At 36.8% G+C, this 144,179-nt stretch overlaps 9 protein-coding genes and 1 pseudogene across 15 annotated transcripts; 2 read left to right on the top strand and 8 right to left on the bottom strand.

The window, feature by feature from the left end:
- Window positions 1-23,032: 23,032 nt before the first annotated feature.
- LOC121974511 lies at window positions 23,033-26,403 on the bottom strand (annotated as a pseudogene).
- Window positions 26,404-29,652: 3,249 nt separating this feature from the next.
- Window positions 29,653-35,113, bottom strand: LOC121974510 (outer mitochondrial transmembrane helix translocase-like). 4 transcript variants are annotated; one of them, XM_042525608.1, is made up of 5 exons: window positions 34,862-35,113; window positions 32,676-32,976; window positions 31,419-31,577; window positions 30,676-30,971; window positions 29,653-29,976 (listed from the first exon to the last, which is right to left on the bottom strand). In XM_042525608.1, exons 1-5 carry the CDS (start codon window positions 35,054-35,056, stop codon window positions 29,770-29,772), a joined length of 1,158 nt encoding a protein of 385 aa, XP_042381542.1. In that variant the 5' UTR covers window positions 35,057-35,113; the 3' UTR covers window positions 29,653-29,769. The 4 variants fall into 4 exon arrangements, 2 of the variants coding, with proteins under 2 accessions (XP_042381542.1, XP_042381543.1); XM_042525609.1 differs by having other exon boundaries at window positions 29,653-29,973; XR_006110012.1 differs by having other exon boundaries at window positions 29,913-29,976; window positions 30,093-30,971.
- Window positions 35,114-36,012: 899 nt separating this feature from the next.
- On the top strand, window positions 36,013-50,919 carry LOC121974509 (zinc finger CCCH domain-containing protein 19-like). Its single transcript, XM_042525607.1, has 11 exons — window positions 36,013-37,760; window positions 37,832-37,911; window positions 40,625-40,812; window positions 43,709-44,615; window positions 44,701-44,828; window positions 46,903-46,962; window positions 47,042-47,092; window positions 47,184-47,254; window positions 47,565-47,716; window positions 47,823-50,372; window positions 50,492-50,919. The coding sequence occupies exons 1-11, from the start codon at window positions 36,127-36,129 to the stop codon at window positions 50,509-50,511; spliced, it is 5,841 nt and encodes a 1,946-aa protein (XP_042381541.1). The 5' UTR covers window positions 36,013-36,126; the 3' UTR covers window positions 50,512-50,919.
- A 10,151-nt stretch (window positions 50,920-61,070) lies between these two features.
- LOC121974513 (probable magnesium transporter NIPA6) lies at window positions 61,071-65,059 on the bottom strand. Of its 2 annotated transcripts, XM_042525611.1 has the most exons (7): window positions 64,777-65,059; window positions 64,285-64,365; window positions 64,054-64,186; window positions 63,831-63,958; window positions 63,584-63,721; window positions 61,911-62,028; window positions 61,071-61,425 (listed from the first exon to the last, which is right to left on the bottom strand). In XM_042525611.1, exons 3-6 carry the CDS (start codon window positions 64,169-64,171, stop codon window positions 61,930-61,932), a joined length of 483 nt encoding a protein of 160 aa, XP_042381545.1. In that variant the 5' UTR covers window positions 64,172-64,186; window positions 64,285-64,365; window positions 64,777-65,059; the 3' UTR covers window positions 61,071-61,425; window positions 61,911-61,929. The 2 variants fall into 2 exon arrangements, with proteins under 2 accessions (XP_042381545.1, XP_042381544.1); XM_042525610.1 differs by lacking the exons at window positions 64,285-64,365; window positions 64,777-65,059 and having other exon boundaries at window positions 64,054-64,207.
- Window positions 65,060-73,295: 8,236 nt separating this feature from the next.
- LOC121977265 lies at window positions 73,296-75,375 on the bottom strand. The gene is made up of 2 exons (XM_042529852.1): window positions 74,827-75,375; window positions 73,296-74,096 (listed from the first exon to the last, which is right to left on the bottom strand). Exons 1-2 carry the CDS (start codon window positions 75,373-75,375, stop codon window positions 73,296-73,298), a joined length of 1,350 nt encoding a protein of 449 aa, XP_042385786.1.
- Window positions 75,376-85,749: 10,374 nt separating this feature from the next.
- On the bottom strand, window positions 85,750-91,728 carry LOC121974506 (putative metallocarboxypeptidase ECM14). The gene is made up of 12 exons (XM_042525603.1): window positions 91,125-91,728; window positions 90,853-90,910; window positions 90,663-90,773; window positions 90,242-90,379; window positions 88,887-88,956; window positions 88,759-88,814; window positions 88,253-88,378; window positions 86,881-87,020; window positions 86,728-86,800; window positions 86,573-86,647; window positions 86,099-86,490; window positions 85,750-86,012 (listed from the first exon to the last, which is right to left on the bottom strand). The coding sequence occupies exons 1-11, from the start codon at window positions 91,253-91,255 to the stop codon at window positions 86,200-86,202; spliced, it is 1,269 nt and encodes a 422-aa protein (XP_042381537.1). The 5' UTR covers window positions 91,256-91,728; the 3' UTR covers window positions 85,750-86,012; window positions 86,099-86,199.
- A 143-nt stretch (window positions 91,729-91,871) lies between these two features.
- Window positions 91,872-101,430, bottom strand: LOC121974503 (1,4-alpha-glucan-branching enzyme, chloroplastic/amyloplastic-like). The gene is made up of 14 exons (XM_042525599.1): window positions 101,134-101,430; window positions 99,686-99,802; window positions 99,344-99,548; window positions 99,162-99,231; window positions 98,343-98,612; window positions 97,367-98,273; window positions 95,985-96,101; window positions 95,735-95,797; window positions 94,328-94,435; window positions 93,763-93,864; window positions 92,938-93,005; window positions 92,782-92,863; window positions 92,473-92,589; window positions 91,872-92,389 (listed from the first exon to the last, which is right to left on the bottom strand). Exons 1-14 carry the CDS (start codon window positions 101,413-101,415, stop codon window positions 92,162-92,164), a joined length of 2,736 nt encoding a protein of 911 aa, XP_042381533.1. The 5' UTR covers window positions 101,416-101,430; the 3' UTR covers window positions 91,872-92,161.
- A 1,657-nt stretch (window positions 101,431-103,087) lies between these two features.
- LOC121974507 (NKAP family protein UM04995-like) lies at window positions 103,088-110,294 on the top strand. The gene is made up of 4 exons (XM_042525605.1): window positions 103,088-103,483; window positions 105,711-105,893; window positions 109,369-109,639; window positions 109,767-110,294. Exons 2-4 carry the CDS (start codon window positions 105,725-105,727, stop codon window positions 110,089-110,091), a joined length of 765 nt encoding a protein of 254 aa, XP_042381539.1. The 5' UTR covers window positions 103,088-103,483; window positions 105,711-105,724; the 3' UTR covers window positions 110,092-110,294.
- A 117-nt stretch (window positions 110,295-110,411) lies between these two features.
- Window positions 110,412-111,265, bottom strand: LOC121974508 (putative calcium-binding protein CML19). The gene has a single exon (XM_042525606.1). The coding sequence runs from the start codon at window positions 111,086-111,088 to the stop codon at window positions 110,519-110,521; it is 570 nt and encodes a 189-aa protein (XP_042381540.1). The 5' UTR covers window positions 111,089-111,265; the 3' UTR covers window positions 110,412-110,518.
- Window positions 111,266-115,576: 4,311 nt separating this feature from the next.
- LOC121974505 lies at window positions 115,577-120,512 on the bottom strand. 3 transcript variants are annotated; one of them, XM_042525602.1, is made up of 11 exons: window positions 120,024-120,512; window positions 119,812-119,935; window positions 118,820-118,880; window positions 118,627-118,740; window positions 118,213-118,527; window positions 117,377-117,768; window positions 117,177-117,276; window positions 117,033-117,092; window positions 116,866-116,952; window positions 116,102-116,197; window positions 115,577-116,022 (listed from the first exon to the last, which is right to left on the bottom strand). In XM_042525602.1, the coding sequence occupies exons 2-11, from the start codon at window positions 119,874-119,876 to the stop codon at window positions 115,717-115,719; spliced, it is 1,596 nt and encodes a 531-aa protein (XP_042381536.1). In that variant the 5' UTR covers window positions 119,877-119,935; window positions 120,024-120,512; the 3' UTR covers window positions 115,577-115,716. The 3 variants fall into 3 exon arrangements, with proteins under 3 accessions (XP_042381536.1, XP_042381535.1, XP_042381534.1); XM_042525601.1 differs by having other exon boundaries at window positions 116,102-116,224; window positions 120,127-120,497; XM_042525600.1 differs by having other exon boundaries at window positions 116,102-116,224; window positions 120,024-120,496.
- Between the last annotated feature and the right edge of the window lie 23,667 nt (window positions 120,513-144,179).

The following is a 144,179-nucleotide window of genomic DNA, read 5'->3' as shown; positions in this document are numbered from 1 at the left end:
CTTAAATACAGGGAGACTAACACACTCATGATAAGAATGAGCCCAAAATGTAATATGGGATTGGTGCGGTAGTGCAATAATAACTTTCTAGTAGAATGAGTTATCTCATTCTTATTGATGAACTTGAGTTGTGTGTTCGGGGCGAACACGGGATACTCAAGCTCGTCGAGAGGACAAAACCAATTTCTCCTCTTGGTCCCTGTTGTAGCCTCATTAATACCTCATATCCACCCATGAAAAGCTCATCTTGATGTCCAAGAGGGGGCCGGCCCAAGGCTTGATGACCAAGCCAAAGGCCGGCCACTTCCTTCTCAAAGAGGGCCGGCCCCTTGCTTGGTGCCCAAGCAAGTAGGGACTGGCCACAATATTCAAAGAATAGGGAGCGTTTTGAATTTTTAAAATTTTCTCTTTGTAGACATCTATAATCTACAAGTTTTAAAAGGGAGATTTTAAATTTACAAAACTTTCCTTATTTGAATTAGGCCACATGGTTTAAAAGAAAGTTTTAAAAAGTTTTAAACTTTCTTTTTTTAACCATCCTCATGGTTTTTTAAAAGAGAGTTTTAAATTTAAAACTTTCCTTTTTTGTAACCATGTTACAAAAGAAAATTTTATAAGAGAGGTTTTAAATTTTAAAACTTGGTTTTAAATTTTAAAACTTTCATTTTTTAACATCCACATTAGGAAATTAAAAGAGAGAGCTTGTAAAATTTTATAAAAGTTTTCCTTCTTTGCTTATTAAATTTTTACAAAATATTTTTTTACTTCTTTTAAGGGTCGACCACCCTTGCTTGGTGTCCAAGCAAGGGGTTGACAATGGAATAGATCAAGAGGTTGTTGCTTACAAAGAAAGGTATAACTAGTAATTTTATTCCGCATCATACTAGTTTTCTTTATATGAATACCAAATACAAGAGGCATGTGATTCTAGGTTTCAAATTTATGTTTCGATATGTGTTTCTTTTCTTTTTCGATCTTATGATTTGATTGTTCTTAGTGGTTAACCTATGGTTACTGTAGGTAGATTAAATATTGAATTTCTTTAAAAGACTTTGTCTAGTCGGTGGTGGATGATCTCATATTCAAGAAGGCCTAGTGTCTCGCCATGCAGTACTGGAAGCCGATTTTAGAAATAAATATTTAATCGACTTTGTAACATGGGTGGACTTGCATCAATAGTGTTAAGTTCCACTTGTGATCCAAGTCCAAACCTCTAAGAACAGATAAGTTAAATTTGGAATCAATAATGTTAAGTTTCGTTTGTGATTCCAAGTTTAATTTAAAAGAACACATGGTAGCTAGGAAAGGTTCAGACCTTGTACAAAATTTTTGTACAATGGAACCAGTAGATTTTTCGAGTAGCAACCAACACCAGCTTCATTTCCAGAGGGATGGGAATGAGTTGAAGGCCCTGCAATAGTGCCGGGGAAGTCAAGGGGATGGGAAGTAGAAGGCGGAGAGCCCGTCCGGGCGCATGGGAGGAACCAGGACCCCGGGGGTAGGGTGAGATGTATCAAAGGCTTCTCCTGGGATAACTGGGGGGGGGGGGGGGGGGGGCCCCTCTCGTTCCCACGGGGACTTCTGAAGGAGTTGTAGAGGCATTCAGAAATCCCGGGCGCAAAGCAGTAGCCGGGGGTAAGGGGGAAGATTGAATAGTAGGGGGAAGGTCAGAGGTTGTGACAGGATCGACAGGCCTGCGCCGAGGCCTGCGTGCCAAGGGTTGGTTATCTGAATTAGAATCTATAGAGGAAGATCTGGATCAATGAACCAGAGGAGGGGGTGCGCTTTACCTTGCAGGATTAGCAGCAAAACGCATACAACGAGCTGCGCGGGAAGCTGCTCGCGAAGTCGGACTAGCAGGCGAGATATCAGAAGGCCTGAGGACTAACCAGGAAGCTGGTTGAGAAGTAGGTGTAGGGGCCGATCTAGCAACTGGAGAAAGCATGTTTGGAAAGTCTGACTGAGGCCTTGCAGCAGTAGTAGCTCCAAGCTAAGCGGGAGCAGAATATGGAAGTGACCTTCTCTCTAGTTTAATGTAGCCTCTGGGCATTATCTCATGATCGCTTAGAGGAAGAGGCTGAACCTCCGATGTGCGGTTTAGGGTGTTGGCTGCACAGAGTAAACTTACGATGGTCATGATGACAAAAAAAAACAAAGCGGAACGAGCTAAAATCGAGTAAAGCTCACCTAAAGAGCGGGGCAGCTCAGACGAGGAGAGGCGGCTCAGCCTGAAATAGGACAATATGTCCTCGGTTACCAATCTCATTAAATCTAATCTCTAACACGATAGTTGAGCTAAGGTATCTGTATATAGAGGATCATTGTGGAAGTCTCTCAAGGTGCCTCTGGTAGGAGGCGCTGCCACCGGGTTGGTCATTCTACAGCAGAGGGGAATTTAAGGAAAAAATATTTGTCCTTCCAGTTCACGTCGAAAGAGGGAATAGGGCAAAAGAAAGTAGTTCGAGTACGGACTTGAAGATGAAAGAGATCTTCATGCTGCTGTCGAGGGTTGAAAAAGTAATGAAATAGACAAGCAGACCAAGTTATGTCACAGATCTCACATAGGATCACGAATCCGCATAAGATCCTTACAGAGTTGGGGGTAAGTTGGTCTAAAGGAATATGGAAGTGTCGGCTCATAACGGATAGCAGAGGGTGAATGGGAAAACGAAGTCCAGCTATGAATTGTTCCTTGTAAAAGATGACATATCCGGCTGGAGGAGAGGATACTCGGTGTCGTGAAGTAGGAATGATGATGTGTATGTCCTAAAAAATCTCATAAGTATAACGAAGGTCATCCAGGTCCAAGCTAGAGAAGGTGGAAGCACCTATGGCAGAAAGGAATTCAGGGGAAGCCATATGGAAGACAAGCAAAAAAGAAATCTTAGTCACAGCGATTGGATGGAGCGAGAGGAGAACGAGGGTTGCAAAAAGTTTGAAGGAATGAAGAAGAGGATGTATTTATAGCCTCCGCGCAAGGGGGCATTATAGTCAAATTATCATCCGACGCCCCGTAACTAAAGCGGTTTAGGTCATCGAGACAAGGAAAGCCGCCAGATCGTCATCAAAAAGAGAGCCCAAAAGTAGCGGTCAAGCAAAGGGTGGTGATATAAATGAGGGTCACCTCGGGAAGGAACGTGACGACTATGCAAGTCCTTTGAGATCCCTTTGTGCAATCTCTCTCTTGCCTCTTTCCTTTAAGGTTGAAGAATAAACTAAGGTAATGAGACAGACTAGGGCAATCAACCAGATCAGGGCAGTAAACCAAACCAGGATAGGGAGCCAAGCCGAGCCGATAAGCAATGAGGGACCCAGGTCAGTAACATGGATACAGACGTGGGCCGAATCAAAGCAAAATCTGGGTTGGGAAGTAAGCAGACCTTATTTGAAGATTTAGTAGGACAAGGAATGCCTGAGATGAAGACGATTATACGACACTTTCCAAGCAATCTCAGAGGCGAACATGAAGGAGGGAATCATAATAACGCTAGCAAGGTTGCATATTAAAGTTTTTACAATGAAAAGTTGTACATTAAGACCTAGCATCTGGGGGAGGGGCAGAAGAGATAAAGAAGTCGTCATCCTTGAAGGAGGGGAAGGCTTCTACAGGAAGTTCGTTCACGAGGCGGGCCCTATCCAAAAAATCATCTGAGGGAGCAGAACGAAGAAAACCTTGTTCATACAACTGGCGCATTGCACCCACTCCGCCATAACATATCATGGTGTTAATCAGATTGCTGATTTTTCTCCCAAAAAGGGCAGACCGGACGTACACAAGGCGGTAAACTTTCAGGCGGTCAATTTATCCTGCTCAGTAATCAGTCAGCTCTCCATTGGCTTTATCCGCGTCTGCTCGTGCTAGCGCCAATTCTTTCTGGTCTTGGGAGGCAGCCTCCTGGGCTTTGAGAAGATCTGCTTGAAGGGACTTGATGGTGGCCTATCCAGCCTCCCACTGGCTCTGGAGAGCTTTCTCTCAGTCAAAATTGGTGGTCAGCTGCGCTTGGGTGTTGGCCAGGTCTTTCTGTAGAAGTTCGTGAGTTCCCTGCAGAGTTTTCAATTTTTCAGAAAGGGAGGTCAGCTCTGATTCTTTCCCATCCAGATCATCTAAGATTTGAAGGCAACGTTGCCCCTCTGACTGCAACTTGGACTCGCTCGTCTGCAGGATGACTTCCAAAGTCTTTATCCTTTCTGAGGTGGCGTTGACCAAACCCTTGGCAGACCGGGTAGATTCTCCTGCTACCTGAAGATAAGAATTTAAAGGATCCTCGGAGGCCCGAGGGTCCAGGGGATCACTAAGAGTTAGCGGCAGTTCCAATTCCCGAACACGAGCCTTCAGTGACTCGTTCTCCCGCAGCGGCTCTGTAGCAAATTGGACCAAACTCAAGCTCGTGGAGCAAGCCTGTACGGGATAAGAAGCGTCAAAAGTAATTTCAAATAGCCAGATAAAAAAAAAGAGACTCACGGATAGTATGTGTTAAGAAGCTAGGTCTATGGCTAAGGCCCCATATAGTTGAACCTGGTCGTAAATAGGAGGGGTACCACCAGCCGCGACGGAAGTCGATCCTGTAGTAGAGGGCAGATGCCAAGAAGCTGAGAAATCGTATTTCTTCCTGGACCGTTCCTTGGTCCGAGAAGGAGCTGAGGGTGAGGTAGTGACAGGAGGAACTGAGGGGGTCGCAGAACTCCCGGGCTAGTCTCCAACGGGGGGGGGGGGCAACCTGCTCGGGGGCTAAGACACGGACGGGGGTAGGTGCAGGGACTTTCGCAATAGGAGAAGACCCCCGGGCAGGCGTTTTTGCCTTACCTGTGGAGGCTTTGGAGGAAATCCGTCCAAGAGGTGGAAGTGAAGGAGAAGATTGGACTGAGGGAGTAACTCTTTTTCTCTTGCGCTGAATGCGTAAACGTTTGTCTGGAGGAGGAGATGGATCCCGCTCCTCCTCGATTGGATCCAGGGAGACAGAGCCAGCTTCAGGAGCGGGGACCTCTATGAGGAGTTGAGAAGAGCTCTCTGCGAGCTCCCCCGTTGGGGTGCTTGGGAGAACAGTCGAGGAAGCGGCCAGACCTTTCTTAATTTCTTCGCCCACAGCCTTCAAAATATTGCTGGGCAACGTGGCTGAGCTAATTGAGTATGCCCGAAACATGACAGCCTCTGTAAAACAAAAGAAAGATATCTCAGTTAGCGAAGGCTGGAAGAAGAAGAAGAAAACTTACCGAAAGGAGCTCCTATGTCTACGGAAATCGGACTAAGCTCAAAGAGGTGTACAAAGCCTTCCCACAATATCAGGGATAAGAGAAGGCGCACTCCGTGCAGTTTTTCTGAAGTTACGCTGCAGATACATTGGTGTTTATGCTCGGGTAACTCAGAAGGAGGAGGGAGGTTGGAGCACTATTGGGTTGGCCCAGCTATTGGCTCAAGTAGCCTAATGAAGAAGAAACGAGATTTCCAACCCTTATTGGAAGAAGACATATCAGAGAAGAACTTATAGCCTACCTTAGATTGCTCCATGAATATTCCTGGATCAGATCGTTTAAAGGAGTAAAAATGGTGAAAGAATTAGATAGTTAAAGGTATTTGGTATATGCGACAGAGGATGATGGTTCCGCACACAGCACGGAAGGCATTGGGGGCGAACTGGGAAAGAGGGATACCAAAATATTGGCTTAACGCGGAGAAAAATGGATAAATGGAAAAACGAAGACCTCCTAGGAGTTGGTCCTTAAAAAAGGTCATGAACCCTTCAGGAGGAGAGGAAGGATGCTCATCGAGCCTGGGAGGTTGAAGTTGGTAATCTTCAGTAAGGTGCAGATTGGCACGAATCATAGACAGGTCGCTATTATCCAAGTAAGAAATGTAATACGAGTACCAGGGCATCTCCTTACCCTCAACCATGATTGTTGCAATGGAGTAGCGGGCGACGAGAGGAAGATCGCTAGCAGCAAGCAAAGGCGAAGAGGAAGACCTAAAAAGTGATAGCAAGGAGAAGTTGGAAGTTTGAAGGTTGATGAAGCGATGAAAAGGCGTCGGCAAACTGCCTTTAGGGTTTATAAATCAGAAGTCCTAGGAAGTATCGAAAGACGAGGCAGGTGACTTACGAGGCAAGACACACGATGACCATTAGATCGGAAAGGCGAAGAGCATCAGGAAGCACGAATAAAAAATAATTATCATATGGGGCAAGCAATAAATTTAAAGGACACGTGTTGCCTCCCAATGAAGGTTATTTATGATGGACGTGACAAGAAAATCATAAGGAAGGATATGCATACGACGTCCTCTCACCATGGGAAGACCATAAGTCAGTGACTAGAAAGGCCATGCAGTTACCTTGGGAAATGGAGAAGAAAGACGGCGGGAAGCATCGATTCAAATTATGCCTCTTCGTCTCTCTGCCCTGCCTTGAAATCAGAGTAAGATTTAAATATTGTTTACTTCATTTCTAACATAAGGCACTATGTGGTTGCAACAGGACTTCATAAGGGGTTGTAGCGCTCAGTCTCGGTCGAGTCGACAATATGGACTCCTAAAGATCCTCCTGGTCAAGTCTTTAAATTATGCCTAATCAGTGAGCATGCTCTCACGCCCAACGATCTTTCCGGTCGGTGTCCCAGACTCTCGCCCCAGTGTAAGTTATAAATGAGCATGGTCTCACGCCCAACGACCTTCCCGGTCGGTGTCCCAGATCTCGCCCCAGTGCAAGTTATAAGTGAGCATGCTCTCACGCCCAACGACCTTCCCGGTTGGTGTCTCAGACTCCCGCCCAGTGTAAGTTATAAGTGAGCATGCTCTCACGCCCAACGACCTTCCCAGTCGGTGTCCCAGACTCTCGCCCCAGTGTGAGTTATAAATGAGCATGCTCTCACGCCCAACGACCTTCCCGGTCGGTGTCCCAGATTTCGCCCCAGTGCGAGTTATAAGTGAGTATGCTCTTATGCCCAACGACCTTTCCGGTCGGTGTCCCAAACTCTCGCCCCAGTGCGAGTTTAAGTGAGCATGCTCTTATGCCCAACGACCTTCCCGGTCGGTGTTCCAGACTCTCGCTCCAGTGCGAGTTATAAGTGAGCATGCTCTCACGACCAACAATCTCCTGGTTAGTCTCCTAACCTCTCCTCTAGGGCAAAGTACATAAATAAATATCCCCTTGCCCAGGACGATCTCTTAGGTGAGGTATTAAGCATAGGCCTCAATACAAATCTTAGAAAGGATCTGCTCAATCATTCATTATTATGGGTGATCATATAACACATCCGTAGGAAGAAATGAAAACATACATAAGGTCCAAGTTATTCAGGAATTTTCCACTAGGAAACATAAGTAAGAACCAAGTCATTTAAAAAAATGTCCATTACAATTCCTCACTAAGGTTCCATATTATCTCTCATAAAAGACATAGTGAATACCCTATGATTAAGAGACTCAGTCGAAGTTGGTGGAGGGATCGTTGTTCCGACCTGGGATTCTTCCAAAACTAGGCTGGTCGGAAGGGGCGCAGATCTTTTCGAGGTCAACTTTAAGGAGTTTGATGTAGTTCTGTTGTTGAGTGATGGTAGTGTCCTTAACGCTCAGTTGTTCCTGGAGAAGGGCTACAACATCTTCATGTGTGTTTTCCAGATAGATCTGGAAGTGTTTCTGAGTCTCAATATCAAAATACACCTTATGTTTTAATGACATTTTGGCTCAGACTCGGGATTTGGCTAATAACCATAAAGCTTCGATCTCTTGACGGAGGCAAATTTGGAGATCTCGATTTCGAGTCATCAAAGCTAATTCCTGGTCCCGTTGGGCTAATAATGTCTTAAGTTGAACCAACTGTTGATGTAGATGTTGTAGCTCGTTCACATCAGGATTCAAATTCATGGTTTCCAAGTACGAGAGGGAAGAAAATGTGGCCCGACAGATGGAGACCCATCCCCCTTTAAAGAAAGATATATCATGGCAGTTAATAGGACACTATTCCCCAGCGTGAGTGGATAATTAAATAAGGTGGTTAATCGAGATGGGGGAAAACGAGAAAAAGCTTGGCAATTGAAGCGACGGAATTAAGGTTAAGGTCTAGTTAGTCAGACTTGTGTCTCTGTCGACTAGACTTGCGGGGGAGGTTTGTGATACGGTGCATGATAGTGGGGCCCTAGGGAGGGATAGGACGATCAGAAGTCAAGGGGGCGTGACGGTCAGAGTCAAGAGGACGTGGCGTTCAGAAGTCAAAGGGGCGTATCAGTCAGAAGTTAAGGAAATCGGACATGGAATGCAGGTCAGGAATTATAGGACAGGAAATGCAGGTATGGAAGCGTAAGACAGAATATACGGGTCAGGAAATATGGGTCAGGAAATACAGGACAGGGAATGCAGGTCGGGAATTACAGGATAGGAAATGCGGGTATTGACGAATGAGACAAGGTGTACAGGTCAAGAAGTGCAAGTCAGGAAATGCAGGTCAGGAATTACAAGATAGGTAATGCTGGTCAGGACGCGTAAGACAGGCAATACGGGTTAGGAATGGCGGGACAGGAAATACGGAACAGGATCTATAGGACTGAATACGCAGGTCAGGATGTATAGTGCGGGAAACAGGTCAAGCCTTACAAGGATGGACACAGGGCAGGAGTTACAAGGCTGGAAGCGCAGGCTAGTATTTACAGGGTTAGAATCACAGGTTAGGATTTACAGGGCTGGACATGCAGGTCAGGATTGGCAGGGCTGGAAGTACAGGTTAGTATTTACAGGGCTAGAAGCACATGTCAGGATTTACAGGGCTGGACATGCAGGTCAGGATTGGCAGGGCTGGAAGCACGAGTTAGTATTTACAGGGCAAGAAGCACAGGTCAGGATTTACAGGGCTGGATATGCAGGTCAGGATTTGTGGGGCTGGAAGCGCAGGTAAAAGGAACTTAATCAAGTTGAGCGGACGCTACACGATAAGCAAGCCAAGGAATCATAACCACCTGTCAGGGAATAACTGTTACACGTCAGGGAATATACTGATGGTCGGAGATGCTTCACTAAAGAAATGCTCCCATAACCAGTGGTGGAAGGTCACGTGTCATTCGTTACTAGACAAGCCCTGACACCTGTCAAGTTGCAGAAGTACTCACTGACATATAAAAAGGGAAGCTCTCTCTCTTACGCAGGTACGCTCACTCGTCATTTGACACTATTCCTTTACTTTTCCTTTCTGTTTTACTGTTCTTCTGGGGAAAAAGTACCTGACTTGAGCGTCGGAGGACCTGCCCCTGGGACTTTTTCCCTTGTTCTTGGTCTCTAACGCTCCATGTGCTCATCTGAGTGTGCGCAGAGATCTTTCCACTCGGCCTTCATCGTCATCCGCTCATGGGAACGCTTTTCCGCAGAACCACCTCGTCAGAAGACCTCGGTCGTCTCCCGTCAACGCTAGCGACAGCAGCACCGGCCTCCGTCTAACTTAGCTTCCGGGCGATAACAATATCATAAGGGAAAAAAATATGATTTAATTTTCTATTGGATCAGCTAGGTAAGAAAAGGTAGATTAAATTAAATTAATTAATAAAAAATAAAAGTTCGAATAATTTAGAAATTTAGGTTTTTTTTTCCTTTTTAAAATATTAATTATTTCAATCAAATAGCTTGCATCTCTATTTTAAAAATTAAAATATAAATTGAATTCGATAATGTCTAATTAGAATTGCGAGTTTAAAATCCATAATTTCATAATTGATTCCTATTTTAACTGTAAGTTTAACTTTTTTTTTACTGATCTAATTGATATTTTATCATTCAGTTTATTTGATTTTTATATAAAAATTTAATTAACTCAGTTTTTTAAAAATTATTTAATTTTAATTTAAACAATTTGACTTTGTTCAATTATCTTCCGAGTGCTCGAGGCATAACTCTAATCCCTCAGTCAATTAAGATTTACTTACCGTGAGGCGAATTTATGTATGGACAGTTCTCTGCTACAGCCCAGCCATTAACCCAAATGGTATTGTTCTCTTCACTGTGATAAAAGATGAATATGTTTGTCCTCAGTGTTCCCCTCAATTCATTTCAGGGTCAATATGGAGAAGGTAAATCACGGACGATTACTAGTCTTTGGAATAATGACTAACACAAAAGGGAGATATTTACTTCGGCTTTGGATACGATTCTCTTCACGTACATACATGTAGAATTAATTTCTAGATTATCACATAAAAGATTCATTACGAATAAATATTAGTCATTAGTATATTTAAAATATAAAGAAAGATATATTCCGACGCACCGAGTATATAAAATTGATACATGATCCATGTATCCATTTTCAAACACTAAATGTCCTTTAAAATCATTCCTTTAAACAAAATCATCCACCATTTAAACGGTCAAATCAAATAATAAATTTATAATATAAATAAAAAAACATAAATTGAATGTTTTCTATTTATTTTATGGATTGACACTAGAACAATGGGCTCCCTAATTAATTAACTATATCTATAGTCCTCTTCTCATCTTCTGTCTTGCTTATTTATCCCCTGTCTCTATCGAAGCTCATGATCATGGTCACTCTATTCATGGCCAGGTCCTCACCTCCGGAGGCATAGTCATCGACATGACTACCCTTGGCTGCAACTATCACGACCGAATTGGCTTGTCCTCCATGTTGACGTGCTCTTCCGTCGACACCAGAAACGAGTACTTGTATTTTAAGATTCTACACGAGCAGGGCTGGCTCAAGTCTATTTGAAGCCCTAGGTGGAAAAAAAAAAATTAGACTTTTAACATTGTTTTAAAAAAAAATCTCCACCTCTTTTATTTAGACTTGGGATCAAAAATATGGATTAATTTTTTTTAACAAATTAAAATATTTTGTTTATAAAATTTAATTTTCTCACTTTTTGAGATGCAAAGTTATTAATTAAATTTTCATATTCATATTTTGATAACTTAATTCATAGAAATATAAATTTTATTATATTAAACAGAGTATTATTATTAAATATAATAAAATATTTCAAGTCAATAATAAATTTACAACTTATTTAGCAAAAATATATATATATATTAAAAAATAAAGAAAGATAAAAGTATGTTTAATTACTCAAATGAAAGATTGAGTGAATAATCCTTACAAAAGAAATAAAATTGAGGAAATAAGAACAATGAAATATGATAATAATAGAACAAATAAAAAAAAAATCATGCTCACAATTTCAAGTAATCATCATCGGCAAAGTACAAAAAATAAATAAATAAAAAATACATGCACAAAATGGCAAAACTCAATATAATCCTTAGAAAATAAAGATCGGAATAAGACCAAACCAGCCATTATCATTTATCAAAAACTCAACCAGAACAGTTATAAATGATAGAATGGAGATAAAGAGAAAATCGAACAATTTATGACTGTAAATATATCTAAATAAAAGTTAAATTTAATGTCGAGGAAGTGAAATGGTAGAGCTATCTAACTCATTATTGCTAAAAAAAAATAATAAAATCTTCCATTTTAATTAGACACAATATGGATGAATCGAGCAAGTAGCATAGTAGCATAAACCGGATCAGCGTGTTAATGTTAGATGCAGTTTCTCTTCTCCAATCTCAATGAGCAAGAGAAACATAGAGAGGGGAGTTGGAAAAGGGGAAGAGAGGGAACTCAAAAAAACTAGTTTTTTATTTTGCATTGTATGGATAAGATAAAAAATTTCTAATTTATGTTCTTATTCATCAGAGGAGAAAACATCATCAATTAATGAGAAACTTAATAAAAGTAGGCTAGGATTTAAAGATATTGAAGAGGAATATATTAGATTTTATAAAATAACATCCATAATTAAAAATAAATTTAATTTGTTAAAAAAAATAGCCCCTTTATGACTCTGTTCATTGGAACCATAATAAGATTTTTGCGAAATCTAAAGCTTTGATAAAATTGTGATCATGTAAATATTTATTTGGTCCTAATCTTTTCTATTCTCTTAAATAAAATATACATAAAAATGTATTTAATATATTAAAAATAATGGCCCTAGTTTTTAGAGTGAGATTGTGTAATTTTTTATCACGTTGGTCTATTCTTTTCCATTCTCTTTTAAAAAAACACATATAAAAATATATTTAATACATAAAAAATAATGGGCCCCAATAAAAATTGGGGCCCTAAGCAGACACTCAAGTATGGTCTCACACCGTGCTCATGATCGACTACCTCTACCTCACAATTGACAGCACACTTTCTAACATAGGTATCAACTATCATGCCTTTTGCAATAACCCCTAATTTTCAACGTATACAAATTAGATATCATTCATAGTAAATTAACTTAACAATTTCATAAATAATAAAAAAATTAATATTCTTAAGAAAAAATCTCAAGGAAAACTCTTAAGGATAGACACATAAATGATGGGACTCACAAAAAGTGAAATTGTGGGTCCCATCATTTATGTGTCTATCCTTAAAAGTTTTCCTTAAGAATATTATAGCTCTTCAATAAAATATATAAAAAAATTGAGATGGTAAATTGCTCGCGTGAAGTGAACTCCAACCTCTTCACTCAAGTATGGTCTCACACCGTGCTCATGATCGACTACCTCTACCTCACAATTAACAACACACTCTCTAACATAGGTATCAACTTTCATGCCTTTTGCAATAACCCCTAATTTTCAACGTATACAAATTAGATATCATTCGCAGTAAATTAACTTAGCAATTTCATAAATAATAAAAAAATTAATATTCTTAAGGAAAAATATCAAGGAAAACTCTTAAGGATAGATACATAAATGATGGGACCCACAAAAAGTGAAATTGTGGATTCAATCATTTATGTATCTATCATTAAAAAATTTTCTTAAGATTTTTCCTTAAAAATATTATAGCTCTTCAATAAAATATATAAAAAAATTGAGATGGTAAATTGCTCGCGTGGAGTGAACTCCAACCTCTTCTATAACATTCTTGGTGAACTCAACCGTTTGGAGATCAGTTCAACCCATCTCTAATTCCAAAATCTATCCTGTCAAAGAACATTATTACATTTATGCAAGATAACCACTCAAGATGTAGAGGTCGGCGCCATGAGACAGACGCATAGACACAGCCGAGACCTAAAAGGAAAAGAAAGCGGACACGATGCAACCAACCTCCTTTGCTGTTCTAACATGGGACATTGAACTTAGTGTTCTTTAAACTCTAATATTTGATTTGATTTTTCCTTTTTTTTTTAACGTACCTGATTTCATAGAAGATTGAACTTTTTTTTTAAATTGAATTAAATATTTTAAAACCGAATTACCTAAAATAGTCTATTTTTTAAACAAATGTCAAACCAAACTTTTAAATTTGATCGGTAAATTCAATTTAATCATACCGAACTTTGCAGGAAGAGATTGCAGATGCAGGTAAAAGATCAATGTCTTTCTTCAATAAAATAGTATGCAGGGTTCTCATATTTTATTTTAGTAATGTTTAATCAAATCTGTAAGATGATGACATGGGTCGCCTATGAGGACTGACCCAAGCTTGACTTGAATCAATTAATGCATTTGATTTGAATGCTTGGAGGGAGTAGTTGTTTTTTTCCCTTTATGATCACTGCCCATATAGAATTTATCTTTATGTACCACTAGACCAAGAAAGCATTTGTGATTTTAGGAATTGATTGTGATCGGGATCGGATCATTGAGTCATTGTCAGAAGAAAGGTGAGTAAATCAACAATACAAGATCCTAAATCGAATGGTATTTTATTCAATTCTTTGAGTTCATTATCCGTCATTGGTATCACAACTGTAACTAGTTGAATTTCTAACTCAATTTGAATACATTGACATGTTTTTTGGTTAATTCGAATGATATGCACGTTCATATATGTGTTTTCCCATTACTACTTGCAAAAGGATGCCTCGTTTTTATTGCTATGAAACAAAGGGTTTGAGAAAATAAAAAACTTTGAAACTCTGGAAGTCCTTCTGCTAAGAAATCTGTAGGGTGCCTAAATGAACCTGCTCAATGTTGACCCATCGCCGGTGGTCCCGAGCCACAGATACAAGCGGCCCTCGCAAACCCTCACCGGCTATGCATCGAGTGAGTTGTCAGGAAATCGTGACTGTGTGTCGCGAGTTGTCGGGATATCAGATTCTTTCATTTTTTTAGTCTAAGGCGCATTCTATGACTTCACTCGATTTTAAAATCTCGATCAATTTGCATATCTTCCTCTTCCTCATGTGATTAATCTTGTCGAAAATCAATTTTAACTTACAGAAGAAGAAATCAATTAAGTGATTTTAAATATACCATCAATTAATATTTATTAGTATTTTATTTTGTCTATAGCAAATTGTTGAACTTGGACTGAGACTTGCATGATGACATCGCCATCGTGCCTGGTGAGATCGATACAGATGCAAATTTGCCTCCTGTTGAAATCAATGTAAATGATGAGATCGTTGCAGAAGTAAATCCGCCTCCTAGAGATGCTGAGATCATTGAAGCAAATCTGCAAACCTAAACAATCATGATGTGATCAATCAATTTACAAATCTTCCTTTTTCTTATGTAAAAGAAATCAAGTGATTTTAAATATACGATCAATTATTATTTATTATATTTTATTTTGTATATAGCAATTTGTTAAACTTGTATTGGAACTTACCCGATGACATTGCCGCCGTGCCTACTGAGGTTACCGCCGAGGCCCAAAGACACCGACCCAACGGGATTATAAAGAAAGAACTACCCAGCCATTTCTTTTGTTGTAGGAGGAAATGATTTTTTTTCTTTTGAACTCTAAGAAAAAAAATATTATTTCTTCTTACATGCTTGAATAAACTTTTTTTTTTAACTCTTCTTCGTATTCCTTAATGAAATTTGGATTTGATAGTTCATATTACTAAATAATTAAATTTGTTATTTATATTTTTTAAGTAACCTTCACATCATCCTATGATATTTATTGGATGATTAATTTTTTACTTGTGTTGTTTTCCTAAACATATAAATGATTGATATCAAAATCTTTTATTTTTTTAGTCTACGGTCCATATTATGACTTCACTCGGTTCTAAAAACTCAATCAATTTGCAAATCTTTCTCTTACTGTGATTGATATTGCTGAAAATGAATTTTATCTCACTAAAGAAGAAATCAAGTGATTTTAAATATACTATCAATTAATATTTATTAATATTTTCTTTTATATATAGCAATTTGTTGAACTTGGACTGGGACTTGCCCGACGTCGCCACAGTGTCGGCTGAGGTCGCCGCTATGCCTAGTGAGATCGATGCAGATGCAAATCAAATGCAAATATGCCTCTTGCCAAAATTGATGCAAATGCTGAGATCGATACAAAAGCAAATCCGCCTGCTACATATGCTTAGATCATCAAAGCAAATCCGCCTCTGAATTTAAATGATCATGATGTAATTGATCAATTTGCATATCTTACTCTTCTTGATGTGATTGGTCCTACCAAAAATTAATTTTATCTCACCGAAGAAGAAATCAAGTAAGTGATTTTAAATATACTATAAATTAATATTTATTATATTATATTTTGTATATAGTAATATGTTGAATTTCGATTGGGATTTGTCTAATGACGTTGCCGCCATGCCTGCTAAGGTCACCCCAAAAGACCCACCCAACCATATTATAAAGATAAAAATTACTTTGTCATCTTCCTTGGTGTAGGAGGGAATGATTTTTTTGTTTTTGAACTCTAACAACAAAATATTATTCCTTCTTATGTGGTGTGAATGAACTTTTTTTGTTTTTGAACTCTTCTTCATATTCCTTAATTAAATTTGGATTTGATAGGTCATATTCATAAACAAAGCCTTTGATGGTTTTCCTTCTATCTAATATGCTTTCAATTCTAATTTGTTCAACTTATATCACTTTAATCTCATCTCATCTTTGAGCATTTCCCTACCACCTCAATTTATTTTTCTCATTAAATTTGTTATTTATATTTTTAAGTAACTTTCACATCATCCAATGTCTATTAGATGTTTAATTTTTTACTTGTATTGTTTCTCTAGAATAATTGATATAGAAACTTTTATTTTTTAGTCTAAGGTGCATGTTATGACTTCGCTAGTTCTAAAACCTCGTTTAATTTGCAAATCTTCTCTTCCTAATGTGAATGATCCTGTCGAAAATCAATTTTATCTCACCGAAGAAATCAAGTAAGTAATTTTAAATATACTATAATTAATATTTATTAATAATTTATTTTGTATATAATAATTTGTTAAACTTGGACTAGGACTTGCTGATGGCATTGTCGTCGTGCCTGCTGAGGCCACTGCTAACGCCCAAGAGACACGACCCAACTGGATTATAAAGACAAAAATTACATTGTCATCTCCCTTGCTGTAGGAGGGAATGATTTTTTGTTTTTGAACTCTAAGAAAAAAAAATACTATTCCTTCTTACATGCTGTGAATGATTTTTTTTTTTTTTTTTTTGACTCTTTATCGTATTCCTTGATGAAATTTGGATTTGATAGGTCATATTCCTAAACAAAGTCTTCGGTGGTCTTCCTTCATCTCATACGCGCTTTCAATTCTAATTTGTTCAACTCATCTCATTTTTGAGCATGTCCCTACCACCTCAATTTATTTTTCTCAGATTTATTGTTTGTGTTTCTAACTAATTAAATTTGTTATTTATATTTTTTAATTAACCTTGACATCTTCCAATAATATCTATTGGATGATTAATTTTTTACTTGAATTTTTCCCTCAACATTTGAATGATTGATATCAGAATCGTTTATTTTTTAAGTCTCAATTGCATGCTATGACTTCACTCGATTCTAAAAACTCCATCAATTTACAAATCTTCCTCTTCCTAATGTAATTGATCCTACCAAAAATCAATTTTATCTCACCGAAGAAGAAATCAAGAAATTTGAAATATACTATCAATTAATATTAATTAATATTTTATTTTATATATAACAATTTGTTGAACTTGGACTGGGACTTGCCTGATGACGTTCTTGCCATGCCTACTGAGGTCACCGCTGACGCCAAAGACACTAACCCAACCGAATTATAAAGACAAAAATTACCTTGTTATCCCCCTTGTTGTAGGAAGGAATAATTTTTTTTGAACTCTATGAAAAAAATAGTATTCCTTCTTACATGCGGTGAATGATATTTTTTTTTAACTCTTTTTCATATTCCTTAATAAAATTTGGATTTAATAGGTCATATTCCTAAACAAATCCTTGGTGGTCTTCTTTCATCTCATATGCTTTCAATTCTAATTTGTTCAACTTATCTCATCTCATTTTAGAGTCCCTACCACCTCAATTTATTTTTCTCAAATTTATAGTTTGTATTTCTAAATAATTAAATTTGTTATTTATATTTTTTAACTAACCTTCACATCATCCTATGATATCTAATCGGATGATTAATTTTTTACTTGTGCTATTTCCCTCAACATATGAATGATTGATATTAGAATCTTTTATTTTTTTTAGTCTAAAGTGCACCCAACTAAATTATAAAGATAAAAATTACTTTGCCATCTCCCTTGTTGTAGGAGGAAATGATTTTTTTCAACTATAAGAAGAAAATGCTATTTCTTCTTCTATGCTGTGAATGATTTTTTTTTAAACTCTTCTTCATATGTTTTAATGAAATTTAGATTTAATAGGTCATATTTCTAAACAAAGCCTTCTATGTTCTTCCTTTATCTGATATGTTTTCAATTCTAATTTGTTCAACTCATCTCCTAGAATCTCATCTTTGAACAAGTCTATACCACTTCAATTTATTTTTTTCAAATTTATTGTTTGTATTTCTAAATTATTAAATTTTTATTTATATTTTTTAAGTGACCTCCACATCATAATATCTATTCGGATAATTAATTTTTTATTTGTATGGTTTCCCTCACCATATAAACGATTAATATCAAAATCTTTTATTTTTTTATCTAAGCCGCATACTATTACTTCACTCTATTATAAAAACTCTTCTGCCTAATCTTAAATAGCCGAGAAATGAAATAAACCATTTACACTTTTTTTTTTTCATTTTAATTGTTTTTTTCCAATTGACACCTGTTGCAAGGGAAGAGAAATAAAATAAAACCATATTTTTTTTTTTTATTTTCTTTCTCAATAACAACGGGTCGCAAAAAAAAAAAAATACGTGGTGTTACTTTTTTTTTAAATAATATTAATAAATTACGTAGTTGTAAATATAAATAAATTTTATTTTTATAATTTTATATTTATATTAATTTTTGTACCAACTCTGCAAATGATGACCGAGCATGGTCGATCCCAAACCCGGATAAAGGAAAAGGGTTGTGTGAGATTACCAGCCAGCGTTAAAACTATCGCAAATATTCAATGAATGGATCTACTAAACTATTGTACTAATGCTAGTTGTTTTCCGGAAGGAACGTGTTGCAAGATCCGACTGTAATGTCTCGATAAGGACCACTACATCTCCAGAACTCGGGTGTAGTGCTAATATGCAAGAGTTCGCATTACAGAGTCCGACTATAACGTCTCGACAAAAACTGCTACATCTCCATGAGAACTTGGGCGTAGTGTTAGATAGGCAAAAGTTCTTACACTATAAGTTAGATAAAAACAAATATGATAGGAAAACTAATAATCTAAGATTTAGAACATGAAATATAGGGACTCTCACTGGTAAATCAATAGATGTAGTAGATATGATGATTAGGAGAAGAATTAGTATTTTGTGTATATAAGAGACAAAATGGATAGGCGAGAAGATAAAAATGATAGAGAACTCAAGTTTTAAGTTATGATATACTGGAAAGAGTAAAACAAGAAATAGAGTGAGTATTATTGGAGATAGTTTATTAAAGGATGAAGTTATAAAATTAGTTAGAAAAGAGGATATAATTATAGCCCTTAAGATAATAGTGGCGAAAGAACTATGAACATAATTAACGTATATGCATCACAAGTAGGATTAGATGAATAAGTTACCAAATCAAGGTTTTGGGATGACTTAAATGAAATATTACAAAATATTTCACCAAATGAACTGATTTTAATAGGAGGTAATTTAAATGAGCATATCGGAGTGAAAAATGAGGAATATGAAAAGGTACATGGGAGTTATAGGTTTGGAACGAGAAATGAGGAAGGGAAAACTCTATTAGATTTTGCGATAGCATATGACCTTATATTAACTAATACGTTTTTTAAGAAAAGAGAATAACACTTAGTCATATTTAAAATTAGGAATAATAAATCACGAATTAACTTTCTTATAATTAGGAAGAAGGATAGAAAGATTTATAAAGATTGCAAAATCATCCATGAAGAAAGTTTAACTATCCAACATAGATTAGTAGTGTTGGATATACACCTCAAACATAGGATCAATAGAAAAAAATATATACAATTCCTAGAATTAAGTGGTGGAAGTTAAATGATGGAAAGCAAACTATATTTAAGGAGAAGATAGAAGTACAAGCATTAGGTGAAACATACGATGACTCTAATACAAAATGGGATAATATGGTATCAAAATTGAAAATAGTAACTAAAAGTGTACTCAGTGAATCAAAAGGACATACACCACTAAGTAAAGAATCTTGATGGTGGAATGAGAAAGTACAAGAGAAAGTGAAGAAAAAACGAATAGCTTATATGAAATTATATATTTATAAAAATGAGGAAAACTTTAAAAAATATACAATAGCCAAAAAAGAAGCTAAGAAAGTAGTGAGTGAAACAAAAAATGAAATTTTTGAACGATTATATCAAAAATTAGATACAAAAGAAACGGAAAGAGACATTTATAGAATAGCTAAAGTGAGAGAAAGGAAAACAAGATATCTTAGCCAAATAAAATGTATTAAAGATGAATGCATAGGGTAATAGAGCTGTCAGACGGGTCAACCCGTGGCGGGGTGGGTCGCCCCGTGGCGGGCTAACCATTTGGTGGGGCAGGGCGGGCCAACTCGCCAACTTGGCGGGTTGGGAAATTTCCAACCCAACCCATTCTAAGGCGGGTTGTGGGTTTGGCGGGCCAACCCGCGGGCCCATCAAAATTTTTTAAAAAAATTAAAAAATATTGCATATCTTCAACATTTTAGTTCGAAAAAGTTTTTTACAATTAAATGTATACATAAACATGTATTTTAAATATAAATGAACAAAAACAAATACTTATTTTGGATGAAAAGTACTATTTTTATTTCAAAATTATAACAAAGAAAAATAATAAATTGACCTAAAACTTAACTTACATATGTTTTTCAACCCGCGGGCTAACCCAAGCCCGAGCGGGCCGACCCGCGCGGGTAGCGGGTCGCGGGCCTAGGCGGGTCGGCCCACGGCGGACTTGGGTTGATAAAATTCCAACCCAACCCACTTAAATTGTTTGGCGGGGCGGGCCAACCCGACGGGCCCAACCCAAATTGACGGCTCTATAGGGTAATAGTAAACGATGGAGAAATAAAAAAGCGGTGGAAGAGGTATTTTCATCAACTTTTTAATAAAGGTTTATGTGACCAACTTAACTTAGGTAATTTAAATAAATCAAATGAGTATAAAAATTTTAATTTTTATCTTAGAATTCAAACTTCAGAAGTAAAACAAAGATGCACAATGGAAAAATCGTTGGATCAGATGATATTCCGATAGAGGTATGGAAGTGGCTAGGGAAACAAGGTATTGAATGTCTTACAAAATTATTTAACATGATATTGAAAACGAAAAAAATGTCTTATCAATGAAGGATAAGTACTCTAATTCCCTTATATAAGAACAAAGGAGACGTACAAAATTGTACAAATTATAGAGGTATTAAACTAATGAGTCATACTATGAAACTTTGAGAAAAAGTAATAGAAAAAAGATTAAGAAAAGAGACCATAGTGACCGAAAATCAATTTGGATTCATGTCTTGAAGGTCGACAATAGAAGCTATATATCTTCTTAGACAACTAATTGAAAAATATCGGGAGCAAAAATAATATCAACACATGGTATTTATTAACTTAGAAAAAGCTTATGATAAAGTCCTAAGAGAAATTATATGGAGAATTCTCGAAAAAAGAAGTGTTAACATAACATATATTGAACTAATTAAAGATATACACGAGGATATAACGACCAGAGTAAAGACTTCAGACGGAGTAACTGAAACATTTCCAATAAAAATAGGGTTACATTAAAGATCAACTCTAAATCCCTATCTTTTTACATTAATTATGGACAAATTCACTGGCACATTCAAGACACAGTACCGTGGTGCATGTTGTTTGTAGATGATATTATTCTGGTAGATGAAACACGTGAAGGAGTAAATGCTAAACTAGAATCTTGACGGGAAACACTAGAAGGGAAAAGTCTTAAGCTTAGTTGATTAAAGACAGAATATATGGAATTTAAAATTAGCAATATTAGAAGTAATGAGACAATTATTAAGATAGGAGAGGACGAGTTGCCCATAACTGAGAGATTTAAATATTTAAGATTATTTTTACAAAATGATAGAAATATTAAGAGAGATGTCTTACATAGAATACAAGCAAGATAGCTGAAATGAAAGTGAACGTCGAGTGTTTTTATGTGACCGTAAAGTACCTCTTAAACATAAAGGTAAGTTTTATAAAACCGCAGTTAGACCTGCTGTGTTATATAGAGCTGAATGTTGGACTATGACTCGAGCACACGAGCAGAAGATGAGAGTTGTAGAGATAAAAATGTAAAGGTAAATGTGTAGACATATGAGGATGAACAAAATAAGAAGTGAGAACATTAGAGAGAAAATCGGAACATTTATTGAGGAAAAACTCCGAGAGACATGTTTAAGACGGTACGGACCGACGGACATGTACTTAGGACGACCAATAAATACACTAGTTACTAGGTGTAAAACTATGATAAACATACATATTAAATGACGAAAATGAAGACAAAAAAAGACTTGGTTTGCAACAATAATACAAGATAAAATTTATTTAAATATAGATGATGATATAATAGGAGATAAAGTTCAATGACGTAAAAAGATTCATACAGTCGACCCCACTTAATAGAAAAATACTTGGTTATTATTATTGTATTAATTGTTGTACAAAAGTACTAGGTACTTCTTAACACATGGCAAACCAGATATGAATTTTCTTCCATCTCCGGAAGAATGACCTCTTATAATAGTTTGTAAAATGCATGTTGTAATTAAAAATAAAAAATAAAATTTTCAATGATTTAACAACTAAAGCATCATTCTTTTGTTGAAAATGTTGAAAGTATATGAGAAAATAAACTAAAAATGTAAACTTTTTGTTGGTTAAGAGAAATTATAATATATATGAACAGACTCTGCTATGGTTATTTACAGGAGAAAATATGTGTCCTAGCCATTTTACCACAAGAAAGGTGAGCCATGTCCATTAACCTCATGCAATTCTTTTGTAGTCATTTTCAATCCATTAACCAATTCCTAGATGCATCTCCTCGCTTTCAACACCCCTCTATCTATAGAAATTGCACAAAATAGGAGAGCAATTTGGGTGGATGAAATTCATTCCATTCTTCTTTTCTCCAATCATGATCAACAAACACTTTGCAAGAAGGGATTGCATATAGGTAAAGGATCATTATTTTGCTTCTATAAAATAATATGCATAGTAAAAACTCTAGATGTATCCCATATTATGTTTTTAATTGTAATATACACTCTAAGTTAGCTGTCTTAAACCTTTCCATGTTAAAAATTATAAATTTAGTAGTGCTTAATCAAATTTTATCATGATTTGTAAATTAGAGAGCAAAATGATAGTCAGGGAGACGAGGGGAACAGATAATCTTTGGCATATGGTTAGTAAAAGATTTTGAAAAGAAATTTTTAATAAAATGATCTAACAAATAAACATGGTTAACCCAGTTGAAACACAGTAAGTAAACTTTGTAAATATAAGACTAATTTATGCTACAATATCTCATCTATTTAGGATCACTTCTTCAATCAATTTTGTTAATTGCAATTATACAATAATGTTCCAATGAGTAAAAAAAAAAAAATAATTAGTAAAACAAAATATGAAAATGAACTAGCTTGCAATCACCTATACACAGTGGAAGAGGCAACCTCTGTTTTGAATACAAGCAAATATACAAGTTGCCTAGTTTGTAACTTCAAAAACCAGCTTACATGTCCCGCATATCAGGAAATACTATGAAAAAACATTATATTTCAAACACGAAAATTGAATATAAAAATACATTATAAATGCATCCACCTGGCAATATTCTGGCATTCCCCTATGGAGCAAGATGGTACTGTGATAAGCCTCCTGAACGCATTTGACTCAAGTATAATCAATCAAAACTTTGCAAGATGACAAAATGGTCATCATCGATGTTTTCATGGGGTCACCGCTGCCTCTACCAATGACCCAAGATATTGAACCTGTGTCCAGTTAAGAAAGCAAAACAACGTTGGCATTTCATCAATTTCAAGGTAGGCATCTAAGAACATCATAGCAGAATTTTTGGGATGGTAAGAGATATTTCTACTTGAAAACTGGGATGGTGGCTAAACTCTTCCTAGATTGCTTAATCTGGGGCCAAATTTTTCTCAGAAGATTAAGATTGAGAATAAGGAGTTGGTGTGTAAGGATAGAAGTTTAGATGGTTAGATATGCCAAACCCAAGAAAGTTTAATCTGGAGTAGGTATTTCAATTTTGAAATTCAAGATAGACAAAAAAAGATGCACTGAAAAGATTATCTTCACAAATTGGATCAGAATTACCACTGAAAAATATGACAGTCAAATATGAGATTGGCTAGATAAATGGCAGTAAAGATTGATGATCTAACTCTCGCATGCTATTTAAGGGACACCAATAGGCACGATATCTAGGTTAAATTTCATTTAGGATAGTATTGTACATACCTGTTAAAGGAAATACATCTTGTTCTTTGGTCGAGTGCAATAAGATAGTCCCAGAAATAACTGTAATAAAACCACATATTTCAGAAGCTATGCTGCTGATATTTTGGCCAGACCAATCCTGCGGCAGAATTAAAAGTAAGGATCAAGAACATATGATAATGATTACCTACACATTGAGTTTTTGTTACATGTACCTTGAACATTATTGCACTTGCAACTATTGTGAGTAGTAAACATAACATAGTAAATTGGCGAGACAATTGCTGTATTGAAAGTGTCCAGTGCCTGGGAGAGAACAAAAAGAGATTAAAAAAAACTCACATTTGTTATACTGCAGAAACAATTGCTTGTGAATATCCATACAAATTGAGAGCCATTTCATATAAATTCATCCAAGAATTTTGACCACGTTTTTAGAGTAAATAATATTTACAAAATCTCCTATTAATTCCTACAGTTTGAAACATCAAAATGACAGATTTATAGCTGAAAAGAAAAGGATAATTGAATTAGTCCTAACTACTTTGGGTTGTTACGTTGCATGTTACTGAAACCTAAAATTTGTTTTTCAAATTGCAAACTTAATCACCAAAATATTCAGTCTAATTGACTTAAAGATAGTGAATACTATCATTAATTGTGGCCTTAATTTGTACCTTGTCTTATGTCAATTTATATTTTTTTTCCATATCAATGCCTTTAGTTAATTAAATTGATCCCTGTTCTATGTGATGCCAATTTTAGATACTTAGAACTCTCTCAAAGTGCACATACACACTATCAAATGCATGCACCTAGATTTTTTTGACCATTACAGTCATTTTCCAATTAAATTTTAGAATATCAAAAACAAGGAAATTATAAGCAAAAGTGCAAAATAGATGCATAATTTATGCTCCTAAATTCAGTCTAACTGATTTATGTCAACTAATTTATCAGTACAAAGCACATTCAATCTGCTATTATTGTGAATACATTATGTAGTGAAGTTGATATACAACTAACTATATTTACAAAGTTTTCTCATTTTAATGTGTATTAATACATTGTGGTTAATAGGTGCCTCCAAATTTCTTCTACAGAACTTGGAGATTGTTCCTGAGGTGCGTGAATCACAATGACAACAGAACCAACAATGCAGGATACACAACCCAAAATGCCCATTGCCTTGCCTGCAATCGTTCCTGCAGCATAAAGTGTGCCGATACGGCACTGCTCAGAAACAGAAATCTGTTAGTGCCCATGAAGCCTTAGTGAACCATTCAATTATTTATATTGATACCTGACTATTATGCTTAATGCGCCCAAAGGAGTAACTAAAGCAGCTGGAGCAAAAACATAAGCCACAAAATTTGCAGCTTCGCCTAGAACCACTGTTTGTCAGGAAGGTTTTCAATATCAACAACATAGCAAATCTCGTTTAGTGTATTATAATTATCAAAATAATAAAATACTCCTAGGTTGTGTACTCAGGTAGCTTACTCGTGATCATTCCATCCCACCATAGTGGTTCTAGCAAGTATGCATATCCACCTACTCCTATGAATTAGGGGAGAAAAGTAAAAGTAGAAGTTACATCAGTCATATTCTACAAACAAGCAGACGAAAATCTCTAAATGTAAAAGGGAGAAACAAAAGCTTGTGATGAAAAGCAAATATCTGAATGCAAGTATCACAGAGCATCAGCTGAGAAGGGAAAGAAGAGATGTCCGGAATTTTATCAGAAATAATCTATTTCCTTGGATATAATCATCATACACATCATGTCGTATTCAAAACTTCATATAAATATGAAATGTCATCTGATATTGGAGTCAAATCACTATAAATTTGTCTTAGGTTCAAAACCAAAAGTCATCTTTGAGTATTGGAAACACCGATGAGGTAACAAGAATGTCGAAACAAAATTTTCCACTGCCGATTGAAGAAAAATTTACATGAAAACTAGAAAAAAAACGCATCTTTCCAACAACAACAAAAAAGAAGTACTTATCGTCCGATGGAAGCAAGGATTTCCATTCTTACCAGCTCGTGCGCCAGATTTGCCGGCCCGCTTTAGCCCCTTCTTCTTCAGAATGAAGCTGGATCCGATGAAGACGCTCGAGACAAGGGCGAGAACGAAACCTTTGGTATTATCCGAGACCCCCATTCGACCTTTCCCAGCCCTAAACACTTTCCAACTCGCCGATTTCCTTTTCCTCCGTGGATTTCTCTTCAAAAGAGGACAGCACAACTGGATCCAGACAAAAATTGAAAACGCGCGCCGAAGGAGGAAGAATCTAGTGTAGTTTCTACTGGAGGCTGGAGCAGAAATTTTCCCTCCCAATCCACCAGATTTGAATCGAGCAACTGAAAAGCGCGCGAAGAACCTCCGCCGTCGTCTTCCGCAACCGGGCCCGAAAACAGCGACAGGGAGGCGAGTTTTACGTAACGGCCGATGGGACGCCACCGATCGGCGACATACCACTGTCACTCTGTCACTACTCGATTTTGGAATGGCCACAAAACGGTAAAAAAACACGAAGGGCGGCTCCGTAGTGTGACGCAAGTAAAAAAATTGAAATTAGGTTCTATTGATCATCAGGATAAATCGAGAAGCACACACGATAATAATCCTTTGATTACATTCTCATTTGGAGAAAAAATTCCTATAAATACATCGAAATTCCTACAAATACACCATAGCTGGAGTTCGAACCGTGGGAAATAACTTGGATGTTCTATCGTGACATCATTACCCCTGGGACGTACGTAAGGAAAGGAAAGTAGGAAGATTTAATTGATGCGCTGTTGTCCAATAAAATCTTAGATAATTATTTAAGAAAGGTTTTTTTTTTTGCTTAATTTTAAAAGAAACAAAGTTATTGATCCTTGTTATTTTAAAAATAAATAAATTAAAAAAATTTTAAAGCAAATTAAATATCATGCTACAAAAATAACTCCCATGAGTTTGACATAATTAGTATTTATTTGGGTGTTTATTCAAATATATTTTGGGATCAATTTTTAAGAAGTGCAGGAATAGTTCGGTAGGATGCTCCACAAATTGGCAAATATATGGTATTTGCATGGGTGTTTGTAAAATACCTCGTCCAGTATTTACATAGATGTTTGACTTCTTTTACTCCCTCTCATATTTGTGGGGCCGGGTTGAGGGGGCCGCTGGATTGGCGGTTCCAACCTTTTTGCAGCATAGATGTTTGACTTCTAGACTAAAATATGACATCTATCTTTTTGCGAATTACCATTTAAAATACTCACTTGTAATGAAGTTTAATAATAAAAAATAATAATGTTGCTATTTCATTGTCATAAGATCTTTCAAGTAACTAATAAAATAACAGTCATATTATTCATAAGACAATTAAAATGGTTGCGGCATGTGCCAGAATGAAATTAAATTTTTACCAAATGGGCAGAATAGTGGCCTCAAAGTGGCATCATTAATATCATAAGCTTTTGGCATGGTGATGTAGTAGACAAAGCTGTCATCATCAGGAACCTCGCCGTGCTCGCCAGCAATGTAGGTACAGCAATGAAGCGTGGAATTCACGGAACTGATAAACTTATAGCGCGGCGATGGCATCCCATAAAAATATAAACTATTCCTCAATTTCACACTGAAATGCTTGATCAATCCTGAACCACCAGTGCAGTCTCCCATTATGATATGCAAACTAATTCTCTTGGTTTTGTAGAATGGCAGCTTTTTATCCTTAAACGATATATATCCCTCGTGATCACTTACCTTCCGAAAGAGCATAATAGCTTGGGTGGACAAAGCTGAAAACCTCCAATCGGCAGCTATTGTAGGCAGCATTGCAGGAGAACCAACAATTGTGCGCAACTTATTAAGGTCGGTGCCTGAGAATATGGAAACTTCTCCAAAACAGTCTACAGCCAAAAAGGATTGGTAGCAGAAAGCAACATCCTCGTACTTGCTCTGGTTGTTCATCGAGTTCCAAGAAGAGCCATCGACCCCCATGCGAAGCGATACCAATGCCTTGCCAACGGCTGATATGACGACGATGGTGCAATCAGTGTTGGACGACGGGTTAGAAGACATCGCCATCCGATGGATTAAATATTGGATTTCAACGTACTCCATCGTAGCCTCTGGACGAAGGGGATCAAAGTGCATGTTATACTGAATTCTTCTGGTGAAGAGATCTTTGGGGACCTCGGGGAGATGAACATGAGCACCGGTGAGGGGGTTAAGGAGGGAGATGGCATAAGAGTCATGTTGTCCTTCGAGAAGCAACCATCCCTGGCATGAGACGACTCCTAACTCGAGGTTCTTGTTCTCTTTAAGGGCCGGTACAGCGATAGAGTGCGATTTGTGATCGGTGAAAGAGAAGTAGAAGAGTCGTCCGTCAACTCGATCACATCCCATTATCAACCATGGAATCAAACAACCATGAGTGTCGATAGAGATAGAGCGCCATGTTTTGCAAACAGAGCGAAAACGAATATAATCCATGACATCTAACCTCTTGGCAATGAGTTCTAATAGATTGTCGTCGATCGAATCCCAATCCACCGATAAGTTTCTGGCTGATTTCTTTGTATTGCACGAAACTTGCAAACCCATCGCTGATTTCTTTGTATTGCGTGAAACTCGCAAACCCATCGCTGATTTCTTTGTATTACACGAAACTTCTGATAGAAACCAATGAATTTATAAAGAAGAATAATTCATATGGTAAATCATATATAGAAACAAAGTTATTATAGGCAGAATATCTGAAAAGAAAGAATATTATATTGACTAGCAAAATAAAATTTTGAATATTAAAAGAAAAGCAATAAAGGTAGTTATGTTAAAATTTACTATTTTGGTGAAACAAACTTGGTAGGATATCTAAAAAGATAAAATATTGCATTGACGTAGCAAACCAAAATTTTACATATTAAAAAATAAGTATTATAAATAGATAATATTTATTGATAATAATTTATTATTTTATCTTACTAATTAATAAAAATATCCTTGATTATTAATTTTAACAAAAATTTAAAATAAAATTATGTTAATATTTTTTTAATTTTCATAATAAAAATAATTTTAAGATTTATTTTCTTATAGTGTAGGGAGGATTTTAAGTGATAATTTTGAAAAATAAAATAGATATTTTTTTCATTAAATGAAGAGGATTTTAACATTAAAATGAAATTTTCAAGTATTTTGATATTAATAAAAGTTTAAGGATATGAATTATATGTAATTGTAAGTGAGATATGATCACACAATTATACAGATTTATTAGTAGTATTTTAGATGGATGAGGCGGGTTAATTTTTTTATTTGATAAAAACTTAGTATTATTATTTTTTTATGATTAATATATAAAACAAAGAACGGTCAATTCTACGGCCACTTTTAGTGAGCTCGGTTTTTTATAAATAATTATTTTTTTAATAACACCTAAAAATGATTATTTTTTTAATAATTATGTTCAAGTTTTTCATGACCAATATGGGAAGTAGAAGATTTTTTTTTCTTTTAATTTATCGATACAATATATTCGAAACATAATTTATACACCAAAAAAACTCTTATTCGTCCTCTGAATGTTTTCCGGCCTCTCACATCCATAGAGATTAAAATGACTTTTTTATTTGTAATATAAGTGGTGCAGATCGAATGTTGTTCTTTGTTTCACATCACTTTTTTTTTTTATCAAACTAAAATATATATATATATATATATATATATATATATATATATATATATATATATATATATATATATCATATTCGGTGAGTTTTTTTATATCAACAAAAGCAGAAAGAAGACAGATATTTTGTCGTCAATGCCGTGCAAAGAAAGGTCGATGATCAAGGCAACTTGCCCAAGCATTAGAGAGGAGCTAGATGACCTATGCGTCCTGGCTTTGGGATTGATTGTTCACTGGGCTAGACACAAGCTCTGAGAACTCCAAAATGGCATCGTGCATTGGCTCTTCTTCATTTGGCTCTGTTTGTGCAGGCCGTTCAGGTGGCTGTATACCGGTTAATTTCCTCGCCTTCCGAGATGTTACTAGTGCATTCTCCAAGTCTGACTGTTCTAGTGGTCTCGGACCCTGCTGATAAGAACAAGACAGATTGCAACGAATAATTCATGTTTCCAGCTTCTAAAAACGCCCATCTAGCTATAGCAATTATTTTGAAAAAAAAAGGAGTTTAAAGAAACAGGCAATACCTTGAAATGCAGAGGTTGTCACAAAAATGTTAAATTGTCTCCACAAAGTCCTCTCAAGGTTCGCAAAGAGAAAAAACTCGAATACCAACTTTATAGAAAAATGCCTTAATAGAAGATCTAGTCTAGTGAACATGCATAGGTCAGGAGCGAGACTTCACAGAATAAAGAAGATAGAACATCAAAATGAACAATAGACAACGATAGTAGATCTGGCTATCATGCAAAAAGGTGGAACCGCCACCTTAGCGGCCCCTCGGGTCCGGCCCCACAGATGTCCAGAGGGGGTAAATCACGATTAAGCTGGGCGGGAGGGGTGACTGGGGGTCGAGTGGAATTTAAGCACAGCAGACCGAGATTTTACGCCCGTGTGCAGCTGACGACCCTCGACCCTACGGCCTTCGATGCAAGCGTCCAGGCACCCTACCAGCTGATCCAGCCCGTGGGGGCGTAGATCTGGCTATCATGAAGTATGCAGATATGCTCTTGAATGGATTAGATTGGCTTAAATTTATTAGGCATCAAGGGGAAAGTTGGAGGAATGAACTTGCCAAAATATTATTTGATAAAAATGATAAATACTCACAGTGCATATCATTCCATTCTTCTCATCATTGAGTAACTCCCTGATCGGGAAATAGGCTGCTTGTTTGCACAACTCAAGCAAATCTGAACCGCTAAAATCTTGACACAATGCAGCTAGGTACTCGAAATCAATGTTTTCTTCGACATTTTCACCCTTGAGTATTACCTTTAGTATGATGGCCCTCTCATTTTGATTAGGCATGCCAATTTCAAAAGTTTGGGTAAACCGCCTGAGGATTGCCTCATCTAACTCTGATGGCCGATTTGTAGCAGCAAGAACCATTACACGAGCATTCTCTGTAAAAAGAAGGGGCATAAAGACGGGGCAAATTTACAAGCAGCACTTCCTAGTCTTTTCTGGTATGACATTTCTATACTATCACTAACAAATCAGTTATTTTTGATAACTAAGTTCATGGAATTGCTGTCGCGTATGACATGGACATAGGAATGCAGCTTGAATATTATTGTTTTGCCTAGCAAAGCAATGAAATTAACTGCAACAGTCAAAATCACAGGAAGTCAGGGGGAATAGAGGATTAAGATACTCTAACTCAATGAGTGAACAACTTAACTAACAAAACTAAATTATACAAAAGGAACAAATATACTGGGTGAATGATAAAAATAAGAATATTGTTGATTAATAATGAGAATCATACCTATGATAAGGAAATGAAGCATACATTCACAAAATAGACTCAAGTGAATTGGTGAAAACCCAAAGGAGAATATGAAACTCACGGTCAGTTGTGAAGCCATCCCACAAGGACATGAACTCAGTTTTCATGTTAGCCAATGCTTCCTGATCTGTATTCTGTCGCTGACCCAAAAAACTATCCACCTCGTCAATGAAAATAATAGCAGGTTGTAGCTTATAAGCAAGGCTAAAAACAGCAGAAACTGCAACAAATCCAGTGTAAATATAAGCAAACAACTATGTTTTTTTTTAGAAGGTGAAAGTAATTTTTAATAGATCATATTGCCATATATAAAGTAAAATTTTGAGTAGCAATATCCTGTAACTAATCAGCATCTACACAACAGTCAATCAGGATTCAGATCTAAAAGACTTGAACCTTCTTGTATCATCCAAAAGTTATGTTCAAATGGTATGTACAACAAGCATGGGGCATGATCCAGCCAGAGACACTTGATAATTAGTTAAGTGAACATTAGTGATCCTAAAACTAGCACTACCACGAGGATGTATCTGCATGAAATAATGATACTAGTCATTTTGGAACCATAATACGTTAGTAAGACCAAATGCCTATCTCACACTGCCCCCAAAAGAACTAGAAGTGGATTTATATGCGGCTTAGATGCAAACTCCATTTCCACCATATTCCATGTGTAATTCTATATGCAATATCAATCAAGTATTCAAAACAAACATGTAAACATAATAGAAGATTCTATATAGGACATTGCAAATATGTTAAATAAGCTAATGGAAAATAAGCTAGATTATGGGTTCAAATCAACTTATTATGTATCAGAATCAGAATAACTGATAAGTGCAATTTGTGAATGAGATAATTATCAATTTGTGATAATTCATAAAAAAAAAAGGAAAAAAAATATAAAAATGAAAAAGAATAGTAAGCTACAAGAAATGTGATAACTGATAAGTGCAAAGAGCCAATTCACAGCTTCTAACAAGAAGTGACACTTGAATTTAGCTTACCAAGAACTTTTGTCAAAAAAGCATAAAAAAATAATGAACTATCTTGACCAAGGCATAACTCCATATTCACTAGCCCCTCGTGCACTTCAATACAGAATTGTCAGAACACAATTTTGTACATTGAGAACGCCATAAGTTTTTGTCTTGGTTTGTAGTATATATGTGGTTATTACACAATTAACATAAAAAATGAAAATTAACAATAAATTATTTTAAAATTTTATTGATCAATATAACCACAAGGCATATCAATAAATCAATATGTAAAAACATTATGCTCTCTCTGAAGAAATCATAAAAAACCAACTTACCAAGTTTTTGGGCATCCCCAAACCATTTACTCATCAAATTTGAGATCCTCACATTAATAAAAACTGCACCAGACTCTTTTGCTAAGGCCTTGGCTAGCATTGTCTTTCCTGTTCCAGGTGGACCATACAACAGAACGCCCTTTTGTGGGCTAAGAAGTTTTCCATGTGAAAACAACTGGGGTCTACGAAGTGGAAGAATGATCAATTCAAATAATGCTTGCTTGACATGCTCTAAACCCCCAATAGACTCAAATTCAATATCAATGTGATCGGTATTTATAACATCACAAGCTATTACATCCTGCAAAATGATCATAAACATAATCATTAATTTTTTTTAATGATTTGCCTATAATTTAACAACTTGAGGCACCAATTAATAGTTCCTACCACAAATGAAGGACCTTAAATATAGCAGTAGCCATTATCCATTAAAAAAATGCTAATATTTGCTTAGATATGACTTCAAACTCTATGAATCATAGGCTAGTATTGCCACTGCAAACTACCATAAGAAGGGTAACTGGCTCCAATGAAAATTCTACTGATGGGTGAATGTTGATAAATCTCATCCATCACCTTTACAAGCAAATACAATTGTTTCATTGGAAATTATCTTTTTTCAGGGATTGTGTCTTGATCACATAGGAACTGCCATTGAAGAATCCTACCTACCCAGTCATGATCAACTTTTTAAAAAGCATACACAGCATGTGGTCGAATAACAATATAGTGCATATGTGGTATGTGGAAGAATATATGGGATACATATATAGTAAGCATTCAGAAATTATTCAGCACTAATTCTGTATATAAAAAATACAATTTAATACTTGTTGACATTTTTTTAAGAAAAAATAAATTATATCTATCTCATAATGAACAACAAATGTGCAAATAAAAAATTGTGTTTAGAATCTACAAGCGAATTATCTGGTACTTAAGAAACACAAACTTATATAGAAAACTGATAATATTCTCTAAAAGCATAGTCATCTTCCTGATACTCATAAAATTCCTCAGTTTTGCTTGAGCCAAATCATGATCCACTAATTTTTATTATAGATATATCAGTACATATGAGAGTAGAGCGTTCTCTTGTGTTGTTCATAAGCTCTTGAAACTTTCACAAGTAAATTCATTGAGCTCAATCCAATGTGACCTCTTTTATTCTAAACCAAATAAAGCATTTCATCTTAGCTTATCATATCTTCATGAAAGGAAACTGCAACCACATAACATATATACAATGACAATTTGTCGTGTCTGTTTCAAGCTTATATTCTTGGATTGTTAAAGCTCACAATAACTATGGAGAAACAAGGGAGACTTGCCTCGACACTTTATGTGATAAAAGTACCAAATTCAAGTAGGGGGTGATGTTCGACCTGAAGTAATGGATACTAATATATGAAAAAAACTCTTTAACTAAATTGAATCAAATTTTAGACCAATTGCAAGAATTATATGATGCAAAAAAAAAAAAACTTGGTATTAAGGCTTTATTAACAATAAAACCCTTCATATCTTCTTTTTAAGGCAATTAATGTTATTGATATCCCCACAGCAAATTCGTTATGCCAGGATTATTTTGCTTATGACAGTGTAACCATCCTACTTAACCGTGAATTATTAAAAGATGGTTCAAGAGTCAAGACTACATTAAAGTCAATATGAATCTCAGCTGTGAAGTTACTAGCAGGGTTTCCTATTTCGTTGTGTTTTCACGAGGACAAATCTCTAAAGTTCAGTCGCACTGTTCTCACCTCTATTCGTTCTACAGATTTGTCTATAAGAAGAGGCTATGACAACACAGCGAGCAACAAGTTGAAGACGATACTTGAGATTTGAGAAAGCAGACATGGAACGCAAACTGGCACGAATATAAACTTAAAACTCCTAGACGATCATCGGGAAGACCAAGTTATCAATACAAACTATTTATCCATCAATTGAAAATCAACATCCAAAACCATTATTTTAAGCCCCTAGAACAATCCCTAGGCAGGTCGCCTCCGATATCTCTGCCTAGACTACAGCCATATGAACGTTCGCAAACACATAAACTACCAACCACTAGGCAACCGACGCCGGCAAATCTACAAACACAAAGTCTGAATCGGATCGATCACTGTCGGCGGAAGGAAGGAGGGATGACGTGAGAATAAACAGAACAAGACGACGACCTCGTATGGGTTGGTGTTGATGAGAGGGCGACCGAGGCGCTTGGCGATCTCCTTCTTGTGCTCGAGGGCCTTCTTTCTGGCGGAATGGTTGGGGTCGAGTTGGCGCAACCCGACGAAGAGGACGAGAGAACTCAGCGCTGCGGTCGCTGCATAGAGCAGGAGCTCCTGAAGCAAGCTCGACCTAGACGAGCGCATCGCTTCTGTTTATCTCTTTCTTCCCGTTGCTTTTCGTCTCCACCGTCTTCGGAATGCTTTTCGTCCTGCTAGTTATAATTTAGGTATATTTCGAAACGCCCCGTCGAATTTAGGGTTTTCTAATTACACCGCATAGTTTTAAAATATTAAAATAGAACCTGATATATATATCTTATCTCAGCTGCTACTATAATTTTTAAATGATTTTCATTGAATTGAAAATAATTTTAAATATTTTTTACTATACATTTTAAAGATATTTATATATACTTTATATATAATAATTTTAATTAAATTGAACTTATTTATTTTAATATATTATAATAATTATAATGGTAGTTATTATACATTATAGTAATTATAATATTATTAAAATAAAAATATGCTGACAACTATTTAATATTTTTTAAAAATATTTTTTAAAATAAATGATTAAGATATTGATAGATAAATCATAGATCATTTTATTCTACTACAGCGGACTTTTATAATGAATTCTAGCACCTTTTTACTCCTAAAATTTAAATTTATTAAAATTTTATTACCTTTTCAAAAATATCTTTTGTAGCTTCATTATCATTATTTTACTTTCAAAAATTATAACAAGATACCTATCTTTTTTAGTTTTATTATTGAATTCTTTTATTATCCTCCATGCTCCATGTGCTATTAATTTTTTTATATTAAATAACAATAATAAAGAATCAAGATAAAAGGATATTAATAGAAGAATATGAGATATTTTTGATAATAAAAAGTTACGGGGCTAAATAAAAAATTTCAGTAAATTTACGATGCTTTGCTGCATGACGAACACCCGCGTGTCAAACATGATGACCATCCAAAACCGTCCATCCCACTTGTCAGTTTCATCTGATCCGTCCATTCACTTGTCTCCTGCATCTCAATCGAAACGCAAGCCATGAGCTCGCGACAAATGGCGTTAAAAACCCTCGCTTGGCTGGTTCGTCTCTTCTCTCCGTTCCAGTCCACCCAGTAGAAATCGTGCGAAGACGAAGAGGGTTCCTGCTTGAACTGCGAAAGTTAGGGTTTTGATCGTCAAATGATCCATGGATGAAGTAGTAGGAGAAGGCGCTTCAGTCCTAGCCGAGCCCAATCCACCGGGCGAGGAGCGCACGCAGCTGGAGGCCGTCGATGTCGGCCTAACTCAGGTTGACCAGGCGGAACGCAGGGGCGAAGCGGATTATTATGCCGTTGATAAAGGCTCCTCCTCATTGTCGTTCCCCTCCGGCTTTGATGCGAGCGCTCCGGATCTTCTCGAGGCGTCGGAGCCCCTAGTCGATGTCAGTTCCACCAGTGGTGACGGCACCAATGGTGGGCGGGTGGCGGTAATCGATGCGGATGACACGGAAAATCCTCAGTGTGAGCGGGCAACTGGTTGTATGACTGGGTTACCGGTGCCTCAGGGCTCCGCTGCTCCTCCCCTATCTAACGGAGGAACTGAGAAAGCTATCGCCTATGAGCTTGATTCTTCCAAAATTGCTGTGGTTGATGCTGATACACTCCAAGAGGAGGGGAAGGCAGAGAGCGACCGTATTCTGCATTGCCATCAAGTGAAGAACGATGAGCAAGTAGGAACTTTGATGCCTCAGGGGCCACCTGAAGTTTCCAATTGTGATTTTGATGGCGGTAATCCAAACATCCCCGTGTCTGAGGCTGACACAATTATTTCCAGCCATGTCACTGCTTCTGCTGTTTCTTCAGATATGGAAGTGTTAAAGATGGAGGTGGATCCCGCTACAATTTCGCAACATTGCAAGGACAGTTTCCAGGGAGAAGCAATCCATTCTTATGGAGCATCTGCTGTTTTTTCCTTCAATTCTGATGGTGTGAAATTTTCATCTTTTGAAAGTGACAATGGTATTAGTGCCATAGCCAATGTTGATGTTGTGGAAGAAGCAGTTTTAAAAACGGAAGTGGATAGTTTCCCAGTGTCTGAATGGCAGCAAGGGAAGGAGCAGGACAGTATTAAGGAGGAGGACAGTGTTAAGCAGGAGGTTTTGGTGCCTCAGAGCTCTTATATCATGCCTTCCTCTGGTTTTGATGGTGATCTTTTGAACTGTGATGCCTTTGAGATAGCCGATGCTCCCACCACTGCAGCTGGTGATAATCCTGTTCACTTTGCAGCGTTGAAGGTGGATGTTCATATTGAAGCAATTGCCGAAGGCAAGCAAGTCACCTGTGAAGAATCTGATGTTTTGAGGCACGTGTCATCCATCTCTGAGAGTGCACCTGAGAAAGTAGAGTCTTGTGAGCCTGTTGCTGTTGATATGCCAGGTGATAATGATGCTATGAAAGTGGATATGACATTTACAGATATTGATCAACTGGGTAATGGGGCACTTCCCATATGTGAACAGACCGTGGATGTTGTGGTGGCTGATATTTCAATGTCCAAAGACTCATCTTCTGAGTTTCCTTTTGATTCTGACCATGGACTTCAGGACATTTCTGTACATGAGCCTGATGTGACCACCATTTCACTTGACAGTGCTGATGTCGTGGATGACGAAGCAATGCAAATGGATGCAGATGATAGAGCTACTATCTTGCAAAGAGGTGGACGGAGGAAGAGGGGTCGACCATCAAAGACTCAAGTTGTTAGAACATCAAGGCAGAAAGAAGCTGAAGAGGTGTGTTTTATTTGCTTTGATGGAGGTGATCTTGTGGTTTGTGATCGTAGGTCAGTATAGCTCATCTTCCATTTTTATTTCCTTTTTGTTTTGTTATATATTTTTCTCTTTGGATTTCTAGGGGTTGTTCAAAGGTGTACCATCCTTCATGTGTCAATAGAGATGAGGCTTTCTTCCGTGCAAAGGGTCGTTGGACATGCGGTATGTTTCTTTGCACCATGTAATTTTTCACATATGTTTCTTTTTTTTTGTGTGTCTAGGATATTTTTATTGGTTATGGAATTTGAATGTGTCATATATTTTAATGACTGAATCGTAATTTCATATATATTACATTTGTTTATATTGAACCTTAAAGAGTGTGTTTTTGGTGCATATTTTATGTTTGCTACTATTGGTATGATAAATATACCTTAACTAAAAGGGCAGTCCGGTGCATGAAGCTCCCGCCATGCGGGGTCCCGGGGAAGGATCCATTGTACGCAGTCTTACCTTGCTTTTTGCAAGAGGTTGTTTTCAGGATTCGAACCCGTGACCTTTTGGTCACATGACAACAACTTTACAGTTGCGTCAAAGCTCCCCTTCACTAAAAAATAATATTTTAATGCATGCCCAATAGTACAGAGCAGCTTGGTTCTCAAACTCTGGATCCACTTATTATTCCTTGATCCATTGTCTATTTTAGAAGAGCTTATTAGGAAAAATATTTGATGTTGTAGGTCAACCAAATGTTCCCATAAAGTCGGAAGCTATCCCTACCCTAGGATGCATGGATTTTGACCCCTTCTTAGATCTTCAAGAGTTATCCACCATGTTGATCAGTTATACCTGTTCAATTAAGTGACAAATGTGTAAATTTGATTTGGACAAAGAAAATTTTCATTGAGATATTGACTAACATAATGTTGAGCTTGCTAATTAATTTTTCACATTGAAAACTTTTTCTTATATCAGGTTTCACAGCTTGATGAATTTCATCCATGATGTTGACTAACATATATGTTTAGTATCTTAATTAATTTACTTTGGCATGGGCAAGCTTCAGGGGCCATTCAACTTAACAGTTCTTTCATTGATTGGTTTTGTTAATTGGTGACTTATGGAATAAACAATCATGAAGGAAGAAAAGAGATTTATTGGTAATGCGGTTTTGAAAAATTATATTACTAACAGTAATCCGGGTATGCTAAGGATGAACAATCACTTGGCACTTGGAAATTACCTGAAAGACAGAGACCAACATATAGGGAATAGTATGACATGGATAAAAACATAGATATATTTAAATTTGTTGCACGCACTATAAATGCTCTATATAAAATCTATATTTCTTAGTTTTAACGTGTGAAAGATTATACTAAAAGCTTGCTAGATAATGTGAAAGTATGCTCATGTGTGTTAAGTGTACTATGGTGGAAAAGTTCCATCTAACTAATTACAAATAGCTAGACTTCATAAATTACTATTAATATCAAGTCAAATATCCAATATCAATCACATGCATACATGATGAACCACAACCAAAAATATGAATTGTAACCGTTGAGGGTTGATTCAGTGGATCATAATATCGTTCTCGCTATTGAGTTTTATGTGAGGCTATATCACAAGTAATATTGTGGTCTTTTAAATCACTTTTAAGGATACTAAACAAAGCCTTCAGTGGTTTTCCTTCATCTCTCAGGCTTCCAATTCTAACTTATTCAACTCTTCTCACTTTAGAATTTAATCATCTTTGAGCATGTCCCTAGCATCTCAATTTATTTATTTTTTTCAGATTATCGTTTGTATTTCTAAATAATTAAATTTGTTATTTATATTTTTTTAGTAACCTTCACATCATCCAAGGATATCTATCGGATGATTAATTTTTACTTGTGTTGTTTCACTCAACATACGAATGATTGATATTAGAGTCTTTCATTTTTTAGTCTAAGGCGCATGTTATGACTTCACACTGTTCTAAAAACTCTTCTCCCAAACCTTAAAACTATTGATGTTTTCATGATTTGCTTCTTCCCATCTCTGTATAATTATATGCCGACAAAGATAAGTTCAGATGCTATGAGAGTCACATGAAGTATCCACTCACCTGAAAAGTTGAAATATTGGTTTATATGGGCACAACATGAACATGACATGCAATTTTAACTCTGTTCTGCATGATCAGTGAGATTTTATCACAAGCTTCCAAAGATTTAACAGCGCCACTTATTTATTTAATAGTATTTTTATCATCAAGACAAGCTCAAGAGGGTAACAAATCTTGTATTTGGAAAAGCAATCAAAATTTTTTACTAAGAGCAAAAACAAAGAATTCTTATCTAATTTGTTAACACATGTATAGTCATGAATGTGCCTGACAAATTACTGAGAGTTTTATATTCTCTCTTTAAAGATAAGGAGATGTTTGTACTATTACCTAATACATCTCTCTTCTTATCACTCATGAGGCACAATGTGTTCGTATGGCTAAATCATTCTTTTGGAATTGATTCCTAGTGAATGAAAAATTTCCAAGCATGTTGCTTGATGATGTTCATGGCTCGACTGATTTAATGGTTGGTGATAAAATGTGTTTTATATGACTGTTACAGAATGGTATATCTATTAATTTGTGAATTGAAAGGAATTAGGAATGGGTATTGCAGTGTTCTAAAATTGTCTGCTGGGGACAGTAAACCTTTGGAGAAATTTTGAATTTCAATTTTGTCTGCAATGTGCAAGTGATTGCACACAGAAATTTGCCGAGCAGATCCTAGGAGAAAAAGCAATGTCATTTCTTAAGAACCTATAGTTTATAAACAATATCTATTTTTTAATATTTGAATATTTCTTTTCTAGCTTAAGAATGATTTTCAGTTTCCTATGCAGTGTCACTTTTCTAATTTATTCAGTTGAATTGGAATTCTAGGTTGGCATATATGTAGCAGCTGTGAGAGAACTGCTCACTACATGTGCTTTTCCTGCACATACTCTTTATGTAAAGGGTGTATTCAAGAATCTGGATTTATTTGCCTTAGAGAAAATAAAGGGTTCTGTGAAGCTTGCATGAGCACTGTGATGCTGATAGAGACAAAGGAATATGGGAATGGACAAATGGTTTGTTGTGTTTTCTTATCCTTCTAATTCCTCCCAATTACTTTTGACAGCAGTCTGTACAAGAACTCGATATTCAAGTCTCAACTTGTTCATATAACTTGGTATTTGAAGAATTTTTTTTTTTAACTCAACTAGTTTGTTATGCTATCTTCATAATAACATTATGTTGAAAAAACCCTTGAAATATCCTGTTTGCATTTTCCATCCATCTCTCTCTCTTCCTTTCTCTAACATTCTCTATCCCCATCAAGTAAACACAGCATTAGGAAATAATCTACTTGGTTGCAAACTTGCACCCTTTTGTACTTGCTAGCTATTTTATTTTTTGTTTACATTTATTGGACAAAGGTTGCATAGTTAAAATGGAGAAGGACTCATATTCTCTTGTGTGATTGTCATATGTTCCTTAACAAGGTAAAAAAGCAAGTGTTGTCTACCCTCTATTTGGTGATTGTATAGTGCATATGTATCATGCAAGCACATACATAGATGGATATGCCTTTGTTATTAAAAAATATATATAATTTAACATTATTTTAACTTATATATATGTTTACACAGCAGTTAAAGCACAGTCAGAGTTATAAATCCATAGAAAAAGGTAATTTATGCTTAAATGATGATTGACAGAATGTAAATAGGATCTGAAACTTTAATGTGTATATTGAACAACTTGTTCTAATTCATCAAATAACTAATCTTTCTTTGGTAACACATGATTCCCAGTTAAGAAATCTGTGCACTTTGAATAAATAAAACTTAACCTAGATTGATCATCTTCTTCTTGTCTATTTCATTCTTAACGATATTATGTTGTGATGAAATAATAAACCAGTTCTTAACGATATAGGTAAGTCAATTGAAGATTAAAGCAATATGCGGCAGCATATGTATATACAAGCATATGCGTTGGGTGAGGTTGCATATCCTAATAAATGTCCAAATGCATGAATTAATCAACCTAAGCAATCTCTATATAAAATAAAATTCTACATCTGTCACATAGCATATCTAATTAATCAACCTAAGAAATTCACACCTAGTAGAACAAATATATGCATATGAAAATTAAAATGCTTATGAATATTAAGTGTTTAGGACTTAAAAATTATAGATTTTTTATAGAAAAGATTGGCAAGTGCTTTATCTAAGTAAACGTCATTATCAAATTCCTCTTCGTCACCTTTTTTTACCCTTTCTGTTACATTAGGTCTAGAGACTGGTTTATTGATATTTGATACCATCTTTTATTTGATTGGATTTGATTCAATCAATTTGTTTTAGAAGTGTGTGAACTTAATGCATATGTAGCTCATGCTGATCCATCTATTCCACATATTGAGCATTGCCTCATATTTGGATCATATTGGATATGCAATGCAATCCTCAAGTATACCACTTTTGCAATGGCATAGAAGGATTTTTAAAAAAGAGTGAGATAAATTGAATCAATTAGAGTTGTAACTTTTGAGGAATAAAATAATTGTAACCTTTGAGTTAAAAGATGTCTAATTGATTGAAGAATTGCAAATTTTGTAGCTTTTTATATAGCTCAATGGAATGCTAAGATCGAAATAACAACCCAAATGATTTTGTTTACTTCCAAAATCCAAAATAATTATTAAAATGTGGGTCTTGTGAAATGATATAGTGTGAGAATAGCTCTAAGGGAGTAGTACTCTCTGATTTTCTAAATGGGGTTCCTCTTTTCTTACTCAAATAAGGCCAAAAATATGCATTTATGTTTTGTTAGCTAAATCATGTAATCTTGTCGGTTTTTCTTAGCCATTTACTAATGAGTAATAAACAGAATTAACTAGAAAATATCTTGTTAGTTTTCTTGGTGTATGGAATTTCCATATGATATTGTCGTAATTGATAAGAATGCAATTATGAAATAAGATGTTTCATCATGGAGAAAATTTTTTGTAACTAAATGCTTAAGATAAGTAAAACAATGATTAAATATGTGCACTTTTTGGATAACAAGAAAGAAATGATGGGATAGATAAGATAGATGAATATGAAATTTGTGAAAATAAAAGTTTTTGATATTTTGGATCTATTATTCAAATAAGAGGAGATATTGATGAGGACATTGTTAATATGATAAAAAAATGAGTTGTGAAAATTTTGAGTTCCTCATAGCTAAAAGGAAACTTTTATAAAAGTGCTACATGATCCATTGCAGATTGGAGTGATGAGCTGTTAGGAATCAACACATACAAAAAGTTAATGTTAGTTGAGATGAGAATACTAAGATGGATGCATGAAGTTGCTAAAAAGGATAAATTAAAAAATGTCAGCATTTGACAACAGTAGGTATAGTTTTAATAGACAATCAAATGAGAGAAAATATGTTAGATGGTATGGATATGTTTAAAGATGTTTTGTAGGTTTTATAGTGTGAATTTAAATCTATTAGTGTCGAAGGTGCAAAGTTAGAGAGACCATAAAAACAAGTCAATATTACTTGATGTAATAAAAAATGATTTAGTTATTTTGAATAGTGGGATAAAATACAACTTGATGACGAGTAGCCTTGCACAATGTGTCTTCTTCTTCAGTTTCTTTTTGAGAAATCTTCTTTCATTTTTTGTAAACTCAGTATCAATGAACTATAACAGTATTTAAACCTTGACTACAATGCTATGATGTTATTTGATGCATGGCAGTCAAGCACTTCTGTTAGGCACACCATTGTATTGCATTCCTTTTTGTTATAGTGTTTCCTCTGATGATACTTCTCGTTATTCTTTTGGTATTATAGCATAATGATTTTCAAATTGTTGTATTGTGTGTCTGAATCATTTCGTTTGTGTTTACTATAGTTACATATATCCCCTTCATCGCCTTTTTGATAATTTTGTGCTATACTTTTTTGGTCTATAAGCAGATTACAGTTGATTTTGATGATAGAAGTAGTTTTGAATATTTGTTCAAGGACTACTATATAGCTCTGAAAGCGAAGTTGTCATTGACATTAGATGAGTTGATGAGCGCTAGAAATCCAATCAAGAGATCTGATGTTGCCACACTAACTAATGGTTCTGGTAATTTGCGTAATCCTAAAGAACAGCAGGTAGCATCTTCAGACAGCTCTTCAGACCATAAAGAAAGAACTTCTAGGAGGAAAATTAGAAAAAGATCTAAGAAATTTATCAATGACAAAGGGTCAGTAAAAGGAGATTATGTTGGTACATCTGTCTCCAGGAACTCTGAGTGGGCTACGGATGAACTTTTGGAGTTTGTAGCACATATGAGAAATGGGGATATATCTGCTTTATCCCAGTTTGATGTTCAGGCTCTTTTGCTTGACTACATAAAGAAGCATAATCTTCGTGATCGCCGTCGGAAAAGTCAGATTGTTTGTGATCCAAGACTTGGAAATCTTTTTGGGAAAGAGCGTGTGGGGCATTTTGAAATGTTAAAACTCCTTGAGTCACATTTTCTCATAAAAGAGGTAACAACACTAGATAGTGAAGACAAGCAAGGAGGTATAGTAGATCCCGACTCTGACCCAACAAATGCTAAAGCAAATAATGATCCATCCACAAAGTTAACTCTTGATAAGAGACGCAAGGTTCAGAAAAAGGTGGAGGATAAGGAACTTCTAAACAATCTTGATGATTATGCAGCAGTAGATGTTCACAACATTAGCTTAATGTATCTGCGTCGTAATTTAATGGAGAACTTGATTGAGGATGATGAATTTGAGGAGAAAGCAATTGGATCCTTCGTAAGAATAAGGATTTCTGGGCTGGGACAACGCCAAGATATGTACCGGTTGGTCCAAGTTATCGGTAGGCTTTACTTGCTACTTAGTATTGATAGATATATATTCGTACATGAGTTCATTAATTTTTGCTGCCTGTATTTTCTGTTCAGGTTCAGGCAAAGCAACAGAACAATACAAAAGTGGAAAGGGGACAACTGATGTAACACTTGAGATACTAAATTTAAACAAGAAGGAGATTATTACAATTGATATCATCTCAAATCAGGAGTTTACCGAGGTAAACTTTTCTCTTTACATAGTTTTCCTTACTGATGTTCTGTCAATTATTTTTTGCATGAAGGGGTTTTTCAGTTTCTCATTATTCAATACCTATGTAAAACTTGTGCGAGTATTGATGTGGTGTCTATGGTTTTCTCATGTTATGAACCTTTATACAGAAGAAAATGCTAAGTTCAACTTTGACTCATTGCCAATATGTAAGCTGGCACCCAAAAAATCATTTTCTGATTCTTTATTGCCTATCTTTCGACAAGTTGTATCGATGCAATTTGAAGGTGTAAGAATAACTGGAGACCAAAAAAATCTATTGAGTTTAATTAAAAGTGATCTATTTGTATATTTATTAAAGATGTATTATTCCATAAAATTCAATGGAGGGATAAAATCCATGTAGCCGGGTCCCAAAATAGTTGGGAACAAAGTTAACTGATTACTTGACTTCCTATTATTATGACAAGGAATAAAATGGAATCTAATGACACTTTGTTTCACAATAATTTGCAAATAAAATATAGTTTTTTTGCACCAAGGGCTCACTTTGTATTATGTGATTTAGTTTTTTCTTTTCATTTTTCATGATTACCAAAATCAGCATCAGGGTTACATGGTCAAAAAATCTAAGTATTGCTCGTATTGTAACAGACGGATTGGTGAAATCAGCATTATGAAAAATTAAAAGAATAGAATAACCAAATAGTTTCATACATGATAATACAAGATAACAGATAATGATCAATTATAACCCCTTTTATTGGTGTCAGCTGATTTTGACAACTATGAAGCTCGTCCTCAAATGATCATCACATCTCAAGAAATTTCAATGCCTATCTTTAAGACCAGAGGAATAAATAGACTTGCTTTCTTGGATCTTAATTTTTGTAGACATGGAATATCCTATCTTCATTATCCTGATATCTTGCTCTAACATTTTTATTGGTTATATGGACATATAATGTCCTGCCATTTGTTATGCTGATATCTTACCTAACTTGTTTTTCCATTCTATACCCTCTTGTATAATCAGTTTTTAACCTGATGACTTACAATTGGTGTAATTGGTCTGTATTAATTGAACTTTGGCATTCCCCCATCAGTCAAAAGTTTTTTATTATTTAAATCTTGCTATGGTGAGGTACTGGTTTCTGAATCACTGTGATTGACCTTGGTTCGGAAGTTTAAATTCTTTCTCTGTGTTAATACTATCATCAGGAGACACGCCACTAGCTATCACTGGTTACTTCGTGCACATACAATCGCTGTCAAGAGACAAAAGCAGTGGGGCACCCATACTTTTCGAGTATATCCTATTCCTGGTTTAAGCAATCTTGAGTACAATTCACCACAAAATAGATTTAATTTGGGTCCAATTTAAGTCAAATAAAGCCCGAATTAAACAAAACCATAATTCCCCCAAAAAAATTCTAAATTATTTGATTAAAAATATTATTGTTATTAAATAAATTAATAATAAGATTAACTTAGCCTTATGTTTCCTTAGATTCTGATATAATTTATTTGGAATTATATGTTAAGTTTTGTCATGTCCTCATACTTGTTTTCATAATCCAGATTCTTTTCTATTTAGTTTTTGCAATCCTCCTTATATAAAATGATGTATTGAACACTTAAATCCATACTTGTGTCAAATACTCGTGTTTAAATGTGTGCAACAGAGCTAGTTTCATTGTTTGTTTGCCTATGATTATTTTAGGGTTTGAATCCTACCAACTTTTTCTTCACATTAAAATTGAACAGTATGATTTGCACCACAGAAATACTTATCTTAATTTTTTTTTCACATTTTGAAATTTATATCAATATGTATTTGGCAAACATGTGATCATGAAAATTCTCTCATAAGACAACTTGATGACCTTTCTCTTCGAAGGTTTTTATCCTTTATTAGAAGATATTAAGTTTAGTAGCTCTTCGGAATCCTTAATGGTCCTATAATAGTTGGCTTATCTACTACTACTCTGCCTCTTTTGAGTTGTTATATTAAAGGCAAATAAGTTACTATTTGACTGGACAATATGTTGTCTGTCATGCCTGATAAGATCATGTTCTTGTAGGAGGAATGCAAACGCTTAAGACAGAGCATTAAATGTGGGTTTATTGGACGACTAACAGTGGTATAACTATGTTTGGTTATCATTGTATTATTAGATTTCGAACAGAATAAATCTCATGGTTTTTGTTTTCATCATTTAGGGAGACGTTCTGGAGAAGGCAATGTCTCTCCAACATGTAAGAGTAAATGATGTAAGTATCTTCCTCTGAAGTTTTTTTTGATGTTCAATATTTTTTTCCCTTTTTTTCTGGAAAGCTACAAACATTTTTAATGTTTATTCAGTGGTTGGAAAGTGAGAAATCAAGGCTTGGTCATCTTCGTGATCGTGCTAGTGAAAAAGGCCGCCGGAAAGAATATCCTTTGCTGCAAACTATTCTTATTGGGAAGTATATCTTCTAAACCCTGCTGCTTATCAGAATAGTAATAGCTTTCGTAGTTTTTTTTGAATCACTGAATGGATCCACATATCTGGGTCAGGCTGGTCTAGGTGCGGGAAAGAAATTGCTGAATGGATTGGGCAGAATGCAATCGAATCCCAAGACCATTTGCATGCTTCACTGCTAATTTTATTATTTTTTTTTCATATTGATGCTGCCCATTGTCTGATCATAGTTACTCTATATTAGTAATGTGTATATTGGTACCACCTTAACTTTCCTCCACGCTTAGAGAATGTGTGGAGAAGCTGCAACTGTTGAACACGCCTGAAGAGCGAGACCGCAGGCTGAATGAAGCCCCTGATATACACACTGACCCACATATGGACCCAGACTTTGAGTCTGCAGAGGAAGAAGAGCCAGATGTGGGAAAACATGGTATAGGACAACTTGGCAGTTCATATCTTTTATCTCAAACCTCATATCAATTTTTTCTTTTGCTTTTTATAATTATAAAACTTTAAATTGATTGTTGAGCATGCAGATTTCTATGACAAGTTGAGAGAATCTTCTTTCACTAGGAATGGGAGGGAGGTAAAGTCTCCTGGGAAAGGAGGTTCAACCGAAAACTGGAGTAGTTTCCGGAAAAACTCAAACGTTTGGGAGTCAAACAGAAGTTCTCAAATTCAAGTTAGGCCTTTGGCAGATTCCTTTTCTGGGAGACGTGTTGATGCAACTGACTTTTCCTTGAACCAGTCTAATGACACACACCAGCTAGTTTCTGAGGTTCCAAAAAATTATGTACTTGCAAGTGCACCAGATGGCAGTCTGTACAACGAGAAGCATCTTTCAATGGAACAATCATCTGAGGGTCTGCATGGTAATCAAAAGGCATCATTGCCAGTTGGGAATGTAACTAAATCAAACACAAGTGAATCAGAAAAGATTTGGCATTATAAAGATCCATCCGCAAGAATCCAAGGACCATTTTCAATGTCTCAATTGCGCAAGTGGAGTACGACTGGATACTTCCCTCCTAGTTTGATGATTTGGAGAACTTCTGATAAGCCTGAGGACTCTATCACGTTGACTGATGCAATGGCAGGGAAATTTGAGAAAGATTTACCAGAGTGGGAACCTCCTTCTAAGAACGCTGAGGACTTAGTTGATGTTTCACCTACTCCATTTAGTGTGGAAGGAAATTCAGAAAGTGCTCGGAGAGGAAGTAAGGAAAATACACAAAAGGTGAAGCCTTCTTCCTGGTCATCTACAAACATGGATGTCTCTTCCAGCACATCACCAAATGCTGCCAATATTAGGGTTGGACAAGCACAAAAAATGCCAATTGAGTCACAGCCTAATAGTCAGTACTATGTGAATTCTCAATTCAATAGGAACTCTACAAGTAATCAATTATCCAGTACCATTACAAATATCTCACTAAATGACTCGTATCAGCTGAGAAATGATTCTTCCAATGTACCTACTCTGACTTCACAACCAAGCAGCCAAGGCTGGTCAAATGCCAAAGGTTTTGCAAATAAACATATGGCACCTAATGTTTCTGTCCATGACACGGCTTCAGGCTGGGTGACTCCTACAGGAGGCATGGAGGAGATAGTGTCTTTAAGAAATACGGCAAATTCATTAACAGAACTTGGTTCGGGCTCCACACAGTTTGTGCCTGATCAAGCTGTTGTTCGAGATGACGGAAAATCTCTTCATGTTGCATCTGTTCTGGAACCTGAAATGAAGAGGCCCCGGACCCATGAAGGAGCAGCAAGTGAGACAATTTTTTCTGAATATAATCAAGCAGCCTCTCAGTCGGCTGACCAGAGTCAAATTCTTCTCGCGCATGATCCTGTTGGACCAACTAATGATCCTGTTGCCTGTGCTCAAATTGTGACTTCACAAAAGTTTGAAACACCTGATGTCTGTACACCCTCAGTCGATGCAACTACAAAATTATTTGTTCAAACAGATGCTTCAGAGTCTATCTTAGCTCAGAGATCACAAGCTTCTGCAACTCCAAATTCTGAGCGTATGAATCCAGCAAACTTTGAAATTCCAATACACATGAGCATCACTAATAATCAAATGCCATCATCAAACATGACACCTTATGGTTGGAGCTCTGCTCCCAATTCTGCTGCAGCTAGCAACGATAATACCCAATTGCTCTGTTCTAATGGTTCTAACCCACCATCTTCACAGTTTGGATCAAATGCCAATATTGTATCTGTAAAACCAACACAGATGGGATTTGTTAATGGATCTAATATTCAAAACTCAATTTTTCCGATGGCTTCACAAAACCCAAGCACAAATCCAGGTTCTACACAAGGAACTGGAAGTTGGACAGCAGTGCCTCAAGGAAACATGAACATTGGCTGGGGAATGGTAGCTCAGAACAATATGAATATGCCTTGGGGACAGACTACTCAAACACTAGCAGATTTTAACATGGGTTCGGGGGTACAAAGTCAGGTAAATCCTATGGTGAACCCTGGTTGGGCTGCACCAGCACCGGCACCGGCACCGGCACCGGCACCAGGACCGGGAAACACAAATATGAATGCAGGTTGGGTAGCCCCAGCAATGGGTAACACAAATCAAACTCCTGGATGGGGAGCTCAATTGCAGGGAAATTTTCCCATGAATCCCGTTTGGGCTATGTTTATGCCAGGACAGCCAAACCCTAGCCCTGGCTGGGTAGCTCCTCTACAGCCAAACACATGCCACACTATGGAAACATCTGCACAAACCATGAACATGAATCCGGCTTGGGGACCAGGACAAGGAAATATTAAGCCTTCAATGAATCCACCCGTTGGAAATCCTCAGAGCTTTAGTAGTCAACCACCCCAAGTGAATCCACCAGTTGGAAATCCTCAGAGCTTTAGTAGTCAACCACCCCAGGCTGGAGACAGACGTACAGGCCAGGGTGACAACCCGAGGGCCAATGACTCGAGACAACCAAATCCAAGGTCATCATGGAACAGGATGCAGCCTGGAGGATCATCAGCTCCCCCGAGAGGAAACACAGGCGTATGCTGGTTTCATGAGATGGGGCGCTGCAAGAAGGGAGCATCATGTAAGTATTTCCATTCATGATTTCAGAAAGAATCTAAAGCATCTTTATCTTATTTTGTTTTCTTTAGGCCTATTTCTGTATGCATTTAAGTTGTATTTTGTGGTGCATGTAAAATTTAGATGAAGTTGAAAGATCTTAAAAGTTGTCACCCATTACTCCCCTCTCTCTACTTGATGAATGATGTTTGGTCTGTTCCTGGCATCTTTAATGAATGCTCTGATCGCCCAAGTGGCCCGAACTAGTAACTACACATGCTGAAGACTCAGAAGTTGCTCATGGTATCCGGTAACTGGCATGTACCATTCATAATAAGTCGTGAGCATTGGAATTTTTTTTGCAGTTTCATTGTTTTGGATAGTTTGCTCAGGAATTATGTTGGATTTTTTTAGCATTGGATTCCAGTTTAATGTTTGGGTGAAAATGATCGATCATACGGTGTGACTAGGATCTCATAATGTTCTTGGCTCCTTCAGGACGTTTGTAGTCGTCAATTGTACTGTTAAACTCATAAAATTGGAGGTATTGCAGGTTTGAAACATTGAATTTATATTAGTTTTGAGCATAGCCTAGGCGCAAGGCACAACCAAATGAGTCTCTTGTGCCTATGGGCTTTGTGAAAGGAGGAAGATATTGATCTTCAGGAAATCGATGGAGTTAAATTGTATAAATCTGAAACATCCGGTGATGGAACATGATCAAGGTTTGGATGGTTTAATTATTTGAGTATAACTTATTTGTTTGCTATGATTTTTTTTTAATATTTAATATATTAGAGTTTTATTGATGAAATATTTTGACTGAAATTTTCTATATATATTTGAATTACAAAATTTTATACCCGAGTGTTCAGTAAGGCGTATGTTTCACCTTATGCTGTGTCTTAGATCCGCTGTGTCTTAGATCCTATACATTTATATTTTTGAACGTGTTATGCCTTAAATAATTATGATTTTAAGTTCATAATATGTTAAGCTTCTTTTTTAATTTGTATATGAATATGTGTTACTGTTTATCATTCTCTCTTTTTTGCCCCGGCCAGTACAATTTGTACGTGCATATAGTATTGATGCAATAGGTAATGAGATCAATTCTTAATACTAGTGATCGTACACACGTATCGTGTGTGTAATATAATACATTGAAATCATTAATCCTTTATAATAAAATTATATTAATTAAAGTATTTTAATATTAAAATACTAAAGTAGGGTCATTAGGGTAAATCACTTGATTTTTGAAAATCTGAATTATTTGGGTGGGTTTTTGAAAATTTTGGATATTCGAGTGTCACCCTTACGACTTCCCTATAAAAAAAATTAATTTAATTTAATATTATACTTATCTTAGTAAAAAAAATTAAGAAAAGTATATTTTTTAACATTGTCGGCTTAAAATATTTATAGAAGCTTCTTTGATCATAATGTTATCAATTCTAAGATGTAGGACTAAAGAGAACTATATTTTTTTATATAAAATAACCAAAGAAAATTAATGATGAGAAATATTCATAATAATATGTCGCAGCTGAGTCTCGAACTCTAGATCACTGATTGTTTCGCTTGTGGAATTACTGATAAATCTTGGAATTATTTTTAGTGTGAATAGAAAAAAGGATATTAACGTAAATTTATTTTAGGCTTTATCAAAATTAGTTAGTAAAGGAGGAAGATTTTTACTAAAATAGTGAGATGAAATCGTGGGATATTTTACTTATGTCATTGTGTTGAGCGAAATTTATCATGATTTACTTCTCTTTCAAATGAATGGGGCAGTTCTATTGATACAGCATCCATTCATATAAAATTGATCCATGATTCGTTTCCTTAATATCAAATCAAACACAGACATGTTAGACCCAGAATAAATTAGGCAAGAAAATCATAAAATCATTTTTTTTCATTAAATCAATAAAAAAATGACATTCTAATTATTTTTTTCAAATGCTAAATGTTCTTTAAAATCATTCCTTTAAACAAAATCATCGACCGTTTAAACGGTCAAATCATATAATAATTTTATTATAGGAATAAAAAAACACAAATGGAATATTTCCTTTTATTTTATGGATTGGCACTAGATAGAGTTGTCAGACGGGCCAACCCGTAGCGGGACGGGTCGGCCCGTGACGGGCTAACTATTTGACGGGACGGGGTGGGCCAACCCGTCAACTTGGCGGGTTGGGAAATTTCCAACCCAACCCATTCTAAGGCCGGTTGTGGGTTTGGCGGGCCAACCCGTGGTCCCATCAAAATTTTTTAAAAAAATTAAAAAATATTTCATATCTTCAACATTTTACTTCGAAAAAGTTTTCTATAATTAAATGTATACATAAACATATAAATGAACACAAACAAGTACTTATGTTGGATGAAAAGTACTATTTTTTATTTCAAAATTATAACAAAGAAAGATAAAAAATTGACCTAAAACTTAACTTACATATGTTTTTTAACCCGCGGGCCAACCCAAGCCCGAGTGGACCAACTGGCACGGGTCACGGGCCTAGGCGGGTCGGCCCACGGCGGACTTGGGTTGATAAAATTTTAACCCAACCTGCTTAAATTGTTTGGCGGGGCGGCCCAACCCGACGGGCCCAACCCAAATTGACGGCTCTAGCACTAGAACTAGGGGTGAGCAGTCAACCCGCCAAACCGACCAACCCGCTTATACCGACCCGAACCGAACCGAAAAAATAAAATCCGTCGGATATAGGGCCGGATGTAGGGTCATGATATTACATTATCCGATCTAGTAGGGCCGGATAGTTTTTTATCCCAATAACCGAACCAACCCGATCCGCGATCACCCCTACTTGTAGCAACTACTGCCGATACGTTGTTACACGTTATAGTAGCTACTCCGGATAAGCTGCTACACGTTGTAATAGTTACTGCCGATAAGTTGTTACACGTTGTAGCAGCTATTGACGATTAGCTACTACAACATGTAATGAGTAATGTCTATTATCATTTTAAAATATTTTATTTTTTATTATTTTATATTTATATTTTATATTTCATTGGATATAGGGTCGGATATCCAAATAACTGGCAACCCGTCGGATATTTAATACATAATAACCGCCGGATATAGGGCCGGATGTAGGGTCATGATATTACATTATCCGATCTAGTAGGGCCGGATAGTTTTTTATCTCAATAACCGAACCAACCCGATCCGCGATCACCCCTAACTAGAACAATGGGCTTCCTAATTAATTAATTATGACTATAGTCCTCTGCCCGTCCTTTGTCTCGCTTACTTATCCCCTGTCCTTTTTCTATCGGTGCTTATGATCATGGTCAATCCCTTCATGGCCAGGCTCTCACCTCACCTCGACATGGCTACCCTTGACTGTAGCTATCACGATCGAATTGACGTGTCCTCCACATTGACGTTCCCTTTCATCGACACCGGAAACGAGTAGTTGTATTTTAAGATCTTGCGCAAGACACTCAACTATGGTCTCACATCATGCTCATGAACTGACCTGACCAGCCCTACCTCACAATTGACAGCACACTCTCTAACACAGGTATCAGTTGCCAAACGTTTCGTCATAACCCTTAATTTTCAACGTATCCGAATTAAATATCATTCTCAGTAAATTAACTTAATAATTTCATAAATAATAAATAATAATAATTTAATAAAAATTTAAAATTCAATAAAATATAGAAAAAAAAATAAGATGGTAAATTGCTCGTGTGAAGTGAACTCGGATCTCTTTTATAACATTTTTGGTGAACTCAACTAATTTGAGATCAGTTCAACTCACCTCTAATTCCAAAATCCATCCCGTCAAAGAACATTATTACATAATTACATTTATGCAAGATAACCGATCAAGAGGTAGAGGCCGGCGCCATGAGGCAGACTTATAGACACAGCCGAGAACGAAAAGGAAAAGAAAGCGGACATGATGCAACCTCCCTTGCTGTTCTAACATGGGACATTGAACTTCGTGTTCTTCAAACTCTAATATTTGATTTTATTCTTTTTTTAAACGTATCTGATTTCATAAAAGATTGAACTTTTTTTTCTCAATGCCTACACCACAAATGGTATTGTGGGTTAGGATTGTGTAATAACCGAATAAATCAATCAAAAAATGAAATTAACCAGATTTTGATGTTAATTTTTAAAACAGCACCCCCCAGTTCAATTGATATTATTGCTTTATTCGATTTAACTAAATTAGATGTTTTAAAATCAAATTACCTAAAATAATCCATTTGAAAAAAAAAATTGTCGAACCAAACTTTTAAATTGGTAAATCAATTTAACCAAACTGAATTTTGCAAGAAGTATGCATAACTGAACTTTGCATATGCAGTAAAGGATCAATATCTTGCTTCTATATATAAAATAGTATGCATATAAACTATAGAGGTTTCTCATATTTTATTTTAGTAATACTTAATCAAATCTGTAAGATGACCCTTACTCGAACCAATTCATGCATTTGATTTGAATGCTTGGAGGGAGTAGTTGTTTTGTTCCTTTATGATGACCTCCCTAAAAACTACTTTCATGGGAGGGATATAAAAAAAAATAGAGATCGGGATATAGAATTTCTCTTTACGTACCACCAGACCAAGAAAGCATTTGTGATTTAGGGAATTGATCCCTTTTCCGATTGTGATCGGGATCAGATCATTGGGTCATTGCCAGAAGAAAGGTTAGTAAATCAACAAGACAAGATCCTAAATCGAATGGTATTTTATTCGATTCTTTGAGTTCATTATCTATCATTGGTATCACAGCAGTAACTAGTTGAATTTCTAACTCAATTTGAATACATTGACATGTTTTTTGGTTAATTCGAATGATATGCATGTTCATATATGCGTTTTCCCATTATTATTTGCAAAAGGATGTCTGTTTTTATTGCTATGAAACAAAGGGTTTGAGTAAATAAAAAACTTTGAAACTCTCGAATTCCTTCGGCTAAGAAATCTATAGGGTGCCTAAATGAATCTGTTCAATGCCATCGACCCATCGCTGTCGGTGGTCCCGAGCCATAGAGATAGGTGGCCCCTCGCAAACCCTCACCGGCTATGTGTCGACTGAGTTGTCGAGAAATCATGATTGTGTGTCACTAGTTGTTGGGATATCAGAATCTTTCATTTTTTAGTCTATGGTGCATTCTATAACTTCACTCTCGGTTCTAAAATTTTGATCAATTTGCATATCTTCTATGTGATTAATCTTGCCGAAAATCAATTTTAACTTACCGACAAAGAAATCAAGTAAGTAATTTTAAATATACTATCAATTAATATTTATTAATATTTTATTTTATATATAGCAATTTATTGAACTTGGACTGACACTTGCTGGGTGAAATCGATATAGATGAAAATCTGTCTCCTGTCGAAAACGATGCAAATAATGCTGAGATCGATGTAGAAGTAAATCTGTCTCCTGCAGATGCTAAGATCATCGAAGCAAATTCAACCTAAACAATTCTGATGTAATCAATCAATTTACAAATCTTCCTCTTTATGATATAGAATTGATATAGAAGAAATCAAGTGAAATTCATAATTTCCCTGCAACAAAAAAAAAAGAAAAAAAAAACAAAAGACAGAAATCCATAATTTCCGGTTAAATTCACATATTATGATTATAAGAATAGAAATTTAATAAGGCATTAGGGGAAGTTTGAATACCTGTAAATCTTCTTCAGTGGCTACAGCTTTCCCTTCACTGGTGGCAGGAATCTCCTGATTAGAATCAGGTACACCAAGGGCAGTGGTGGGGTCATCTATCATGGCTACAGATAAAACATAGAAAGATGATAATCCTGACCTAAAACTTTCTATAAGCAAGAATACAAGGGTTTAGATAGTTCTCGAAACATTCTCCATACATAAGTTTAAGTTAAACATGCTATTTTTCTAGAGTATTCTATAATTATACTATCATAAAGGACCGTCCCTTGGCTTCCAATTCCAAGTCAATCAGGAAGACTTTCATTGAATTTGATTATCTCACCTATAATTGTATTATTTTAAATATACGATCATTATTTATTATATTTTATTTTGCATATACTAATTTGTTGAACTTTGACTGGGACTTGCCCGATGACATTGTCGTCATGCCTGCTGATGTCGTCGCTGACGTCCAAAGACACTGATCCAACCGGATTATAAAGAAAAACTACCTTTTCATCTCCCTTGCTATAGAAAGAATCATTTTTTTTAACACTAAAAAGAAAATATTATTCATTCTTACATACTGTGTATGAACTTTTTTTTTAAACTCTTCTTCATATTCTTTAATGAAATTTGAATTTTACTTGTGTTGTTTTCTTCAACATACACGAATGATTGGTATCAAAATCTTTTTTTTAAGTCTAAGGTGCATGTTATGACTTCACTTGGTTCTAAAAACTCGATCAATTTGCAAATATTCCTCTTCTTAATGTGATTGATCTTACCGAGAATCAATTTTATCTCACCGAAGAAGAAATTATAAGTGATTTTAAATATACTATCAATTAATATTTATTAATATTTTATTTTGTATATAGCAATTTGTTGAACTTGGACTCAGACTTGTTCGATGATGTTGCCGCCGTGCCTATTGAGGTCGCCGTTGAGGTCGCTGCTGAGGTCGTCGCTAACTCCTAGAGACACCGACCCAAAAGAATTATAAAAACAAAAATTACCTTGTCATCTCCCTTGCTATATAGGGGAATGATATTTTTGTTAAAAATCTAAAAAGAAAATATTATTCTTTCTTACATGCCGTGAGACTTTATTTATTTATTTATTTTTTTATTTTTTTTTTTTGGAACATTCTTCATATTTCTGAATGAAATTTGAATTTGATAAGTCATATTCCTAAATAATGTCTTTCATACGCTTTCAATTCTAATTTGTTTAACTCATCTTACTTTAGAATCTCATCTCATCTTTAAGCATGTCCCTACTACCTCAATTTAATTTTATTAGATTTATAGTTTGTATTTCTAAATAATTAAATTTGCTATTTATATTTTTTAAGTAACATTCACATTATACAATAATATATATTGGATAATTAATTTTTACTTGTGTTGTTTCCCTCAACATATGATGTGTATACTGTGACTTCACTTGAATTTAAAAACTAGATCAATTTGCAAATCTTCCTCTTCTTAAAGTGATTGATCCTGCCGAAAATTAATTTTATCTCACCGAAAAAGAAATCAAGTAAGTGATTTTAAATATACTATCAATTAATATTTATTAATATTTTATTTTGTATATAGTAATTTGTTGAACTTGGACTAGGACCTGCCTGATAACGTTGCTGTCGTGCCTGCTAAGGTCACTGTTTGACGCCGAGAGACACCGACCCAACTGAATTATAAAAATAAAAATTACCTTGTCATCTCCCTTTATAGAAGAGGGAATGATTTTTTTAAACTTTAAAAAGAAAGTATTTTTTTTTTTTTGAACTTTCTTCATATTCCTTACTAAAATTTGAATTTGATAGGTCATATTCTTAAACAAAGTCTTTGATGATCTTCCTTCATCTCATACGCTTTCAATTCTAATTTGTCATCTCCCTTTGCTATAGAAGAAAATGATTTTTTTAACTCTAAGAAGAAAATACTATTCCTTCTTACATACTATGAATGAACTTTTTTTTTAACTCTTCTTCATACTCTTTAATTAAATTTGGATTTGATAGGTCATATTTCTAAACAAAGCCTTAGGTGGTCTTCCTTCTTCTTATACGCTTTCAATTCTAATTTGTTCAACTCATCTCAGTTTAGAATCTCATCTCATTTTTGAGCATATCCCTGCCACCTAAATTTATTTTTCTCAGATTTATCGTTTGTATTTCTAAATAATTAAATTTGTTATTTATATTTTTTAAGTAACCTTCACATCATCCGATGATATCTACCGGATGATTAATTATTGCTCGTGTTGTTTCCCTCAACGTATAAATGATTGATATCAAAATCTTTTATTTTTTTAGTCTAAGGTGCATACGGTTGTAAATGAATCAACCGTTCGTAAACAAACTTGGTGTTGCTAAGAGTTTGTTTATGTTCGTTCAATATATATAAGATTAATTAAACAAACAAACTTGAACAACTCGTTAAACTAAACAAATAAACTTGAACACACATATATTCAACTCGTAACGTTCATGAACAACGTTCCTAAATAATGTTCGTGAACAATTGTTGCATGATTGATATCCAAATCTTTTATTTTTTTAGTCTCAGTTGCATGCTATGACTTTACTCAGTTCTAAAAACTTGATCAATTTGCAAATCTTCTCTTCTTGATGTGATTGATCTTGCCGAAAATCAATTTTATCTCACCAAAAAAGAAATCAAGTAAGTGATTTTAAATATACGATCAATTATTATTTATTATATTTTATTTTGTATATATTAATTTGTTAAACTTGGATTGGGACTTGCTCGATGACATTGTCATCACGCCGCTAATGTCGCCGCTGATGTCGAGAGACACCGACCCAACCAAATTATAAATGAAAACTACCTTGCCATCTCCCTTGTTGAAAAGGGAATGATTTTTTTTTGAACTCTAATAATAAGAAAATATTATTCCTTCTTATATGTTGTGAATGAGTTTTTTTTTTTTTTTGAACTCTTCTTCGTATTCCTTAATAATATTTGGATTTGATAGTTCATATTACTAAACAGAGCCTTCGATGGTCTTCTTTCATCACATATGTTTTCAATTTTAATTTGTTCAACTCATCTCATCTTTGAGTATGTCACCACCATCTCAATTTATTTTTCTCAGATTTATCATTTGTATTTCTAAATAATTAAATTTGTTATTTATATATTTTAAATAACCTTCACATCATCCAATGATATCAACATATGAATGATTGATATCAAAATCTTTTATTTTTTTAGTCTAAGGGGCATGTTATGACTTCACTCGGTTCTAAAAACACGATCAATTTACAAATTTTGCTCTTCTTGATGTGATTGATCCTACTGAAAAAAAAAAATCATTCCCTCCTAATTGGATCGACGCCCAGAGACATCGACCCAATTAGATTATAAAGATAAAAATTATCTTATCATCTCCCTTGTTGTAGGAGGGAATGATTTTTTTTTTTAACTCTAAGATGAAAATACTATTTCTTTTACAAGCTGTGAATGAATTTTTTTTTTAATTGTTCATATTCCTTAATGAAATTTGAATTTGATAGGTCATATGTTTTAACAAAATCTTCGATGATCTTTTTTTCATCTCATACGCTTTCAATTCTAATTTATTCAACTCATTTCATTTTTTAACATATCTCTACCACCTAAATTAATTTTTCTCAAATTTATCATTCATATTTCTAAATAATTAAATTTATTTTTTATATTTTTAAGTAACATTCACATCATCCAAGATATCTATTGGATGATTAATTATTATATTCATCGGACGATTAATTTTTATTTTTGTTATTTCACATATGAATAGAGAAATGAAATAAACCATGTACATTTTTTTTTTCATTTTAATTGGTTTTTTCCAATTGACACCTGTTGCAATGGAAGAGAAATAAAATAAAACCATATTTTATTTTATTTTATTTTCTTTCTCGATAACAATGGGTTGCAAAAAAATTACGTGGTGTTAATTTTTTTATATAATATTAATAAATTACGTGGTTGCAAATATTAATAAATTTTATTTTTATAATTTTACATTTATATTAATTTTTGCACAATAGTACTAGGTACTTATTAACACATGGCAAACCAGATAAAAATTTTCTTCATTCTCTGGAAGGATGTCCTCTTATAATAGTTTGTAAAATACATGTTGTAATTAAATAAATACAATTTTCAATGATTTAACAACTAAAGCATTATTCTTTTGCTGAAAATGTTGAAAGTATATGAGAAAATAAACTCAAAATGTAAACTTTTGTTGGTTAAGAGAAGTTATACTATATGTGAAAAGACTCTGCTATGGTTATTTACAGGAGAAAAGCAGTGTACTGGCCATTTTATCACAAGAAAAGTGAACCATGTCCATTAACCTCATGCAATTCTTTTGTATTCATTTTCAATCCATTAACCAATTCCTAGATGCATCTCCTCTCTTTCAACACCCCTCTATCTATAGAAATTGCACAAAATAGGAGAGCAATTTGGGTGGATGAAATTCATTCCATTCTTCTTTTCTCCAATCATGATCAACAAACACTTGGAAGAAGGGATTGCATATGTAGGTAAAGGATCATTATTTTGCTTCTATAAAATAATATGCATGGTAAAAACTCTAGATGTATCCCGTATTATGTTTTTAATTGTAATATACACTCTAAGTTAGCTGTCTAAAACCTTTCCATGTTAAAAATTATAAATTCAGTTGTGCTTAATCAAATTTTATCATGATTTGCAAATTAACTTGTGACACTTTTAGAGAGCAAAATGATAGTGAGGGAGACCAGGGGAACATATAATCTTAGGCATATGGTTAGTAAAAGATTTTGAAAAGAAATCTTTAATAAAATGATTTAACAAATATACATGGCTAACCCAGTTGAAACACAGTAAGTAAACTTTGTAAATGAAAGACTAATTTATGCTACAATATCTTATCTATTTAGGATCACTTCTTCAATCAATTTTGTCAAGTTGCAATTATAAAATAATGTTCCAATTAGTACAAAAAAATTAATTAGTTAAGCAAAATATGAAAAATGAACTAGCTTGCAATGACTGAACTATACACAGTGGAAGAGGCAACCTCTGTTTTGAATACAAGCAAATATACAAGTTGCCTAGTTTGTAACTTCAAAAACCAACTTACATGTCCCACATATCAGGAAATACTATGAAAAACATATATATTTCAAACACGAAAATTGAATATAAAAATACATTATAAATGCATCCACCTGGCAATATTCTGGCATTCCCCTGTGGAGCAAGATGGTACTGTGATAAGCCTCCTGAACGCATTTGGCTCAAGTATAATCAATCAGAACTTTGCAAGATGACAAAATGGTCATCATCGATGTTCTTGAACCTGTGTCCAGGATTTTGAACCTGTGTCCAGTTAAGAAAGCAAAACAACGTTGGCATTTCGTCAGTTTCAAGGTAGGCATCTAAGATCATCAGAGCAGAATTTATGGGATAGTAAGAGATATTTCTACTTGAACACTGGGATGGTGGCTAAACTCTTCCTAGATTGCTTAATCTGGGGCCAAATTTTTCTCAGAAGATTAAGATTGAGAATAAGGAGTTGGTGTGTAAGGATAGAAGTTTAGATGGTTAGATATGCCAAACCCAAGAAAGTTTAATCTAGAGTAGGTATTTCAATTTTGAAATTCAAGATAGACAAAAAAAGATGCACTGAAAAGATTATCTTCACAAATTGGATCAGAATTGCCACTGAAAAATAACAGTCAAATATGAGATTGGCTAGATAAATTGCAGTAAAGATTGATGATCTAACTCTCACATGCTATTTAAGGGACACCAATAGGCACGATATCTAGGGTAAATTGCATTTATGATAGTATTGTACATACCTGTTGAAGGAAACACATCTTATTCTTTGATCGTGTTCAATAAGATAGTCCCAGAAATAACTGTAATAAAACCACATATTTCGGAAGCTATGCTGCTGATATTTTGCCCAAACCAATCCTGCGGCAAAATTAAAAGTAAGGATCAAGAACATATAATAATGATTACCTACACATTAAGTTTTTGTTACATATACTTTGAACATTATTGCACTTGCAACTATTGTGAGAGTAGTAAACATAACATAGTAAATTGGCGAGACAATTGGTGTATTGAAAGTGTCCAGTGCCTGGGAGAGAACAAAAAGAGATTAAAAAAAAAAACTCGCATTTGTTATACTGCAGAAACAATTGCTTGTGAATATCCATAAAAATTGAGAACCATTTCATATAAATTCATCCAAGAGTTTTAACCAGGTTTTCAGAGTAAATAATATTTACAAAATCTCCCATTAATTCCTACAGTTTGAAACATCAAAATGATAGATTTATAGCTAAAAAGAAAAGAATAATTGGATTAGTCCTAACTACTTTGGGTTGTTACGTTGCATGTTACTGAACCCTAAAATTTGTTTTTTGAATTGCAAACTTAATCACCAAAATATTCAGTCTAATTGACTTAAAGATAGTGAATACTATCATTAATTGTGGCCTTAATTTGTACCTTGTCTTATGTCAATTTATATATTTTTTTCCATATCAATGCCTTTAGTTAATTAAATTGATCCTTGTTCCATGTGATGCCAATTTTAGATACTTAGAGCTCTCTCAAAGTGTACATACACACTATCAAATGCATGCTCCTAGATTTTTTTACCATTACAATCATTTTCCAATTAAATTTTAGAATATCAGACACAAGGAAGTTATAAGCAAAAGTGCAAAGTAGATGCATAATTTATGCTCCTAAATACAGTCTAACTGATTTATGTTAACTAATTTATCAGTACAAAGCACATTCAATCTGCTTTTATTGTGAATACATTATGTAGTGAAGTTGATATACAACTAACAATATTTACGAAGTTTTCTCATTTTAATGTGTATTAATACATTGTGGTTAATGGATGCCTGATCAGTAAAACGAAGGCTAAGGTACAGAACCTAAGTTATCTAAGTTTTATCATGATTTCTTTAATGAGCTTGAACAATATATGTCATGCAAAAAGCTCGATTAATGTGGCGCGCCGGTACAAGAAACCATGGTTCTAGATACCATAGATATTTATATTGGAAAAGAGCTTGGAAGGTAACTTCGAGACAGATTTTAGAAAATAATAGACATTAAAAATCTCAAATGATAGACCTTCTCAGATTATGATATCTGAACCCGAGAGTTGTTTAAGACATATCTTTATATATTTTAATATAAAAATAAATTAGTAGTCTTTACATGACTTACTATTTCACAGTTTCATTTGCTTCAATTAAATGACAATGGATCAGTAAAATCTATCAAAGAAAATAATACAAAACAATGTACCAGAACCAATCAAATATCATAGAGAAGTTCAAACTTTTATGCAATTATTAACATCAATTAGTTTAAAACTTAGTGGAGAACGAAATGTTTGTAAACTAGTTGTACCAAGAAATGTGACATTGATCATGGCAAATGACTAATAGAGACTTAAAACTAAAACACATTTTTCCAGTAGAGATTACATTGCACAAACCTTGTTTAAGTAATTCAGCTGAGAGATCACACAAACAAGGGCAATTGTGACAAAAAGCCAAGTTTGGTAGTATGTAACCTGACTTATCCCCTCTAATGTAAGGCTGATAGCAACTCCAACGGCTTTTATGCTAACAACCTATAGGGGAAAAATCATAGGATCACAAAAGACAAAAAGCAACCACATTGAAAAGCTAGAAATGCAAGTTAGAGTATGCACAATCCCTGAGCTTTGGAAGCATTTTTACCGTCAGTGATCCAATTAAGGAGAAGATGCCCAAATAAATCAATATGTTTGTTTGCCCATAGAGTGGCTCAAAGTGTAATACCAATGCTAGTACTACAGAAAATGTAGCTGCTGCATAAAGTAAAAATGCTGAAAAGAAAGAGCACAATATCAGTGATATTTCAAGATTTTTAAGGCTAATTGTCCATTAATATAACGAAGATAATGAGAGCTTATTTCAGTACCAGGTTGAGTGGCTAGCTTCCAAATTTCTTCTACAGAACTTGGAGATTGTTCTTGAGGTCCGTGAATCACAATGACAACAGAACCAACAATGCAGGATACACAACCCAAAATGCCCATTGCCTGCAATCGTTCCTGCAGCATAAAGTGTGCCAATACGACACTGCTCAGAAATAGAAATCTGTTAGCGCCCATGAAGCCTTAATGAACCATTCAATTATTTATATTGATACCTGACTATTATGCTTAATGCGCCCAAAGGAGTAACTAAAGCAGCTGGAGCCAAAACATAAGCCACAAGCTGACGAAAATCTCTAAATGTAAAAGGGAGAAACAAAAGCTTGTGATGAAAAGCAAATATCTGAATGCAAGTATCACAGAGCATCAGCTGAGAAGGGAAAGAAGAGATGTCCGGAATTTTATCAGAAATAATCTACTTCCTTGGACATAATCATCATACACATCATGTCGTATTCAAAACTTCATATAAATATGAAATGTCATCTGATATTGGAGTCAAATCACTATTAAATTTGTCTTAGGTTCAAAACCAAAAGTCATCTTTGAGTATTGGAAACACCGATGAGGTAAACAAGAATGTCGAAACAAAATTTCCCACTGCCGATTGAAGAAAAATTTACATGAAAACTAGAAAAAAATGCATCTTTCCAACAACAAAAAAAAAGTACTTATCGTCCGATGGAAGCAATGATTTTCATTCTTACCTGCTCGTGCGCCAGATTTGCCTGCCCGCTTTAGCCCCTTCTTCTTCAGAATGAAGCTGGATCCGATGAAGGCGCTCGAGACAAGGGCGAGAACGAAACCTTTGGAATTATCCGAGACCCCCATTCGACCTTTCCCAGCCCTAACCACTTTCCAACTCGCCGATTTCCTTTTCCTCCTTGGATTTCTCTTCAAAAGAGGACAGCGCAACTGGATCCGGACAAAAATTGAAAACGCGCGCGGAAGGAGGAAGACTCTAGTGTGGTTTCTACTAGAGCACGGGATGGGGCGGGTAGAAAACGGGTTCAATTGCGTTACGCAAGGAAAGAAACAAGGAATATTTAGGCCGTCTATTCAACTTAGACTTTTAATTATTTTGAATAATTTTTATAAATTTTAAAATTTTAGATGTATTTAATTTAGATTTTTATAAAATTTATAGAAATATAATAGTATTCAAATTAGATTTTTATAAAGTTTTAAAAAGTCAGGTGGTATTAAAATTTTACTTTGTAAAACTCTATAAAAATTTATTGATATTCAAAGTTTCAATAGATTTTCATGGATTCTTTTAGAATTCTTTGGATATAAATTTTAACAAATAAGAACCCTCCAAAACATTTGGTATAATTTTGAAAATAAAATAAAAAGTCTTCTCCTCATCTTTGAGATTTTTATCGATTTCAAATCGCCTTAATTTTTTATGAATAAGTTTTTTCTCTTCTCACTCCTTGATTTTGATTATTTCTTGATCTAAAAGGTCCTTGTTCAACCTCTCAGCGGCCTGCATCAACCTCTCAGCATACATTTCAGCGACGCTGAAAGTCCTCTGAAACATCGTTTTTCGAAGTTATAACGACAAAATAATGGATCGAAACAGCCAAAACAAAACGACAACCACTTGCAGCCTTTTTGGCGGCTCACGGCGACAGGCTACAGGTAGAGAATTTTCTCTGGTTGCTCATGATGAGAAACAATGAGGTGCGTCATCTAGTAAAGCTTGCGGTGCGTTGGAAAGGAGGAAAATAAATAGAAAAATTATTTGAGTCGGTCAGTGATGCTTCCGTCGACTACTTGCAAGGAGGTCAAAGTCGAAGTCGATTTGGACGATGGCGCTGTGCGTACAAGGATGAGAAACTTGTGACATTATGTTATAATATTAAATATGTATTAATAAATCCAATTAATTCTCAACTTAATTAATAGATAATTTAATAAAGTCTAATGAAATGAGACCCTAACAACATTCTATAATTTTTTTAAAAATCTTAAAAATTCCTAAATAAATTTTATATATTTATATTTATCTATTTTAATAATATTATTAGTAATCAAAATAATAATATTATTATCAATTTTATTATTAATAAAATTTATTAATTCAACATTTCATTAAAAATTTGACTTAATTAAAAGGTTGACCAACATTTCATTATAATTTGCATCAAATTTATAAATAAAAACATTTAAAATTATTATAATATCGTTAGATTTAAAATTATATTATTAAAAAATTATAAATTGAGACGTTCTTCTTTGTTTTTAGCCAAAAATAAAAAATAAAAGTATAAAAAATTGGAAAAAAAAATATTATGGCCAAATATACTATTTATTATTTAATTAAAAAATAAATTTAATTAGATATTTTAGATTTTATTTGAAAATAAATATAGACCATGATCACCTATGCTTTTTCAATATTGAATACATCCCTTAAATCTACAAGTTTCCATAAAATTTACAAATGTCTGTAAAAATCTTGTAAAAAAATCTATAAAACTCTTTAAAATTCTTTTCACAACTATATAAGATTTTATAAAAGTGAATAAAAATCTATCAACTCAAAAAAATTTATCATTAAAAATGTCAATGCATTCAATCTTTTGATTGAATATACCCCTTCTTAATTGATGCGTTGTCGGCCAACAAAACTTAGATAATTATTCTAAAAAAGGTTTTTTTTGCTTAATTTTAAAAGAAACAAAGTTATTGATGCGTTGTTATTCTTAAAAAAAAAAATTTAAAATTTTAAAGGAAATTAACATAGAGTTAGAAAAACCTTCAAGATACTTCGTTACCCTACGGTTTGACACATGCATAATTAGTATGAGTGTTTGCAAAATCCCTCCCATCGTAGTTAATATCTACATGGGTGTTTACAAAATACCTCCCATGGGTTGGCATAATTAATATCCATTTGGGTGTTTATTCAAATATATTTTGGGATCAATTTTAACGAGTGTAAAAATATTTCGCTAGGATGCTCCACAAATTGGCACATATGATATTTGCAATGGTGTTTGTAAAATACCCCGGTATCAATATGGGACCACAAATTACCATTTAAAATACTCACTTGTAATGAAGTTGAATAATAAAAATAAATAATGCTGCTATTCCATTATCATAAGATCTTTCCAGTAACAAATAAAATAACAGTCATATTGTTCATAAGACAACTAAAATGGTTGGGGCATGTGCCAGAACGAAATTAAATTTTTCCCGAATGGGGGGAATAGTGGCCTCAAAGTGGCATCATTCACATCATAAGCTTTTGGCATGGTGATGTAGTAGACAAAGCTGTCATCATCAGGCAACTCGCCGAGCTCGCCAGCAATGTAGGTACTGTTAGGAAGCGTGTCATTCATGGGACTGAAAAAACTATAAGGCAGCGATGGCATCCCATAAAAATATACATTATTCCTCAATTTCACACTGCGGTGCCTCAATTTCACACTGACATGCTTGATGAATTTCCTATTGACATGCTTGATGGATCCTAAACCACGGGACGAAGGGGATCAAAGTGCATGTTATACTGAGTTCTTCTGGTGAAGAGATCTTTGGGGGCCTCGGGGAGATGAATATGAGCGCCGGTGAGGGGGTTGAGGAGGAAGATGGCATGAGAGTCATGTTGTCCTTCGAGAACCAACCATCCCTCGCATGAGACGATTCCTAACTCAAAGCTCTTGTTTTCTTTAAGAGCCGGTACGGCGATGGAGTGCAATTTGTGATCGGTGAAAGAGAAGTAGAAGAGTCGTCCGTCAACTCGATCACATCCGGTTATCAGCCATGGAATCAAACGACCAAGAGGTTCGATAGAGATAGAGCGCCATTTTCTGCAAACAGAGCGAAAACGAATATAATCCAGGACATCTGACCTCTTGGCGATGCGTTCTAATAGATTGTCTTCAATCAAATCCCAATTCACCGCCGCTAAGTTGCTGCAGCTCCTACGCAAAGCTGATTTCTTTGTACTGCGCGAAACTTGCAAACCCATCTCTGATTTCTTTGTATCGCGTGAAACTCGCAAACCCATCGCTGATTTCTTTGTATTGAACGAAACTTATGACAGAAACTAATGAATTTATAAAGAAGAAGAATTCAGATGGTAAGTCATATATAGAAACAAAGTTATTATAGGCAGAATATCTGAAAAGAAAGAATATTATATTGACTCGCAAAATAAAATTTTGAATACTAAAAGACAAGCAATAAAGGTAGTTATGTTAAAATTTACTATTTTGGTGAAACAAACTTGGTAGGATATCTAAAAAGATAAAATATTAGCAAACCAAAATTTTACATATTAAAAATAAGAATTATAAATAGATAATATTTATCGATAATAATTTATTATTTTATCTTACTACATTACTATTTAATTGAAAGTACCTTTAATAACAAATTTTAGTAAAATCCGAAATTAAATTATGTTAATATTTTTTTATTCTTATACTAAAAATAATTTTTGTTATTTTCATACTAAAAATAATTTTAAAATTTATTATTAATTTTTTTGATTATTTTTTATATAAAAAAATATATATTGTGATGATTCTCCAACATCGTGAGTAGATAAATTTCTATAAATATATTAGATTAGAATATTAAAAAAAATATATCTTTCTTCATCTTTTGATTAAGATAAGTATGTCTTATTAGTTTAATATCTAATATAAAAATAAGATCTTTCTTGACCTTTTGATTAAGATAAAAAAATTTAGCTTAATTATGGTAGAACTATAATTAAAAATAAATCATTTCATGTCCATCGTATATTTCAGATCCGGCTCACAATTATTGGAATAAATTGGCTGTTTGAAACTTTGACTGTTTAGAATTGCCGGTTTAATGGTTTCAAAAAATCTTAAACTCATGAATTTTCCTAGACACCGTCAATGAAACCGTCAATAATCTAACGAATATACAACATGTATGCAGTAAAATTTTTATAGTTTTAGAAAAACCTTCTAGCCCTAGTTGAAATATCCATTGAAATGTAGTAATGTTCACAAATAATCGTCCACCGAACTTCTAATAATGAAAAAGTACGCGATATATAAAAAAAAATTATTGAAAGATTTTTTAATAATTAAAAGATATATTAAAGTTTTATCTTGGCACCTCCAGTTTCACATTTAAATTTAAAAAATTATTTTAATAAAAATAAAAAATAATTAAAAAAAAACAAAGGTGAAAGAGTGGCTCCATAAAGATATAGCAACACAAAGGAGGTGGAAAATTAGACAGTTTATGCTGCAAAAGGTTGGAACCGCCAATCCAGCGGCCCCCTCAACCCGGCCCCACGGACAGATATTGATGTTATCGCATTTGCTCGGAAAATTAGACAGTTTAGAAGCACCAGTAGAAGGAATTGACAAAAAGGCGTGGCAGCTAGGTGAGGAATTGAATCGAACACTCTAGCTGCAACAGCCGGGTGGCGAGCTACTGGCCGGAAACGGAGCCACTTCCCTTCGGCGGAGGAACGCTGATGCCCAACGATCTCAGATACTCCAACACATCAGTTTCAGCAAATACTCTTCTGGGATCCGGTGTCAAAATCTTTAGGGCATCCAACAGGTTCAGCGGCGGTATATCGTCTTCATCCGGGAATTCTGTTGAACATCTGGCACCTTCGTTCCTCTCCGCCGCCAAAGAGGGATCCTTTGATGTAGCGTCGGTCGTCGGCATTGCTTCTGGATCAGCCGGATGTTCTATCGAAGCCACGGCAGGTTCTCTGGTCCCGTCGGCGGTGAGGGAAGGTTGCGGATCCGCCGGCTGCTCTGTCGAAGCCGCCTCAGGTTCTATGATTTCAGGCGTGGTGAGGGAAGTTTGCGGAACCGCTAGATGTTCTCTCGAAGCCGCGCCGGGTTCTCTGATCTCGTCGGCGGTTTGGGAACGTTGCGGATCCATCGGCTGATCTCTCGAAGCCGCCTGAGGTTCTTTGATTCCAGGTGCGGTGAGGGAAGGTTGCGGAACCGCTAGATGCTCTCTCGAAGCCGCGCCGGGTTCACTGATCTCGTCGGCGATGAGGGAACGTTGCGGATCCGCCAGCTGCTCTCTCGAAGCCGGCTCAGATTCTATGATTTTGGCGAGGGAAGGTTGCGGATTCTCCAGATGCTCTGTCGAAGCCGCCCCGGGTTCTCTGATCTCGTCGGCAGTGAGGGAAGGCTGCGGCTCCGCCGACTGCTCTCTAGAAACCGCGCCTTGTTCTCTTATCTCACCAGTGGCGGGGGAAGGTTGCGGATCCGCCAGATGCTCTCTCGCAGCAGCTTCGGGTTCTCTGACCTCACCAGTGGCGAGGGAAGGTTGCGGATCCGACGGTGGTGGATCCTCTCCCTCACCTCCTCTGCGTGGCTCACGACCCTCGGAAAACCCCAAATCTCCATACCCTCCTCGATGCTCTTCGTCGTGCGAATCCGTGCAGCTGATTCGCACACCTCTCGTTCTCTTCGGCAGAACTCTAACTTTCTTCTTGCCGGTCCATCGACCCTCTGACGATGAGGATGCTGGATACTTCAGCACAGCTCTTCGATGAGGGATCGAGGGGGCCGGAGAGTCATTACGAGGGGTGTCAGCGACGTTGGGGGTCGAGGTGCTGGGGCGATCTTGGGCCACGACGATGAAGGAGGAATGGAGGAGACGGTGCTCCTGGGAGGAGGTGATCTCTCCTGCCTCGGCTTCGACGTCGGCGAACTTGTCCATGCCCTGCCCTGCCCCTACGCCGCAAGCCGTAACTGACTCTCCGGAGGCCACGATTAATGCGAGAGTGGCGATGAAGTAAAAAACGAAATTTACTCTCACAATTCCAGTTGTAGAAAAGAATTTGAAGATGAAGATAAGATTGTTCTCTTGCCGATTTTCTTTTGCCATTGACTTTGTTTAGCCGTCGGATACCAAGGAAGTGAATATCAACGGTGGATTGCGCTTCCCCTAAACCCTAACAGTCGGATACGTCGTTTCGAACCACACAAGCGTCCGCAGCAGCTCGTCTTCGCGATCGTCTCGTCGTCTCCGATCGCCAACGACTACCTTCTCGAGGACGGCCGTTCTATTCCGTAAGCTTTCTGCGTCATTTGGTATCTCTATCACTTCTTTATCTTCTTCTCATCGTCTCGCGGTTCAATTAGGTTAATTTGTTCATGAGCCTCAGAAAATTGGATGAATAACAAAAGATTCGCGAACGATGTGTTCGGTCAAACATAGTAGGCAAAAGGAAGTGGATTTGCTTCTTGCAATTCGTAGTTTAGAGATAACTAGAATATCCAAACTTGGGCAATTGTTTTTCTTTGTTTTGATGATGATAGCCTGGATGAGCATGATTTTATCGTCTTCTGAAGTATTTTTCTTCCAGCCCATGAAAATAGAATTCATATCTAGGTGTCAAAGGCTCATATTTCTTCCACGAAGTTCCACTTAGTATAGATAATTTACTATGCACTGACTCTGTTAAGTATAATTTGGAGTATCTTTTGTCATTTTGTGTATAAACCTCGTTAATGTGTTTTCAAGATCAGCATAATCTATAGAAATGTTCGTTTCTCCTGAGACCTTGCATGAACATCATGTTGTGTTGCATCAGTGCTTGTTCAAGCATGGTTGTGGATTTTCAGTTGATATTGTGTGGTCATATCCATTAAGGTTGTAACCAACATGGAACTGTGAGATCCAGAGTCTGGAGCTACTCTTTAAGTTGTACTCTTCTCCTGTGGATAAATTTGTTCTGCTTTTTTAGTCGACTGAGGCATTCCAAGCTAGAAAAGAAGGGTAGGGCAGTTGGAATGCTTTCTGTGCTCTACCAGTATGGCTTGCCTAGCTTCTCACAATTGTAAACCCTGCAAATTGCGTAGCTTTATATGCTCTTAGTTACCATTGAATTGAGCTTATCTTTTCTGCTTTCGAAATATATTTATTTTGAATTCTAGTAAACTGATTGATGATTATTTAGCAAATGCTTGTCATTTTTTTCAAAGGTAGGAATTCTGTCTTTACTTCATATGTATGAGATAGCATCCGCTATAGAAAGACAGACAATATTTCTTATGTTTACTTGAAACAAATTTTTAGTTCTAAATAAATCAATATTAAGTATCATAATTTAAAACATGAGTGTATACTGTATATTAAACTGCAGTTTAACTCACTCTATTTGAAATTTTGATCACAGCTACATGTTGGAGCATAGATAGAAAGTAGATTTAAGAGCATAGTCTGAAGAATTAAATTAAAGATTATATTGGTTCTATGGTCAGTGTTAATTGCCTAATCTACTGTTTAGAAACTTTTCCTCTGCTGTTATTGAATTTTGTAGCTAACTGTTGGATTGCTATATCTGTAAGTTACATTTGTTTAGTTTCTTCTTCTCCATGCTCATGTTAAGGCTGTGCAAATTCATGGGATATTGGATTTCCAGCATTCAATGCACCTATTTTGTTGTGTCTCAAATTTCCTAGCTGCTCTCTAGAATTTTGTTTATATGTTCCATTACCTTGATTTACTGTTTCAGACTCCTATTTTACTATAACTGTACTTGAAAATCTGATAAAATATGTTTTGTGTTATAGTAAAACCTCCTAGTTTTAGAAAATCATTGACACAGATATGCAGTGTCATTAGCCTTGATATTACATGCAAATCTAAATGTAATCGAATATTTAGAGCAGTTAACCCAAATACTTAACCATTTTGTTTCTGTGATGTTGTAAGCAGATCTTTCAGGATGGACGGTGAACTTCGTGATGTTTCATATTCTGAACCCAAAGTGAAAGCTACCCTATCTCTAGGTTCGGAGAAGCTCTCCATTTGTTCAAACTCCGGCATTCTCTCGCAGCAGCTTGCTTCAATGAAAGAGCAGGCAATGACTATCCTGAAAGAATACATCACAAAGCACAATGCACCTACCGATGTCCCTGACGAAGTCGTAGAAGGCTCCTCTTCAGACGAAAGTGAAGAACCTGATGTTCCAGCCAAAAAGTCTAAAACCCAATCCTAAGGATCTTTTCCAAATTTGCCTGTGTGGAACAAGTTCTGAAAGATTGTTCGAACTCTTCTGGATGCAAGATGTTTTGCCAAGATCTTTTTATTCTGAATGTTTGCAGGATCATTAATTGTTTCAAGTAGAACGATTTTCTTGTTATCGATCTGTTTTTGTAACTTATAATAATTTTTTACAATTATTACACAGTAAGTTTTATATAGTTGGTTCTCAATCTCCTCCACCAACTGCACTACCAATCGACTATACAAACTTTGTGGTGGAGTTTGCTGGCCGTCGCACAAGCCCCAGTCGGCATATCTCCTCGGCCGGCGGCGACTCCCACCTCGCCGCCTTCTCCCTCATCGCCTTAAAAGCCTTGGCGCAGTTCACTACGTCCAATCTCGCCACCCTCCTCCTCTCCGCCGCGGCTTCCGGCCCCGCCACCCGGTCGAAGACGCGCTCCCACCCCTCCGCCCACCCGCGGCTGGCGTCGCACAGCCGCAAGCTGTCGTCGCGCCACTCCGTCCCGCTCCACCTCGGGTCGAGCACCTTCGCCGCCTTCACGGCGCAGCTCCCGGCGCATGCCGGCTCGCACGGCCGGCACTTGGCCCCGCTCAGCGGGCCGGGGCTCCCCATCGCCGCCACTGGCACCCCGTTCGCCCCCGGCGGGAATCTGTACCGGCGGTCGCTCACCACGCAGAATGGCGCGCGGACCTCGCGCCACGCCACCCGCGACCACGCCAGCTGCGCGCGGAAGGCGGACTCAGAGTTGAGCAGCCGTAGTCCGGCGCGGTCGAGGCGCGGCAGGAGGGAGACGCGGGAGAGGGCGACCTCGGAGGTGGTGCGGTCGCCGACGCCGAGGCGGTCGTTGAGGCCGCCGTAGCGAGACCCAGCGGGGACCACGTAGGCCCCGCGGCGGAAGGCCTCCGAACGAAGCGGGGCCGACCAGTAACCGTCCAGGCGGGTGCGGACGATCCAGTCGTAGGAGAAGTTGCGCCGAGATTCGTGCTCCTTGATCATCCGCAGGCAGCCCTCCACTAGGTTGAAGTACTGCAACAGACCCTGCATATCATTAATCGATTTAGCGACAGATTGATAAATTAGTCATTAAAACATTATGCAATTTCATTCAAGTTTACTGCACTAAACAACTTACCAGATGTTTTATGCAAAAATAAATAAATAAAAACAGAAAAAATATTTTATTTTTTATGTGCATTCAAAGGTAGTGGGATAGCTCTCTGGTTCGGAACATCTGTTTCTAAATTTTTTTATCCCCATATCTTTTTTGATTGGACGAACCAGATTATATCTTAAGGTATCATGACATCCTTAAGATGTGTACAGTATCATCATGATGTGCAAGACATCCTTGAGATATAATCTGGTCCGTCCGATAAGCAAGGGGACACGAAGACAGAGAAATTTAAGGATAGAGGATCGGAACTCGTATGAGAGGTATGAGTTTGGATCCTCTGCCCATACCTTGAGATGTAATCTGGTCCGTCCGATCGGTAGGGAACACGGGGACAGAGAAATCTGGCAGGATCCTCTGCCTTTAAATTTCTCTGTTCCCATGTCCCCTGCCGATCGGACGGACTAAATTACCTTGAGATATAATCTAACCCGTCCGATCGACAAGGGACACGGGGATAAAAAAATTTAAGAACAAAGGATCCGAACTACTCTCATTTGGTATTTTGGCAGTTCATATATTTATTATTATTATTATTATTATTTTTAAATTGAGAATATAAAAAAGGGAAGGAAGAAAATTCCATGCAAAAGTGACCTGAATTCCATTAGGCGAGCCGGTGGCGGTGAGCACCCGCTTGTGCGCCTCGGTCACCGGCATCGGCCGCGGGGAGAAGATCCGGGCGGCGGAGATCCTCGGGGCGACGGCCTTGAGCAGCGACAGCTTGTACGCGTCCCCATCGAGCGGGCTGTGGAGGAAGACATCCGCCTGCCGGTACTCCCCCAGCAGGTGCCGCACCAACGACGGCCCCGTGAGCTCGAACCGCCGGGAGCCGCCCACGAGGCAGATCGCGATGCGGCTCCGGTTGTCGATCCCGGCGGCGGGGAGGCCATCGGAAGAAAAGGGACGGAGGATTCCGGCGAGTGTCGTCGTATCAGAGGAAGAGGAGGAGAGAGTGAGGAAGGTGAGGAAGAGGACGCAAGGGGGCATAAGGGCGAGGACAGAGCGCCGGTAGACGAAGCCGGTGAACGCGGCGACGAGGTGGTGGCGGAAGCCGCCGCCGCCGCCTTTCTTCATGTGTTTCCGGAGGCGGCGTTTCGTGTGGGAGTTTGAAGGAGCGACGATGGAAGGATCATCAATATACATTAAATAAATAAAATATTAATATATAAATAGAAAATAAAGACGGATAATTGAAACAAATTGGGCTTAAAAAGGAATATAAATTAAACGGATTATAGTTAAACACACGCATATATTAATAAACAATGGCTTAAGTTAATCTCTTGAATTAATGGAATACTTTGTTGCATAAATATTGAATAAATTAAATTAAATAGCAAGAACGCATAAGCCCTCCCGTGGTTGGCAACGTAAACTGATTCCGTTCTTCCCCAGTAAAAGAAAATTAGTTTATTTTTTTGTTTATTATTTATATAAATGACTAGAATGGATGGTGAGGACATACTGGGGAAGATAATATCTATATGATTATTATAATTTAACATTTATTATTGGGTATCATGTATTATAATTTATGACTTACTGTTGACTATTTTAGATATATTTTAGATTTATTCAAGTCAAATTGAAGTGCATTGCGAACGTGAATTAGATTTGAGAGTGATTAAAAACTGCATAAGCTGTCCATTTGGTGCAAGATTGGACTATCTGCCGAACCCTTTTCACTACAAAAAAATCTGTTATTTAGGGATGAAAATTTACAATAAAATATTTTCGTCGCAAATTTACCACGAATTTAGCGACGAATGGAGAAATCGTCGCTAATTAGCAACGAAAACAGCAACGAAAGAATAATTGTCGCAAAATCGCAACAAACATTGATTCGTCGAAAATTTTGTTGCAAATATGGGACGAAATATAAAATTCATTGGAAATTTTACGAGATTTGCAACAAAAAAATATTTTTGTCGCAAACATAAATTTACCGAAGTTAAGGAAAATAGAGATCTGGGACGAACTCCAAAATTCGTCCCAGATCTGGGACGAACTCTGGAGTTTGTCCCAAACTGTAAATATTTGAAAATTTAAAAAAAAAATCTTTCAAAAAATAAAAACTAGACCTATAGAGCTCGGAATGGCGCGGAACAAATTTCTATGCATTCGTATCGATCTTCTGATCATAATGATGACACGAAATTATTTTTTTAGCTAATATTTTCAGGTTTTTAAAGTTTCAAAAATTATTATTTTAAATGTTCATAAAAAAATTTATGAACCCCAAAATATAGAGTGGAAAAAATGTTTGGGGTCATCATTGCAATCAGTAGATCGATACTAACGCATAGAAACTAGTTTCGTGTCATTCTGAGATGTCTAGGTCATGCATCCTTATTTTTATCGTTTAATTTTGTAATTTAAGAAAATTAGAAATTTGGGACAAACACCAAAATTCATCCCAGATCTGGGACGAACTCTGGAGTTCGTCCCAAACTGTAAATATTTAAAAAATCGAAAAAAAATCTTTCGAAAAATAAAAACTAGACCTATAGAGCTCGGAATGACGCGGAACAAATTTCTATGCGCTCGTATCGATCTCAAGACCACATTAGTGAACTCAAAGACCCAATATAGTTAGCGATAATTAAATTGAAAATATCAAATTGATAGAACCTATGACTTAGTAAAAATAAGAGTTGTTTTGAAAAAGGTAAAGTCATTTTGATATTAGAAAATTACGGATCTATTTTTGTTAAGAGGAAAAAATGTTTGAGGCCACTAATGTGTTCATGAGATCGATACGAGCACATGGAAATTTGTTCCATGTCATTCCGAGCTCTCTAGGCTAGTTTTTTATTTTCGAAAGAATTTATTTTGAATTTTTAAGAAAATAGAGATCTGGGACAAACTCCAAAATTCGTCCCAGATCTGGGACTAACTCCAAAATTCGTCCCAGATCTGGGACGAACTCTGGAGTTCGTCCCAAACTGTAAATATTTGAAAATAAAAAAAAAAATCTTTCAAAAAATAAAAACTAGACCTATAGAGCTCGGAATGGCGCGGAACAAATTTCTATGCATTCGTATCGATCTTCTGATCATAATGATGTCACGAAATTATTTTTTTAGCTAATATTTTCATGACATACAGTTAGTTGTTTTATTTGCCTTTAACTCCTAGGTTACAAAGACTTTATGCATCAAAGACAACTGCTGAACATATGACGTCGCATGCAAATCATCAAACAAAAGATGGACTAATGTGTCATCCATCAGATGCAGAGGTGTGGAAAAATTTTGATAGAACATATCCGGAATTTGCAAAGGAGACTCGAAATATTAGATTAGGTCTTTGTGCTGATGGATTTGCTCCATTTGGCAAATCAGGGAAAAATTATTCATGTTGGTCAGTTATTTTAACTCCGTATAATCTTCCACCGGGGATGTGCATGAAAACACCTTATATGTTTTTAACATTGGTTGTACCTGGGCCGCAAAATCCGAAGAAGTTAATAGATGTTTATTTGCAACCTTTGATTGCATAATTGAAACAATTATGGGATGAAGGTTCTTCTACATACGATGTGCATACTAATCAGATGTTTATAATGAAAGCTGCTCTTCTTTGGACCATAAATGACTTTCGAGCTTATGGTATGCTATCAGGTTGGAGTACTGCTGGGATCTTAGGATGTCCAATATGTATGGAGAGATCAAAATCAATCAGATTGAAACATGGGAAGAAGCCGAGTTATTTTGATTGTCATAGACAATTTTTACCACTAAATCATAAGTTCAGAAGGAATAAAGATGAATTCACTAGGAATAGAATTGAAAAAACACCTCCTCCATTAAGATTGACAGGTCAAGATATTTGGTACAGAGTGCTACACTTTTCATCTGTTATTGAAGACTCACATGGTACAACATATGATTATGGAAGTATACATAAATGGATAAAACGGAGTATTTTTTGGAATTTGCCATATTGGTATAGTCATTTAATACATCACAATCTCGATGTAATGCATATTGAGAAGAATGTTTTTGATAATCTCATAAATACAGTGATGGATATCAATGGGAAAACCAAAGATAATCTCAATGCTAGAAAAGATATGCGATTGATTTGTAAAAGACCCACTCTTGATGTCGATGAAAATAGTAGGAAACCAAAGCCAAAAGCAGTTTATACATTGAATAAAGATCATAGATGTGTTGTTTGTGAATGGTTGAAATTTTTAAAATCTCCAGACGGTTTCATTTCTAATCTTGGAAGATGTGTTGATATGACAGAATACAAATTGATTGGTATGAAAAGTCATGACTGTCATATATTTATACAAAGACTTATTCCTATTGCTTTTAAGGAAGTATTGCCAAATTTTGTATGGGGTACAATTACAGAGTTAAGTATTTTTCTACATGATATTTGCTCAACTGTTTTGAGACACTCACACATGGAGACGTTAGAGAGAGACATTCCAATTATTTTGTGTAATTTGGAAAAGATATTTCCACCCTCATTTTTTGATTCCATGAAACATCTTTTGGTTCACTTGCCATGCGAGGCTAGAGTTGGAGGACCTGTCCATTTCCAATGGATGTATCCATTTGAAAGGTAAAATTTTCATCTGCTATATTCCGACAAATTTAATGTATAAAAATATACTCATTTTATTATATAATTAATCTAATATAATTTGTTTTATTGCAATCAGATTCTTATATCATTTGAAGAAAAAAAAATCAAAAATAAGGCACATGTTGAAGCATCTATTGTTAATGCATATATTGTGGAGGAGGTAACAACTTTTGCTTCATATTATTTTGAGCCTCATGTTCAAAGCAAACGACAGAGACCATGAAGAAATGATGAAGGTCCAATTGATCCCAATATAAACTCATTCTCAATTTTAACTATCTTGGTTGACCAAGTGGAACATGTAAGGAGAGATACTTAATTGGTCAAGAATGGCGGACAGCTCATACATATATTTTACTGAATTGTCCAGAAGTATCGTCATATTATGAGTTAGTATATATTTTTAATTTTTTATATTTCTTATGTCGTAACTTTTAGTGTTATAATTTAACTTTTTTATCTTAAGATTTTTGAGAACTTATATTCTGGCTTATCACCACAAGAGTTTGATCGCTTATGCGAAGAAGAATTTGCACCATGGTTCAAATCATTTGTAAGTTGTCAACTTAAATTTGAATTTAATATGAATGTTTGTAATAATTGTCAAATTTGAATTTAGGTTCATGATAAACAAACTCAGATTGAGCAAGAATTGCTTATCCATCTAGCATGGGGTCCGAAAGCAATGGTACGCACATGGTCAGTGTATTTCATAAATGGATATAATTTTTATATTCAAGAATATGGAATGGGAAAGAGTACGATGAATAGTAGAGTTTGTGTTAAGTCATCAAATGATGGAGATGCAAGAAATGATTTCTATGACTTATTGGATGAAATTATAGAGGTAGCATACCCTGGCCCAGAAATGCGAGTTATTTTATTCAAGTGTCGCTGGTTTGACCCTATCAGAGGGATGAAGGTGCATCCACAATATAATTTGGTTGAAATAAATCATAAAAGATTTTATAAAAAATATGAACCATTTGTGTTGGCACAACAAGCAATTCAAGTATTCTATGCTTCATATCCTAGTTTGAAACGTGACAAAATTGATTGGTGGGCTGTGTGTAAAACGAAGGCACGGAAAAAAATTGAGGAACATTGGGAGGACATTGCTTATCAACAAGAGGAAGTTACTAATATATTTCATATAGAAGAATATATTATTCCAACGTTACAAAATCCTACCGGAATAGTGATAAATGTGGATATAACTGAAATTGATGATGATGATGACGAGGAGGAGGAGGAGGAGGAGGAGGAGGAAGATGCGGAGGAGGAGGAGGAGGACAAGGAGGAGGAGGAGGATGAAGACTTTGAGTTTTTATAATGAGTCAGTTTTTATATTTTTTTCGTATATTATACTGCTTTATTAAGAATAAATTTATTTTCAATTTGTAATTCCCATAACTCATAGCTCAATTAGTTTATTTGTCTCAAATATATACAAAACTGTTTCATTTTAAAGTTATATATCTTATCTGTTAATACTCTATATTTTTTATAGATAATTACAAGTTACATCTTATCGTCTTCTCGGAGTTCGTGGATTCACTTTTTTCTTAGTAAATATGGTAAGTTCTTGGGTTTTATATTATTTATTATGAAACAAATTTGTATTAAATTTATCATTTGTTTGAATTTTCAGAATCTCTTTCGACGAGGTGGTCGTAGACGGGGCGCTCAGCATACACCACCTACAGACACTGTATCTACACCCCCACCTAATCAAGCAGACATTGCAGGACCGTCGCATACACCTTCAACAATACCTTCCTGTGCACCATCGCCTTCCCCTTCCCCTTCGGCTGTACCTTCACCGATCGAGTCCCCGGTAGCCTCTTCCATTCCTTCCCGACATTCGATTGCAGAGAGGCCAGACACTCGAGAGTCTATAGCCCCTTGTGGAGATTCGTAAGTAAAATTAAAATATTTTATTTTATCAACTTCCATAATTATTTAACATGTTTTTTTATAAATTATAATAGGTTCGATAATTCTATCCATGTTATTCACGAGATTAATAGAATCGTGAATAACCATTGGAGAGGGACTCGATGAGTTATACTAGCACTCCAGCACCGACTAGAGAGTTATGGTGGAGTGAATTTAAGGTGCATCTCATTTGTTTTATATCTTAAATGAAAGTAAATATATAAATAATTATTTTTTTTTCTATTACAGCGATCATTCACTTGGGACATGAATGATGACATGGAAATAAGAAGGATTTTCATGAAAAAATGTGGCGATCACATTCGTCATATACTCAATCATGCGAAGTCAAAGGGGAAAAAATCACCATTCATTACTGAGGAAAACTGGATCAGGATTACCAATTATTGGGAAAGTGAGGAGTTTAAAACAAGAAGTCATCAGAATAAAACAAATCAATCTTTTAATTCTGGAGACATGTCTGCTACATATGCGGGAGGATCTATCAATATTGATGAGCATAGACGCAGATTGGTAATTTTTTAACACTCCCATTATTTTCTTACTCTATTTGACACTATTTGATTTTCTTTAATCATCTTTTTTAGTCCAAAGAACTAGGAAAGGAGCCTACATTTATAGAAACTTTCACCCGCACCTTTCAGAAAAAAGATAAGACTTGGAGCGGGGACAGAGCTAGAGCAATCAAGGTTTGAATAAATTTTTGATCTAAATTTATACCTTAGATTCTATTATTAATGTACCCACTATACTAACTTAATGTTATTATAATTATAATTTATTTTTTATTACAATACAGGAGAAATATGATGAACTAGAGGCAGCACAAAGATGTTCTAGTTCTACTAGTGCAGATATGGAGGGGTCTGAGCCATCTGTTGGTACTGATTTAAATTTATGGCTACAAGCGAGTGGAGGGTCAAAAAAAGGAGGAAAGATATTTGGAATGGGTTCTTTGAGCAGAACCCATAGAGTTGGCCGTATTTCTTCTTCCTCCTCACAGACCCGGCAGATGACCCACTTGACTGAAGAGGTTTCACAGTTGAAGGATATTTTAAATGAAAGGGATGAAGAAATGAAACAAATGCGCCTAAATCAAGAATTGATTTTACGACATTTTAAGTTAATTTATGCTCCAAGTCAGAATCCTCCCGGTGACGGTGACGATGGTGATCATGATGATGGCGATGGTGGTGAATCTTAGTTAAATTATTGTAAGTTTTATATTAGATTTTTTTTTAACACTTATTGTTATAGTTTCTTTTAAATTTTTACTTTACCTTGCTACTTTGCATTTTATGTCATGTTTTATATTTTTGATTTGTCTATTACTAATCTATGCAATTTAGTTATATACGTGTCAATACTTTTATTATGTCATAAACATTTGATGCATGTATTTTTGATTACATAAAGATTTTTTTGCTATATAAGTCTTTGATATATTATGATTACCATGTATTAAGACTATGTCTCTAGATTTATTTGGTTAATCTTTCCTAGATTTCTTGCTTCTTCTAGCTATGAAACTCCATTGTTTATGTTGAAGTGATCTTCTAATAGTTAGTGGGTTTTGTGCAAAGTTGAAGCTCGCCTTGAAGAGATGAAAGAAAAGGAATTGTTATAATTTAAGTAAACTTATTTCCCATTTTGGTTGATTTGTTTACCCCTCTATTATCTTTAAGAGAATGACCAAGATTTCCTTGTAGCTATTAGGAATCACAAGGATATTTAAAGAATTAGACAAGCAAAGATAAAAGCAAGGGGACATGACATTGAAAGATTTATTTTTATCATGCACCTAAATAGCCAATTTTCTTATAGGTTACTTGATACTCCAAATGAACATGAAAAGATTTATTTCTAACCAAATACAAGTTTCTTAGGAAACGTTACAGAATTATTCTAGGGTCTTTTCATGTGAACAATAACAGCTACCAATTGTATTTCTAATTTTCATTTATGTTGTAGTTTCCAAATTGCTCTTGTTGGTATTCTGAAAACCCATATTAAGAAAAGCAAGTTCAATTTAGGATGCTATCATGAGCATAATCAGGCTTGTAAATCTACAAGATCTAATACTCAATTTAGGATGCCATCAAGGAATTAATTAATAACTTTTCCTTTATTATAGAATCATTAATTTTCTTAGTTTTCTTTTTTTTTTAAAAAAACAAGACAATATTTAACTTGTTAGTTGCATAAGTTTTAGATGTCTTATTTCAATATGATATCATTGATATATATATATATATATATATATATATATATATATATATATATATATATATATATATATATATATATTTTGTTATAAATGTTAGTTATTATTCATTTGTAATTTGATGTAGGAAAAGGAAGCATGGAAGAAGGTGCATGAAGCTCCCGAAGCATGACGATTAGTATTTTATTTTATGCTTAGATGTATTTGTTATTTGGATTATGAGTTGTTGAACCAAACTAGTTCTTGTTTTCATGTGTAAATATGATGTTTGTTGAATTGATATATTTGAATGTTAGTTTGGATGTGTAGTTTGGATGTGTAAATATTATGAGTTGATATATTTGAATTGTGTTTGGATGTGTAGTTGTTTGGATGTGTATAAATATGATGTGTGTTGAAGTTTGGTATAAATATTTGAATGTATTTGAATGTTTGGATGTGAAGTTGTTTGAATGTTTGTTTGGATGTGTAGTTGTTTGGATGTGTATAAATATTTGAATCTATTTGATATGTAAAATAGGATGAAGAAAATAAAAATGTATGGGTGCTGGGTTATTGTATTTTGGGATAAAATTCGGGACGAATTCGGGTTCATCCCAAATTAGGGATGAATTCGGGTTCGTCCCTAATTTGGGACGAACCCGAATTCGTCCCTAATTTGGGACGAACCTTTGGATGAATTTGGGTTCGTTCCAAAATCTGACTTACTTTGATTTACCACAACTTAGGGACGAAATTCGGGACGAATATTTTTCGTCCCGAATTTGGGACGGATAATTTTTGTCCCGAAATCGGATGAACTTTGAGAATGCGGGAACTCGAATTTTGGGATGAACCGAAATTCGTCCCAAATTCGGGACAAACTAGAATTTGTCCCTAATTTGGGACGAAAATCTAATTTCGTCCCAAATTTGAAGATACTATGCTGTGTACATTTGCAACAAAATTTGTGACGAAAATTATAGTTCGTCGCAAAATTTGGGACGAATAATTTTTTTTCGTTGCAAAATGTAGCAACGACTGATTTGCGACGAATATATTTTTGTCACAAATAATTTTGCGACGAAAATTTTTGGAAAATTCGTCCCTAAATTCCTATTTTTTTTTTTGTAGTGTTTGGTGTTCAAAAGTTCATCCGCAACATCAACTCGTAGGTCTACTGATATGAAAAGGAATCTCGTCTCAGATTGGAATGCATACATAGGATATACTGATATGATTCTGCTAACACTTGTAAACTTTATGAGTGTCATAATTGTCGAGTGTCATTGTTGATAGCATTAGAATGGTAGCAAATTCATTTAAACCCACGTCTTATCCATTAGAGAAATGTTGTGTGATCTAGCTAGCTAGGTTGTCCATTTTGTAGTTCTCTCTACAATGCGATTATGTTTTCCTTCTTGAAAATAAGTCCAATTTGCATTAGTCAGCTAAATTGAGCCTTTGAATTAGTTAATCAGTAGCTGCTTAAACTGATAAGTGCTCTGTTGTGTTTGATGCTCGAGTAATTAAGTGGAAGTATTTTAGTTCCAATCGTACAAGGAGCAGCAAATTCCAGAGATAATTAAATTATACTCGAACTTTATTATCTAAGAGGAGGGATTCACCTTTCAATTGGATATTTTAATTATTTTGATTCTTTGCGTTGAGATGAATTAGTATGTAATGTAACTTGAGTTTGAGATATTTTGATTTTGTGCACCATCTACCTCGTGTTAAATTTATGATACATGCAATTTGTAAATGTTTTATAGGAAAGTTTTCATCTCAAATTTGTGAACTTCAAATATAACTCATAAATATGCAAACTAACTACGGTGTAAAAATTTTCTTATAATATGCCTAGCGTTCTTCACATTAATAAATGATACTAATCTTTGTAAAATGTCGTTAAACTATTTTTTTGCAAATTAATATAATAAAACATAGAGATATCTGATGCGGTGATCAAAAGATATCTCACTAAAGATAGGTTAAAATAAGGAAGATCGATTGACGTAGATGTCAAAGTCAAGAAAGGAGTCAAAGTCGGCCAAGTGGGTGGGTTACGGCCGAGCGGACGAGTAAGGCCAAACGGATAAGTTGAGGTTAAGAGACAAACAGACAGTACATTCCTCGGCCACCGTCCCCGCCAAGCGGGAGGCAAGTCCGTCCGAATGAGAGGCAGCACAACCGAGTGGGCGTGTCCCGGTTGAGCGACCACCGATCGGCTTACAGCGAAATCCACCCATATATCTCCTCGTACTCTTTTGGAGGTTTGTATCACAGAGCATGTTTCACAGGCAAATCATACAATGGAAGCTCGTAAACTGTTATATCATAGATATATATGCTCACTTAAGGAAAAGTGTCAAAGACACTTTTTGACTTATCTTTTCATATGACACTTGGGAAAATATGCGCACATTTTGAGATATATGCACAGGCACTACATCATCACTATAAAAAAGAGATTCCCATCTACAGAAAGAGATACACAACTTCGTTATTCTACACGCTTTAGCTATAATTTTCCACTATTCTCCGCATCACCGAAAATTAACTTGAACGTTGAAAGATCAACGCCGAAAATCTCTTCCCAGCTCAGCACTAACAATTTATGCTGCAGAATTACATAGAATATTCGCTTCATCAAACTTTCAGCCACATCTCAACTTACCATCTTCTCGAAACAATATCTTTGAAAAATCTAAAAGTAAAGAGCAGTCTTGTTTTTTAAAACATGACACAATTTTCTCACACAATTTCTCATGAATATCTTTAATTTATAGAAATAGTTAATATCACAATGCCAAGTATAACATTTCTGAGAAAACAATGGGCAACAATATTAGCAAGAATCTTATTCAGAGGATTAAACCGTTGAAAAGGTACTCATTTGCCATCAAAACTACCAAATTGCAATAGTCTAATGAGTTCTTCAGCCACTTCCATGCTCCAAATTCTACAAGAACAGCACTAGTGGAGGGAGATTCTTAACCATTATCAACTAAACCTGTAAATAACATGAATAACGAATAAGAGACTAAATCATGAGCGTTTTAGTTTAAGCAATAGAAAAGTAGCTAAAAGTGTACATACCTAAAGATATTGGCACTGGAGCTGTTGGTAGTGCCAGAAAAACTGGCTGAGCATGTGGCTCAGAAGGAAGATCGAGATTACAACTTTGATAAATTACAGTCTCAATTTATTTGTCTATATTTGCTCTTTGTAATTCTTGAGCAGAACATGAACAATAAAAGCACAGATGATAACATGAAGAGCCGGAAATATGTGCGCATGTCTTGCATGCCAAGTTCGAGTCCATCCATCTTGTCCTTAATCTCTCCTACGTGGCTTCCATAGGTAACTCTACCTCCAAACGGAACCCATTTTCTTAAGTCGGCAGATGGAGCAAAATGGTTGTCGCGGAGCTGCAAAAATCCTAGCTTGAAAAGTGTTAGGAATGCCACAGTCCAATTGTCGACAGTTTTCTGGGGAAAAAAAGGCATTGTAAGCTTTTGAGAATCATGTGTGTGATGTAGGGTGGTCAAGCATGTTACTTAAATAGCATACATTGAATACAAGTTTATCTACTGGATTGAACATTTTGAAACAGTCTTTGGAGGATGCTTCTGAATCACCATAAATCTGAAATGGAGAAGGCAAAGTCAATCCTTCATTAGCGGATGCCAAAGTAAATGATATGATAAAGAGAGTAATCAATTAACCTCAAAAGTGAAAGCCAATGGCACTTTGACGACATCATACATATAATCAGTTGTGGTTCCATGAGCAAGGTACCTGACATGAGTATGTTGCATTATATACAGCATGCTTGTTGAATTCATCAAAAATTTCAAATGCTTTCTTATAGAACTAACCCAACCAAACCTCCACCAGACCCAACTAAGCATTTGTCTTCAAAATGAAGATGGTTCACTTCCCTCAATATAAAGTCCATCAAATTTGACATGGACCCCTCTGGCGTTTTGTTCTTATGATCATATGGCGTGAATAGGGCCTGCAAATAATAATTAATGACAATGCAGAACAGAGGCAAGAGACATAAATCCTCTTAGTTGAGATTCTTTGATACTCCTGTTCAAAATCTCAAGCCACCAATTATTTGATACACTATAATCTAGTAAAAGATTCAACAGGGAAACAATTATTTGAACTACGACCACATTGATATAACTTGGGAGCTACTCTATGCAGTCATACTCAGCCATTTCTCATGTTAAATAGTTCGTAGGTTTAAATTCTGGAGACAGTTTTTGTTTCTCTAGGCTATTTTGTCCTGCTGATGGACAAACAGACTAAGATATGCAAACTTATAGTGGTTATGGATGCAACTATCATTGTATAACTCTGCAAATAAGATAGGTTAGGATTATTATATTCTGAAATATAATTATCTTCCCAGAAGCATTTATGCTTTAACTAAATTTGACGACATTTACAAGCACATTCACTAATGGCCTAAGGCTAGATTTACTTGGGCAGAAAGATAAGAGGGAGAAGAGGCAGGAATTTAACACAATTTACATAATGCATCTTGCCATGTGTAATTTTATAAAATTTTCCCTCTGCCTCGTCCTCCTATTCCTATCTTTTAAACTGAAGTAAACTCAGTATGACAAATGGAAATACTTGTTAGTTGATACAAAAATAATAAACAAAACAATATTTTCATCAAGCAATACCCATGCATGTTACAGTAAAATTTAATTTCATAAAATTTCGATGTCGTGGGTTCCTGTTGTTAATATCAGCATTCAAGTTTCTTAAATCGACAAAGAGATCAGAACAAGATGTAAGCAACCATGAAGGATCCAGTTCTAGGGATGAATTATTCACGTTCTATTGTTGGTCTGCACACTCCATCATGAGAGTTTACATAACCAAAGAATTAATGTAACATTGAATAATAAGAATGACTCCTTGTGTTTAGGTTACCTCTGTCACACCCAATTTCTAAGAGTTGCTGCTCAAACGTTTGGCGAAAGAAATACCACCACAATATTCTTAATATATTTTGAACATTTTCCCTCCTAATTCCCTTCTAAGACAGTGTTAAATAGACTTAACAACCACCGATTTGAAGTCACTTTGCTTCAATTTTAAGAAATCTGTCTTACTTCACAACAAATTAAAATCTTTATCAAACTTGATCTTAACCATGCAGCTTGCGCCTGGCATACATTCATAGTCTCAAAAGAGGATGAGAGGGGAAAAAAATGCATACCCTACCTCCATTCCTGAGTGAACATTAGCCCAAATATGAGGTTCAAAGGACTTTGCAAGCTGCCGCATTATTTGAGCCTCAGGCTCACTGAATGGAGCTGTTCCAGGATTTTCTTCATATGGATCATAATCCTGTAAAATTCAAAAACAAAATTTACAGGAAGACAAGGATCTATAAACACACCGAACATTATGTGCATTCTTGGTTCCTAAAAATCACACTACATTGTGAGAACAGTGTTAAATATGGCAGAAGCACCAAAAAAAGTGTCCTACTAGTAGCAAGATAATTAAATAATGTTATTTGAGTTAAAATATTATATTAATTCAGGAAAAGGATACTACAATTTTCTTCCAATTATCCAAATTGATAAAATAATGTCTAAAACTCTAAATCAGTAATCACATAAATTTAAATTGTATATAAATCATTTTTTTACAGTAAAAATTATCAAAATATCCAAATTTATAGTTAGGGGTTTAGCACCATCTGTCAAAAAAGAAAAGTTAACCTTCTCCTTCTTGCCCCAGTCCACGCCCCAATTTCTGTTCAAATCAACTCCTCTTCCTGCAGATAAAGACACTTACAATCCGTAGGAAGATAAGTATACCTCATATGATAATTCTTTATTATGCATACCATTTCTCCTCTCACAGAGGTCTGCTGCTTCAACAAGCTTGCGGCCATTCAAATTTTCCATAGGCACCATCTTAAAATTTCAAATATAAAAATTTATCTCAATATCTTGCCATTTAGAAGCATTCATTTATCTTTTTATGTTTTGCAAATAAGATAAAGCTACATAATTGCCAGTCACTCTATGAAAGAGTTGGAAAGTGTCAGTGCAGAAACATATCGAAGCATCACATATGAAATAAATTAAGCTTCAGAATCTTATTATTTGATCAAAAGCTCAAGTTCTAGTAAACCAAAAAAAAACAGTAGAGTCTAACAATTAGGAATCAGCTGCTTACCAAAATGAAGCGCATATCTTTAAATATAGGAAATAAAAGATTTAGAAAACTATGGTTGGGAAATACCAATATACTGCAAACTCTTTGTCATAACAGCACTAATAAATCCAAAATCTAAGTTGGTTTGGTTCAAGTGTTTTTTACTTCTTGGTTAAAGAGTTCTTACTGGTGAACAAAATCTGCTAGCATTCATTATGTTATGCTTTATTTCTCATACTAGTCCTCTGTAATGAAACTTCCAGAGGATTATGTATGATGCCTCATATTAAACACATATCCAAAGTAGTGGAATAATTATCAATGCTTAATATGGCTTTGTGACCACAATTAACTTCATATTAAACACTTTGAGATAGTTTTCTGCATAGAAATCATGCCAGGAAGAAAGCAAGCTGATTTGATGTCAACTGACTGGTAGGTTGAACCGTTGAACCTTAACTATAATTTTGATGCTTCAACCGTACCTATGTAAGGCACCCAACACTTGTGCATCGAGTCAGACACAGTCACCCTCATTGATCATGTGTATACTCTCTAGAAGGCCAGATGTCATATGCCTATGATTTATTTCTTCGATGAGTATATTGACAATAGCTTGACTTCGCCCAGAAAATCATTATGGTACTTTCTGAAAAAAAAATCTTCTTCAACTTGTCTTAGAGATAGGCATTGATTTAATAGAACAATAAAACAAGTATCCTGCCTTGTCATAAATGGTTGAGTGCAAAATAAGATAGATATCGGATCATACTATAAATATATCACTACCAAATATGATTTCTTTGACAAATAAGTGCAGTGTTTCATAGAGATAATAGGGTTATACAACAAAAGAAAGATATTCTCAGACGACTAATGCGTATCATCCAGTTCAGAGTTCTGGTATGACTTGAAATTACAAAGATCCAAAAACAATTTATCTAAGAAAAGTGTAAAACTAACAAATGACTGGTGATTTCAGGATTTAGTATTTGTATGATCTGTCGAAAGGTTTTCTTTCAAGTTCTTGTTTTATGTTACCTTTATGACAAGGTTATCCAGCAGTTTGTGGAGGGACATAAGATCCGCTCTTTGCATATTACGTTCTTTGGCTAAAACAGAAAGTAGTTGCAAAGCTACCTCAGAGGTAATAAGTTCTCTCCCATGCTGTCCAAAGCTCTGGAATACAAGGAATGTTCTGTCACAAATATGAACCATTAAAATCTGACAAAATTGCATTAAACATCATGCTAAGGATATCATACAACTTGAATGGCTTTAAGTTCACTTTTAGAATATTTAAATTTTAGATAAAGTCTTCACTGTGAAAATGAGTCAGATGCAAAGAAAGCACCATAATTACTTTGGATATCCAAGTTTAGTACCTCTTATTTAGCACAACTTGATGCTATTATTACTTCACCATGTAAATATCTGCCAGATGTAAATTCATACTACTTACCAGAAGTACCCTAAGCTTTGATTGGTCATCTACATCCTCCGTCTGTCGATTGTACGTGACAACCAAAACCTCTGCAGCATAGCCCTTATTGCCCGCTTTTATAGTTTCCATCTTACCAATGATTTTACTCGGCTCAGAAATCATCAAGAAATTAAGTGTTTGAAAAAGGACAATAAGCTGAGCCACTTACAGTCAAAGTATCTGGATGTCGAACTACCGTCGCCTTAATTTCTTTCAATAAAGCAGCACTGAAGAGTATCACAAGACAAAATTTCGGTAAGGAAACTAGAGAAATATTGATATAAATAATTTTAGATAACAGCTCAACATTCATCAAAATTATCGATTGTTCAAAGAAGAACATGCCTCCACGCGTCAAAATAGAGCACAATCACAAGATGAAAATTTGCAAACCCTTAAAAAAACTTGGAACGAGAGAAACATCGAAATAAGTTGCCGCACCTCGAATGGTAGAGATCAAAAGGGATTGGTGTCATAGGAGGCTGCGAGGAGCAACCGACGCCATGAAAACCGGTAAGGACCTCCACGAAAACGACGACGAACAAGAATCGGAGTGGGAGGACAACTCCCATCGCCGCGCCAATTTCCTCTCCCCGTCGTTCCCACCTTCCTTCCTTGTGCGAAGGCAAGGTGAAATGGGCGAAAAAAAGACGATCTTTTCGTTGTTGTAGCAAAATCTCGTTGCTACCCTTCCTACTCTCTCTCTGTCTCCCATGTTCTTCGTCCACCCAGGAACCAGCTTTTCTCTGGGTCCCGTAAGTAGCTCCTTTAACAGAGCAGGTAAGTTTTACGGTAAATACAACGCGCTGTTGTGTGGTGGAATGCCGGTTAATGATTACCCAAATAGTTTTTTCTAAAATAAATAGATAAATATAAACAATAATTATAAAAAAATTATGCAAAGCTTTGGCAATACACTCCTTTGGCACAAGTTTATTGCATTGCTCTCACCTAAAATAATTTTAGCATAATTATAATATGAGATATTATTTATCACCTCCCATTCTTTAATAGCCTGAAAACAATTCATCTATAATGAATTAAATCACTTTAAGACTGTTCTTGTTTTCAACATTAATTAATCTTCTTAGTGCAAGATAATTAGATAGAGAACATCTCTATTGTATTTATGCACACCTTTCCAAAGTTTCAACTTGCAAGTGCGAAGTGGTTCTTCGTCTCTCATTCTTTAAGAGAACATTCATTTTCATCACTAATTAATCTCATCTTTATGATAGTTATGTGCAACTGTTTGTGGCACAATGACTCTCATTCTTTTACTGGAAGTAACTGCATATATGTACATGATAAAAGAAACTTGCAATGTCAAAACCATAACTGTCAATTTATAACAAAATAGAAGCTGCTAAAGTGGCACCAGTAAGCTCCTTGTTTATTTAATACTTATCTTCACCCGAAAGATCTTCTGAAGGAGCTTTGATCAGGAGAACCCCTTAATCTATTTGTTTGCTGACTTATCAGTTTTCATTGCTCAAGAAATCAGCATTCTTGTCAATGTTTGAATCATCCAGCGCCAGCATTGCGCCTGTTTCAGTTGTTTCTTCTGTTTCTTCTCCTAGGACTAGAGTGGTGACTGCAGTGGTTTCGTCGACTTCAGATTGAACCGATATACTTGACAGTGTCGATTCGCTTCCAATGGTTTCTTCGCCGGGTTGTTCAGCAGTTTCATCAACTTTGTAATAAACCTGATGTGAAAGGGAGGGGTAAAGACAAATTGCTTGCAGTAAGAACTAAGCTTCAGATTCAGAAAGGTTTGTGGCTAGTGTACCACACAAGTGCGTGCAGGAGATAGGACTTGGAATGAGTTGGGACGGTTGTTGAAGTTTGTTTCTGGAACTCCTGGAATTCCTTCAGGAGTTGTAAAATGGTCTACATCTTGGCCAACCTGCAAAGAGGATTATACACAGACATGTTTAGATTATTATGAAGGCCAAATTTCTGCTTGAAGATTGAAATAGGCTCCATGCAGACACCAAGAACTTGATTTGATCATTTCCTGCTTAAGTATCATTTGCAGACATCGATGCTAGCAAATTTGGAAACTTAACAACATCACTCATGAAACATGGCATCTTACTCTTCCTTGTCCACCAAATTCGGAAGCATCACTATCCAGTGCTACCTTGTATTTCCCTGGCAAATCACAGCCAACCTTATACCTGCATAAGGAAAGGATTTGATCACTGGTCTACATCTCAATGAAACCTATTTATCATGTTAATTAGTCAGTTACCCGTTATAGGTGTTCTCTGGATGGAAATTGAACACAAAAATCAAATCGCCTCGTTCGAACACAATTACCTATCATGGATAAACAACTGAGTGCTTTCAAACTGTAAAACTCTCAGGGAGAGGCAAATTACTGATCTCATAAACAGTTCTTTTATGTAAGCAAGATTTAAATGAAAACAAAACAAGGAATATCAACAGGCTGACTGGTATTACAGTAATCACCCTGCCTGAAGACTGGACAGTAAAGTAATTAAGTATAATATCAAGCACAATAAGCTATCAGATGTTATATCATGCTTGGTTGTGAACTAATAATCAACACCTCACAAACTAGGGACTGAGTAAATAATATTTTGGGCAAAAGAGGAAAAACTCACTAACTCAGTGCCATTCAACCTTGTCAAATTTCTCAGCCACGACTATTTTTCCTCAAGAATTATCATTTCCAAAGATGTGGTTTCTAATTTTATCCAGGGAAATTAATTAAACTTACAGAGTTTCTAATGTTATCCAGAGTAGTTAAGCTTATAATACTTATGAGACCACTGCCAATACCACAAACAAATGAATTAGATGTAATCATGCATGAGGATCTTATTCTTAGGCATGAGCGAGTTAATAGCTTCCCACATTTAGCTAGGATAAACCAGAAAAGAGTTTTTTGCATGTAATCTGGCCATAGAACACTGGAAATCACGTATAAGATTGAAGTCCATATTTGACAGGACAAATGAAACCTAAAATGTAAGTATTCACGCAAATGTCGAATTCAACAGGATTAAGAGAGTAATACAAGTATAAAACGACCAACAAGATTCATACCAACCTTATCTTCTTCAGACGTGCTACTCACAACCTGCTTTGCTGATGCAAGGAAGTGGAATCTATCATCAAGCAAATTCATTGCTCTATCAAAGGCATTCATGTGCTGTTTTGATGTCAAAACATAATATAGATTTTGTCAACAATTAACAGATCAAAAGGAACACAAGTAGAACGCACTAATTCATGCAATACTTAAAAAGAGGAACATGATGTAGAAGCAATCCAATATTTCAAGTGCTTATTATTTCCCAGCAATGCTAGAGAAATTTCTTCTGTACATATAGACAGATCAGATGAATGTGAAAAGTAATAGCTTCAGGAGATGAGAGAAGTGAATTATAAACCATCTGTTTAATTACAATGAATGAATTAAAGGAATTTATAGAGTTTTAGTAAAATGGCTCATGATGATGATAAAAAAAAAATGTATCATGCCCAAAAAGATATTCATGTATATAAAAATAAAAAGGCATTCACATTGAATGGTTTCATAAATCAGACCATCATAACTGCAGAAGAGGTAGTCAAGCAAGTAGCTTAGAGGATAAATAAAGATGTCCAAGAACCTTGTATCTTAGGTGATCAGTGTCCACCAGGTTCCACTGACGTCTACACTTATCATAGCTCCAGTCATTGCCTTCTCTTGGAAAATCAATCCATTCCGGATGACCAAACTACAAACCATGTCAGACTTAATGTTGTAATAAAGTTGACAATGAAAAATTATTGAACTATGCGTGCTAACAGAGACCCTTAATTATTTTAAGGTAAATACTGATAATGACACACTTGTAATGATTGGGAAATAGCATGGTCACAAAAATAAGTGAAAAAAATATATTAGAAATAAAAAATGGGACCAGAACATTTTCACAATGTAAATACTTATAATGTCATGCTTGTAATGGTTGGGAAATAGAATGGTCACATAAAGAAGTTAGAAGATATCAGAAATCAGAAATGGGACCAGAACTTCTGTCCATGGTCACATATAAACTTGCACTAAAAAAATGTAAGAAGGATATACAGGAACACAAAATCAAGTGGATATAAACATTTCTTCCCTCCTTATTTTAGGAATTAGATCTGAAGCCAACAAATTTCATTCAAAGTCAAAATGTACATTTCTGCCAGTTTTGGGTTAATTAATTTCAGTTTCTTAGACCAGAGGTATTTATATTGCTTTTGTATTACTATTTTAGTTAACAGATGGTGGTGACCAGATTGAAAATTCCCATATTAACAATCAGATTGAAGTGATCTTCTTGATTTACCTAAAACTTTAAAATAAAACATTTTCCTTTTCAAAATTTGTATACAATCTTAGTCAGTAGAAACAAGTATTAGAGTTGGAGACCTAAACACAAACAAGTAAAAATTTCTGAAATATTTATGAGAGAGAATACTCATTCTCTAACACAGTGGCACCTAGTTACCACTAGCTAAAAACCTCAACCGAAGTAGTAGGAAAAAATTAAAAATAATAACATGACTTTCCTGAAATAGAGTTGTACAATTTAGAACTTGATTATTACTAGATATTGTCAACCAAATAGGCAGCCTTCCTGCAGGTGTGTACACTAGAAGCTAAAACAATGGCCTCATGTGTCACCCTGCTTGTAGGTTAACCTAGTGAACACCTCAGCTCCAGGATTCAACAATACTAGTTCCCACTTTGGCAATCAATACCAATCAAATATATTGTCCTAGTTGATGCCTGGTCTTAGGAGGAGATCCTGAAAGATAAATCATTCATGGGTTGACTTGTAAGTAACGAAGATTAAGGCTATTGCCATCTCCACTAGTGTGCACAGTCACATATGTAAAGGTTGTCAATATGGCAAGCCATTAAAGGACATTTGATCATTCTCTTTCTCAATATATGTTGCTACAGTAGTCAGTTGTAATACTTTATTATATGCAGTCAATATTCTCAATGATAAAAACAAAAAGAATTAATGTTGGTTTATTACCTCATTTCCCATGAAATTTAAGTAACCTTCACCACCCAGCGCCATAGTTATTAAGTGAATCATCTGCATGTTTCATAGTGTTATGACAAATGACAGACATAAGGAAAAGTCAGAACTGCAGTAGCAACACAGGATGATTTTTTACAAGCAGTGAACCATTACTAGGTCTAGCATGACAGAGATAAGGAAAAAGGATTTACAACCACCTATTTTGACCTTGAGAGAAATAGTTACAAACTTCAAAACAAACCTTATGCAGTGACGTCCCTCGATCAATGAGAGGCGAAGCAGGTTTCAAATCAGACATGCCTGAATACATCTCCTTGTCCATCAGGAGGAAGGAAATCGTTTTGTCCCCTACAATAGCCTAAAAAAGAGCAAGAAGAATGTCATTGAGGATTTAGATAAACATGGTAGTGATTCACTAATATGTTCAAGCTATTAAAAGGTCATACCTCACTTGAAGGATATGCTAGTCTAGGTATGAGGTTTGATACGAGTGATCTTAAGTGCCAAATGCCATGAATTATCAAGTGAGAACATGGTTCAGCGTAACCTTGGCGTCAGACAAAACATACACTTATAATGGTAATTTCATATTGACATGGGTATGGGATTCACCAACTCGACCAAGTGATATAGCTTGAAGGCTAGTAGGTGCCCCCCGGGCGTAGCGCAGACTGTGATGCATAGTATCTCTAGTGTAATGGCTAGGGGTCGATTATCAAGAACTAACGACCTGGGGTTTATCCTACCATGCGCCTAAAGCCTATGTACTTGCATTTACCTCCCTCCATATTCATGGGGCCGACACTAGGGGGTCGTTAAGGTAGCGGATCTATATTTTTTTTAAGGCTAGTAGGTTATTTATGTGAATTGCACATATTCAAAAGTTTGTTCAGCACTCTAATATCTTAAAAGGTCTTAGAGTCTGAAAATTTTGCTCCCTAAGGTGCAACATAAAGCTTAGTTCAGTGCATAGTGTCAACTGTAAGCACAAGCAAAACAGGCGCTGTTAAATAGTTATGTCATTCACCATGATGACAGTTTTTAGTCTAGATCAGGTTTCAGTATCATAAAGCTTAGAATCCATAGGTTGGAGAAAGCAATTAGTCTATGGGGCTTCATCATTGCCCAGTCCTGTCTTATGCTAAGACAAGTGCCCACTATGTCTGCAATTTAATGGCAATATAGAATGACTTAATAACAGCCATGACCAAATTTAGTTGTTCCTATAGATCCATAAGATACCATTTGCCTAGTGAAAATTAAACTATACATGCATTTGTTTGCCACTGTTCATTTTACTAATATAAAACCATTGTTACAGATTCCTTTTGTTTTGTTTTGTGTATATATTTGTCGATGTGAGCTCTTTGTTACAGAATGTTGTATGGATTTGTATGGTTTTATACAGGGAGAAGGGTGTGATTTAGTCATTTGGGCTTTTTTTTTCAACCTGTGGATGTAAAAAGGGGTGCACAGATTGCATAACATTAACAGCTTTTTATTTATCACTACATTCTCTCTTGCCACTGGTAAAAACGGTTCACGGGTCACTCTAATAAACAGTAACAGCCTGCAAATAAACTTATTTAGTACCAAGCAGAATTCTATAGATAAATTGTTCACCTGATCATGGCTTTCTGCATATGCTATGCACTTTTCAGTGTATCTCCTGTTTGTAAGGCTCCAAACAATGTCTTTCATTGACCATTCAATATCCCTTTGATTCTTCAAGAAGTCAATCCACTTATCAGGGATTGACATGGCCAACCTATAGTCAAAACCTACTCCACCTTCATAAACTGGTCGACAGAGAGCTGGCATGCCAGAAACATCTTCAGCAACAACAGTGGCATCTGGCAAAAGCTTATGCACCAAGTGGTTTGCAAGCATCATGTAAACCACTGCATCCACATCAGTAGCTTCGCTGAAATACTCACTGTAGTTTCCAGTGAATACCATGTTAATTCCATGATGATGGTAGAGCATTGAAGTTACGCCATCAAATCGAAAACCATCAAACATGAACTCATCCAGCCACCATCTTAAGTTTGATAAAAGAAAGCGTAGAACTTCCCAGTTAGCATAGTTGAATAATCGGCTATCCCATAGTTTATGAGAACCCTTTTCTCCAGTATGGAAGTACGAGTCTTGAGTGCCTTGTCCAACATCAAACCCATTAAGACCATCTGTGACATTGTTGCTAGCATGGCTGTGAACAACATCCATTAAAACTCGGATTCCTAAACCATGGGCCTTGTCTATAAGATACTTAAGATCCTCGGGTGTCCCAGATCTACTACTTACAGCAAAAAAGTTGGTAACATGATAACCGAAAGATCCATAGTATGAGTGTTCCATGATAGCCATTAACTGAATCGTGTTGTAGTTATTTTCACTTATACGAGGTAAGACATTGTCTGCAAATTCCCTGTAAGTGCTTACACGTGGTTCTTGGCCACACATCCCAACATGAGCTTCATAGATCCTTGGAGCTGCAGATTTAGGAGGTCGAGGATGCTTGAAGATATACCTGCAGCAGTAAGTACATTGAATGTCAATAGAACCATGACTAGAATGCTTGGGGGTAAATATTTCTGACCTCTCTGAAGATTGTGGATCCCAGTAAACCCCATCGTAAGGAGCACCAAACTGAGTCGGGGCAACAGTTGCAAATTTGATCCATGCCGGAATCCTGTCAACCCAAACCCCATTGCCATGTTTGAACCGAAATTTGATTCTGGAATTGTGTGGAATGGATGGGCTGCCTCCGGAGTCTGGAATTGTAATTGTCCAAACCCCAAATTCGTTTCTTTCCATTTTGTGGTTGGACCCATCCCAACCATTAAAATCTCCAATAACTTGCGCTTCTCTGTATCAAAAAGAAAAATCAACTATTGTGTATGCAGTTCATAAGTTAGTTGAAAGACAGGAGAAATTTCCTCTCTTGGAAAGTGAAATTTTGAAAAAAAAAAAAAAATCTATTTTTATGTCCAAAAATAATTACTCTGCCAGTAGGTCTAGACCATTTCGCTGTGCTAAATTAGCAGGAGACTTCCTCATCACACATTTACTAAACTTGGCACTATTGGTTTTTTCTTATTTTTCTTGCAGGCACATCAACATTATTAGGCACAAACAGCACAGCTTGGTTCTATCAGGTGCCAGAGATAGTGGAGAAAACAACACATGACATTAGTTTGAAAAATCAAACAATTCACAGCTTCACTAATCACCCTACTAAACAGTGATGTGTCAAGTGCCATTGGATATTATTTTGATGTTGTCAGTTACTCGATGGCGATTACCGAAAACATAAGAAAGCATAAATTGTTCTCCATCAAATTGCACTTTTAGAAGTAGAATAAAGGAAGAAACTGAGTTATTCAAGATGGCTTTAAAGAGAAACTTGAAAGCTCACTGTGCAGCTGGAGCCCATTCACGGTAGACAATACTGTCTTGTTCTCTATTGAATCCGAACTTTAGGTAACCTTGGAAAGACAAGAAATTAATATAAAGACCAACTAGGAAAGCTAAAGGATGCTCATACTAGGCAATGAGAAGAACTGCTAAAAGAACATGCTTAAACATGGAAAAACTTACCTTGAGCAAATTCTTCAAGACTTCCTTCGTATTTTTCAATCATTGATTTAGTTTCTATGTATTTCTTTGTCCTATAACTAAAATGGTCTTTGAATTTTTCCAGTGATGGATCGATTTCAAAAACTCCAAGTTGAACATCTTCTTCAATGGTTGTAGAAGCTTGGGTTTCTTTCACAACAGATGATATTGCAAATTGTTGTTCAGCCTTGATGTAAAGTCCAAAGAAAGTAAAGAATGATTTCAATAGTTTCCAACTTATAGTCAATTTAGATATTCAAAAAGACTATTAGCAAATATTCCAGCCTTATTAGCTTGCTATTGTGATTCAAGTAATCAAGTCACCTTGTTGTTCATGGACCATCTTTGTGAATAAAAGAGAGGTAATCTGCCAGGAAAACTTGCAGATGCATTCACCAGTAATGTTGATTGGTGTTTTGCACATCTATGATTAATTGAGACCTGTCAAGATAGGATTAGTTTGAGAAAGACATGAACAAAAGAGTCGAAATTGAGATTCACACTGCATTAGAAAATCCAGATTATATTTTAAGAAATAGTCGTCAGGCAATGCAAAACATTTAAAAACCTGGAACCACACAAAATAAGTCTTAAGACAGCCTACTAATTTATTATGTTAATTGTGTCAATTTATGTTCATGAACTGCAGTAGGATTTAGCTCTAGATAGAAAGCTAGCATAAATTTTTCTGGGTGCCATAAAAGTATAATCATCTACATCATACATATGACACGCTGAATCTGGAATTTTAAATAATTCAATTGATTGTCATAGGCAGATTACTAAACTGTTCCCCTTCCCAGTACATTTGTATTTTTCAAACCATATATTTATTACTCAAAAAAAGTAAAAGAGCAATTAGATTATCAAATATCATAAAAATTTCATAGTTATAGGATGCTAATGAAAGCATGTGTCACGAATTTTGTGATGTATATATCAGACTTACATAAAGAGTAATATTTTAAATTTTAATCTTGAGAAGGAGCTTAGCCAACATGCAGAAAGCACACGAGTCATAAATTCTTGAGAGAAAGCACTTAAGCACAGTGATTTTTGTAGTCAGTTTTGGCTGCGAAGCAAGTAATGCCGAGTCTAGTGGTGAAAACATTGTTAGCCTTTGGTTAATTGGATTATCCATGCTTGTATAGACTCTAGACTGAACTCTAAATTAAATATGAGTAATGTGGAAGAGAAAATCATGATATGAGCAGTCGAGAGTTACAGATTTTAGAGGACGGAGAAAAACAGGGAATTTTAACTTTGCAATGCTGTCAACTCTGACGATGCCATAAATTTGGATGTTCTAGCAACCAATGGCTAAAGTATTCCATGGTTCTAACAAGTCAAAATTGGTAAAACGAAAAAAAAAAAAAACGAAAAGCCTATTTTAACACACTCTGCCCGAACACACAAACGAATCGGCATAGCCCAATTTCAATTCCATGAAATCTAAGAACATACAGCAAACCTTACTACAAGCTCAGACTAAGAGAAACAGAAAAGGAGACGATAAAAATAACACACTCGGAAACAATAAAATCACCCCAAGCTCACATCAAAATCAAATTCCCGTCAGTACCTTAAGACGAAAATGCTACATTCGCCTCGGAGTAAAGGTAAATCAACTGGATAGAAGAGAACAACGCAAAAAATTGCAAATCTAACAACAACATCTCACGACGCGAGATGCCAAAGCTAAATCATAAAAACAACACGACGACAACGTAAACTTTCAAGGAAGCAAAGTCATCACGATCGATCGATCGAACCTTGGGAGTTCGAGAGGAAGAAGCTCGATGGAAGAAGAGGGGAGGAGCGGAGGAGGAAGAGCACAATGCCAGCATACTGCCTTTCGTCTGTCCTGCTTCGGCGCTTGCCTCAAGCGTCTTTCTCTTCTCTTTTAAAGTCCGCTCCGCTTCGCTTTTTGACGGTAACGCTACCCTCCTACCGCATACCTTCAACGAACGAAGCCCACCTGGACAGTGAAAGGTGTAGCTCTTTCCGACGTGGGCCCGGCCGGCAACTGCTTGCCCTGTCATCAAGCATGGCATGCGTGTCCGCTGCGACTTGAGGGTCCGCGACTGTACCGAATGTGACGCGACCCAGTTTTTTCACCTCCGGTCGCGCGCTTAAATCAAAATCATCATTTTGTCGTTTTGTTCGGGTGGGGTACCGTCCCGAACACGTGTACGGTCGCACAACGATGCAGTTATGATTAAAGCCATGGTCGAATAATAGGTTAATGATTCGTATCAAAAAAGGGAGAAGAGTGGAGTTTTCACGAAATTTGATGTGGGCTTAATTGGAGAGATGATTATTGAAGTGGCTTGCTTAATCGGTAACGAAGGAGTAAATTTGGAATCGAGTGCGTTGTGATGTCTAGGCGCGAGAGAGAAAGTGGACGTTGATTTAAGAACTAATTTTGAGGTTAATTTCCGAATTAGCAAATTAAGTGGCGCCGGAAGAAAAAAAAAATATTGATGAATTTAACAGGATAACCTCTCGTATTTTAACCCTACTATCTTGAGGGGTCGTATAATTAATAAATAAGGGTGTAATCGATGACACGAATCCAACCATTCAAGTATGAAGAACGATTATTATATAGAACAAAAGATAGTATTCTTTATCTTTACTGGTGGAATCTCATAATATTAAGGGTTTCACAGTCGGTAAGGGGGGCGACGACTGTCAATGTCGTCCCTTGGATCCGCTCTTAGGTGTAATCAAGCCGAGTCGAACTCTTGAATATTTGAGTTTGATTCGTTTATAATCGAACCGAGCTCGAGCTTTATTTAACGAATATATTTATATCTCACGAACTTATTTGAACTTTTATCAAATCTAAATGAGCTTAATAAATATAAATTATAAATTTAAAAATTCATTAAAAATTAAAATTATATATTTATAGGAAATTATAATATTTTTATTAAAATTTATAATTTTATTATAATAGATAAATTTAATATATTTGTCTATATTTTTCATAAGTAGAGTATAAAATCTATAAATTTAATATCAAAACTATTATTTTTTTTTATTTAAAAGTTGATTCATGAGCTTAACGAACGTGTTCACGAGCTAACGAGCCGAGTATTGTGAAGTTTGAACTTGATTTGTTTATCTTAACGAGTCTCATTAAACGAGTTCAAACGAACTTTTATCAAATCGAGCTTCAAATAATTGACAAGCGGTTTGATTCATTTATACCTCTACTAATAAACAAGATGTTACTTGAAGAAGTTGATATTTATCATCTATGGTCGATAGATGATGATAAAATAGCCGTTGAATAAATTATAATTTGATAGTAAAGAATAGATTTAAATATGAAAGGATGTTTAGGTCTAGAGATATTCATTAGAATTTGATGCACCGCCTCATATTAATATCCAACGACACTAGAAATGTATTCATTAGAATTTAAATCCAAAATAATTGGATTAGTTGAGATCTCAATTGTGTATTCAAAATTGAGCTCCATTCGGGCTTGTATTGGGTCAATTGGGTCAGAGTAGGTAGATTCAGGTGAACCAATCGGTTCAATTAATTGATTCTTTTAGTAAGGCGTGCTAATCTCAGTGCACTGTGATTTAGAAATTTTGAATCGGTCGGGTCCAATTAAGTAAGCTCAAGTGAACCAAACCGAACCCGACCAATTTATACAAGGAAAAAATAATAATATTAATAATAATAATAATAAGAACAAACTAGGTATTTATTTTTTGCCCCTTTCTCTTTCTCCCTTGCCCTCACCCTCACCCGACGACGTCCTCGTGATTTCTTCGCCGGAGCCGTTGGAAAGAACGACACCGCCGTCCTTTTTAGGAAAGTTTGTCTTCCTTCTCTCCGTTTTTGGGAATTGCGCGTGATCCTCCCTCTGTTTTTGGAAAGCTCGCCGCAGCCTATGGATTTGGAAAAGGATCCCCGGTGAAATCTACCGGAAACCAAGTCTTCACTCCCCCTACTAGTATCCGAGCCTTGTGAGACCTCGCCCGTGCGCATTTTATTCTGGGATCTGGTGCCTCCGTTGATCTTTCTCCTTCAGCGGCACCGCGAGGGAGTCGAAACAGGATATCCTTCCTTCCTTGACGGTGAATAGGATAGGGAATATTGGTAATCTTGCAATCAGTGCTGTTATCTTCTTTTGGCTTGACCTGATGTTTAGGGTTTTCTAGAGGTTTTGCTTTGAAATTCTATCTCAATGGATGTTCTTTTTACCCTTTTTTTTTTTAGTTTCACTGCGTGTGTTTATGGCTTATCTTGCATATCATGTTTATCGATTATATTCATACCTGTGTCTAATATGTTAGTTGCATCAATGATGCTGGCTTGGAATTGCTATTCTTATTTGATTATGCATGCTTAAAGTTGCCATCCTTATTTGATGTTGCTTGTTTAGAAATTGTTCTTATTATATCTTACTTGCTCTAACATGTCATTTGTGAAACACTTATCCTAACATGAAAGACTTGTAGTATAGTTATTATACATGGCGAGGTAGATGAGCAAGGATATGATGAGTGTTATATGCATTATGAACTTATCTGAGGTGCTTTTAGTCTGATGATTATGGAAAGCCCTATGAACATTGTAAATGGGATGCACAATAATTACTTAGTCAGGCTTGCTAATGCTTAACCGGGGTTACGTGACTTGAAGGATATTATAGGACATGTAATGATTTGGCTGTCAATACCTAATGGCGGGCACATTGTTTTAGAATATTGTGAGCCACTTGGGTCCTAATGGTTAAATTTTGTTGATGCCTAACTGGAAATCATGAGAGTCATGAGCTACTGTTAGAAATTATAGCACAATTTGATAACTTTTTATGATAGTCTTATAATTATTAAACTGCATAATAAATAGCCTACAGTTAATTAAATTTTTATATTTTACTGACCTGTCTAGATAAAAGTGAAAATTAACAAACTGATAAAAGAAATTTATGTATGAAGTGGTACTTATTACTTAAACATGCTAACTTGAGCACCAACTCTTGATGGATATCCATGAGTATAGCTTCCTGTTCAAATGGTATTGGTGAATCCAACTTTAGTTATAATCAAGTACTGTCTTTCCTTCACAGATATAATCAAGTACTAGCCATCAGTGCCTCACATGCATATTGCCTAATCAAGGCTCAATATTGTCTTGGGAAATACACACTCACCTGCAAATTGTTGTATGGTAGTCTACATTATTCAAGAAGTGATAAGCATGTACTTTGAAAGGATCATCTAACTTTTGCACTTTCCTTTGAGTGGCTTGGATACATACCTTAGTTTAAATCTGATATCATATAAGTATATTTCTTTGGTAATGTTTGGATATTTCTCCATGATATCAACAATAGATGCTTAGATGTGCTTTAGTACTCATTTTCTAATGATTATCAGACTTGTAGTTTGTGATTGGTATCAAAATTGGCTAGCCGAAAACTTTACCTATCATATCAGTAGAATTGGAACCAGAAAAAAAAAAACAAAAGCTAAGGAGCAAATGGCACAAAACAAAATAATTTATATTCTTTGAATATATAATTTTTTATTTAGTAAACTAATAATATCTTGTGTTATAAATATTTTTCTCATTAGTAGTTACAGTTCTTTAATTAAATTTTTATTAGATGTTACAATTTATCAGCTAATATAACTAGTTAAGAAACAGTACAAAGTAACTAAAAGTTGACTGAAGTGACTTAGTTCAGATAATCTGTTAGAATTTACCTGAAGGTGCTTAGTATCAATATATCAGGAAAATGTAATGGAATATAGTCTCTGTAAAAATAATTTGTAATTTCCTTAATTATAATTTTACTCTGATATTATACTCAATTTACATTTTGTTTAATAAAATTATGATTTTGGATCTTTAACAGTCAAGTCAAATTATTATTTGAATTAGTTATATTGTATGCACATCTAAATTTAACTAGAAAATGCTTGTCAACTTTTTTGAGGGAAAATTCAATACTTTTTTAGAAAATAAAAAAAAATAGAGTAAAAATTAAAAGGAGTAACAGAAAAGGTGAAGCACAAGAGTGGTGTTTAGACTCATTTTGTCTATCGAACTCAGCCAGTTAGAGGTGGGCATGTAACCTGAAGCCAATAAACCAAACCAAACCAAATTGAAAAATTCACCTTTTTCAATTTATCAATTTGGTTTTGGGTTGGAAAGTAGTTGATCATTTTAAGTTTGGTTTGGTTTTGGTTTGTGCCCTAATACAATTGATTAGCTATAAAGTTCCTGTTTAGATCTTGTGCTTCATTTTTTTTTAAAGAAATTTCTTCAGTCCCTACTTTATGTTGCATACATCTCATATAGCTATGTACTGCAGCCTGGGTGCATAACATGGATCTGGAGACAGAGAACCGTCTTGCTTCCTTATTAATGGAGGAAGCTAGGAGAATGCGTGTGGAAGCAGAAAAAGAAGGTGTCCAGGTTTACCTCCGTAAGCCCAATGTTAGAGGTCGGCCAAATTCACGTTTTCTAACTGCTACTGTTCATGGAGTACAACAAGGTTTGTTGCTCATCTGAATCAATCTAATTTAATTGTCCATGCTGTACTTACCTCATATAACCTCTATGATATATTGTCATGTTCATTGCAAAACTTGCCCGTGACTACAAAACAACTAAAATTTAGAATGGTTTCTTCATGTCAACGGAATCTGCTTAACTTTGGAAATTATAGAGTTGTGTGACTCGTGTTTTTCTGCATGTGCTTATCTATGGAGAATCGTTGTTTGATTCACGATGGCCTTCTACTACCTACATAAAAAATTGAAGTGGTTGTAGTCTTGTAGATTCATGGTATCTGATTCTAAGATTTGCACAGAGAAAGAAGACAAGATTAGATAGGATCTTCAAAATTTTCAAAGGTCAAGTATATCTATCATATTATCAATTTATTATTTTCTTACTCGAGATAAAATCTCAACCACAGCTCAAATTCAACTCATTCACATGTAACCTTGCAAATCTTCAGATCATCTGAACATAATACCAGTTTAATTTTATTGTGGTGAAAATCATAACAACTTGGAGATCCAGAACTAGGATAGACAGACTTTTGTAGGACAAGATACCTGTTCAATGGTTCACTGCTATTGAAAAGTGAAATTTGTTTGACTAAAACATTATCATTCAGTCTTAATAATATAAACCCTAAATGAGCTACTAAATGCTGCAATCAGCATTAATATAGTTTCCAAATCCGTTCATATAAGTTAAGTGGTGAAATAGGTAGCTGGGTTTTCATAGTCAATGAATCACCCCAAATGGCAGTAATGGACTATGGATCTGACATCACATAGCTGATCCAGCTAGTAAAGGGAAGGCCAATTGCTGATATATTCATTTAAGCAATTAAAAGTTAGTCTTTAAATTAATTCATTGATTAGTCTTTCTGATTCTTTTTTAGTAGTAGAATAGTATGGACAGGTCTCACACCTAGCATTGGTTAAGGCATTGCAGAATTTTTGTAAAATTATTTTCATAAAAATGATTATTTCTTTAATGACTTTCTCATCATTGAATTTGGTAAAGTTCTAGTGAAAAGGGTAAGCTCTGAGAAGAGGTTTAAAATCATTTTCAATCCCATATTGACACCAGTGGCTAGGACTCTATTGACTCATTTTCAACTAGCTTCATTTGTTTTATCTCCTAGTTAACCTAATTGCTTGAAAAATGAGAAAGTATCCATTTTATAGTCAATTGAGTTAATATCATGTAGAAATACTCTAAGGGTGCGTTTGGTTCAAGTTATTGTATATAACCTTGGTTATGTGATTACCAAGTAATCACATAACCAAGGTTATGAGTGAATAAAACATAACCTTAATCTTGTTTGGTTCAACTAGGTAATGGTATAATCTAACTTAGCATTTACTATATTACCCCTTGTTTAATTATATGATTAATTTTGTAGAATAAATTAAATTAAATTAATAATAATAATTATTATTATTATTATATTAATGAATAAGTTGATAATATATATAATAAATAAATAAAATTGATTTTATATAATAACATTGATTTGTCTCCATGGATTCGAGATCGAGCACGATTTTCCTGTGTCCTCCGGTGGGAGGCATCAACAATGAGAACGTCGCCATCGCCGATGGTGGCGTGTACTTCGACTCCTCTAGCCTCCGGAAGCAGACCAAGATTCCCAAGGCTTTTGTATTGGCCTCGGAGCGACCGGCAGGTCGCCATCGAGGAGCTCGACGCCCCGGTGGTGGACCTACATGGCTTCCTCCACGGCGACGAGGCGTCCACGCGGCGGGCGACAGAGCTTGTCTAGCTCACCTGCGAGCGCCACGACTTCTTCCAGGTGACCAACCACGGCGTCGCGGAGCAGCGCGTCCGTGACGCCATGGACTGCACCGACGCCTTCTTCAAGCTCGGAGGGAAGAGAAGGCATAGGCTTATATCCTGCTCTTCGAACCTGCTCTTCGAAGGGTATTCATCTGTGACGCCATGGACTGCACCGACGCCTTCTTCAAGCTCGGAGGGAAGAGAAGGCATAGGCTTATCTCCTGCTCTTGAAAGGGTATTTTTGGAAAAAAATATTAATAACTCTGGAATCGTAGAAAACCTAAGATTTCTAAGGTTTTCTGATTCCTGCTTCTATTCCCTAATTGCTGATGTGGAGGGAATGTTGCATTACCAGGTATCATCAATTACTTAAACCAAACAAGGTTATCGTTGATAACCAACTAAGGTTATCAGCGATAACCCCGAACCAAACACGCCCTAAGGTTTGCTATATATAGTCACATGCTTATATATTTATATTATATGGTCATTTTTATATCTAGCTATAACTAAGCAAAAACACATTAAATTTAGAGATACTTGGACTCAGGCATAGGTTATGTGGATGCAATAGGGTTAAGATGCCCTTCATGGATGCAACGAGTTTTATTGGTTTGGATCAATTTCATGCTCAATTTAGGTTCAGTCTCAGCTTCTACCTGGGGTTGAGGCATTTCTAAATTAAGCTGTTTCAGTTATTCACAGATTGGTTTTGATTTAGTTAATTGGGATGGAGAATATGATTGATCAACTGTGCTCTTTGTTTTTTTTTTCCATTGTGTCCGCATGAGATCTAGTGAGAGACAATGATCACATGACATCAAATGGTGAGAGTTGGAGGAGATGGTGAATGCCTTGGTGGCATCATGCATTGGCTCAATTATGAGCGAAGGGAGATTTGAGGAGCAATGACAAATTGAGCCAATCAGATAACAAGACAGAAAAAGAGAAAGAGGAGGAGGAAGAGGAAGAGCGAGAAATAAAAGATGATTTGTTCCTTTGTAGGGTGCGGACTCTTTCTAGATGTCATTTGAGTTCGTCTCACACATTATGGGCCAAAACAGAAGGTTGCATTTTGTGATATGGGTAAATTTTTCCCATGCCAACCTTCCTTTGATTTTGATCTCGTGTTGATCAATAATGCTCCAGCATGGTACTGTACTGCATTGCAGATGTGTCTCACTGTACCGTAGGTGTGGGTGTCCATATCCATGTGTGATTGTGAGCTTTCATGTCATACACTTAAGGGCGGAACACATTGCCTTTTGGGCTAGTATGCAGTTTTCTGGTGAAAACATCGAAAACACTAGGATGTTAAGCATGGAGACGTGACTTTGATTGTCTATGGTGTTCCCGTAGCTTATCTTGAAAAAGGAGTTAATGGCCAGCTAGTGCAAGTGGTATTTATATCATATTTTGCAGCATTCTGTTAAAATAGGTATACTATACCTAACATCTCAATTGATATTATTCCACCAAACTATACGTTTGTCCATTCAATTTTATGACTAAATGGTGAACCACATAGGCCTGTTGTTTATTTGCTATTTTCTTCTATGCCAATCTGCCCGTCTACATCTTAACCAACCCTTGACTCTAATACTAGTATGATGGATCATTGTATATCTATCATTTTTATGTCTATTAATTTTGTGGACACCATCTCTGTCCAGCAAATCGAGCTGTTGAGGTTTCTGAAATGTGGCGAGCTCGGGAAAAGGAGTTGGCATTGGAAGCTAAGCTCAACGGAAGATCAAAGCAATACACACACAAAGGAAGCAGCAGCGAGAAGCACCACTCAAGTTCACACCGTATCTCATCTAGCTCAAAGCACAATGAGAACAGCAAAACGCTCTCATATGCACCAAGTAAGCCAGATCCAGACGATTGTTCAGATAGAGATGGTCTTAGAGATGATGAAGTCGAAGAGTTTCTCCGCTTGAGGTTTGCAATTAACTCGCTATTTGCATTTATCTTATATACCTCAATTGTAGAAGCTGCATATGTAATTCATTAAGAAGAGATTTCATTGCTCATATCCTTGATTATCAAACAACTGGATGTTTGTCAGGGCAAAGCGGGGAAGAGGCGATGTAGGTTCCAGAATGGATGAAGCTGGTCCATATCCACCCCAAGCATATTCCAGACAAAATAACAACACAGATGATGTGCGGATGAAAGAAAATTGGGAAAGCCGTATCCTTGGCCCCGAGAAACCAGGTTTCCTTAGGCGTCATAGCTCACTCGATCGTGATTCTGATACAGACTCTAGGAAGCATGATACCAGTGGATCATGGAAATCACATTCCAAGAGTAGCAAATCAAAAGAAGAGAAATCAGGAAAAAGGAAAATGAAAGAGAAGAGATCTAAGCATCACAAGAAAAGCAGAAGATAAAAGTAATGTGTCGAGTTCAGCGAGGGGAAATGTAAGCTTAAGCCCATGCGGTTATTTTAGATTTCTTTTAAAACTTCAATGTAACCATCCTTTATGGCTGTCATAAAGTATGATAAAACTTAAATGGATAGTTCCATGTATGAAACGATGAAGTATGGCTTTGATTTGAGATAATCTATGCGTTCAAGCGATCAGAGGTCCTAGATCTCTTGCTCTTTTTTTCGTATGTTCTTGGTTGGTGGAACATTTTTTTGAGTTCAGATCCTTTCTCCCGAACTCCGATGTTCCGGACACTTTTGGCTTTTGTTGCGATATTTCACTGAGATTTCCAAAAAATGCCGATAAATTATATTTTTAATGCTATTAAATTACATTTTAACGGTTAACAATAAGCGAATGCTTGACGTCCGGTCAGACAGACTCGCACTCAATGCATCATGATCTTGAACTCGTCGAAGCTGAGTTCGCCGTCGCCGTTGAGGTCGAACGCCCGGATCATCGCCCCGCACTCCGCCACCGTCCTCAACTCCCCCAGCCTCCTCAGCATCCTCCGCAGGCTCCTCGCCGTGATACGCCGCTCCTCCTCCTCCTCGTGCTGCTTCCCCTGTACCGCGTACATCTCGAAGGCTTCCCTGAGATTCCTCCCCCGCTCCGCCTCCCCCTCCGCCTCCACCATCCGCACGAATTCCTCCACCCCCAGCATGCCGTCGCCGTCGGAGTCGCTCGACTCCACCGCCGCCGCCGCCTCCTCCGCCGACAGCTCCTCGCCCGCCGCCCGCATGCAGCTCCGCAGCTCGGAGGGAGAGATCTTGCCGTCGCCGTCCTCGTCGAAGTAGCGGAACACCCGCTCCATGTCGGCCGTCGCCGTCATGGTACTACTGCTACTAACGCGAGGCGGCTCGTCGTCCGCCGCTGCTAAGCCCACGTCACCCTGCTTCTTGGACTTGGGGGAGAGCTTGGACCATAAGCGGCCGAGAATTGGGAGATCTTTTGGCATGATGCGATCGAAAACTTACTCACTCGAGAACCGAGCAATCAAATATGATGGCACAGTAACAAGGGTCGATGCATGGAGATGTGCAGGAATTTATATATATATAGGAGGAGCAGCTGTGCAATCGGTGGGCGAGACCACTGGAATCTCCTCGCTGTTCCGCGTCGAGGAGGAAGATGAGGATGAGCAGGAAGCGGGTGGATTGCGGCGGGGGAATGGATGTAGACGATGACGTCATCCAGACGCCGACTGCATCCATTGACCATTGGGGAAGATTTCATCGACTTCCCTGTTTTGTTTTTAAAGTATTTTTTAATTTTATACCTCATAGTTTAAAATATTATAATATCCATTAGGGAAAGTAACTTAATAGTTTTTTTTTTTTTTTCAAAATGCTTCTTCTAAATTACTGTTAGACTTTCTTTTTAGGGAGAGAGCATTTTAATAATAAAAACAAAAAATATTAATATAAAAATTTTATCTTTTCTTTCTTTTGAAAAAAATTGAAAATCTTCTTTGTTATTATCAGTTGAGAGGGTTGTTGTCGGTCGTTATTTTTCCACGTTAACAATGCGGATTAGGGAGAGAAGGGCGTTGACTTTGGATGAGATTTGGAAACAGCGTGGAGAGCGTGGGGAAGACGTAAAGGAAGAGTCAAAACTGTCAAAGCAGGAAACGGCGTGAAGAAAATGAAGAAACACGGGTTTGGATTGGCAGTTAACAGGTTACAGTTTTTGTTAGTTTATTTTTTTATAATGAATTGGATTGCAATTTGACTTAATCATAAGTTACGACCGATATACAGTCGGATTGGCCAGTAACGGGGCATGCCGACCCATAAAAAATCGTGGAACGGCCAGCCCCGCCATCCTGGCGGGTGAAAAAAAAAAAACATCTCCAATTAAGATGATGGAGGGCGGATTAGATAGGAATATTCATCCAAAAAAAAATTTATAAAAAAATTGTAATTGATGCGACGATAGGAAGGAGTTTACTTGACACAAGTCAATTACGACTGTATAAATCAAAGTCAAGACGATCAATGACAGGATTTAAGTAATGTTCGACCGCACCCGAGAGGAAAATGGTTCATCGACCGATTGGAGGATCATTGTCTGGTCGGTCATCTGAGTAAACCAGTGTTTGGTTAACCTGGTCGACAGGAGAGCAAGCTGAGCAGGCCAAGACCTTGAGCCAAGTGGGCTACCCGTCCGGCTCGAGGTATGATATTGGTATTGTACACATAATGAACCGATAAAATAATAAAAAAGTAAAAGATAGATAATTAATAAGAGAAAGAAAAAATAAAGGAGAACATTCCATCTAGCATTAAATGAGAAGAAGCTAAGACAAAAATATCTTCGATCGGTAATTAATATCATTAAACATGGAAAGATTTAAAGTCATTGAGAATGATATAAAAGAATATGTTAGATATGAAGAAAAGTAAACTGAATCTCTATCCCTAGTATTTTCACTTTATCTTCTTCTATTATTTTTTTATTTTTAATTTGAACGTCGGAGGATCAACATCAAAAACTTCTTTCTTAATTTTGATTTTATTTTAAAGGAGTAAAATCTTCATCTAATAAGCGGAACCGTCATTTCCTTAACTTTCTAGCTTTATTTAATTGGATTCTTTCCTAAATAAATATTTATAGAAACTCCCTAATATAAATTTACTTCTTTTTTTTAATAACATGCTCTAAACTGATTAATCGGTGATCAATTTGATACTATAAAAATTTCTTACCGTTAACTAGATAAATCTCAAAGTACAAACGTCTCGTTGTAATCATCCCAATAGACGAAAATATCCTTAATGCATTATATTTGGGAATCCAATCGTGACATAAAAATTTTTATTCCTTTATTTTTTATTTTTATTTTTGATACATGTATTCAAACTTTCTCTACTTAATTATGATATGATCAATTCAATTCTATAAAAAATTTTCATCAACCATATGGATAAATCAAGGTGGCAAAAAGGTGAATACATTTGCCTCTAGCGCCCCCATCAATCCGTCCCAGGGTCAACACGGAGGAGGTAAATCACGGACGGCTACTAACCTTTGGAATAGTGACTAGCACATAAGGGAAGCATTTACTCGGCTTTGTTGAGATTCGAACCCCAGACCTCATGGTGGCAACACCACATGCGTTAACCACTAGACCCATCCGAGAGGATCCATATGGATAAATCAAGGAAGCACATATGGAAGCTCATCTTAACAATCAACATTCCCGGGCCCGCTATCCATTGAGGGAAAAATTTCTTACGGTACATCACGATTGAATCTCGAACTCCAGATAGCTTTAGAGGGTCTAACCACGATACCATGCCTAAAGGGTATAAATTTTTTTTATTTTTTTATAATTAGCATCATGTCTCTAGCTTAAACCGACTAATCCTCGGGGTGATTGGTCTGACTCTATGAATGTTTACCACCATCTACTAGGGTAAGTTGAGAAACAATTACAATGGACAGACAATCAATCGAACGTTCTTACGTCAATCGTCTATTAAGAAAAATTTATGTGTTAATTCACTAAGATTTGAATTCAATCCTTAAATACCTAAAATACTGAGAATGTGTTATGTTGTTATACCATTATTCTTGGATATTAAAAAAAATTACAAACAGACTCATTTAAAGGGATCATTCGGGATGATATTATTTTTTATCATCGACCAACTTCGAGAAGGAATAAGTTGGCATGGAGACACCTCACTATCAAGCATATGGTTCAAAAGTATCATTTAGAATGATATTTTTATTATCATCGGCCAATTTTAAAAAGGAACCAACAGACATAACACACATAAAAATAGTCGGAAGGCCAGTCCACATGTTGGCATTCGGATCATCTGTCCCTAACTCTGGTGTCCCTACATCTTATTGTCGATTGGACGATCATAACATCCGAGAGGGTGTCTATCCGAGAAGCCCGAGCGAGATTTAGGTCAGTTGAGTTGTAAGTCGGCCGAGCAATGTATCCGAGCGAGCTTGCAAGCGAGTGGATGGCCGAGCGAAGTAGCCGATCGGTCAAGTTGAGTCGGCCGAGTAAAGTTGTCGAGCGGGCGAGTGGAGAGGTTGATCGGGCAAGTGGCCAATCGAGAGAAGCAAACAGGCCGAGCGACTGAAGGAGCAGAGGAGTCTAAACGGAAAAAAGGATCGAGGCGGCCAGTGAGAGTCGTAGTTTTCTTGAAATAGATTCGCCCACCTCCGGCTATGCTTCGAGGCTCACTAGGGTCACCTATTTCTCAGGATACAACGGTTGACCGCGATTTCCATCAAGCACTGGTGGGTACGGCGATCTAAGTGACACCCAATTGCTATATAGTTAATGTGGTATGTGAATCAATATAAACCAACTAACATACTATAAAATTCTCAATATGAAATTAAAATCCCATTCACAATAAAAATTCTATCCTCTCCCACTTTTTTTCCATTCACACGCATTCAAACATTTACATCACTACTGCTTGAATGTAAGGGAGAGCATCTTGTTTGGATTTTTTTTATAAATCTAGCATAATAATATATGAAAATATATGTATAATATTCAAATTTGATTCGATCTAAGTGACACCCGAGCAATGTATCCGAGCGAGCTTGCAAGCGAGTGGATGGCCGAGCGAAGTAGCCAATCGGCCAAGTTGAGTCGGCCGAGTAAAGTTGTCAAGCGGGCGAGCGGAGAGGTTGATCGGGCAAGTGGCCAATCGAGAGAAGCAAACAGGCCGAGCGACTGAAGGAGCAGAGGAGTCTGAACGGAAAAAAGGATCGAGGCGGCCTGTGAGAGTCGTAGTTTTCTTGAAATAGATTCGTCCACCTCCGGCTATGCTTCGAGGCTCACTAGGGTCGCCTATTTCTCAGGATATAACGGTTGACCGCGATTTCCACCAAGCACTGGTGGGTACGGCGATCTAAGTGACACCCGGTTACTACATCCTTAATGTGGTATGTGAATCAATATAAACCAACTAACATATTTTATGAAATTCCCATTCACAATATAAATCTATCCTCTTCCACTTTTTTTCCATTCACACGCACTCAAACATTTACATCACTACTGCTTGAATGTAAGGGAGAGCATCTTGTTTGGATTTTTTATAAATCTAGCATAATAATATATGAAAATATATGTATGATATTCAAATTTGATTCGAACCTTGAAAATATGAATTATTCACTGTCGCATTATTCAAAATAAAATTCGAGCTCAAATTTAATTAATAAACCTTAATTCGAATATACACAGTTAAATTAAAATTATGTAAAAATAATAAAACTTTAATTCGAATTCAGCTTACTTACGAGCGACTTATGAATAATTAAATAAAATATTATGGGTATAAATTGGACTAAAAAAATTATCAAACATATTTTGAGTTCGGTTCAAATTTGATAATTTGGCAGATGAATCAAATATTGCAACCTATTCTAAACCATCAAGAAAAAGAAGGTAAAAAAAACTGACTTTGAAACAATCGACTTTCTCACACAACTTTGCAGCAGTTTATGGAGGGAAAAACTTACAAGAACACCACATGCACAAATACATTATTTGGATTTCTTCTATGATCGAAACACTACACAGCTTGCTTGCCTTTTCGACTCTCAGTATTTAGCTAAATCCGTATGCACAATGTATCTGAAGGACGACTTGAATGACGACCACTCGACGAACTTGTCAGGCTTCCTTCTGCAGCATGCTTGGATGGCCTTCCTGTTAGGATCAGAAACATGGCTGCAGATCATCTTGAGAAGGTCTAGGAGCTCCATACATGCATCTTTCGCGTAGTAATGCAAGATCTTCGGCAGCATGATCTTAGTCTCTTTCATGACACTAACGTTCGCTTGAATGAATTCAGCTCTCGCGATCTCTAGATCTTGGTGTATCGCCTTGGCACTATATGCGCGAAGCTGTGAAAAATGGTGTATAGCCGATTAGCGAAAAAGAATGATCTAGCTCATGTTGAAATTAGATAAGTGAGATTCTTACAGCAGGGTCTGAGGATGACCCGGAACAAATCGCAAAGTGAATAAGTGGCTCCACTCGGTCGAGTGCATATGGGTGTTTGTCTTTCGCTGATGGTAGCTTTGCAGAGAAAATTTTCGATAAGTACTGCAGGGATACATTAGGAAGTACTTGTAAGGATAAACTTGACACGAATATAGTAAATTTTTGTGAGAATTAAAGTCATCATAGATCAAGTGGCTCTTAAACAAAAACACTGATGTTATTAATCTTCAGTTTGATCATCAATGATACTCTCTTATCACATCTAAAGTAGCTTCTCAGCATCTATTCGAGTTAATGATTTAACTTTCGTAGTAGATTCGAAGTGATGATTTCCATTGACATAAAAACAGTTTGGACAATGTCAGAAAATTTAACTAATGAAGGTGTTTAATCTTGATTTGCAGACATTTGTGAAATTAACTAACAGTTTAGTTAAAAGAGGACTAAATAAAATTCTATAATTAGAATTTAGAACTACCAGCACTAGTTTAGTAAGCATTCTTGTTGTACTCATCATCAGTTCATAAGTAAATCAGTTCATACCTCATTGTTTGATTTAGATAAGTTGGTATTGTTTAACGAGTCTTAATTCCTCTTGAAAAGATATGCATTTATTCATCATTTCTACTAACAGAGGATATTTGACAGATGTTACTATCGTGCCAACCAGACGGCAAAATATACACTATCTTGATATTGAATAACTTGAGAAGAAAAAAAAGTGAAGAAAGATGAAGATATACCAAAGATGGTCGATGGAGTTGACATCCAAGAATAGAACTTTGAATGATAAATGCATTTACAGAATGCCCACCAATATTGTAAGCTGCCTGAGATGCATTTATTTTTTCAGAGATTTAGAAGTTCATCCACTAGAAACCACAGTCATTAGAAAAAGCATGATGCACACCTTGAGTATTGAGTAAGTGCCTTTTATGTTATTCTCCCGAAGGCCGTATGCTAGAAGAGCCTGTTATACGAAACGAATTATTTCGAAACAATCACCACATGAAACAAATACTTAGCCTATCCCAAGTGAAGGTAGTAGACATACATGCATTACTAGTGCATTGTGGATGTTGATCCAAAATGCGAGCTGCTCTTCGCGTGTCATCTTTTTGGGGTCTATAGTTTCAAGACGCCGAATCAGCGACCTAAGAGAAATGGAGTGAAATTAAGCAGGTAGGAATGTTGTTCTGTCATGTTACTTCTTTTTGTACATTGCTTTTGATGTTGTTGGAGTTGACTAATTACCTGAAAATATTCAGCTTGTGGGATGCATACTTAAATCTTTCACCGTTGATGCGTATTTGGGGAATTTCTATCATACTACTATACGGACTCTTTTTATCTTTGTAAGACCCGTATCTGGTGTTCCTTTCTGTAGCTTCACAACGGAATCTAGGACTCCAATTATCACCTGGATCCCTTGTAGAAAGTGTGCTTGAAGATGATACTGAAGGTGTAGGTGAATCCACTAGATCGATATTGTGAAATGTTGGACTTGCAAGTTTACAATAAATAGCAGAAATGCATCTCAGGATTTCTTCAGAAAGTTTACAAGAAATCTCAGGCACATGATCCATAACTGATGTACCAAGATGATCTGCGAGACTGCGGTGACCTGAGACGTAACACGCTGAATCCTGCAATGCAACATGAATCAGAGCAATGTTATGGATCTTCCAAATGTGACTGCATAATTTATCATAAATGAGAACCGAATATCCATAGCCTACATGCTCACAAAGACAAAACAAGATGACAAAGAACTTAAACTTGCCCGAGAACTTAGAAATAAAGCATTTTTTATACATAAAAACAAGAAATGCATCACATTTATAAACGAAGAACTCAAATTGCATACGATACCAAATATAAACAAGGTATCCCATGTTAGAGTACATTGGAATGCATAATGTGAGTTGAAGCAATGAAAACAAACGCGTATTTTTTAATTCATATATATGATGGTGACGAGTGATACTAACATTTCAAAGAACGTAAAAAGTTGAAATGAATTGTACTGTGATGAAACTTGTATAAAGAATTGCATCATTAGCATGAAACTAACAAAAAGATAAGCATACATGAGATTGCTCTTTACGGCCAAAGTTGAAGGGAACTTCCTCAATCTTCTTGAGAGATTTAGTTTGGCAGTCTTTGTCAAACAGAACTTCTAGTTTGGCAGCATCATTTGTTTCATATTGTTTCCAAAGTTCAGCATATTGACCTACCCTTCCAGCATTGGATTGTGTATTCGGTTTGCGGTCGTAGTGCGTGGAAATAGGGGAACCAAATAGATATTGGTCAAATGCAGTTCGATATAGTGAAAGCAGGTGCCTTTCCAATTGTATTACTTCCAGCTCAAGAGTGGAGATTTCTCTAGCCAATTCGGCTGCGGACTGCATGGCATGCTTATCAATGTCAATCAACAATCAAATGGTGGAGCAGAAACGTATACAATCATCCAGACCTCTTTTCGATGAGAAAAGACGACCAACCTTGCTAACTGAAGTAACTCCAGAACCAGTAGATGTAGTGGATGTTCTACTTGATGCCACATCTTGGAAGCTAAAAGATTTTCCATAATCGAGTCTTGTTCCAAACCGAGCATCCTGCATGATAATCAATTGTCCTCATTAATTTCGCTTTGATTGGACAAAGACTAAAGAGAATAGCTTTGATTGGACTTACAGAATTGTGATATGAAAGGCGCGGTGATAAATTTAACACATCTTCTCCCACTCCAGATACACTGAAATTTGGCACCGATTACAGCAAGAAGATTTAGCCGTTAGAGGAAGAATCAATATAGAGGTTCCAAATTCAGAAAGAGACCATAAATGCTAAAAGTTACAGAACAAAAGTACAGAATGCAAACATTTCTGCATACTTCAGCACATATATAGTTGATTTTGTTGCAGAAGAATGAATGCTAAGTAAAACCATTTTATCGACAAACTCTTATGATCACTGCCAGGGAATTAGAATGATGTATAACAGAAACAAACAAGTTATTGTCACAATGTACGAGTAACCATAAATATCACTCAAATGAGTTAAGGACTAAACCAGACAGAAGATGAGCTAGAGTGAATTAAGGGCGATGTTAATCCAGAAGAGATGATAGAGACAGAGAAGATCCAATCAACATCAAAGTATGTGTGGAAGCAACATCAAAGTATGGATCAAGTAACTTTCAAGAATTCCAATCAACAACTTAACAGTAGAATTCAGATGTTCAGGAACTTAGTGATGTATGGAAGCAACATCAAAGTATGGATCAAGTAACTCTTGTAAACCACATCAGAAGGCCAAAGGTTGAAAGTATCCACAAACTTTCTCATATAAGTCAACCAGATATACTAGCAACAATCATATGCAACAAAGACTTTGTAAAAAAGTAACATCAGTGCTCCATTGAAGCTCATGACTGAACCAAGTTTTTGCCCCTTTGGCTCCAAGTACTCTACAGAAGATCCTACAGATTTAATTCTATTATTGCTGTCCCACTGTGCAAGTTCATTGAGGACTTCCTCTTTGCAACATCAAAAAGAAGAAGAACGAGAAAGAAAACCTTACAAACTCAAAACACTAAACAATTCATCCCCCATCATACTTTTCCCCATCAAATTGTGCACCAAAAAGGAAAGCAGATGCATGTATTTTTTTCTCAAATCAATTACCTACGACAATGCCTCTGCCTGGTAGAACCAGCCGAAAATCGACTACTGATGCGAGGTGTATCCATGCCGTCTCTGACAAATTCCGTCGATCACTTGGTGTTCATATGCCAAACGTCTTACAATCCTGCACAACACAAGTAAATGCCGGTATTTCACATGTAAAAGGACAAAACACACTAATCCACATGCTATAAAACAAAAATCCAGCGAACATGACAGTATTTCTCTCATCATCTCATTTAATTTCTCCCCTCAATCGCAAGCACCAAGAAGAGGAGGAGCAAGAACCAAACATGCAGAGCAATAATACTCCACCTCATTTAAAGATGCCTCCTTCCCATGTGAATCATTGAATTGAACAGCTGAATCTATAGCAGAAAAGAAAGCCGAGCTTCCCCTAAGGCCTAAGAAGTCAAGGACGAGGAGTAGGAGGAGAAGCAAACAAAGAGCATGACGCTGGAAGATGGCACCACTGAGGACAACGATGGGTTAACGAGGCAGAAACAACCCATGATTTATAGAAACTGCAAGCATGCTTCGAGACAACCGAAGCATTAGAAAATGAGAAGTGCGCAATAAATTATTGAACTCAATGGATCTGCAGCAACAACAACAACATTATATGACACCATCACTTTTGATGGCCACCATTAGGTGAGAAAGAATCAAGTTGTTTTGCTGGGGACGGCGTGGTTTACTTTAGAGGAGTAGACGAAGCAGTAAAGCTTTAGAAGGACAACTAACAACTTAACTTTAATCACTAACAATATCTACAATCATCGGCTACGACTAAATCTCCGAATCTTCCTAAAAAGAACAAGTTTTGACGAGCTGTAGTAGATTGATACTTAGATTTGGTAATCCAGCGTGGTAAATTAGTAACAGAGGTTTAATCTACTGTACTGATCATCAACAGTACACGTGTTGTGTCAGCGATATTGCTGAAAATTAAAACTTTTTTTTAGTAAAATCTGTGAAGAACAGCTCGTCTCTGTGTCTGCATTTGATGTCTTCTCCTGAATTTATATACAGAGAGAACAAAACTAGTCCAGCCAAAAGCAGGAAAAGAAAAGGAGAAAGAGATTGTTGACCTGATTTGACGATTAGATGCTCTCACCGACACATTCATAAGCAGTTTACTGATCGGATTCCAATTAGATCATAACAAACTATATATATTAAGAGCACAAACATAGAAATGTCCTCGTTAATGTTCAATATATAGACATGATCTTTGGATTGTTCTTGAGGTGAAAGATACTTAATTAGATGCTGTGTTAATATATAATCAGCAGATTAATGCGGGTGCCTCACACCTCTCATTCATTAACTAACAACTAGTGTACAAGAAAGGTAAAATATTTAATATCATCTGGAAAAGAGATAAAAGGTATAATATTGCAAACCAAAAATACGGGAGGAGAATCGATGCATGAACCATGCACAGTGAAAATTATTTTGTAGTTAAAATAATAATAATGAGAAATGGTTTTTTTTACTGATCTGCCGACACGGTAAAGGTGTTGTTGGGGACGAAGATTCCAAGAAAGGCAAAGGCAAAGGCTGCAGAGATCCGAGTGTCACGTCAGAGTAATGAATTCAACACACTTGGCGTCGAGTAAATTTCACGGTGGGCTTCTATGAACTTAATTCATAGTGAATTAAACTATTTTTTAAAAAATATATAATTGTTTATTTTTAATTTTTAATTTTTAATTTATTTATTCATTTCACTCAGGAAAATGAAATGCAGCAGCAGGATGTAATTGTCGTTATCTCACTAATTAAATCTAGCATCCGTGATGCGGATCAACATCGGGAATATTTAGGTGGCATTTGATTCGTTTTTTAAGAATCAAAATGAGCATGTATTAAGAAATGAGAATAAAAATAATAATATTATGAAATGAGAATTGTATAATTATAGATATCTTTTTAAAAATAATATTTGATTAATTAGATATTTTTTATTATAATAAATTAATTTTTTTTATTTTGATAGGAAAATAAGAAAAAAAAATTAGATAGGAGAGAAAGTTAAATATAAGGAAAAAAAATATGAGAGAGAAAAAGATAGAGAATGTATAATAAAAGAAAATAGAGAGAGAGTAAGTATTGCAAGCGTCAGGCACTCTTCCAGCTGATCCAGCCCGTGGGGGCAACAGAGAGAGTAAGTATTGCAACAAAAGGCGAAACCCTCGCCCCCAGGGCCCCCACCGACCAGACCCACGATCATTGTGAGGGAGGTAAATTGCAGCACCCGAGCTAACATGGGACGGACCGGGTGGGATACAGGGATAGGGGATTTATTCCCCTGTTGCCATTGAGTTTCGACCCAGCGGCCTCATTGCAGCAACCTCTGCCCCATGTCATCTCGGATGACCCACGGGGTCAAGAGAGAGAGTAAGTATTTGAGCAAAAAGGTGGAACCGCCACCCTAGCGGCCCCCTGAGCCTGGCCCCTCAGGATTTCAGAGGGAGTAAATCACGGTGAGTGCTGGGCTGGAAAGTTGACTGGGGTCTTAGGAGTTTTTGACCAGCAGACCAGGAATATTATTCCCGTGTGCAACTGGCGACCCTCGACCTTTGGCCATTTGAGCAAACAACCAGGCAACTTACCAGCTGATCCAGCCCGTGGGGGCAAGAGAGAGAGAGTAAGTATGACATTAGAGATTAAGGAGAGAGAAAGTGGAATGAAAGAGAATAAGGAGAGAAAAAATATTATGACAGAGAAAATACGATGGGAGACAGAATAAAGAGAGAAAAAGTGTAATGAGAAAAAATTTTAAAAAAAAAGAGTATGATAAGAAAGATTAAGGAGAGAGAAAGTGTGATGAGAGAGAATGATGAAAGCGAAAGTGGAATGATAACGTATATGTGATGAAAGAGAAAGCGTAATGAGAGATAATGATGAGAAAGAAAGTGTGATGAGAGAGAATGAAGAGAGAGAAAATATTATGGGAGAGAGTGGAGAGAGAGAAAGTGTGATGAAAGAAAGTATGTGATGGAAGAGAATGCGTAATGAAAAAGAAAAAGATAGAGAAAGTGTGATTAGAGAGATTGAGAAAAGAGAAAATATGATGGAGAGAATGAGGAAAGAGAAAGTATAATGAGAGAGAACAGGAAGAGAGAAAGTGATATGAAAAAAAATTTGAACAAATATATTAAATGTATTTTCATTCAAAATAATTTAGATAATATCTAAACTTTTGGATATGGTGAAACTTAAGGGAAGAGGTAGGGATGACAACAGGGCGGTTTCGGACCAAGTTTGGCCAATCCCAACACCTGTCTCGTCAGAAAAAATGAATCCGAACCCGGATCCACCCCGCCTACTTTTTCAACTCGCCCCACCCCAAACCGACTCAAAACCCGACAACTTCGAGGCGAGTTAGACCCCCCAATCCGCTAATCTTTAAGATATATATATACACTCAGCAGTAAAAATCTGTGAAGATCAGTTAAAAAGTAATAGTAAATAGTAACAGTAGTAGCAAAATAAAGTAGCAAAAGCAGTAAATAGAGTAGGTAATAACAACAGTATATAGTCAGTAATGTTTATACTTTTTTTTATGTACAGGTCTAGGGCTTGTTGCTTCCTTACTTCTTTCTAATGTCTTCTAGTGAGCCTCACTTGTAAAAGATCTACAAGAAGGTCAATGCCCCGGCTATGTAAGAATATGACTATTTCATTTTCACCCTTTCTAAGCTAGCACAGATCTTAGCTTAGCTTACTTATCTTTTACAGTTACCGTTCACCATCATGTTACTTAGAAAATAACTGAAGAAGACCTTAAAGGTAAATAAGAAAAAAGGCTAATAACTAGACAGACTCATCTTAAGAAGTAGTACGTACTTGTATACAGACAAGTAATCTTACATAGATAGAACTAGTGCAAGATACAAAAATCTTACAGACTGCTTTTTACATAGAACTAGTGGTAGATAATAGCTAATATACATGATAATTTTATAGATAGAATAATTTACAGAAATCTTACATAGGTAGATAACATATAGGATAATTTTATAGACAGAATAATTTATAGAAATCTTACATACTGCTCTTATGCTAAAAACTTACAAAACTATCACTAGGAGAACACTTGAGCAAAGGAGAGAAGTGATTGCTTCATGTCCTTGGAAGTAGAAGAGGGGAGAGGTTACTTCAGAGAGAAGGAAAGTTTTCTTGCAAGAGAAGGAAAACATCAAGAAAAGAGAGGGCTTGTTGGAATGACAAACAGGTGAGGAGATAATGGAGGGCCTTTGTTTCAGAATGGAAGACAAGTGGTAAAAAGGGAGGAGGTAAAGGAGGACTGGTGGCAGAAAAAAGAGGAGTTTCTGCTTTTAGCTTTTAGGAATGGAAGGCGGGTGGCAGATAAGGAGGATAGCTTAGGATAGGAGGTACTATTTAGTTGAGTGGAGTTACTATAGAGTGAGTTGAATTTTTAGAGGTCGATTATGTTATCTATATTTTATTCTCCTATGGAATTCAAAGATAGAGCTTGTGAGCTTGACGCTTGGGTTGGTGCTCTGTGTCTGGCTAGGGTAGCCCGGTAGGCTCTGGATGAAAGTACTGAACTTGCTAGCTATTTGTTACATATTCTTTCTGTCTTATTTTGATAATGATGAAACAGAGTAGTATGCTAAGTAGTAAAGTTGAATGAAAAAAATCTAGTACCCATTTCCTTTGATCAGTAAATTTTCTCGGTGAAAGATTCTCCTACCAGAAAATAATTGTCTGAGTCTTTAATTTTGTCTCAGCCCCAATGTGTTCCTTGGACAAAGGCACGCCAATGTTTGAGTTGATCAGCAAAAGAGGGAGGAGCTTCCCAATCAAAGTCTAGGTCGGATGGGTAGTCTTCTAGTTCTGCTTGATAACCACCAACCTCATTAACGTCAGGTTGTGTAAATAGTTGTAAATCATGATTACCAAACAGCACAGTTTTGATAGAGAAAGTACAAACCTTTCTTGGTCTGTCCATAATCCTATAAGAAGTCACCAAAGTTAATCACAAATAGTTTATGCAGTAGTCTAGATAATATATCAGCTAATGAGTTATTAACTCTTTTATGTGCTTCAATTGTATTCTTAAGCCTTTGTTAATTATACTATCTGTAAATTTGAGCCAACGCTTAGTACCAAGGTCTTTCCTAATGTGTTTTGTCTACTGACTATATTTTACAATGACTTCACAATCTGCTCTACTAGTGATTTCTTGTTTGTTACAGATAAATAATCTAAAAGCCTCTAAACAATAGATTACTACTAAGATTTCGTAATCGAGTGATGTTAAATGTCCTTTTTCTTGGTATTTTCCAGAGGCATACCTACATAAGTTTTCAACTGCTTTAAATTTATATTTAGATATTTTTTGATAGAGAATGCCTCCCCAACCGATTTTACATCCGTCTATTTTAATAACTAAGTAGTCAGAATCCAGAAGTAAGGTTAGTTTTGAAATAGTTTTAACTAATTGTTTAATCTGTTGTACTAAGGTTATATCTTGTTGATTAAAATATTTTTGTCCTGTCAAAGATGTCTTATTGTATAAAAGTCTACTAATTTTTCTATATCCTTAAGGTAAGGTCTCGCATAGTTTAGTAGACCTAAAAATGCTCGTAAAGTCTTAGTATCTTCCATTTTATCAGGAAAAGTAAGGATTTTTGCAGAGATATGAGGTTGTAATGTTATTTGTCCTTGCCCTATTGCAGCTCCTAAGAATTCTATATGTGTTTATACTAATTTTATTTTCTTTCTAGAAATGATAAGACCATGTTGTTCAAATAAATTTAAAGAAAAATATGTAAATGAGCGTAATGTATTGGAGTAATTTGGGTACCTTAGGTTTTGATATTTGAATAAAAATTTAAGTTAGGTTTATTGTTGTATTTGGTATGCATTGTGAGTATGCAGGATACATGTACAACAAGAAAAGTCCAAGTGTGATCTTGACTAGGGGTGGGCATAATTCGGTTCAAACCGGAAAAACCGACCGAACCGAAAATTTTCGATTTTTTTTTTTCGGTTTTTTCGGGGTTTCGGCCGGTTTCGGTTTAAGTTTTTAAAAATTCTGTTATTTGGTTCGGTTTCCGGTTTTGACTCCCAAAAAACCGAAAAAACCAAACCGACCGTATTATACTTAAAACATTATTTTTATGGATATTGGATCATACAAGTGGGTTAGTTTCTAATCATTTATAATATAATAGCATAATCAAATTATATATTTATATTTACTTATTGTTACCGGATAACAAAATTTTAGTATTACTTTAAATTCATAATTATTTTAATAAATTGATAGTTTTTCTTGGTCTCTAAACTAATATTTGTAGTAGCACAAAATCAATTTAATTCATTGTATAAACCGTATATAACCGACCGTATAAACCGGACCGTATTACAATAAAAACTGAACCGAACCGTAATAAAATGGTTTGGTTTTGGATCAAAAATCTTTAAAATAGAAACCGAAAAACTAAAACCGTAGTAAGGTAAAACCAGACCAAACCGGCCGATGTCCACCCCTAATCTTGACAAAGGAGAAAAGTCCAAGGATGAGTCTTGGCGGTATAAGTCCAAGCATGTAGTCTTGGCAACGTAAGTCCAAGTGTGACTTGGCAATGGACAAAGTCCCGGAGGTGCGACCTCTTGGCAAATTAAGACTCGACAACAATGACAAGGCCGATGGAAGCTCCAGAAGGCAAGACGTGAAGGATGGGGAGGCATCCGAGGGACGCAAGGCTAATGGAGGAAGCTAGAAGGCTAGGTCTAGGTTGGTCGGGCGAGAACGAGTGCTGAGTGAATGTACTCGGGGTAAAATCTTAGAATTAGGGTCTACTGTAGCAGTACTATAGCAGTCGACTGGTTGTTTCATCAGTCGACTGGTGCAGTCGACTAGGAGCGAACAGAGGGCTGGTATCGAGCCGTTGGGCTGCAACGGTAGAATTTCCATGAAGGGCAGTCGACTGCATGTTTTGGCAGTCGACTGGTAGGCGGGATGTTCCAACCCATGGCCTATATAACTAAGCATTGAAAGTTTGTTTAAAGTTGACGAAATTAGTGGTGGTTAACCCTAATTAGAGTCTCCAAGTGCCCAAGTGATCTAGCGTGCTTGTACGAGGTTGTGGCGAGGTTTCTCCACCCACAAGGAGCTACGTAAGCTAGCCGAAAGTTCTCTGGGGAATCATCCACCGATGGATCGGGATCGTCCACCTTACAGACAGCCGTGGAGTAGGAGCTTTATCTCCGAACCACGTTAAATCAACGTGTTAGGTTTGCTTTCTATTGTTAGTATTTGTATTTTGTTTTCCGCTGCGTACTAACAAGTGTAGGAAGTCACGATTTGGGTGAGACGCTATTCACCCCCTCTAGCGGTGTTAAGGTCCCTACAAGTGGTATCAGAGCTAGGTGAGCACTTATTGGACTAATCGCCAAGAGAGCAGCTAGAGGAAGAAGATGGAGTCGGAGGGACCTCTTGGATGGGACATCCGAATCCCACCTCCATACGAGCGCAAGGACTTCGACTATTGGAGGAAGCGCATGGAGATGTGGTTCCAAATGAATTGGAACTAATGGATTGTGTTGGAGGAACCGTTTAAAGCTCCAACGGACAAGAAGGGAAAGTGTCTCCGACGTCGATATTGGACCGATGAGCAAAGGGAGCATTCAGAGACGGACAAGGAGGTAACTAGAATTTTAATTAATTTATTACCTCCTAATGCGATATTGAATGTAGGTGAATACGAGAATGCAAGTGACCTTTGGAAAAAGGTAATTGCACTTCATGAGAGTCCTACACAAATCCAAGAAGAGGAGGAACCCAAGGAGAAGGACTCATTAGTCCAAGAAGAGAAGGACCAATCGAATGTTGACACGAGTTCAACATCCGAGAAGGAGAAGGAAGATGAGGAGGTATCATCCACATCTTCAAGGGAGGAAGAAGTGGAACCGTCCATATCTTCAAGTGAAGAGGAAGAAGAGCAATCCAAGGAAGAGGAGATCTTGGAAGCTCAACCCTCCACCTCAACTACCAAGAAGAGCAAAAAGGACCACATCAAATGTTTTGAGTGTGGTAAGATGGGGCACTACAAGAGTAGGTGTCCTTCGCTCAAGAAGATAAAGGAGGTAAATCCTAAACTCACTAAAGTTAATTTAGAAACTAATATGAGTTGTAGGAAGAAGAAGGAAAAGAAGCACATTAGGTGTTTTACATGTGGTGAGTGGGGTCACTACCACACAAAGTACCCAAGGAGAAGAGAGTTCAAGAAATTGGCGCACTTGAAGAAATGGGAAAAGAAGAGGAGCGCAAGTCAATGGAGAGCTTCAAAGGTAAAAGGGAAGGTAATCCCTATTTTGAAGCTTAATACAAGTTCTAATTCTTATATGCTTATTAGAAATAATATATATTATTACCCAAGCATAATCATGGATTTAGGTATAATGATAGGAATAGGGTTAACACGGTAGATAACCCTAAGAAATCATATACTAAGGGTAGACCTATTAAGACCCAAACAACTTTGCCTAAGGGAAGGAAAGTGGGTGAAAACCTAAGCATTAATCCCAAGAAAGGGAGACATATACCTAGGAAGGTGGGTAGGTCTAGGCATGTCCAAGGTGGACATGTTGACTTTAGGGTTAAAACCCTAGAATTAGAAAATCAAGCATTGAAGGTAAAGCTTGAGGAAATGAAGAAAGTCCTAGAAGGTTCATTATTGGATCTAAAGGACTTGACATGTATTTGGGTGGTCAAAGACCCAAAAATGTCAAATTAGGTCCCTCCAAGACCAAAAGGAGGTCAAGTGCTAAGGTAGCACATGACATTAGTAAGGGAGGTGTGACCAAGGAAAAGAGAGAGTCATCTAAGGCCAATAAAAAGGAGTCTGCTAGGGTGACATATAATTATGGCAAGAATGAGGTGACAAAGGTTAAGGACAAGAAGAAATTAACCAAATACAAGGTGTCTAAGGTTAAGAAAGTGAGTTTTGTAGGCCAAGTGTCACCCGAGGTACACCGAAGTGGCCTAACCATAGTAGATGAGTCACCAAGGGAGGTGACTAAGGTTAAGATTCCTAAAGTTAGGAAGAACCTTTGGGACCCATGGTAAATGGGTTATCAAATGCGTCAAGTGGTTAGGAGACGGACTTAAGTCTCTAACATGTTGGTGCATTATCCCTCAGGTCAAGGTTGACCTGGTTAACCAAGCTGAGTCTTGGTTTGGGTTTAGATGTTTGACAATAAGATACTGATTGAAGGAGAGTCAAGTAGGTCAAGGTTGACCGGATACTTGACTGGAAAGTCCTAGTGAGTGAAGCTAGGCAGAAGGAAATCCTGGTGAGTGAAGTCAGGTGAAAGTCCTAGTGAGTGAAGCTAGGCAGATGGAAAACCCTAGTGAGTGAAGCTAGGTGAAAGTCCTGGTGAGTGAAGCCAGGCAAGGGAAATTCAGATGGATCAAGGATGATCGGACATCTGGTGTTGGGAAGTCCAAGTAGGTCAAAGGGATTGACCGGATACTTGGCACAGAGAAAAGTCCAAGTGGGTCAAAGGGATTGACCGGACACTTGGTGGGAAGTCCAAGTAGGTCAAAGGGATTGACCGGATACTTGGCACAGAGAAAAGTCCAAGTGGGTCAAAGGGATTGACCGGACACTTGGTGGGAAGTCCTGGCAGGTCAAGAGAGTGACCAGATGCTAGGCATGACATACCAACAGGTCAAGGTTGACCGGATGTTGGTTTGGGAGGTTTGGGACTTGGTTTTGGGCAAAAACCAAGTACCGGATCGATCAGTGGATCGATCCAGGAGCTGGATCGATCAGTGGATCGATCCAGCTTTTCCTAGCGAACAGAGAGCCTCTGGATCGATCCGTGGATCGATCCAGATGTCCCAATCGATCAGTGGATCGATTGGGACGCGGCTGCTTCGCGCGATAAGCGCTGGATCGATCCATGGATCGATCCAGGCGTTTTTCCCAGAGCACAGAGGCGCTCTGGATCGATCCAAAGCCTCCCCGATCGATTGGGAACATTCGAATCGATCGGGATCCGACCGTTGGCGTCGATAAAGGCCGCAGGCGCACGATTCCTTCGGTATCACTTCTCCGATTCACTCCAGCTCTTCGCCAGCTCCTCTACAGCACTCTCCAAGCTCGTGATCGCCAGTTCTTGAAGGTTCTTGGAAGCTTTCCAAGTCAAGAGGCGGATCAAAGCCAAGAGGAAGAAGTTAGGGTTAGGGTTTTTACTGCACATCTTGTAAGCTTTTGCTTATCTTGTATTTCCCTTTCTTCTTCTTGTACTGAGAGTATTGTAGGGCTTCTCCGCCCTTGGTAGTTACCATAAAGGAGTGTTATTCATAGTGGAGGGTGTGTGCGTTGGTGTGGATCCTTGGATTAGTCACCTCTTGTGAGGTGGATACCAAGTAAACCAACTTTGTTAGCGTTTGTTTTTGTTTCTTTGTATTCCGCTGCGCATCCAAGAAGAAACAAGCAAAGAAGCACACCGAACGAGAACGCGACGAGCTATTCCCCCCCCCCCCCCCCCTCTAGCTACTTTTGGTCCTAACAAGTGGTATCAGAGCAAGGCCGCTCTTCACCGGAATCATCGCCGGAAGGGTCAAGCATATCAAGAAAAGCTAGAAGGTGAAGAAGTTGGAGCAAATTCTTCAAGTTCAAGACTTTATCAAGCTCAACTTCAAGATGCAATTCCAAGATGGGCTTGGATTTGACACAAGGGTGGCTCCACCATACACTTCCACGAGTTTCGATTCTTGGAAATCAAGAATCGAAAACTTTCTTATGATGAAGATAGAGCAATGGTTTGCTCTAATGGAAGGCTTCAAAGCTCCAACGAACTCCAAGGGCAAGCTTCTAAAGAAAAGCAGATGGAGCTCGGAGCAAATTCAAAGGGGCGAGGCAAATGACAAAGTGACCAAGCTTTTGGTCAACGTATTGCCTAGCTACATCTTGGCTCAAATTGGAGAATTCGAAGATGCCAAGGAGCTTTGGAGCAAATTGGCCAAGCTTCATGAAGAGATTCCCTCCACTGTACGAGATCAAGAAGAATCCAGAGAGGGTGACTCTTTGGAGCAAGACCAAGAGGAGGACTCCGAGGTTGAGAGATGCTCAACCTCCGAAGAAGAGGAAAACCAAGAAGCTTCATCCTCAAAGGAATGCAACGAAGGGAACAAGGAGGGAGCATACTCCTTGTTTCATATTCAAGATGATGAAGCCTCCACCTCTAGGATTGAGGGGGAGCAATCCTCGGTGACACCGGATCAAGAAGAAGGAGAAGCTTCTACATCCGGGTCAAGAGAAGAAGAGGAGGAAGAAGCTTCTACCTCCACAAGTCAAGAAAAATCGAATGGAGGAGGATCAAGGGTTGATCAAGAGGAAGCTTCTACCTCCGGATCCAAAGAAAAAGATGCCACCCCTACAAGCAAAGGTATAAATATTTCAATTAATAATAAAAATCATATCATATGCTTTGAATGTAGGGAACATGGGCACTACAAGAGCAAGTGCCCTAAATTGGCCAAGAAGAAGGGCCAAGTGGCACAAAAGGACAAGGTGAAGCCCAAGGAGACCATCCCCAATACAAAGAAGAGCAAGGAGCATATTATATGCTTCTCTTGCAATCAAAAGGGGCATTACCGGAGTCAATGCCCCAAGGGGAAGAAGGTGGTCAAGGCTCAAGGAGGCACTAGTCAAGGGGGAGTCTCCAAGGTAAAAAGGAAGGTAACTTTCATTGAGCCTATTCCCTTGCAAAATGGTAAAAAGCATGCTAGGTCAAATTTTTATCATTTTAATGCAATTTACCATAAGAATAGAAAGCATGAGGGCTTTAAGGAAAAGCATGTGGCCCTACATGCCAAAACTACTATCCCTAAGGCTAGGAATGTAGGTAAAAACCTAGGCGATAACTCTAAGGATTTAAGATACAAGCCTAGAAACAAAAATGCTCATGGATCAAACACTAAGGACTTAGTGAGAGAAAATCAAGTCTTGAGGTCAAGACTTGATAAAATGGAAAAGACCCTAAAAAGGATGGAAAATATCCTATTAGGGCAAAATGAGCACAACTTAGGGTTAGGAAAATCAAAGTCATCCGATGGCCATAAAGGTTTGGGATACAAACCAAAAACTAAGAAGGATGTGCCTAGCTATCATAGGGTTCCATATAGTTATGGCACAAACCCTAGGTCTAGTGGTCAAGTCAAAAATACTAGGGAAGTCATCCCTAAGAGTGTTTTTGCAACAAATGTGACTAAGACTTCTAAGAAGTCAAAGAAGGTCACAAAGAAGGTCACAAGGGAAGAAATCCCTAGGGTTGACCTAGAAAATGTGACCAAGGCTTCTAAGAAGCTCAACAAGGTCACTAGGAAGGTATCTAGGGAAGTTATCCCTAGTGAGTACCTAGAGCATCCAAGGAGCACCAATAGGTGTTGGGTTCCTAGGAGCATCTTCTCTACCCCATAGATGGGTTAGAGAGTGTCAACTCTGAGAAGAAGGGTAGTTAACTCAACTTTGAAGAAATTGACACTCAAGGAGCATTTTCAAGGTTATTATTAACCCTTGAAAATAAACATGGACTTTTTGGTACTCTTGGAAAGAGTAAAATGTGCCTAATGGTTGAAAAATTAATTTTATCTTAAAATGGCACATATTGAGAAATCATAAGAACTACCAAGTTGGAATTTTGGTATGTTCTTAGAAAATTAAAGGCAATTGAAGCCTTATGTTAAAGGATTACTCTTGAGGAAAAATGGAATATGTCAATATTTGAGGATATGCTTAATTTTAATTGGCATAATAAATTCAAGAGATTAAAGAAATGTCAAGTTGGGTTTTGACATTTTCTTAAGGAAATTGGGCAGTCTAGGGTTTATGCGTTAGGATTAGCTAAGGGTTAAGGATACTTAGATAGATAATCTAGGTATGTTTTAATTATGCTAAGTCTTGCCATGTTTGTCTGCCCATCATATGCCATGACATCATATTTATTTTTGCATTCATATCCTATTATGAAAAATCCAAAAATATCATGTCATAACATTCATACATCATGTAGTTATAGGATCTTTCTTTTGAAAGTTATTTTATTTTGATGTATGTCATAACATTATCATGCATTAGTTTATTTCCTTGTAATTAAGGACAAATGGCATTTAACAACAATTATTGACAAGTGACATCCTAGGTGGATGTCTAATATCTCTAGAATGCCTAGAAAGATATGCATGATCCCTAAATTAGGGCAAAACCAAAATCTACATCTCACAAAGACTATAAGGTGACTTGTATGTGTTTTAGTGCACATTAGATACAAGTGAGATGTTAGGAAGATGAACAAAACTCAAGATGTTGATTTAGTGCATTCTTTTGAGTTTTAGGTTCATCAAAACACATAGTTATGTGTTTTCCCATCATTGGGAAAGCTAATGTACAAGTCATGTGCATTATGCCCAAGGAACATGATGGGATATTGATTTTGAAAATGTTTTCAAAATGATTTTGAAAACCTTGGTGAAGGCTATCTTTTGATAGTAATCACCATTGAATAGTTAAACACAAACTTGAAGAAAAACACTAAAGTTTTTGCAAGTTTTCAAGTTTGTGTCAATCTTTGAAAACATGAAGTATTTTCATAGAAAATTATTTTTCCTTGATTGTATATACCCTAAATAATGTCTACACGAATTTTCATAATTTTTGGATTTTTGTAGAATTTTCTAGGGGTTTCTGAAGTTGACTGAAATGGAATTTCAGCAACTATCAGAGCTCCGATCGATCCATGGATCGATTGGAGTTCCTGAATCGATCCGTGGATCGATTCAGAAGGCAATTCCCGCGAGCAGAAGCTCGCTAGATCGATCAGCCGATCGATCCAGGGAGTCTGAATCGATCAGTGGATCGATTCAGCGAGGTTCAATCGATTGGAACCCAACTCCAATCGATCCAAGTTGCTGATTTTGGCTGGGAAGGCCTGATTTCAGCATCTTTGAACCTATTTTAGTCTAGGTAACTATTCCAAACCCCTAAAATACATTTGTATACATAAAAAGGGTGTTTTCATGTGAAAACAAGGATGGATTGGTTAAGGAAGGCTAAGTTGAAGTTTAGATTGAGATTTGTTTTAAAATTTTGAATATTTGAACCTCAAAACTTCTGAAATTGGTTTTCCTAATGGTTTAGGGATTCCAAGTCATTGTTGGTGCAATGACAGAAGTTACCACCATGTCTTTAGGGGGAGGGACTCTTTAAAGACATGAAAATTATTTTTCATAAACCTTGGAAGGTGGTTAACCTTCTGTTAAGAGAATGCTCATGGATGAGCATTTGAACTTGAAATGGGGAGTGGATATCCTCATTATTTCAAGTGGGAACTCAAGTGGTTGAAAATGCTCAAGGTTGGGTATTTGTCAACATTGAGGGAGAGGTTAAGGAAGAATGAAGGGTATGGGACCTTCATTATTGTGTTGATCACAATGAGTGAAGTTGTGATCACGATGAGCAACTCTTCAGGGGGAGAGTCTTCAACAAATGGAGTTGTTGAAGTGTGCCCAAAATTGGAGCACGGGTTGATGTGTTTTATTAGTAGGGGGTTGATGTGTGCCAATAGGGGGAGAATGAAAGGAAGTAAGTTAGGTTTTCATTACCAAGAGGGAGTTTGCCCTCTTAAGGGGAGAATGAAAAGCTTAACTTATGTGTTCATTACCTAGTGGCATGAAGAAGGAGGCTATAGGATTAGCCCAACTTACATGTGGGATTGTAAGTGTTATTGTGGTATTGTCAAACATCAAAAAGGGGGAGATTGTTGGTGCAATATCCCTCAGGTCAAGGTTGACCTGGTTAACCAAGCTGAGTCTTGGTTTGGGTTTAGATGTTTGACAATAAGATACTGATTGAAGGAGAGTCAAGTAGGTCAAGGTTGACCGGATACTTGACTGGAAAGTCCTAGTGAGTGAAGCTAGGCAGAAGGAAATCCTGGTGAGTGAAGTCAGGTGAAAGTCCTAGTGAGTGAAGCTAGGCAGATGGAAAACCCTAGTGAGTGAAGCTAGGTGAAAGTCCTGGTGAGTGAAGCCAGGCAAGGGAAATTCAGATGGATCAAGGATGATCGGACATCTGGTGTTGGGAAGTCCAAGTAGGTCAAAGGGATTGACCGGATACTTGGCACAGAGAAAAGTCCAAGTGGGTCAAAGGGATTGACCGGACACTTGGTGGGAAGTCCAAGTAGGTCAAAGGGATTGACCGGATACTTGGCACAGAGAAAAGTCCAAGTGGGTCAAAGGGATTGACCGGACACTTGGTGGGAAGTCCTGGCAGGTCAAGAGAGTGACCAGATGCTAGGCATGACATACCAACAGGTCAAGGTTGACCGGATGTTGGTTTGGGAGGTTTGAGACTTGGTTTTGGGCAAAAACCAAGTACCGGATCGATCAGTGGATCGATCCAGGAGCTGGATCGATCAGTGGATCGATCCAGCTTTTCCTAGCGAACAGAGAGCCTCTGGATCGATCCGTGGATCGATCCAGATGTCCCAATCGATCAGTGGATCGATTGGGACGCGGCTGCTTTGCGCGATAAGCGCTGGATCGATCCATGGATCGATCCAGGCGTTTTTCCCAGAGCACAGAGGCGCTCTGGATCGATCCGTGGATCGATCCAAAGCCTCCCCGATCGATTGGGAACATTCGAATCGATCGGGATCCGACCGTTGGCGTCGATAAAGGCCGCAGGCGCACGATTCCTTCGGTATCACTTCTCCGATTCACTCCAGCTCTTCGCCAGCTCCTCTACAGCACTCTCCAAGCTCGTGATCGCCAGTTCTTGAAGGTTCTTGGAAGCTTTCCAAGTCAAGAGGCGGATCAAAGCCAAGAGGAAGAAGTTAGGGTTAGGGTTTTTACTGCACATCTTGTAAGCTTTTGCTTATCTTGTATTTCCCTTTCTTCTTCTTGTACTGAGAGTATTGTAGGGCTTCTCCGCCCTTGGTAGTTACCATAAAGGAGTGTTATTCATAGTGGAGGGTGTGTGCGTTGGTGTGGATCCTTGGATTAGTCACCTCTTGTGAGGTGGATACCAAGTAAACCAACTTTGTTAGCGTTTGTTTTTGTTTCTTGTATTCCGCTGCGCATCCAAGAAGAAACAAGCAAAGAAGCACACCGAACGAGAACGCGACGAGCTATTCACCCCCCCCCCCTCTAGCTACTTTTGGTCCTAACATAACATAGTGGGGTGGCACAATTTGGATGTATTTCATGCATTGAAATGTGAATTGGGTTCATATTACATGAAAATTAGTTTTTAATGTGTAGATGTCATATAAACTAATGCTAGGGATGCATTATGGTTTAGTATGGGTAGATACATCAAGAAGAAGCCAAAACTAGGATTTGAGGTCAAGGTTCAATTGAACCATTTAGTTAGTTTTGAATTTTTTGTCAATCTTGAGATCTGTGATAAATATATTTTTATATATATATTTTTTCCAAATAGACATTGATAAAATAGATATCTCCACAAAATTTGAGATTTTTTGAAGGTCTGTGGAATTTTTGGCGTATTTCTGAAAGTGAGTCAAAAAGGCTGATTTTTACCAACATAGAGTACCAATCGACTGGTACAGTTACCAGTCGACTGGTAACACTGTTCATGAGCACAGAATGTCTCTGTAAGCTCATTTTGACGATGACAGCCGACTGGGACTTATAGCAGTCGACTGATACGGTCTGAAAATATTTTTTTGCATTAAAAATGACCAAAAGAGTGGAGAACATATATGTAATCTTATGGGGGATTAATACATAATGTTTATGGTCATTAGAGGTCAAAGAGTACAATAATTGGGATATTGTTGGAGCTCTTTTTGATGTATAGCAAAGGGGGAGAAGTTTAGATTTAAGTGGAAAACCTACATACCTTTGCAAGAAATCCTAACTCAAGGGGGAGCTTAGGTGAAGGAGGAGCAATTGCTCATTTATTTGCAAAGGGTGAGAAGTTTACCTTTGCAAGAAATCCTAGCTCAAGGAGGAGCTTAGGTAAAGGGGGAGCCTAGGGATTTAGGTTCCATTATTTATGCATGAGTTGATTTCATATTTACTTTCATATGTATTGATATATTGTTTCCCTAACTTAAATGGGTTGCCAAACATCAAAAAGGAGGAGATTATTGGAGCAATCTGAGTATCCTAAGTTTTGATGTTTTGATAAAGATTAAGTTAGGTTTATTGTTGTATTTGATATGCATTGTGAGTGTGCAGGATACAGGTATAACAAGAAAAGTCCAAGTATGATTTTGACAAAGGAGGAAAGTCCAAGGATGAGTCAGTCTAAGGATGAGTCTTGGCGGTGTAAGTCCAAGCTTGTAGTCTTGGCAACGTAAGTCCAAGTGTGACTTGGCAATGGACGAAGTCCCGGAGGTGCGACCTCTTGGCAAATGAAGACTCGACAACAATGACAAGGCCGATGGAAGCTCCAGAAGGCAAGACGTGAAGGATGGGGTGGCATCCGAGGGATGCAAGGCTGATGGAGGAGGCTAGAAGGCTAGGTCTAGGTTGGTCGGGCGAGAATGAGTGCTGAGTGAATGTACTTGGGGTAAAATCTTAGAATTAGGGTCTACTGTAGCAGTAGTGTAGCGTTACTGTAGCAGTCGACTGGGAGCGAACAGAGGGCTGGTATCGAGCCGTTGGGCTACAACGGTCGAATTTTCATGAAGGGCAGTCGACTGCATGTTTTGGCAGTCGACTGGTAGGCGGGATGTTTCAACCCATGGCCTATATAACCAAGCATTGAAAGTTTGGTTAAAGTTGACGAAATTAGTGGTGGTTAACCCTAATTAGAGTCTCCAAGTGATCTAGCGTGCTTGTACGAGGTTGTGGCGAAGTTTCTCCACCCACAAGGAGCTACATGAGCTAGCCGGAAGTTCTCCGGGGAATCATCCACCGACGGATCTGGATCGTCCACCTTACGGACAGCCGTGGAGTAGGAGCTTCATCTCCGAACCACGTTAAATCAACGTGTTAGGTTTGCTTTCTATTGTTAGTATTTGTATTTTGTTTTCCGCTGCGTACTAACAAGTGTAGGAAGTGACGATTTGGGTGAGACGCTATTCACCCCACCCCCCTCTAGCGGTGTTAAGGTCCCAACATAATGTTCCTGTTTAGTTTTCGAGAAAACTGGAATATCACCAATACAGACACAGATAAACATAGAAATAGGTCGAAAGATTATCATTTAATCGTTTATAATTAAACACCATTCGTAACTGTCCACATTTTTGTTATGCTCCTTTGTTGACTATAAAAGTCGGGCTTTTATGTCTGGAGGTAGATGTAAAATATCGTAAAAGGACATGTAACAATAAGGAAATTTTTAGAAATTTTTTGAAAATTTTTTGAACCTCGTATGGCGTATTTGGAGGGATGCATTTATAGGTTTAGGAAAAGCCTGTTTGGAATACCCAAAGATGGGAGTTGATTGAGAAACCAACTTAGAGTTTAATTAAATCAAACCTAACTTTATTAATCTTTCTCTTAAATCCCGATTCTTCTCCTTTTCCCCAACCCGACTCACCGCCCCTTTCTCTTCATCTCAGCGTCGATGCCTCCTTCCCCTCTTTTCACCGAAGCTCTTCATCTTCCCCAACCGACACCTCTTCATCTTCTCCCACGAGTACAAAGGTCATCGGCCATAGAAAGCTTCGAGCCTCGCTCTTGCGTCGTCCCCATTCCTCTCACCTTTGCTCTGGTTTCCCTTTTTCTTCCACGACCATCTCCGCACGGACGCACCCGACGCCACCGCCCGCCATGCTTCGTCTTTCCTTTCTCTGAGTCATCTTCGGCCAAGAGAGGGAGATCGGAGCTCTAGGTTTGTTGGAGTTGTGTCTCGGGGTCCAACACTGGATTTTGGTTGTACTCGACCTTCTCCCTACCAGAAGCAGGAGCTCCCGCGTCCTTTCATTTGAGCGTATTTGGCCATCGTATCTCTCTCGGCCGACTCAAGCCACCTCAACCTGTCGGATGCGGCTAGCCCTAGATCCCTCCAGTCGATCGCCTCTGACCCGATCCTTGTTCTTCGCCTCTCCTGTGCAGCTCTCTTTTGTTGTTGAAGCTACTGGCACAACAATGAGATCGCCATAGGAAGGAGGAAGTTGTTGATCTCCAATATCCCTGGCCTATTTCTTCTGATACATTGTCACAAGCAGCATCATGCCCTACCTCCACCCATTGTTTCCAGCAGCAGCTATCTTGCACCACACTTAAGCGGTATCGTACTAGTTCGGCCACCATTTCGGCAGTGATCGCGCTCCGGCAGTGAACAAGCAGGTAACCACTAGTAGCACCTTCTTCTTGATCCGAACAGTGAGAGCAGGGTAAGTAGTTTCCAGCAAGTATAGTTGTGTTCTGTGGAGCTGAAATTGTTAATAGTGTTAGCAAGAACTATTATATTGAGGTAAATGTTGGTTGCTACTCGGAAAGCCTATAGGTTCCACTGTACAAAAATTTTGTACAAAGGTCTGAACCTTTTCCTAGCTACCATGTGTTCTTTTAAATTAAATTTTGGATCTCCTGCGGAACTTAACACGTTTGATCCAAAACTTAATCTATTTGTTCTTTTAGGTTTTGACTTGGATCTCCTGCGGAACTTAACACGTTCGACCCAAGTCTCCTTAAGTTATTAATTCCATTAAATATCAATTTCTATAAAAGGTTCCCAGTACTGACGTGGCGAGGCACATGGCCTTCTTGGATATGGGAGCAACCACCACCGACTAGACAAAACCTTTAATAGAAAGCTAATATTTAATTTCCTAAAATAACTTTAGGTTAACCAAAGAGAACAATCAAATCACAAGGAAAAGAAAGAAACAAAAAAACACAACTTCGAAAAACCATATTCGAAATACTAGAACGTAAGCCTCTTGTATTTGGTATTATTTCCATAAATAACTAGCATGATGCGGAAATAGAAATTACTAGTTATACCTTGTAGAAAAACCTCTTGATCTTCTACCGTATTCCTCTTCTAACCTCGGACGTTGTGTGGGCAACGATCTTCCAAGATGAGAAACCACCAACCACCTTCTTCTCCTCCAAGCAAGGTTCGGCCACAAAGGGAAACTTCACCAAGGAGGAAAAACAAAATACTAACCAAGCTCCAAGAGATGCTAGCTTTCTCTCCTTCTTCTTCTTCTTCTCCGAGTAGTATCCGGCCACCACAAGAACTCCAAGGGAGAGGGAGAGGTTCGGCCACCACAAGAGGAAGAGAAGGAGATGATGGCCGGCCACACCAAGGAGCAAAAGAGGGAGAGGAATAATAGATGTTGTGTCTTGTGAAGGCACCCTCACCCCTTCTTTTATATTCCTTGGCCTAGGTAAATTAGGAAATTTAATTACAACAAATTTTCCTTAATTTCCTTGACATGATTTAATTGAGAAAAATAAAATAATATTTCCCCAATTAATCAATGATGGCCGGCCACATCAAGAGGAAACAAATTGGACAAGTTTTAATCAACAATTAAAACTTTCCTTATTTGTTTCCAGAAATTTAAAAAAAAATAAAATTTCTCTTTAAAAATCTCTTCATGGTTAATAAAAGGAAATATCTATAATTTTAATTTTATTAACATGTGAATAATTTTAAAGAGAAAATAAAAAACTCTCCAATCTACAAATAAGGAAAGAGATCTAATCTCTTTCTTTAATCTTTTGTAAAACTTTTACAAGAGAGATATTTTAATTTTAATTCTCTTTAAAATATATCTTCCACATAATAATAAAATCTAAAATTAAATTTCTTTTTTATTTAATTATGGCCGGCCCTACTAGCTTGGGTTCAAGCTAGGGCCGGCCACAAGCCGGCCCTAGCTTGGTTCCCAAGCTAGCTTGGCCGGCCCCCTTTAGGTGGGTATAGAAGGTGAGTATATGTGGGTATAGTACTCTATAAATAAGAGGCTACGATAGGGACCGAGAGGAGGAATTGGTTTTGGTCTCCTGATAAAATTAAGCATCCCATGTTCGCCCAACACACAACTTAATTTTATCAATGATAATTCATTCCACTAGAGAACTATCATTGAACTACCGCACCAATCCCAAATTACATTTTGGGCTCCTTCTTATTATGAGTGTGTTAGTCTCCCTGTGTTTAAGATATCGAATGTCCACTAATTAAGTGAGTTCTTGACAACTCATTTAATTAATATCTAAGTCCAAGAGTAGTACCACTCAACCTTATTATCATGTCGGACTAAGTCCACTGCGGGTTTAACATGACAATCTTTATGAGCTCCTCTTGAGGACATTATCAACCTAGCATCACTAGGACACAGTTTCCTTCTATAATCAACAACACACACTATGAGTGATACCATTTCCCAACTTATCGGGTTTATTGATTCATCGAACTAAATCTCACCCATTGATAAATTAAAGAAATAAATATCAAACATATGTGCTTGTTATTATATTAGGATTAAGAGCACACACTTCCATAATAACTGAGGTCTTTGTTCCTTTACAAAGTCAGTAAAAAGAAACGACCTCAAATGATCCTACTCAATACACTCTGAGTGTACTAGTGTAATTATATAGTCAAGATAAACTAATACCTAATTACACTACGACCTTCTAATGGTTTGTTCCTTTCCATTCTGGTCGTGAGCTACTGTTTATAAATTATAAAGTACTGACAACATCATCTTCTGTATGTGACACCACATACTATGTTATCTACAATATAAATTAAATGAACAACTACAAACAAATGTAGATAATTAGACCAAATGTGATTCTTTATTCATAATGAATGTTTACAAAGCTTAGGCTCTCAGTATACACTCCAACAGTAAATACATTGAATTAAGTATGAATTGGATTACATGATTAAAGAATAGATTCATATTTGGGTGAGTTTAGGTTGATTTATGTATAGACTTAAATCTAATTGAATAGTGGAATGGTTAGAGTTAATGGAGCTAATCCTAGTTGATCGATGGATTAGATTTAGTTGGGGATTTGATTTAGCTAATTAATTTATATGTAATTAGCTAAATCTGTATATCATGTATTACAGGACTTTGATTCGAGACGAACATCTCGACATCGGATTGGTTTGATTCGATCTTCCTTTTGAGGCGGGTACCTTGACCTATAGCATGCCTTTGTTTATTATTATCTATATGCATTTAGACTTACATTCTTTTATTCTTTTCATGTGTACTTATGATCATATAAGCAGTGACATACATTGTCTTACTGTGTACAAGACTAGTTACTAGACATATCTGATATGTGTACCTAGTTTCATGATACTTAGATTCTTGTTGGATTTCTTTACCTTTTGTATATATATTATGGAGGTGTCAGTATTTACATGCTTAGTGACATGTATTATTTTGCATGATTACATGCTGAGCGATTGTCGACTCCATTATTGTTGAGCACATCGCTTCAGTTACATGGATCTGTACACACAACCACTCATGGGTTAGTGGTATATCAGGCATGGTGTGTTGCAGCAGGTTACTCTGTGAAGGGATCCGCTTGCCCGCTCATGAGTAGTGGTGACGCAGCGTGATAACACGACAGGAATCCCTCCTCTGGATTGTCTCAGGGAGATGAGAGCATTGAGCTCCCCCACTTATTGTTAGGATCCTTCGTACGGCTAGAGAGGGGGGGTGTGAATAGCCGACCCCAAATCGATCGCGTTTCTTCCTACAATTCGTTAGCGCAGCGGAAAAACAAACAAGGAAACGAAAACAAGAAGATCAAACCTCAACGCGTCGATGTAACGAGGTTCGGAGATGATACTCCTACTCCTCGGCGTGTCCGTAAGGTGGACGAAGCCTCTCAATCCGTCGGTGGATGAGTCCCCGGAGAACCGGCTAATAATATACTCCTTGTGGGTGGAGAAACCTCACCACAATCTTTTGCAACAGCAAACAAAGGAGTACAACAATAGAGACAACAAACAAGAACAATAGAAATTGTAAAACACTTGCTTGCCTCTTGTTGTCGACTGGAACCTTGATGAAGCAGCAGCTTCTCAGATCCAGCAGCTAGAACACCGGAAACTCACGCAGAGCTTCAGCAGAGAGCTCAGGAAAGCTCAAGAGCACACCAGCAGGTCGAAGAGCGAAGCTCAAGAAGAAAAGAAGAAGACGCCTGAAGCCCTCGGCCCCTTTATACCGCGAAGGAGAAACAATGAAGAAACTAGCCGTTGCGTCGCAACGCTTAGAACTCGATCGGTCAAGGACCGATCAGATTGGACCGATCGGTCCCCGCATCGATCACCGCGTACGTAGCTCATCAGATCGATCGGCCTGGGACCGATCAGAACCGGATCGGTCCACGCCGATCCCAACTCGCCGTGCTTCCGCGACATCGTCTCTGATCGGTCCCGCACCGATCGAGGACATGATCGATGCGTGGACCGATCACCGCTTTCTTTTCGCTGCGATCGGTCACTGCCGATCGATCAAGAATCAACAGAGCTTGTTGATATCGATCGGTCACCGCATCGAGCAAACAGCAGATCGATGCGGTGGCCGATCCGAGCTTGGTTTTGCCCAAACCAAGTCCCAAGACTTCAAACCAATATCCGGTCAACCTTGACCTATTGGTTCATCATGCTTAGCATCCGGTCACTCCTTGACCTGCTAAGACTCCCCACCAAGTGTCCGGTCAATCCTTTGACCTACTTGGACTTTCCAACACCAAGTCCGATCATCCCCGATCCATCTGGATTTTCCAACACCAGAAGTCCGATCATCCCTGATCCATCTGGATTTTCCCTTGCCTGGTTTCACTCACCAGGACTTTCCAACTGCCTAACATCCCAGTTAGGACTTTCCCACTGCCTGGCTTCACTCACCAGGACTTTCCACACTGCCTAACATCCCAGTTAGGACTTTCTCGTTACCTAACATCCCACTAGGATTTTCACCTGGCTTTACTCACCAGGACTTTCCACACCGCCTCACACCCCAGTTAGGACTCCTCCTCCTGCCAAGCTCCCTGCTTGGACTTCTCCGCGCCAAGTCTCCATACTTGGACTTTTCCAGTGCCAAGTCTCCATACTTGGACTTTTCCCGTGCCAAGTCTCCATACTTGGACTTTTCGCGTGCCAAGCTCCCTGCTTGGACTTTTCCAGTTCCAAGTCTCCATACTTGGACTTTTTTAGTGCCAAGCTCCCTGCTTGGACTTTTCCGTTGCCAAGTCTCCATACTTGGACTTTTTCCCGAATCAGGTCAACCAGGTCAACCTTGACCTACGGTTGCACCAATAATCTCCCAAACATCTATTCTTGTCCCATATCAAGAATAGAACTCTCTCACGAGTGTCAAACATCAACATGCAACTCAACTAG

This window comes from Zingiber officinale, chromosome 4B (assembly GCF_018446385.1).
Source record: "Zingiber officinale cultivar Zhangliang chromosome 4B, Zo_v1.1, whole genome shotgun sequence".
Classification (NCBI taxonomy): domain Eukaryota; kingdom Viridiplantae; phylum Streptophyta; class Magnoliopsida; order Zingiberales; family Zingiberaceae; genus Zingiber; species Zingiber officinale.
The sequence above is the reverse complement of the archived record's forward strand: the minus strand, read 5'-3'. Positions and strand labels throughout refer to the sequence as shown.

Excerpts from the sequence above, each read along its gene's own strand:
- LOC121974510 (XM_042525608.1), bottom strand. The coding sequence starts at position 35,056 with ATGCGCTCGTCTAGGTCGAGCTTGCTTCAGGAGCTCCTGCTCTATGCA. Across the intron at positions 32,977-34,861 it reads TCAACACCAACCCATACGAG|GATGTAATAGCTTGTGATGT; the intron begins GTCGTCGTCTTG and ends ATCATTTTGCAG. Across the intron at positions 29,977-30,675 it reads AGAATGGAATGATATGCACT|CAGGGTCCGAGACCACTAGA; the intron begins GTGAGTATTTAT and ends TGTTCTTATCAG.
- LOC121974509 (XM_042525607.1), top strand. The coding sequence starts at position 36,127 with ATGGATGAAGTAGTAGGAGAAGGCGCTTCAGTCCTAGCCGAGCCCAAT. Across the intron at positions 46,963-47,041 it reads TTATTGGACGACTAACAGTG|GGAGACGTTCTGGAGAAGGC; the intron begins GTATAACTATGT and ends TTCATCATTTAG. Across the intron at positions 47,093-47,183 it reads AACATGTAAGAGTAAATGAT|TGGTTGGAAAGTGAGAAATC; the intron begins GTAAGTATCTTC and ends ATGTTTATTCAG.
- LOC121974513 (XM_042525610.1), bottom strand. The coding sequence starts at position 64,195 with ATGCTGCAGGAACGATTGCAGGCAATGGGCATTTTGGGTTGTGTATCC. Across the intron at positions 63,959-64,053 it reads GAAGCTAGCCACTCAACCTG|CATTTTTACTTTATGCAGCA; the intron begins GTACTGAAATAA and ends CTTTCTTTTCAG. Across the intron at positions 62,029-63,583 it reads AGCTGAATTACTTAAACAAG|GATTGGTTTGGGCAAAATAT; the intron begins GTTTGTGCAATG and ends ATTTTGCCGCAG.
- LOC121977265 (XM_042529852.1), bottom strand. The coding sequence starts at position 75,375 with ATGTATATTGATGATCCTTCCATCGTCGCTCCTTCAAACTCCCACACG. Across the intron at positions 74,097-74,826 it reads GCTCGCCTAATGGAATTCAG|GGTCTGTTGCAGTACTTCAA; the intron begins GTCACTTTTGCA and ends AATGATATGCAG.
- LOC121974506 (XM_042525603.1), bottom strand. The coding sequence starts at position 91,255 with ATGGGAGTTGTCCTCCCACTCCGATTCTTGTTCGTCGTCGTTTTCGTG. Across the intron at positions 87,021-88,252 it reads ATGTTCACTCAGGAATGGAG|GCCCTATTCACGCCATATGA; the intron begins GTAGGGTATGCA and ends TATTATTTGCAG. Across the intron at positions 86,491-86,572 it reads TAGATAAACTTGTATTCAAT|AAAACTGTCGACAATTGGAC; the intron begins GTATGCTATTTA and ends TTTTTTCCCCAG.
- LOC121974503 (XM_042525599.1), bottom strand. The coding sequence starts at position 101,415 with ATGCCATGCTTGATGACAGGGCAAGCAGTTGCCGGCCGGGCCCACGTC. Across the intron at positions 98,274-98,342 it reads GATCCACAATCTTCAGAGAG|GTATATCTTCAAGCATCCTC; the intron begins GTCAGAAATATT and ends TTACTGCTGCAG. Across the intron at positions 95,798-95,984 it reads GAGGGACGTCACTGCATAAG|ATGATTCACTTAATAACTAT; the intron begins GTTTGTTTTGAA and ends TGAAACATGCAG.
- LOC121974507 (XM_042525605.1), top strand. The coding sequence starts at position 105,725 with ATGGATCTGGAGACAGAGAACCGTCTTGCTTCCTTATTAATGGAGGAA. Across the intron at positions 105,894-109,368 it reads TGTTCATGGAGTACAACAAG|CAAATCGAGCTGTTGAGGTT; the intron begins GTTTGTTGCTCA and ends ATCTCTGTCCAG. Across the intron at positions 109,640-109,766 it reads GAAGAGTTTCTCCGCTTGAG|GGCAAAGCGGGGAAGAGGCG; the intron begins GTTTGCAATTAA and ends GATGTTTGTCAG.
- LOC121974508 (XM_042525606.1), bottom strand. The coding sequence starts at position 111,088 with ATGCCAAAAGATCTCCCAATTCTCGGCCGCTTATGGTCCAAGCTCTCC.
- LOC121974505 (XM_042525601.1), bottom strand. The coding sequence starts at position 119,876 with ATGGATACACCTCGCATCAGTAGTCGATTTTCGGCTGGTTCTACCAGG. Across the intron at positions 116,953-117,032 it reads GCACTTACTCAATACTCAAG|GCAGCTTACAATATTGGTGG; the intron begins GTGTGCATCATG and ends AATGCATCTCAG. Across the intron at positions 116,023-116,101 it reads GGTCATCCTCAGACCCTGCT|CTTCGCGCATATAGTGCCAA; the intron begins GTAAGAATCTCA and ends CATTTTTCACAG.